Source organism: Canis lupus, chromosome 9, assembly GCF_011100685.1.
Source record: "Canis lupus familiaris isolate Mischka breed German Shepherd chromosome 9, alternate assembly UU_Cfam_GSD_1.0, whole genome shotgun sequence".
Lineage (NCBI taxonomy): Eukaryota > Metazoa > Chordata > Mammalia > Carnivora > Canidae > Canis > Canis lupus.
Window position 1 is genome coordinate 55,105,281 of NC_049230.1, and position 118,219 is coordinate 55,223,499.

The window sequence follows — 118,219 nt, forward strand, 5'->3', positions numbered from 1 at the left end:
TCTGCACCAGGGAGCAGCAAAATGTTTAATCATATATTCAGCTCTGGATACAAAATGGCTTACACAATTATAGGTCTCCAAAATTTCTAAGATCTGCTCTAGCAGGGAATGGGTCTCAAGGGTCTGGGCAGGGACTGTAAAAAGGGAAGATTTTTCTTTTAAATCACTACTACAGCCTCCTGGTGAAATGGGGTTTTTTTTTGCTTTTACCAGATGCAAAACAGATTTGGAGCTTTGGTATTGGTACAGAAACTAAAATCTTATTCGTTGATCCTTTGTCTGATCTGAGACATGGCCAAAACCCATTATCTCTCGCCCTCTATGCTTCCTTCCCACTCACTCACCCACCCCATTCTGCACTTGGCACTGGAAATGAGAGGTTGAAAAAGCCCTTCTTCGTGTGTTCTGTTGTGTGCCTACCTCACCTCCCACCAATTTCACTGTATGCCTAACGCTCTGCTAGGTGTAGGGAGCGATGACGAAGCAGATAATGGCCCTCTTTGTTTTGGGAGAGAAACTCAGTCAGGAAAAAAAAAAAAAAAAAAAAAGCACAGGACAGTGTTGCAATGAACGCCCAGTTCCCCATGTCTTCCTGAACAGCAGGGGGTGGGACTGAATTCCAAGGTTTTTTCTATTCTCTGGTTCTCTGAAGGTTTGATATGCACCCTAAACTTAGGCATACTTTTTCAAGTTCAAGAGGTCAACTGATGGAAATGCACCAAACTGTAATGATGTTTTCACTTGTTCCAGCCATGGAAAATTACTTGCCAGCTCTCCCTGGAGAATCTCCCTCTCCTTCTCCCCTTCTCCCTTTCTCCCTCTTGCTCCACGTGCACAGCAGTTAACAAGCACCAAGCTCTTCCACTGTTTTTCTCCCCATAAAGGACTTGATTGAGAAGTTACTCTGGCAAGGGGACTGTACTTCTTCCCAGATGACCTTTTGCAGTGTCAGAGCTGGCAAGGAACACAGTAACTGGATGAACCCCAAGGACGTTATGCTAAGTGAAATAAACTAGACACAAAAGCACAAATATTGCACCATTCCACTTACCTGACATCTCCAGAAGAGTTGAATTTATAGAGACAAAGTAGAGCAGGGCTTGGCAGGGGGGCTGGGGTGAGAGGAGGATGGGCAGTGAGAATTTAATGGGGACAGGGTTTCAGCTTTGCAAGAGGAAAAAGTTCTGGACAATGGATGGTGGTGATGGCTGTACAACGTGAATGTACTTAATGCCGTAGAACCGGATACTTAAAAATGACTGAAATGGTAACATTTGAGTGATGTGTATTTTATCACAATTAATAAACAAAGCATGGGTACCTGGCTGGCTCAGTTGGTGGAGCAGGCATCATGAGTTTGAGCTACTCGTTGAGTGTAGAGATTACTTGAAAATAATTAAATAAATAGGGAACCTGGTTGAGCATCTGCCTTTGGCTCAGGTCATGTCTGGGATGGAGTACTGCATTGGGCTCCCTGCAGGGAGCCTGCTTCTCCCTCTGCCTAGGTCTCTGCCTCTCTCTCTGTGTCTCTCATGAATAAATAAATAAAATCTTAATAAATAATAAAGAAACATTTCCTCCCATAAAAAAAAAAAAAAAAAGAATGCTGAGGCACCTGGGTGACTCAGTCGGTTAAGCAGCCAACTTTTGATTTCTCTTTAGTTCATGATCTCTCACTGTGTCAGGCTCCTGTGCTGGTCTCAGAGCCTGCTTGGAATTCTCTCTCCCTCTGCCTCTTCTTCATTACTCTCTCTTAAAAAAATAAAATAAAATAAAGGAATGCTAATAAGTGTAAAAAAAAACCTCAACAACTAGCCACCAAGTGAAAAATGGTTATGATTCATAAGTTCAACAGACCATATCAGGGATATAGTTCACAATGATGGACTTGAGAAGTATTGGGGATGTTACCGAGTAACAGCAGGTTACAGAACAACTTAAACAAAGACTCGGGTACCAAGTCTATCTCCTTTAATAACTATGTTTGTGGGGATCCCTGGGTGGCTCAGTGGTTTGGCACTTGCTTTCGGGTCAGGGAGTGATCTGGGGTCCCAGAATCAAGTCCCACATTGGCCTCCCTGCATGGAGCCTGCTTCTCCCTCTGTGTTTCTGCCTCTCTCTCTCTCTCTCTCTCTCTCTCTTTGTGTGGGTCTTTCATGAATAAATTTTTTTTTTTTTTTAAAAGAGCTATGTTTGTGTAAGAGTGTATATAATTGAAGAAATGTTCATACTGGGTTTAGAATAAAGGGATTTTTTGGACATTTTACTCTCATTTTTAAAAAAATCTCTGGGGATCCCTGGGTGGCGCAGCGGTTTAGCACCTGCCTTTGGCCCAGGGCACGATCCTGGAGACCCGGGATCGAATCCCACGTTGGGCTCCTGGTGCATGGAGCCTGCTTCTCCCTCTGCCTATGTCTCTGCCTCTCTCTCTCTCCCTCTCTCTCTCGTGACTATCATAAATAAATAAAAATTAAAAAAAATCTCTGAATAGCTTTAAGTATCTGGATCAAATACTATTTCCTTTTTTTAAAATATTTTATTTATTATTTTTTATTTATTTATTTCACACCCCAACTCTTTCTTAGGATCCTGCAGAAAAAACTCTCAGGGAAAGGCTGACCTACATGAAATGGATCTATCTTCCAAGCTCCCATAACTTTTAGCTCAAACCATGGAGCACTCCCAGTATGTAAATTACACTCTCCATGAATTAAAATTCTATCTACTTACCTATTTCACTTTAAGTAGGAAGCATTCTGCAAAACCCATTTAGTCAACTTTCCCTCTTTATAGCTGATGGCTTCAAGGTAACAGGCAGAAGGAGAAGCAGGCTCCATGCAGGGAGCCGGGCGTGGACTCAATCCCGGGTCTCCAGGATCATGCCCTGGACCGAAGGTGGTGCTAAACCACTGAGCCACCCAGGCTGCCCTGTTAACTAGAATTTAAATAAAAGTTCAAAAACAAAACAAAAAAAAGAATAAGAATATTCATTTTTATGACCACAGTACAATGATAAAAGTCAGGAAGTTAATCTTGAGGAATACTATTACCTTTTTTTAAAGATTTTATTTATTTATTTGACAGAGAGAGAAAGAGAGAGAGCACAAGCAGGGGGAGCGACAGGCAGAGAGAGAGGGAGAAGCAGGCTCCCCGTATAGCAGAGCCTGATGCAGGGCTCGATCCCAAGACCCTGGGATCATGCATGACCTGAGCCAAAGGCAGAAGCTTAACCAACTGAGCTACCCAGGCACCCCTATTATCTAACTGACAAACCTTATTCAAGTTTTAGCAGTTGTCAGGATGCCTGGGTGGGTGGGACTTGAACTCACAACCCTGAGACCAAGTCACATGCTCTACTGACTGAGCCAGTAGGGTGCCCCTAAATTTCTCTCTCTTTTAAAGATTTTATTTGAGAGAGAGTGACTGGGATGCCTGAGTGGCTCAGTAGTTGAGTGTCTGCCTTCCGCTCAGGGCGTGGTCCCTTGCATGGAGCCTGGTTCTTCTCCCACAGCCTATGTCTCTGCCTCTATCTCTGCCTCTCTCTGTGTCTCTCATGAATAAATAAATAAAATCTTTAAAAAAAAAAAAGTGAGGGATCCCTGGGTGGCGCAGCGGTTTGGCGCCTGCCTTTGGCCCAGGGCGCGATCCTGGAGACCCGGGATCGAATCCCACATCGGGCTCCCGGCGCATGGAGCCTGCTTCTCCCTCTGCCTGTGTCTCTGCCTCTCTCTCTCTCTGTAACTATCATAAAAAAAAAAAAAAAAAAAAAAAAAATTAAAAAAAAAAAAAAAAAAGTGAGCAAGAGAAAGTGCACAAGCAGGGGGAGGGGCAGAGAGAGAGAGGGAGAAGCAGACTTCCCCACTGAGCAGGGAGCCCAACACAACAGGACAAAACATGACAGGACATGACTCGGGCACAATCCCAGGACCCCAAGATCATGACCAGAGCCGAAGACAGATGCTTAACTCACTGAGCCACCCAGGCACCCCCTAAATTTTCTTTATAATGGATATTATTGTAAATTCAACACTATTCTTATCTGCTTTCTAGAGGAACACAGGAAGTCTAGTGTCAGGAATTCATTTGGTGGTACAGCACAAGGGGAAGTGAGAGGCCAGGCCTGATAAGGAACCTGTATGGAGCTCTGTGGCTCGTCTGTCCTGGCAATGATAGAAGACATCCAAACTTAGTTAGGTCATTGCTTTCATCACAGGAAGCTTGAGGAGTAGGGGAAGGAATGCTCCAAAAACAACTGCATTCTTCTACCCAAGGGATATGTAGGGTTTCTCTCCTGCTGGAATTTTCAACTCATCATCAAACTTGCTTTCATTGCTTTCAAATGATGTAGGACAATGATATAACAAAAATATGTGCACTCAGCCTGAGAAATGAGGTCAAGCTTGAAAGGAAGCAAGCAGGCAAGTGAGTACTTGAATTTAAAAACTGGATGCAAAAAAAAAAAAATAAAAAATAAAAATAAAAATAAAAAAAATAAAAATAAAAAAAAAATAAAAACTGGATGCAGGGATCCCTGGGTGGCTCAGTGGTTTGGCGCCTGCGTTTGGCCCAGGGCGCGATCCTGGAGTCCCGGGATCGAGTCCCGCGTCGGGCTCCCGGCGTGGAGCCTGCTTCTCCCTCTGCCTGTGTCTCTGCCTCTCTCTCTATGTCTATCATGAATAAATAAATATTAAAAAAAATATAAAAAACTGGATGCAAAACAAAACAAAACTGGATGCAGACCTTAGTATTACACTTTAAGGAATCTGATGCTGCTAGCCATCAGGGGTGCATCTATCTATCAGCCAGCAATCATTAACTCTCAAGGCAACACTATCAGCGAGTATCAAAAACCTGGTTTCCCCAGTGCTCTCCTTTCTTGGTTTACCATTGGAGAACCTATTAGTAATTCTAGGCATCGAGTGACATGTGCAAGACTGTGAAACATGTCCAGGGAAAGAACACTGAAATATCAGGAGAGCTGTTTTTTTATGGAGTGGTTCAAAGTCGAACAGATCTCAGGGATCAGTTTGTCCAGTGATTTTTCGCATTTCATTTTTGGAAGGACTTTCTTTTTTTTTAAAAGATTTATTTTTATTTATTTATTTATGATAGACATAGAGAGAGAGAGAGGCAGAGACACAGGCAGAGGGAGAAGCAGGCTCCATGCCAGGAGTCTGATGCGGGACTCGATCCCGGGATTCCAGGATCGCGCCCTGGGCCAAAGGCAGGCGCAAAACCGCTGAGCCACCCAGGGATCCCCTTGGAGGGACTTCCTCATAAGTAATCTAACATAGAACCACTATCTAAACGGCAGATAAGGCAAAAAACGCTTTGGGATCCCAGGGTTCCCTTAGTGCCCCAAATAAAGCTCTGCAAATGTAAGCTACAAACTCCAGTAGGCCCTGTGCACCTCAGGTGATCACAGATTTTCATAGTTCCATTCCAGCAGATGGCAGCAGTATCATGAGGGAAGGGATGCCTTTTTTTTTTTTTTTTTTAAGATTTATTTATTTATGATAAACAGAGAGAGAGAGACACACACACACACAGGAGGAGGGAGAAGCAGGCTCCATGCCGGGAGCCTGACGCGGGACTCGATCCCGGGACTCCAGGATCACGCCCTGAGCCAAAGGCAGGTGTTAAACCGCTGAGCCACCCAGGGATCCCCAGAAGGGATGCCTTTTGAAAATCTGCACAAAGCCTCCATCTGTCAACCCTGACTATGGGGCTGGGCACCAAACACTCAGCATCCTAAAGTCAGGACTTCCCAACCTGTTCCTGGTCATAATACGTAGAAAATGATGGCATGTGCAAAGCACAGGCAAGAGAGGAAGTGCAAATGGCAACTGGTCTTGAAGGCTATGGCCTCTGCAGGTCCTTAGGCTAAAGGGATCTATGCTGACACATCTGCTGGGAAGCTCTGACCTAAGGCATTGCTACAAAGCACCTGAGGCTCAGAGGAGGTGAATGAGCTACCCAAGGCCACAAAACCTAAGTGTGAATTGCACAAGTCTACTGACACCTTCCCCAGAGTTCATTCTGTTGCATCCATATGAAAAGACTTCAGTCCTTTTTCATTGCTGCTAGATAAAACAAGGTCAGTTATTGGTACATAATTCCAGAAAAGGAATGACAGAAAAACAAGTTTTCCCAAGGCGAAGGTCAAGAAGACAAAATAGGGAGAAACACACACTATTCTAGAGCTAGGTTTGTACACAATTGTAACCCCAGTGATGTACACAGCTCACAATATAGGAAATTGGTTACATCAGCCAACTAGATACCAGCAATGAGTTTTTAAAAATCAAGCTTTATTATTTGTTTTTTTTTTTTTTTTTTGCACCAGAGTCAACAATTCATAGAATGTGTCACTTCAAAACACCCGATAGTACCGGGGAATACCCTTGCCCTCCCCGCCCAAAACACAACCCCACAGACGACATGTAGTACAGAGTAGATCCATGGCTGTTGTCTATGGTACAAAAGACAATGAGCCTTTCCAAAAACAAATCTCAATTCTTTTTTTTTTTTTTTTTTTTTTATGATAGTCACAGAGAGAGAGAGAGAGGCAGAGACACAGGCAGAGGGAGAAGCAGGCTCCATGCACCGGGAGCCTGATGTGGGATTCGATCCCGGGTCTCCAGGATCGCGCCCTGGGCCAAAGGCAGGCGCCAAACCGCTGCGCCACCCAGGGATCCCCAAATCTCAATTCTTAACTGAACAGCCAAGCTCTGAATTTCTATAGTGGCTTTAGTGAGGCCAATCTATCATCACTCTTTACTCAGGTCATGTCAACAATTTTAAAGCAGTTCCCAATTCCTCCCAAACACCTTTAACCCCTGAATCATTGCATATAGATTCTTGGCTCATGTGTAATGTTGCAAGCCCGTTACAGCCCATCTTCATTCAAATTAAAGAATAAACAACCCCCCCCCGCCCCACACCTGTCCTGGTTCATGCATCCCTAGTCATCCAGGGACCAAATCCCAAATTAATAGGACCAACAGTGCTTCCTGTTCAACGTAACATGTATTAACAGTCCCAGTCCCAGATGCTAAACTATCTCTGATGCAATTTGGGACTTAATCCATGTCTATATCAGGCATTTCCTCTGAATTTATCATTACTTCACAAGCTGAGAAAGGCAAAACCACCATAACCCAGACTTACGTGTAAGGATTTGAGCCTCAACTATTAACACTTGTACTCTGAACAGGGGGCAGCATGGGCTGAGGGAGAGGATGGAGTACAAGTGGTGGGCTCACTTCAGCTCAGAGGGAAATGGTTAAGGTACTATGTACTTTCTGAAAGACACTAGACACAAAGGAAATGAATGATGAGACCAAGCACTAAATCACTCTTCTCACCACATTTGCAGAAATGAGAAGAGCCGATGCCATTTACTCTGCCATGCAGACCCCCTTAAGGAGTATCTGGCCTTCAAAGAGACCCCCTGGATTCTGGGACTCCCGAAAAGTGTCCTCTCCTAGTTGCAAGGTACAAACATATAAAAGCATATACTGGTGCATTTCTAAATCTGACTTCTCCCAAACACAGCTGTTTTCAGTTGCTTTATTCCTGTCCCTCTGAAACAGCACGGTGATGGTGGGCCATGGAGTGCCATCAGGAACGCCAAAAGGAGGAAGTCAGAAAGCCCTTGGGGACAGGAATCTCCTGGCGCTGCAAACATTTCTAGTCAGGGAAAGATGGAGAAAACAAGAATGATTTTCTGGTAACGCTCCTTCCAGCATTTGACATTTTTTTTTTTTTTTTATGATAGTCACAGAGAGAGAGAAAGAGAGAGGCAGAGACACAGGCAGAGGGAGAAGCAGGCTCCATGCACCGGGAGCCCGACGTGGGATTCGATCCCGGGTCTCCAGGATCGCGCCCTGGGCCAAAGGCAGGCACCAAACCACTGCGCCACCCAGGGATCCCCAGCATTTAACATTTGAATTTTTTTTTTTTAATTTTTATTTATTTATGACAGTCACAGAGAGAGAGAGAGAAGCAGAGACACAGGCAGAGGGAGAAGCAGGCTCCATGCACCGGGAGCCCGACGTGGGACTCGATCCCGGGTCTCCAGGATCGCGCCCCGGGCCAAAGGCAGGCGCCAAACCGCTGCGCCACCCAGGGATCCCTACATTTGGAAGAAGCTTTGAGGGACAGCAAGCTGAAGTCATAGGAACCGTGGCTACCATTGGGAAGAGTGGGACCAACCGCAACACAGGACACTTCTGCCTGCATGTGAACCGCAGTGGTGGACAGAGGCAATGCTGCCTGTGATGTGGGTCCCCTGCCCCATCTCCCACAGCCCGGTCCCATCCTTCACGGCTGCCTTCTGCCCACTTGGGCTCCTGGAAAGTGGAAGTTAGTGGGCTGTCCCAGCAGACTTCTAGGCTACTGGTCAACCTCACCTCCCTATAGAGGTTTCCAGCACTGGGAAATAGGGAAGGAGTCTGGCTGTAAGTGGAGTCTGTTCTCACGGAAAAATGGGAGCAAATGTCCCAGTTCCCCTGAGTGGAGACCTAAGAAAGCAGCTCCACCAGCAAGCAAGACATGTATTAGTGACACCAGAGTCATTAAGTATACTTTATTCACCCCTAGGACAGCTTCCCCTCCGGCAGCATAGACGGCGGTGTGCATGAGGATGAAATGCCACCCCTGACAGCAAAGGGAAATCACAGGCAAAAAAAGTAGGGTTGAAAAAAGTCAAGATAGGGGCACCTGGCTGGCTCAGTTGCAAGAGCAGGTGACTCTTGATCTCAGGGATGGGAGTTTGAGCCCCACATCAGGTAGAGATGACTTATATAAATCAAATTACAAACTCAAGAGGAAGAGATGCAATCTGAGCCCAGAAGTCCACGACTTGTCAGACACAGGCACCCTCGAGGTCAACCACAACTCAGCACTTGCTGGTCTAAGGACATATTACCTCTAAGAACTGCTTGAGGCGTATGAAGGAACCCATTTGTCCTGAGCTTGTGATGGCTTCAATCCTGCAGGGAGAGGAAGAAGACACACAAATCACAACTGTGATTCCTACCTCCCTCCTGGAGAGGAGTTCGGGACGCTGCTGATCCAGAGGAAGGATTAGGTGGAATGACTCGAAGAGATGACTTCTGGGCTCAGGATGCTGTCATTCGTCCAAATGATCTCAGCTGCCTACTCAAACCAGGAGATAAAGGAGAACAGAGGACATTCCTTTCCAAGGTCTTTGCAGGCAGGCAGGATGGGTGCTGCTAAAACCTCTCCCTCGGCTGAAATGCCAGTGTGTTGAAAGGAATGAGAAGGGCACCTAAAGGCAAACACCATGGGTCAAGCCAACTGGTTTGTTTGTAAATCAGTTTCTCCAACTGATTTATTTTATTTTATTTTATTTTTTTTCCAACTGATTTATTAAGGGAGTTTTAACTCCTTGGTTAATTCATGATTGCGTGTGGTCACCATTCCAGATCAGCTGAGGGAGTTTGGAAAATAGTTAAATGTCAGGTATCTGAATCCAGGATCTTCCTAATTTAGCTTTTTCATTTAGCTAATAGTATTTAAGATACTCTCACTACAATTCTAAAATCAAAGAGAAGGATGAGAGATGTCACACTTGATATAGGTGCATTTAGCTGAGTCAAACCCAGCATGTAACTGCACCCAAGGGCATCTGACACTGTATGTTTCACCCACTGAATCCCATGCTGTCTATTCAATAAGCCACATACCTGGGGAAGTAGTCTTCTTTGATGAGAAGGATCATCTTCCAGAACTGTACCTGGTACTGCTTCATGAGGGCATTCCCACACACCTACAGGGAAGGACAGGCATGGTCAGAGCAGAGGATGCACATTTATACACATGCCAGAGATCTGTAAAGCACATCGGCTCTTTGCTTTTCACTCCTACCAAGAATTTCAGCCACAATACCACTTAGCACCTTACCTAAGCAAGGGAATAAATGGAAAGATCCAACTTTTTTCTGAAGCATTTCTCTGTATATGACAATATCTCCATTAAATCAACCACCAAGAAACCAAGTATTTTAGCAAACTAGAAAATATGAATCAAACTTTATTATTATTCTTTGATTCTACTGAATGGAAACTTTTCTAAAGTAATGGTGTTCCTCCCAACCATAGTAAGCAGAGCATATAGAACATCACCATGTTCTCAAGTTTATTCATGATCTCTGCTCACATCCTGTGACTTCAGGAACTCTAAGATGAATGGAAATGTTTGGCATTCTAGGCTCAATGGCCCACATCCATTACAGTATGTGCACCAGGGCTTTAATTTTTAAGAAATGTCTCCTTTCCACAGAAACCCTTACCGTCACCCCTATAGTGGTGGCCCCTCATAGGCAGACAGAACTATAAGGAATCTTCTGGATAAGGGAGAAACCTGACCCAAGCTGGCTGATCATATTTGCTCTGCCAGGTATGAGGGATCACAAAGATGGGACGGTAGTCCCACTACACTGGGCAACCACACTGAGGCAGAGGGCTATAGCCCAGGATGACTATCTGCTCCACTGTGCACAGAGAACCAGAGAAAGCTGGCCTATGGAGCAAGAATGAGGCATCCCTGCAGGAAGGGCACAGGAAGGGCACAGGAAGGACTATGTGGCCCCAGAGAGACTCTTGGTGCCTGGTAACATTCTAGTTCCTGATTCCAGGCCCACATGAGAGTCAACTACACATCCTGCCTTTGGTTCTGGGAGTCACTTCTCTATCCCTAAAACAAACGTCCCTTTTTGCTTGTGCTGGAATGTACGGTTTTTTTCTTTGTTACAATGAGAAGACAAGCACACAGAGAAGGAAAGCACAGTAGGAAGAAAAACCAAAAGCTAGGTGTGTCTTTAGCATTTGGGAAAAAAAAATGTGTGACACTGAATCCTAATGCTGTTCACCATCAGCCTGTCTCTATATTGCTTCCTGATTCAGGTCACACCATGGCCAAAGGCTGCTTCAACCACTGTCTCGTGTGATAACTGCATTACTTACCTCCAAGAAGTCAAAGAGGAGGGTGGCTGTCACATCTGACAGGGGCTCCATGTTTAAGATTTGTGCCAACCAGCGCCAACCATGACTTAAGCCATGAGGATGAATCTGGGAGGGGAGACACTTGGTCATGATTTGATCATTGGATCTAGGGATCTAAACCCCCAAAGTTAATCTCCAGCCATTACTAAGTGACATGAACTCCTAGATCATTGAAATCAAGCACATACCACAGGGGAGAACGAGAAACATCACAAGATGAACAAATCCTGTCTTCAAATGTCCCAACATGATGGAACCCACACATTCTTTGTAGGAACCCCTAGTCGACATCTGGCAATTTCGGTTTCAGGGATTCTATCAGTTACCCATATAGACATTTTATTTATTATTCTAGGTACTTTAGCATAGAACCTGGAACACAGCAGGTACATGATAAAAATTTGGATTCAATCAACTAACAATCCCTTCTCTTTAGGTCTCCTCTTTAGGTTAATTTCTCCATGTCTCCAATCTGTATCCTTTGTGAAAAGCACTGGGCTGGTGGCTTTGTTACTGACTGTGTGTCACCATAGCTTACTGAGACTCCATCTGCTCATCTGTGACAGGAGGCACCAACCAGGTCTAAAATGACACTGAGTTGGGGCACCTGGCTGGCTCAATCAATGGAGCATGAGACTCTTGATCTCAGGGTCATGAGCCCCATTCTGGGCCCAGAACTTAAATAATAATAATAATAATAATAATAATAATAATAATAATAATACCGTATCATTTAGATCACTCTTCTAATAGAATCTTCTACTTTTAATGACTGGTTCTCAACAGACTGTCATCTGGTAAACCCTCTTACAAACACACTTCTTTTTTCTTTTTTTTTAAAGATTTTACTTATTTGAGAGAGAGAGCATGAACAGGGAGGGAGAGGTAGAGGGAGAAGCAGACTCCCCACTGAGCAGGGAGCCCAATGTGGGGCTTGATCCCAAGACCCTAGGATCATGACCTGAGATGAAGGAGACGCTTAACCTACTGAGCCCCCAGGTGCCCCAAACCCACTTCTTTAAAGACTCAACTGAGGGGACCTGGGTGGCTCAGTGGTTGAGTGACTACTTTTGGCTCAGGTTGTGATCCCGGGATCCTGGGATCGAGTCTAGCATCAGGCTCCCCAAGGGGAGCCTGCTTCTCTTTCTGCCTATGTCTCTGCCTCTCTCTCTGTGTCTCTCGTGAATAAATAAATACAATCTTTTTAAAAAGTAAAAAAATTTTTTAAATAATAATATAATTTTTTAAAAAGATTGTATTTATTTATTTACGAGAGAGAGAGAAGGGCAAAGACATAGACAGAGGGAGAAGCAGGCTCCATGCAGGAAGCCCGATGTGGGACTTGATCCCAAGGCTTTGGGATCACACCCTAAGCCAAAGGCAGACGCTCAACCACTGAGCCACCCAGGCATCACCCCAGAATAATAATAATAAAGGCTCAACTGGGTCAATCCCTGAACAAATAGCTCTGCTGGTCCAAAAGTTTCCTAATACTCAACATCAACTACTCTAAAGCACACCTACAAAACAGTAATACACACTAAGTTTTCATGTAATGACTGCCCTGGCAGCAAGAAGGGCAATAGTTCTCGTGGACAGGATACACAAATATGGTCCGACCTCTCACTATTGATAGCAGGTCTTTTCTACTACCTCTTGTCGGCTTCCATATGGCCATCGGAGCTGGATAATGGCAGCATAGAGTCGGATCATCCCAGACATGCGTTTTAGAAAGTTGTCCTGCTGTTCCACTTTGGAGTCCTTCACTTGGTAGCCAAGCATCCTGTGTGGGAAGAAAAATTCAATGTGACAAGGCCAAAGTGAGCATAACAAATCACTGACTTTTTATGGCTAAAAGGAACAATCTAGTACTATCACATTTAGCATTATTATTATTTTTATAAAGTAGGCTCCATGCCCAATATGGGGCTTGAACTCACCACACCTCATGATTGAGAGTTGCATAATCTACCGACTGAGCCAACCACATGTCTCTATTTTTTCTTTTTAAAGTAAGCTCTAGGGATCCCTGGGTGGCTCAGCGATTTGGCACCTGCCTTCGGTCCAGGGCATGATCCTGGAGACCCGAGATCAGGTCCCACATCAGGCTCCCTGCGTGGAGCCTGCTTCTCCCTCTGCCTGTGTCTCTGCCTCTCTCTGTGTGTGTATCTCTTATTAATAAGTGAATAAAATCTTTAAAAAATAAAATAAAATAAAAATAAAGTAGGCTCTAGGGACACCTGGGTGGCTCAGTGGTTGAGCATCTGCTTCTGGCTCAGGTCGTGATCCTGGAGTCCTGGGATCGAGTTCCACATCGGGCCCCCTTTGTGGAGCCTGCTTCTCCCTCTGCCTGTCTCTGCCTCTCTCTGTGTGTGTCTCTCATGAATAAATAAATAAAATCTTAAAAAAAAAAAAGTAGTTTTACGCAGTGGCAATATCATAGCCAATGAGGTTTATCCGAGGTGCGATTATTGCTAATTGAAAAAAAAAAAAAGTAAGCTCTAGGCCCAATGTAGGGCTCAAATTCACAACCCCAAGATCAAGAGTCACATGCTCTATCGACTGAGCCAGCCAAGCGCCCCTTTTTAGCATTATTCTTACTACATGATTACATATCATTATCTCTGCACAATAGTTTATTTACAAAGTACACAAATCAACTATCACATCTGTGCATCACGTAGGCCCTGCAAGGTAAACTCATAGGAATTTATTTATTTATTTATTTATTTATTTATTTATTTATTTATTTTAATTTATTTATTTTTTTCATAGGACTTTTTAAAAAAGATTTCATTTATTTTCTCAAGAGAGAAAGAAAAAAAATGAGCAGTGGGAGGGGCAGAAGGAAAGAGAGAAGCAGATTCCCTGCTGAGCAGGAAGCCTGACGAAGGATTTGATCCCAGGACCTGAGATCATGACCTGAGCTGAAGGCAGATGTTTAACCAACTGAGCCACTGAGGCACCATCAAAAGGATTTTTTTCTTAAATATTTTATTTTTAAGCAATCTCTGTACCAATATGGGGCTCAAGCTCCCAACCCCAAAATCAAGAGTCATACACTCTACTGATGGAGCCAGCCAGGCACCCCAAACTTACAGGACTGATGGATATCATTACCCTCATTGGCAAACAAGGAAAATGATGCTCAAAGAGCTTAAGTGATTGACCCATTTTGCAAATCATTAAATGATGAAGCAGGGCAAAATCCTAAAACTCCTGGATTCTAAATCCAGTATTTTTTTCCCTAAATGATATTGATTATTGCACCTGAATCCACAAATTCCCAAAGCAGCAAGTTTGCATGAAAGACATTAGATTCTCTGACAGAACATTCCAGGTACATAACGAGGAGCTGTGAAAGGAGAGAGAATGAACCCCAGTTCTCCTCCCCCCCTTAAGATTATTTATTTATTTATTTTAGAGAGAGAAACTGAGAGAGAATAATGTTCAAGCAAGAGGGAGGGGAGAGGGAGAGAACCTCAAGCAGACTCGGTGCCCAGTGTAGAGCCCAACGCAGGGCTCAATCCCACAACTGTGAGTTCATGACCTGAGGCAAAACCAAAAATCAGATGCTTAACCAACTGTACCACCCAGATGCCCCCAAACCCCAGTTCTATTTGTAATTCATCCAGCTCCTGAGGAGAGTGAGTGAGGAGAAAAAGGACCTCACCTTTGATAGTCTTCCAATGCCATTCCCTCCTTGAAAGCTGGGTAGAAGGGAACGGAGTAGGGACACTTCCTGTGGAGGTGAGCAAGGATGAGGTCGCCCACTCTGGGATGCAGCTCCCAGATTCCGGATGCCACAACTGCTATGGGGAATGCTGCTTCATGGTGAGAGGCCACCTCCTCCTCTCCTTGTTTCTGGGGGGCAGAAACATCACCATTTTAGTTACTATGGAGAGGAGCTTAAAGGCTGCATACCAGCCTCTCCCCATACCTGAAAACGTTTCTCACCACAAATTTCTCTGCCAGCTTGTACTGGACAAAGTCCAGGCCCTGTGGGTTCAGGGTGACTGACACAGAATGCCCACCACATTGAACGGGTTTTCCAGAGAGCAGGCTGTGGATCTTGTCAAAGATCTCCTTCAGCTTTGAGCCTGGGTATGACAGAGATAAAGTCAGTTAAAACACTCAACTGCAGACCACTCTGTTTCTCATCACTGCAATAAAGCCTCTTCAAAAAACCTATGGTGCAAACAAACAAACAACACAAACAACACAAACCTATGGTGCTATGCAGCACCCACAAGGTCAGAACCTAAAGAAAAATACCATTGTGGAAAATTCTATGACACACCAATAAAACGCATTGTAGCCTATGGTGCAGAAGTACATAAGACGTGGTACTATTTCAAAGGAATTCCTTGTTTGGGAATGAATAAACTGACACACCAAACAAGAGGGGAACAGTATGGAGGCAACTGTGGAATGGCTACAGATGCCATGGGCTGTGGCTGATATCTCTAATAGGAGTCATTTGCATCTCTGGGAAAAACCTCCCAGAGGTTTCTTCCCAGCTTTCAGTGACTCCCCCTTCTCTGGGACCTGCCTCTCCCCATCCTCAGACACACAGAAGAGGGCTCCTGGTGACTCTATTTGTATTCCAGATCCTGTGTGCCCCAGCCTTGCGCTGGCAACAGTTTGATGAAGAGTGACCAGCTGAGCCAATCAGCCACCTGACTGAGTCACCTCCTGTAAGTGGCTGGCCTGGCAACACACGTGCTCATAAACACTAGGGCTCTGCACCTGCCAGGTGAACCAAAGAACAGTAGTCTACCTAATAAGATCAGAGATGTGTAGAGGCAAGATGAGAGAAAAGGATCCTAAGGTTTTTAGCTCGTTCTACTCTCATTCTTGCCAGCGGGTTCTGAAAAACATCCCTTTAGCTTTAGAATAAATGTCTCTCTTTTTTTTTTTTAAGCCTAAGTGGATCTAAATTGGTCTCCATTACTCAAACCTTACTGAGATACCAAAATAGTAGCTCCCACTCCTGCTACGTCACATTTCAGTACTACTTTAACTGATGGTTTCAAATTCCCTATCAGCTCCTTTCTCTGTGCCTTTCTGGTTAGAAAAGTCAGCTCCCAACCCTCTGCCTGGCACAGCCTCCCACATCCCATATGCCACACCAGCACCAGAGAGATTTAGATTCTGCTCCAAATCTAACCACTCATGGATGTCTACTTTTCAAGAGGCAAGAATTAGACCATCTCTTTCTCTGTACTCAGTATGTACTGAGCACTGACTCTCGAGCATGTCTGCATCTGGTTCTTCAAAGACTTAACAGTGATGGTGTAGACAAAGGGAATAAGGTCAGGAAATATGCAGAAAAGTGAAGAGCAAAACTAGAGCCTGATCAGATGCGAAGAATGAAACAGAAAGCAGTCGAGGGGAGGAATCCCAACTTCCCGCAAAGGTGCCTGAGCCAACAGTTGTTCTACTGGTTTCTGAGAGCAAAACAGAGGGAAAAGCAGGCATAAAGACGACAAGGGGCTCCGATCTGCATACCTTCAACACGAGGTAGGAGAGAGATGCCAGGCAGAGGTGCCTCCGGGCAGCCCAAGTGAGGGGCCCTGAAATTCAGAGGAAGAATGCTCCAGAGAGAGACAGGACAGCCAAGGGCACAGAGGCAGCATCTGAAAGCCTGGGGCTAGGTGACCTGGGAATAGATGGTGAAAGCAGACTCCTGGGCAACACCAGGAGTGTTAGGGTGGGGGCGGGGGACCCAGGAACCCACAAAGGAGAACTGAGGGGGTGAGTATCAGGAAAACCTGGAAATTCATGTTGCCATGGAAGCCAAAGGAGAGTTCATCAAGAAACGAATAATCACCAGCACCAAAGGGAAATGTGAGGAAGGCTAGAAGAGGCAGATAGAACCAAAAAAATGTATTTTAGGATGTAACTCAAGCATGTTTAAAGGGAAAGAAGCCTGTAAAAGGGAGTCAATTTGCAGAGACCAGGTGATAAGCGATGAGGCAAGTCTTTTTTTTTTTTTTTTTTTTATGATAGTCACAGAGAGAGAGAGAGAGAGGCAGAGACATAGGCAGAGGGAGAAACAGGCTCCATACACCGGGAGCCCGACGAGGGACTCGATCCCGGGTCTCCAGGATCACGCCCTGGGCCAAAGGCAGGCGCTAAACCACTGCGCCACCCAGGGATCCCCTGAGGCAAGTCTTGAAGGGGAAAGGAGGGTGGACAACAAAGGCAGAGGGAGAAGGGGAAGTGTGCCAAGGCCACCTCCTCCCTCCACACACAGAAGAAGAGGTACCACTGTGTATGGCTGGAAGGGGCTGGCACCTAAGGATCCCACCCCCGGCATCTAGATGTTCCTCACAAAAGAGGAAACAAATAAGGCTGTCTGTGGTCAGCTGAGGGGTCAGGACTGGGGACAAGCTGGAGGAGAGCAGTGAAGGAGTGGCATGGCTGTCAGGTCAACCTCACCCCCACTGTCGTTGCTAGCAAAGGAAATGGCACTTTCAAGTCTAAAAGTCTAAAAAGTCAAGTTGCTAAGTATTTATTTATCTATACCTTGCCCTGCTCTAGGGAGAACTTCAGGCAGCAGAATGATATGTAAGTTCTGTCATAGTACCTCTCATGGGCAAGAACTACAACTTGTCTACACTTTCTAGGCAACAAGTGAATCAGGGGAACAGGGACCCATGCTAAGTCTGAGCAGCTTTTCAGATGTTCGTGCTCACCAGCCACTGGGCAGCACGGCTTGGAACCTGGAGCTCTATAAAAATGAATCACTGTTTCTGAAGGAGAGAAAGAAGGGTCTTTCTTCTGTCTGGGTCTCACTCTCTAAAGCTCAGTCTCTGGAGAGAAAAGGAAGATGTTCTAAAGTATTAAAAGGAAGATGTTCTAAAGTATTAAAGCAGCGATCCCTGGGTAGCTCAGGGATCATTCTGACGACCCAAAACTCTGCGTCTCCAAAGGCAGCCCAAATATCCTCAAAAGAGTGGAGGAACAAGAGAAACAAGCTTATCACTATGCCATCATCAAGTTCCCCGACTACTGAGTCAGCCATGAAGAAAATAGAAGACAACAAACAACACACTTGTGTTCATTGTGGATGTCAAGGCCAATAAGCACCAGATCGAACAGGCTGTGAAGAAGCTCTATGACATTGATGTGGCCAAGGTCAACACCTTGATCAGGCCTAATGGAGAAAAGAAAACATATGTTCGACTGGCTCCTGGCTATGATGCTTTGGATGTTGCCAACAAAATTGGGATCATCTAAACTGAGTCCAGCCGGCTATAAATTTAAATATAAAGTTTTTCACCATTAAAAAAAAACAAAAAACAAATAAAGTAATAAGGTAGATTTTGAGCTCGGACAAGCTAATGTTACAGGATGAAAGCAAAAAGTGTGAGTCACATCCCAGGTTCCCTGAGTGATGTTTTCAGCAGTGATTTTCAACATCAGGTAGGAGCCTTCGTAAATAACTGACTGCTAATATGCAGCTTATTTATAAAAGTGAGTCAACAAACACATAAGGATTACCTGTGATGAAGAAGAAACAAAAAGTAAGACATAATTTATACATGCCTGATCCATTGTCACTTGTCTGCACTGACTCTATCTACAGGAACCCTACAGACGGGTGGATTTGGAGCCTTAAAAAAATAACAAAATGAAGCGAAGGGTCATGTTCTTAACTCCTCTGACCAACCTGCAATGGTGGAGATCTGGCTCACTGGGATGGTGGCAGCCTTCTGGAGGTCCATCTTTATCTTTTTGGCCTGCCAGGAGAGAACAGTGGGAGGGCAGGCAGTGTTTGGAAGAGCCAAGTAGGTGCCAGTAGGATTAGGGAATGGGACACACTATTGATGTTCCTTTGGGACAGGAGGCTGTTCAGAGCACTACCAGGCCCAGAGTGTTGCCAATGACCTACAGCGCCCCCTACCTGACTATCTTTGCTGTTGGTCAGTTCCTCAAAGGCCAGCACACACTGATTTGAAGCTTCCTGTAGCTGCTGGTACCACTGCATTGTACTGTCTTGTACCTTCACCTGGAGGTCTGAGGAAGAAAAGAGAGGCTTTTGTAATAGCTAGTATTCAATTGACACTTTCTAAAACTTTATTTATATCTCTTTTTTTAAAGATTTTATTTATTCATGAGAGACACATGGCGGGGGGGGCGGCAGAGAGAGAAGCAGGCTCCGGGCAGGGAGCCCGATGTGGGACTTGATCCCGGTTCTCCAGGATCATGCCCCAGGCTGAAGGCGGCACCAAACCGCTGAGCCACTGGGGCTGCCCTATTTACTTATTTATTGAAATAATCTCTACCCCCCAAAATGGGCTCGAATCCATGACCTGGAGATTAAGAGCTGCACGCTCTTCCGCTCTTCTGACTGAGCCAGCCTGGTGCTCCTTCACTGAACACTTAACACCAACCAGGCACTGTTCTCAACAGCTGATACATATTTAAACAAATTGTTTCCTTTCACCTTCTGGGTCAAAGGATGGTATCCCCACCAACATCTACCTTCATTCTGTTTCCCTCCTGGGCCCTGGTTGGGAGCTGGGGTCTCTCTGGGGGCCTCTGGCCCCTGCTGCATCTTTGACTCTTGCTGCTTTTCTTGGGCCGCCTCCTCATCTTGCCTCCTCTTGTCTTCACAGGCCCTGGCAATCTCCTGCTGCAAGCTTGTAAGGAGGTCCCGCATTTCCTGCAGGGCTCTCTCTGCCACAGCCTGGTCCTCTGCTGTGGGAAAGCCATTCTGTGAGGGTGACAGAGGCAGAGCTTAGCGTCTGTTCTCCAGACACCCGTGAAGCCAAATCACAGCTCATATAAGTCAGCGGTAAGTCTAGATAAAAATGATACTGTGTTTTAACCTGCATTCTGTATGTTAATAATGATTTTTTTAAAGATTTTATTTATTTGGGATCCCTGGGTGGCGCAGCGGTTTGGCGCCTGCCTTTGGCCCAGGGCGCGATCCTGGAGATCCGGGATCGAATCCCACGTCGGGCTCCCTGCATGGAGCCTGCTTCTCCTTCTGCCTATGTCTCTGCCTCTCTCTCTCTCACTGTGTGCCTATCATAAATAAATAAAAATTAAAAAAAAAAAGATTTTATTTATTTATTCGCAAGGGATACAGAGAGGCAGAGACACAGGCAGAGGGAGAAGCAGGCTCCATGCAGGGAGCCCGATGTGGCACTTGATCCCAGGACTCCAGGATCATGCCATGAGCCCAAAGCAGATGCTCAATCACTGAGCCACCCAGGAGTCCTTGTTAATAATGATTTTAAACTTAGTTTCAAATTTACAAGACAATTCTACTTCTCCCTTTACAGCTGCCTGTCCTGTCCTTTGCTCAACTTTCTGTTAGTGGGATGAAGATAGAGTGATTTATTTATCCTTTTTCCCATAGATTGTAAAAGCCCTCTCTGCACCAAGGACATTAAATTTTGGTCTGCTGTATATGTTACAAATATGTTTCCTAAGTTATAATGTGTCTTTAAGTTTTATGTACTTACATCTATTAAACCTTCCCATTTTGACTTCTGCCTTCATTGTTATGCTGACACAGGGCCTCCACACCTTAATATAATTCAAATATTTGCCTACATTTGTTTTCACTAAACACGATTTATTTGTTTGTCTCTTCATTTTTATACATTCGAGATTATGGAATTTGATGAAAGAATGCTACAAATTTAATCTTCACTTTTATGGTTCTAATTAATATTTTTAAGATTTTTTTTATATGACACAGAGAGAGAGAGGGAGAGTGTACACACTGAAGCAGGGGGAGTGAAAAGCAGAGGGAGAGGGAGAAGCACGCTTCCCGCTGAGCAGAGAGCCAGATGTGGAGCTTGATCCCAGGACGTTAGGATCATGACCTGAGCCGAAGACAGATGCCCGAGCAACAGAACCACCCATATGCCCCTAATTCATCTTTTCTCCACTGATCTGACACTTTTTTTTTTTTTTTAAGATTTTATTTATTTGAGAGAAATAGAGCACTCATGAGCACCGTGAGGGGCAAGGGGAAAAGCAGACTCCCCACTGAGCAGGGAGACTGATATGGGACTCAATCCCTGGACCCTGAGATCTGAGATCATGACCAGAGCCAAAAGCAGATGCTTAACTGACTGAGCCACCCAGCCCCTGAAATGATACCTTTATAATACATTAAATTATCTACAAAAAACATGTCCCTTTCTGGGCTGGTCATTCTATTCCACTGATCTTGCTGCCTGTACCTAATAAGCAGAAATCACTTTAACTGTAGTGTTAGAAAATGTTTTTATGTTCGATCATACCAGTCCCATCATGAGATTTCTTTGTGAAAAGTCCAACTTTTTTTTTTTTTTTAAGATTTATTCACGAGAGACAGAGAGAGAGAATGGGGCAGAGACACAGGCAGGGGAAGAAGCAGGCTCCATGCAGGAGCCCAATGCGGGACTTGATCCTAGGACCCCAGGATCACACCCTGAGCTGAAAGCTGACGCTCAAACTGCTGAGCCACCCAGGTATCCCTGACAGCTTACTTTAATGAAGCTTCAGAAACACAGTAAATCCTTCCACTTATTCTAGTCTTTTTTTATAAATTCAATAAAATTTTACACTTTTTAAAATGTCAATCACTTCTATTTCATGCTAGTTTATTTCTAAGCATTTTTTAGTCCACCATATTTTTAACTTTTTTTTGTCAGAATACTTTAAATTTTTGCACTTAAAGAGCACCTGGGTGGCTCACTGGTTGAGCGTCTACCTTTGGCTCAGGTCAGGATCCCAGGGTCCCAAGATAGAGTCTCACACTGGGCTTCCCACAGGGAGCCTACTTCTCCGTCTGTTTCTGCCTCTCTCTACTGGGTCTCTCGTGAATAAAAAAATAAAATCTTAAAAAAAAAAAAACTTTTGTCATATCACCTAATCTCATAAGAAAACCTAATAGTTCCCAGCTTTTCACTCTTGGCTTTCTAGGTAGACAATCATATTGTCATCAGATGACATTTCCTCATTTAAAGATTTCTACTGTAATTTGTTTTGTTACCTTGTATTCGCTAAAACTTCTGTTAACTTTAAACAACAGGAACAATGTAGTATCTTTCTTTCCTTACTTTAACAACATATCTAAAATGTAGTCTTTTTTATTTTTTAAGATTTTATTTATTTATTCATGAGAGACACAGAGAGAGAGACAGAGAGACAGAGACATAGGCAGAGGGAGAAGCAGGCTCCATATAGGGAGCCCGATGTGGGACTCAATCCTGGAACTCCGGGATCACGCCCTGAGCCAAAGGCAGACGCTCACCTGCTGAGCCACCCAGGCGTCCCTAAAATGTAGTCTGAAATGGATAAGTACTTTGTCATGTTCATGAGCAACACATTTATATTTTTAATTTACTGTAAGTTTTTTTTTTTTAATCTGGAAAGGATGTTGAATTTCAGCATATACTTTTACAGCATCTGATGAGATAAACACATAACTTGGCTCCATTAATCTATAAGTGAAATGAATTTCATGAAAAGATTTCATAACAACTGAACCACCTGTTCAATATCCTTTAAATAGTACCTCTTTGGTTATAGCACATTACTCTTTGAGGCACTGATAAATTTCATTTACTTATCTTTTATTTAGAACTGCTCTTTTTTTTTTTTTTTTTAAAGATTTTATTTATTCATGAGAGACACAGAGAGAAAAAGAGGCAGAGACACAGGCAGAAGGAGAAGCATGCTCCATGCGGGGAGCCTGACGTGGGACTCGATCCCCGGTCTCCAGGATCACGCCCTGGGCCGAAGGCAGGCACTAAACCACTGAGCCTCCCAGGGATCCCCTAGAACTGCTCTTAAATAAGAATGTATATAAGCCAGAGTGATGTGCCCATTTCTTTTAGCTGCTGTTTTGCTAGAATATGATTACCAGGGGCGCCTGGGTAGTGTAATTGGTTAAGCATCCACCTCTTCGTTTAAGCTCAGGTCGTGGACTTAGGGTCGTAAGACTGAGTCCTGTGTCAGGCTGCATAATCAGCAGAGTCTGTTTGAGTTTTTCTCTCCCTCTCTCTCTGCCCCTCCTGTTCATGCTCTCTAAAATAAATAAATCTTAAAACAAACAAACAAACAAAAGAATCTACCAGGATTATAAAATGAATCAAGGAGCTTTGTATCATTTTGTATATTCTGTCCTATAAATTTGTAGTTTTGCCTGTTAAATCAATGAGTCTTCTTGTTGATTTGTGGATTTTATTATTTTAAAAGATTTTATTTTTAAGTAATCTCTACCCCCACCATGGGGCTCAAACTCACAACCCTGACATCAAGAGTAGCACACTCCACCACTGACTCAGTCAGCTGTTCCCACGAGGCCTCCCATTTTATTTTATTTTTAAAGATTTTATTTATTTATTTACAATAGACATAGAGAGAGAGGCAGAGACACAGGCAGAGGGAGAAGCAGGCTTCATGCAGGGAGCCTGACGCAGGACTCGATCCCAGGACTTTAGGATTGCGCCCTGGGCCAAAGGCAGGCGCTAAACCGCTGAGCCACCCAGGGATCCCCTGAGGCCTCCCATTTTAAACCATCTTGTCCAAGGTAGGAAGGGAACAACAACAAAATTCTTCAGGAAATTCACAATAAATTTCCCCTTTTGTATATTAAAATATATTATTATAAAGCTATAGCAATTAAAAAGGAATTACTCTGGTAGGAGAATAAAAATTTATATCATGGAAACAGAAAGGAATATTGAGACAGAGTTTGTAGGGACGCCTGGGTGGCTTGCAGTTGAGCATTTGCCTTCAGCTCAGGGTGTGATCCTGGAGTTCTGGGATGGAGTCCCACATCGGGCTCCCTGTATGGAGCCTGCTTCTCCCTCTGCCTGTGTCTCTGCCTCTCTCTTTCTGTGTCTCTCATGAATAAATAAATAAAATCTTAAAAAAAAAAAAAAAAAAGAAAGAAAGAAAGAAAGAAAGAGCTCCTAGAATCTACTGACTCTACTGAGCCTGCCAGGTGCCCCCCTAGTTGACATTTTTATGAATTGTACGTTCTCACCCTCAGTTCATATTTCTATTCAAGTTGTTTTAAAAAACCAGTTAATACATGTTCTAAATATTAAGAACCGTTTTAAAAATTATTTTTAAGGTTTTTTTTTAAAGATTTTATTTATTTATTCATGAGAGACACAGAGAAAGAGGCAGAGACATAGGCAGAGAGAGAAGCAGACTCCATGCAGGGAGCCAAACGTGGGACTTGATCCCAGATCCCGGGATCATGCCCTGAGCTAAAGGCAGACACTCAACCACTGAGCCACCCAGGCATCCCTAAATATTAAGAACTTCAACCATTTCTCATATTTGAAGCAGAAGTTTATTTTTTTAAGATTTTTTATTTATTCATTTGAGACAGAGAGAGAGAGAGAGAGCATGAGCACGGGGGAGAGGGAGAGGGAGAAGCAAAATTCCTGCTGAGCTGGGAGCCCAATACGGGGCTCAATCCCAGGACCCAGAGATCATGACCTGAGCCGAAGGTCAGGCTCTGACCTTCTTAACCATCTTCTTCTTAACCATCTGAGCCACCAGGTGCCCCAAAAGTTTATTTTTATAGCTGATCATTCCCTTTGAATTTACTTTATAGCTTTTGTTTACCTTTCCTTTTATAAAATCTCAAACCTACACAGAATTAGAACAGCATAATGAACCTTTATGCAACCATTCTCCAGCTTGAGCAAGAATCAACACATGGCAGTCTTGTTTTATCTCTCCTTCCAGCTGCATGCCCTCCCCCAATGGTTTTACAATAGATCTTAGATATATTACTTCATCTGGAAGATACTTTAGTATGGATCTCTAAAGATAAAACTCTTTGCTAACATAACCAGAATACTAATATCACACCTAAAAAACTGATAATTTAATATGACCAAATATCCAGTCAGTGCTCAAATTTTTTTTAAGATTAATTTGAGAGCAGCCCCGGTGGCTTAGTGGTTTAGTGCTGCCTTCAGCCCGGGGCATGATCCTGGGGACCCAGGGATCCCTGGGTGGAGCCTGCTTTTCCCTCTGCCTGTGTCTCTGCCTCTCTCTCTCTCTCTGTGTCTCTCATGAATAAATTAAATCTTAAAAAAAAAAAAAAAAAAAGATTTATTTGAAAGAGAAAGAGAACACATGCACAATCAGCTAGAGGGGCAGAGAGACAAGCAGACTCGCCACTGAGCACATATCCCTGAGATAAAGACCTGAGCTGAAGTCAGACACCTAAGCGACTAAGTCACCCAGGCGCTCTTGTCTAAAACTTTTTTAACGGCTGGAACATTAACATCTATACAAGGCTCAACCTTTTGGTTTATGTCTTGTAATTAAGTCTTTTAATCTCAAGGTTCTACATCCTTTATGTTTTTTTCCTTGCCATTAATTATCAAAGAGTCTGGATCATTTGTTCTATAAAATTTCCTATGTTCTGAAAAACTCCAGAATGCAATTGCTAACCCTAACCCTGTGGTATATTCTATTAGGTTTCTTTATTACCTGTATTTTCTGTGAACTGTGGAAGGACAGTGCCTTCTAACAGAACTTTCTGTAGTGCTAGAAATGTTCCACATTTATGATCTGCAATATAGTAGCCATTAGCCATATGTAGTTGTTGAGGATTTAAAATATGGCTTCTGTGACTGAAGAACTGAATTTTAATTTCAAAAATTTTTAGGGACACCTGGGTGGTTCAGCGGTTGCACATCTGCCTTCAGCACAGGGAGTGATCCTGATCTGGGGATTGAGTTCCACATCAGGCTTCCTGTGAGAAGCCTGCTTCTCCCTCTGCCTGTGTCTGCCTCTTTCTCTGTGTCTCTCATGAATAAATAAATAAAAATCTTTTTAAAAATTAAAATTAAAAAAAAAAAATTTTAATTAGGGGTACTTGGTTGGCTCAGTCTGTAGAGCATGACGCTTGATCTCAGGGTCATGAGTTTAAGCCCCATGTTGGGCATGGGGCCTACTGAACTGGTACAAGTTTGGGGTAAGAATCAAGACCTTAAAGGGGACACCTGGATGGTTCAGTTGGCTAAGCATCTGCCTTTGGCTCAAATCATCTCAGGGTCCTGGGATTGAGCCCTGCATCGGGCTCACTGCTCTGCAGGGAGTCTATTTCTCCCTCTCCCTCTGCCCCTGCCCCCTGCTCGTCTGCCTGCTCTCTCTATCAAATGAATGAATAAAATCTTTAAAAATAAAATAAAAAGAACCTTAAATTTTTTTGAGCAAGAATTCTGTTTTTAGGAGTTTTTCTCAAAGAAATATAAGTAAGACATATATAAAATGGTATCACTACAGCATTATGCATGGTAGTGAAAATACAGAAACTTTAATATTCAATAGTAGGTATGTTTTTTTTTCTGATCGATTTTGGTATGATTATATGTGGGAGGTATCCTATTCTGACAAGTTCATCAAATACTTACTAAATATCTACTATGTGTCATGGCAATACTGCTCTAATTAAAAACATCAAAATATTTTTAATGGTTATACTAATTATGTGTTCAAAATATAACATTAACAGAAAAAAAGCAATGTGCATTCCTGTGAGGTTTTAACTTTTACCATAGCATAGCAGGAGTTCAATAAAATATTACTCAATTTCACAATCAGAATAAACAATTATTTGTTTAACCTAACACTGGAAACTCGATATGTAGGAGTCCAACTTGGGGTGAGGATAACTGCCCCCCACCACTCCTTATCAGGGAAGAAAGATGAAATGCTAACGAATGATTATCTGAGGTCCCTCCAAAGACTCCTTACCTCAGAAGTGGCCCGAATGATTCCCGAGACAAGGCTGCACAGCTGGTTGCCTCGGGTCCGGAAGGCAGACAGGTCAAACTTCAGCGTGTCTCTGTGCTGCTCAGAGGTGTCCAGCTGCTGGTTGAGGTGCAGCACCTCCTCCTGCAGGGCATAGAGGCTCCGCAGGCGGATCTGGCCTTCTTCCTTCCGCAGCCGCTCCTGCTCCACCTGCTTCAGGCGCTGTTGCTCGGCCTCCCGCAGCTTCAGGTTGAGAATCTGCAGGAAGGGCTGTCCAGTTACCTTTCTCTGAGGCACCTCTCGGCCTTCTCTTTCTGTCTCCCCTGAGCCCTACATGGGCTACATATTTTTACAGATGGACCCCGAACAGAAAGAGGGCAGCCCAAGGTGAGTCACACAGAGGTGAGATTTGGGCCAGGTCCTCCATACCCGTCTGCCAAAACCCCACTTTGGGAGGGTTAAAACTAGACATGGAAAGGCCCACATGGATTCTCCCAGGCTCTGACCTTTGCTCTGTGACGATGCTCAGCTTTTAGCTTCTCTTGGTGCCCCAGGGCCTCCCTGGAACTGCACGAAAAATGGCAGGGAAGAGCAGTCAGGCATGCCCCATAAAATTGTCTTACCCTCCCTCTCCTTTTTTTTTTTTTTTTTTAAACAAGCATTTCTTTTTAGAAAGACTTTTTTTTCTTTTTAAATTTTTATTTATTTATGATAGTCACAGAGAGAGAAAGAGAGAGAGGCAGAGACATAGGCAGAGGGAGAAGCAGGCTTCATGCACCGGAGAAGCAGGCTCCATGCACTGGGAGCCCGATGTGGGATTCGATCCCGGGTCTCCAGGATCGCGCCCTGGGCCAAAGGCAGGCGCCAAACCGCTGCGCCACCTAGGGATCCCTACCCTCCCTCTCCTAAAAGCCTCCCTCTCTTTGTGATACATGGGTTGACTTTCCAGGGGTGGTCATTTTTCTAGGTTATAAGCTTCACTGGCTATTTTATTTTGAGATTTAAGGCCTCAGAAGAAGTCCAACCCTTTTTCCTTCAGGTCTAATGCAGCCAAGCACACTGATGATCCCGCTCACCTCTTCTCCATCACTTCCCTTAAGTCCTGGAATTCTTTATGCTGTTTCAGTTCCTTCCGTTCATCGAAGCGCTTCAGTTGTTCAGATGCCATCTCAGAGAGGGCTCGCACCTTCCTCTCCTGCTCCTCTTGCCACTGCCTCAGGCCCTCCTGAAAAGGATCAGCACCTGCTCTCTGGAGCTCCATTAGCACCTTGCTCACTTACCTGTGGAGAATAACCTCCTGGCAGCCTTTAGCTCCAGAGATACCCAAAGGCATGTAACCACCTGCTTACTTCTCAGAAACTATGCTCGAGTTGCACCTCCCCTTTGGGTAGATGTTTAAACTCGGCTGTTTTAGGAAACTCTTCCAATTTGCCCCATTCGGTTCATGTCATTCTAATGTCAGCTGAGAACAGACAGGTATTTACCAACATGGTGTCAAACAGCCCTGTGCTTTTAGGCCTCCATCCTGTGCATTCTAATGAGGGTTTCTGACGAACCAACAGAAATCCTCACTCTAACTCCATAAACGTGCTATGCACATTCCCACGTTACTCTTTTCTATACCTTATCATTTCTGCCTACATCTCCTCCCCACCTCAGCTTAGTCTCCTTCCTATATTCCGAAAGGTATCAGGTTTTCCATTTATTATTCATGAGAGTATTCTCATATGGTTTTTAAGGGCGATGTGACATTTTAACTACCAAAATTTATTTATTTATCATTATTATTATTATTTTTAACTACCAAAATTTAAAGTATACACATCCTTTGACACTAGTTTAATTTTAGGAATTTATCCTGAGGAAATATTTGCATGGGTGTGCAAAGATATATGTATAAGGATGCTCACAGCAGGCCTCTTGATGATGGCAATAAATTTAAAACAATTTCAATTAACTGGAGATTGACTAAACATATTACAGTGAGTCAGACTCAAGAATACCTTGCAACCTTTAAACAGGATGAGATGCTATATATACTGGCATGAAGATATGGCAAAATATATTGTTAAGACATTACATTATTCTATTTTAGAGCTTCCAGTACAAGAAGGCAAAGCGAACACAAGCATATATAACCTCTCCTCCGAGCCTCTGTTTAAATACGACTTGGGAAGGAAAAAAAGACTCAACCACTGAGAGTCCCTGGGATCATCAGCAAGGGAAAAACTTATAATATGCTTCTGGAAGATAGAAAGTTTCTGTAGAGGAATGTGGACTGACAGAGCAGAACTAAGAAAATGTGATGATGCATGCATGCATGCACACACACACACAAGAAGACTAACCCTCTCAGGGAGAAAGCCAACAACCTACTAGAACCTCAAAGAGGCCCGGGACTGGGAAATGTCACATCTGAAATCAGGTGAGGTTCATGGGGCTGAAAACAGAAACATCAGCTGAATGTTTGTGGACAAAATAGTCAATTCTTACTCCCACCCCCAAATCATGAGATCAGAACAGCCAACAGCCAGGGACGTGTGCTGTAATGATTTTTTTTAAAACATCTTTTCATATGCTTCATTGTCTGTATTGGTAAAGTACCTTTATCTTTTGCCCATTTCATATTTGATTTTTCTTTTCACTGTTGTATATTGGGTAATGATTTGAAAAGAGATCTGCACATTCTCTGACACCTTCCCATCTTCTCCACTTCACCTTGAGTAGGACTTTATGACTGTGTTGACCAAGAGAATGTGGGAAAGAGAAATTATGTTACGTGACTTCCAAGAGTAGGTTACAAAAGGCCACACTGGTTGGCCATTATTTCTTAAGATGCTTGCTCTTGGAATCCAACCTCCAAGCTACGAGGAAGCCCCACCATGTAGAGAGGGTAGATGTTCCAGCCAGCAGCTAACTTCAATTGCTACCTAGGTGACCAAGGAAGCCTTTGAAAGAACTCCAGCCCCTTCGCCACAACTGCACAGCCCCCAAGTGAGAACCACCTAGTTGAGCACATCAACCTCCAGAAACATGAAAGACAGTAATGAAATGCTACTAGCAGTTGTAAGCAACAAGTTTGGGGGTGATTTGTTACACAGCTCATATATACTCCCAGGCAAAAAACAGAGTTTTTCCCTGCAAGAAAATGAATAAACTGTCCAGAAACAACCCTGGATAAGCTAGCATGGAGTCTGGTATTTCAGAACAATACCCTAGGAATTCTGACACTCAGGCAGTCCAAAAGCATTAATAATCTTGTTCCTGACTATGCACCTTGAAGCTTTGGTCCAACCACTGACAAATAAAGGTCATTAGCTATTTGAGGAAACGCTATACCCTAAGAAAATCAAAGTGAACAAGTGGAAAATAATGAATCTAGAGGAGGCAGATATTTCAAGGAACATGATTAAATCTGAAAACAAACAAAACAAAACTCCAGGATGATATGAGAATAAAATGCGCTGAAAAAGAAACAAGTGGAGAATAAAAAAAAAAAGCTTGTGAAAACTAGACATATTTTTTTAAATTTTTTTTTTATTTATTTATGATAGTCACACAGAGAGAGAGAGAGAGGCAGAGACACAGGCAGAGGGAGAAGCAGGCTCCATGCACCGGGAGCCCGACGTGGGATTCGATCCCGGGTCTCCAGGATCGCGCCCTGGGCCAAAGGCAGGCGCCAAACCGCCGCGCCACCCAGGGATCCCGAAAACTAGACATATTTTTAAAGTAGATATATACATAGTTTTTCTTTCTTTTTTTTTTTTTAATACATACTTTTTCAAATAACAATGGAGGGGGATGCCAGTAAAAGCTCCATCATTTGAAACACTACTAGCAGGCAGCCCCGGTGGTGCAGTGGTTTAGCAACGCCTGCAGCCCAGGGCGTGATCCTGGAGACACGGGATCAAGTCCCACGTCAGGCTCCCTGCATGGAGCCCGCTTCTCCCTCTGCCTGTGTCTTGCCTCTCTCTCTCTCTCTCTCTCTCTCTCTCTGAATGAATAAATAAATAAATAAATCTTAAAAAAAAACAAAACACTGCTAGCCTTTAGTAAATAGGCAAAAATGATGGCAATAAATTTAAAACAGGCCTCCATCCTGTGCACTCTAATGAGGGTTAATTTATATAACAAAATAACATTGGTTTGTTGTTAAATTTATGAATTAGATGTTCTGATTTCTGTTGTATTAATTGTGCTTTCTCAAAAGACCTAGGAATTAAAATCCTTCTAATCTTTTTCAGAAAAGCATGAAAAAATCATAAAGTCAAATATATCATTAAATCTATTCTTTCTTGGGATCCCTGGGTGGCACAGCAGTTTGGCACCTGCCTTTGGCCCAGGGCACGATCCTGGAGACCCGGGATCAAATCCCACATCAGGCTCCCGGTGCATGGAGCCTGCTTCTCCCTCTGCCTATGTCTCTGCCTCTCTCTCTCTCTGACTATCATAAAAAAAAAAAAACAAAAAACAAACTATTCTTTCTTTAAGAGGCTATTAAGAGGGCAGCCCTGGTAGCCCAGCGGTTTAGCGTCGCCTTCGGCCCAGGGTGTGATCCTGGAGACCCGGGGTCGGGTCCTACACCAGGTTCCCTGCATGGAGCCTGTTTCTCCCTCTGCCTGTGTCTCTGCCTGCCTCTCTCTCTCTCTCTCTCGGAGCCTGTTTCTCCCTCTGCCTGTGTCTCTGCCTCTCTCTCTCATGCTCTCATGAATAAATAAGTAAAATCTTAAAAAAAAAAAAAAGAGGCTATTAAGATCCATCTTCTCAGTATAAGCTTATTTGACAACCCCAGATCATCTTTAAATTCTGGAAAAGTAAATGGAAGCCAGGAAAGCCTAGGTAATTTTATCAAAATCATATGTAAAATAGAAAAGCTAGGATTTGAACCCAGATCTCCCTTCAGAGAGCTCACTTGTGACTGCTACATTACACTATCTCCCCAAATAAATCAGGAGCTACTAGCATGAGGCACACAATGATTAGTGTGAGGTGGACATCCTTAATGCCCGCAAAACTGCATTTAAATATGGCTCCCTCAGTCAAGCCTGCCTTACTACTTCATGGGTCACTTACTGTTCCTCTCATCCTATGTACCAGCTCATACATTCGGATGCAGCCTTCCACCTTGATCCCCCGGGAGGACTGAAGTACCATAGGTTCTGTATACTGGGACTTATGTTTGCCCTATATAGACAAAAAAAAAAAAAAAAAAGGAAAAATTAAGCATTCACAATGGTAAACTTGGTGCTATCCCTTTCAGATGAAAACTACATCCCTACTTACAGACAATAATTATAAGAACAACAATTTAGATTAGAACCAGTGTGCTTTTCATGATATTGATCTTGTTCTAATTGTTTTCCTTAGTAAAAGAAATAATTAGTAAGTTATATTTATATAACAATATACAAACCAATAAATGGTTTGTTGCTTTGGACAGTTTTTTTGTTTTGCTTTGTGTTTTGGTTTTGTTTTGATTTACCCAGCAAAATTTCCCCCTTTCTTCTGGTAAGTGTCCAGTTGTGCTAAGGTGGTTTGGATGGAGCAATCCCAGTCCAAATCCTCAATTCTTCTACCTTCCTCCATCATGGGTAACATCTGACCAGCCTACCAGTCAAAGTACTCTATCCTCCTGTGCCCCAGCATCTACTTCAAGAATGAGGCTTATGATCCAAGGTAGGCCAGACTCCGTCTCTGAACTTTTCTGATGGAGTTACCTGGAAAGGCTTAATACTTCTAGGGATGCTAATCTAAGATGTGTGTCTAGGGTTACTAATGGCCATCATGCCACAAGGAGTCATGTGAAAAATGAAACCAAAAAGAGATAAACAGAATTGAGAGGAGAGGCAAAGCCCCGTATTTGGGTCACTGGATCAAGTCAGAAATAGTGTAAAGCAGAGACAAAAAGCAGATTGCCTGGATTAAACCAATTATGAATGCACTCACAGACTTCATGGTTATATGAGCTAATTATTCCTTTTTCTCCTCTTGTTTTGCTTAAGCTAGTTTACTATTATTTTTTAAAGACTTTATCTATTTACTTGACAGAGTGAGACAGCATAAGCAAGGGGGGAGCAGCAGAGGGAGAGGGAGAAGCAGGCTCCTTGCTGAACAGGGAACCCAACACAGAGCTCAATCCCAGGACCCTGGGATCAAGACCTGAGCCAAAAGCAGATACTTAACCAACTGAACCACTAAGCACTCCTGCTTAAGCTAGTTTAAACTGGGTTACTTGGGCAGCCCCAGTGGCGTAGCGGTTTAGCGCCGCCTGCAGCCCGGGGTGTGATCCTGGAGACCTGGGATCGAGTCCCGCATCGGGCTTCCTGCATCGAGCCTACTTCTCCCTCTGCCTGTGTCTCTGCCTCTCTCTTTGCTCTCTCTGAATGAATGAATAAATAAATCTTAAATAAACAAACAAACAAACTGGGTTACTAAAGGGAAGCCTGGGTGGCTCAGGGTTGAATGTCTGCCTTTGACAATGGGAGTGATCCCAGGGTCCCAGGATCAAGTCCCACATCGGGCTTCTGACATGGGGCCTGCTTCTCCCTCTGCCTGTATCTCTGCCGCCCCTCAGCCTCTCTCTGTGTCTCTCATAAATAAATAAAAAATCTTTAACAAAAAACTGGGTTACTAAAACAATAATTAAAAAATAAACTAGGTTTCTGCTAAACACCAAAAAGTCCTAAATGACACAATAATCTATTATATGAATCCATCCAAAACTTTATTTAAACTTCAAGAATGGGTGTGCCTGGGTTAGCTCAGCCAGTTAACTGTTCAACACTTGATTTTAACTCAGATCATGATCTCAGGGTCCTGGGAAGGAGCCAAATGTCAGCTCCACGCTCAATGGGGAGGCTGTTTGAGGAGTCTCTCTCTCTCTCCCTCTGCCTCTCCACCTGCCTCATGCTCTCTCTCTCTCAAATAAATCAATCTTTAAATAATAAAAATAAATAAATAGGGGCTCCTAAGTGGTTCAGTCAGTTAAGAAGTCTGGAGAGGACCTCAGCAGTTTGGCACAGTACCAAATTTCCATATGAAGAAGTTGAGGCCTAAGGAGAGGAAGAGGCCTGCCCATAGGCAGGCCACAATATTGGCAGAATCAGAACCGAGAAACACTTTTTTTTTTTTTAATTTTATTTATTTATGATAGTCACAGAGAGAGAGAGAGAGAGAGAGAGAGAGAGAGAGAGAGAGGCAGAGACATAGGCAGAGGGAGAAGCAGGCTCCATGCACCGGGAGCCCGATGTGGGATTCGATCCCGGGTCTCCAGGATCGCGCCCTGGGCCAAAGGCAGGCGCCAAACCGCTGCGCCACCCAGGGATCCCCCCGAGAAGCACTTTTTTAGAAAAAACAAATTTTTCTTATTTTAAAATAATCCAAAAAATAAATAAATAAAAAATAAAATAAAATAAAATAATCCTAATTCTGGGATGCCTGGGTGGCTCAGTGGTTAAGCATCTGCCTTTGGCTTAGGGTGTGATCCTGGAGTGGTTGGATCAAGTCCCACACTGGGCTCCCTGCATGGAGCCTGCTTCTTCCTCTGCCTGTTGTCTCTGCTTTTCTCTCTCTCTCTCTCTCTGTGTCGGTCATGAATAAATAAATAAAATCTTTAAAAAAATAATAAAATAGGGATCCCTGGGTGGCGCAGCGGTTTGGCGCCTGCCTTTGGCCCAGGGCGCGATCCTGGAGACCCGGGATCGAATCCCACGTCAGGCTCCCGGTGCATGGAGCCTGCTTCTCCCTCTGCCTGTGTCTCTGCCTCCCTCTCTCTCTCTCTCTCTCTCTCTCTCTATGTGACTATCATAAATAAAAAAAAAAAATAATAATAATAATAATAATAAAATAAAATAACCCTAATTCACAGGAAGTCACAAATACAACATGTACAGGGAAGTTTGTGCACTCTTCACCTAGTCTCCCCAATATTAAAATTCAGGAATACAGTAAAATATTATAAGAACAGAGGCACCTGGGTAGCTCAGTCATTAGGTGTCTGCCTTCAGCTCAGGTCATGATCCCGGGGTCCTGAGATCAAGCCCAGCATCAGGCTCCCTGCTCATCAGGGAGTCTGATTCTCCCTTCTCTCCTCCCGCCCACCTCATGTTTTCTCTCTCTCAAATAAATAAACAAACAAAAATGTTTTTAAAAATATATTAAGTACGGTAAACTGATGTTGCTACAAGCCACAGAACTACTTCAGATTTCACCAGTTGTACGAGAACCCATTTGTGTATGTGTATCGTTCTATGCAAGTTTATTTCATGTGTAGATTTCTGTGACTATCAGCACAATCAAGGTACAGAACTGTCCCATCACCATAAAGCTTCCTAAACCCCACCTATCTTTTTCTTTTTTTTTTTTTTTTTATGATAGTCACAGAGAGAGAGAGGCAGAGACACAGGCAGAGGGAGAAGCAGGCTCCATGCACCAGGAGCCCGATGTGGAACTCGATCCTGGGTCTCCAGGATCGCGCCCTGGGTCAAAGGCAGGCGCTAAACCGCTGCGCCACCCAGGGATCCTCAACCCCACCTATCTTCATGCCTCTAATCTGTTCTCTTTAACACTCTTATTTTAAGAATGTTAAATAGATGGAATCATACAGTATATTCTTGTATATTTGTAAATACGCAAACTACTTCTGGAAGAATACCCCCATCCCCACCCCAGAAAAAGAGAAAGAAAAGAACAGAACACCACTAGTAACAATTTAACTGTTTTCAAGTGGGAGAAAAAAAGGCAGGCACAAAATAGTCAAAAAGAGGGTAAAAACGCTTTTTTTTTTAAAACAAATTACAGTTTTTGTTTTAAAATTACAGAACCATGATAAGGTACATACATCTTGAGATCAGGTATGAAATTTACTGTAAGCCTCCAGCAGCCAATACAAAAAGGGAAACCTCGTGAGTTAAACTCCTGCAATGTTCATGAGAAAAAAAAAAAAAACCCAACTGCTCACGAAATTAATAATTATTCTTGCTACTGAGAACAGAGGGGAATCTTTCTCTCACTCTTCGTAAAGAGAACACTGCATGAAAAAAAGAGAGAGAGAGAGAACGCTGCATGATGTAGTGAATGGCGTCCCCACAACAGCTATAAGAAAGAGCCACCACTATCTTCCCCAGGGTAAGGTCACTGTCATCTGACAATGTTAAACACTTCAACTTTTTTTTTAAGATTTTTAAGTAATCACTATGCTCAACATGGGGCTCAAGCTCATGGTCCTGAGAGCAAGAGTTGCATGCTCCACAGCATGAGCCTGTCAGGGGCCCTTTAAACACTTCAACTTTTCAGCCACCACTGACTCCTGTCTTAAGCTGATCACAAACCTTACCTCTGCTCCATCTGGTGTTACTGAGGAGGTTGGTGAGAAGGTGGGGGTTCTGACAGGAGATTTGGGACCAGATGAAGGTTGGCCAAGGGTTAAGGTGGATCTGGAGGATACTGCGGTCTCAGAGGAAAGTGGGTTCTCTTGCGTGTGGCATAAGACATGGTCTACCACCCATCCAGAGTAGGAAGACAGCTTGGGAAGAGACATACATTCTTCCAAAACATCCTAGAGAGAAGAGGGTGAAGTTGAACTTATACATCAATTGATCTAAGCAATCAAAAATAATTTTGTCCTTACAATCCACTACCTGCCTTACTGGTAATCTAAGAAGCCCTGAATAAAATACATACATACATACCAAAGACCCAATCTAATTGTACTAACAATCAGAGATGAAGAAAAAGCGGTTTCTTGATAATGACCCTGACTACTATCCTTTTAGAGCATCAGACTAAATAACTCTAACCACAGAAAAAGGAACAACACACAAAGATGGTCATTAAAGCATATTTGAAAGCAATCTAAAACATCAGAACAGAAAAGGACACAGGAAATTTTGACATAAGCTACAGCATACACAATCAGGGGGACGTTAGTCGATTAAAACTACTGAATGTGAGGGCACCTGGGTGGCTTACTCGGTTAAACATCTGATCCTTGATCTCAGCTCAGATCTTGATCTCAGCCCCATGTTTAAAAAAAAAAAAAGTGGGGGGATCCCTGGGTGGCTCAGAGGTTTAGCGCCTGCCTTTGGCAGGGCGGGTGATCCTGGAGTCCCGGGATCAGGTCCCACGTCGGGCTCCCTGCATGGAGCCTGCTTCTCCTTCTGCCTGTGTCTCTGCCTCTCTCTCTCTCTCTCTCTCTATGTCTATCATGAATTAAAAAAAAAATTTTTACAAAATAAAAAAAAATTTTTAAAAAGTGGGGATCCCTGGTGGCTCAGTGGTTTGGTGCCTGCCTTCGGCCCAGGGCGTGACCCTGGAGTCCCGGGATCAAGTCCTGCATCGGGCCCCCGGCATGGAGCCTGCTTCTCCCTCTGCCTGTGTCTCTGCCTCTCTCTCTCTGTCTCTCATGGATAAATAAATAAAATCTTTAAAAAAAAAAAAAACAAAAGTACTGAGTGTGAATTCTATGTAATACCATACTTCAGATTCAATTTTTCTCAGTTTTATTGAAAAACAGTTGACATACATCACTGTAAAAGTTTAAAGTGACAGCATGAAAAAAAAAAATAAAGTGATAGCATGATGGGTTGATTTACATATATATGTATATATTTTTAAAGATTTTATTTATTTATTCATGAGAGACACAGAGAGAGAGGCAGAGACATAGAGGGAGAATCAGGCTCCTCACAGGGGAGCCCCATGTGGGACTCGATCCCCGGACGGGGAATCACTACCTGAGCGGAAGGCAGACACCCAACCGCCGAGCCACCCAGGTGTCCCACAAATGGGATTTATAATAGAAAGACTACAAAACAAGTTCTAAGCACTCTTTAATATGTGTGTGGACAACTTATTCAACTCTACCAGTTAATTATTACCTCTGTGTAAATGCCATACAGCGATTCAAACCAGAGAAGCTTATAACATTTCATCGCAAAGTACACAGCAATTCTGGCTGAGAACTTTAATAAATACCAGGAAAATATTACCAGGAAATACGGAAAAATGGTACAATACTGATTAAGAGCACTATTAAAAGTTAATAGTGAGGGCAGCCCCGGGGGTGCAGCAGTTTAGTGCCGCCTGCAGCCTAGGGCGTGATCCTGGAGACCCAGTATGGAGTACCACGGCAGGCTCTCTGCATGGAGCCTGCTTCTCCCTCTGCCTGTGTCTCTGCCTGTCGCTCTCTGTGTGTCTCTATGAATAAATAAATAAATAAACAAACAAACAAATAAATATTAATAGTGATTAAAAGCACTGAATTTGGAACCAGCCTTTCTTTTTTTTTTTAATTTTTTTTTTTAAATTTATGATAGTCACAGAGAGAGAGAGAGAGGCAGAGACACAGGCAGAGGGAGAAGCAGGCTCCATGCACCAGGAGCCCGATGTGGGATTCGATCCCGGGTCTCCAGGATCACGCCCTGAGCCAAAGGCAGGCGCCAAACCGCTGCGCCACCCAGGGATCCCTGGAACCAGCCTTTCTTAGCTTAAGTTCCATCCTGACGTTCCACTTACCTGTATAACCATGAGGAAGTTTACCTAACTTCATCACTGCCTAAACTTCATCATTTCTTTTATTTTTTTATTTTTTTATTAATTTTTATTTATTTATGATAGTCACACACACACACAGAGAGAGAGAGAGAGAGGCAGAGACACAGGCAGAGGGAGAAGCAGGCTCCATGCACCGGGAGCCCGACGCAGGACTCGATCCCGGGTCTCCAGGATCGCGCCCTGGGCCAAAGGCAGGCGCCGAACCGCTGCGCCACCCAGGGATCCCCATTTCTTTTATTTTTTAAAGATTTTATTTATTGGGGCACCTGGGTGGCTCAGGCAGTTGAGCGTCTGCCTTTGGCTCAGGTCATAATCTCAGGGTAGTAGGACCAAGCTCCACATCAGACTCCCTGCTCCACGGGGAGTCTGCTTCTCCCCCTCCCTTTGCCTCTGCCTGCCAGTCCCCATGCTTGTGTGCTCTGTCAAATGAATTTATTTATTTATTTACTTTTTTGTCAAATGAATTTTTAAAAATTTTTGGAAAAAAAAAGATTTTATTTATTTATTTATTTATTTATTTAAGAGAGAGAGAGAGAGAGAGAGAGAGAGAGAGAGAGAGAACATAAGCAGAGGGGAGAGGGAGAAGCAGGCTCCCCACTGAGCAGGGACCCCAACGAGGGGCTTACTCCCAGGACTCTGAGACCATGACCTGAAGCCAAAGGCAGACACTTAACGGACTGAGCCACCCAAGTGCCCTGCTTCATCACTTCTAAAAAGGAATAATAAAGGATCCACCTTGAAACAGTTGAGGAGGATTAAACGATAATAGATATAAAGGGCTTAAAAATCCTAGCACATAATAACTACTCAAAAATTGCAAGTTATGGGGCAGCCTGGGTGGCTCAGCTGTTTAGCGCCGTCTTTGGCCCAGGGCATGATCCTGGAGACCCGGAATTGAGTCCCACGTCGAGCTCCTTAAGTGGAGCCTGCTTCTGCCTGTGCCTGTGCCTGTCTCTCTCTCTCTCTCTCTCTCTGTCTCTCATGAATAAATAAATAAATAAAATCTTTTTTTAAAAAATTGCAAGTTATTATTTTACCTAGATCAGTGGTTCTACAGCAGGATCAATTTTACCCCCCGGGGGAAAGCTGGCAATGTCTGGAGACATTTTTCATTGTCACAACTGGGAGGATGCTATTGGCACCTAGTCAGTGGAGGTCAGGGATGCTGCTAAACATCCTCCAATGCAATACAGCAATAGCAGCCCCTCACAAAAAAGAATTCTTCGACTCACCCCAAAATGTCAATAGTGCTGCAGCGAGAGATACTGATCTAGATCGTAGGTACACATTCCATGTGCAATTAACAGATATTCAAACCAAATCTGGACACAGAAACATACAGGTTGTATGCATACTTTATAAATGAGACTCATTTTCAAGACACAATAGAAATAATGTTGAGACAACACCCTTTTTGTCATTCCTTACACCAAAATATACTCCAGGGCTAAAGTTTCAAATGTTAAAAATAAAACTATACATCCAAAAAAAACACCATAAACAGAAAAAATTTCAACTGACAAACCAGAAAAAATATATGTAATACGTATCACAGATAAAAAGCTATTGTTATCCCTAATACATAGAGAACTTGTAAAATTTGGGGGGAAGAAAAACTTCAATAGAAAAATGAACAGGGCAGCCCTGGTGGCGCAGCGGTTTGGTGCCGCCTGCAGCCTGGGGCGTGATCCTGGAGACCCGGGATCAAGTCCCATGTCGGGCTCCCTGCATGAAGCCTGCTTCTCCCTCTCCCTGTGTCTCTCCCTCTCTCTCTCTCTGTGTGTCTATGAATAAATAAATAAAATCTTAAAAAAAAAGAAAAATGAACAAAAGACAAAAACTGTCAATTCACAAATAAAGATAAAATTGGCTCCCGAATACATGAGAAAAACATTCAATCTGAATAAAAAAAAGAAAGGCATTGTAAAACCACCCTGAGATCTCATTCTCAGCTATTAGAGAAGCAAAAATTAAAAGCATTAAAATACATTCTGTTGACAAGGCTGCGGGCAAGAAGGCACCATCAGCATTGATTGGAAGCCAATTTGATGCATTATGTGGGGAGTCATCTATGTTTACCTGTTGACCCAATAATTTCAATTCTCAGTTTATCCTGAAGACATACTTCCCACACAATGAAAACACACACACAAGGTTACAAGGAATGGATTAAAATTCACTGAATAAAGCAGGAACTCAGGAGTACATCATGATATAAAATATTCGTTAAACATGGGAGAAAAGAAAGCCCTTCCTTACAGCAAACTAGCAGAACTTTGCCAACTAGCAAATGCAGAAGGAATGGGAGATATTGGGCAGCCCGGGGGGCTCAGAAGTTTAGCGCCACCTTCAACCCAGGGCGTGAGCCTGGAGACCCCGGATCGAGTCCTGCTTCGGGCTCCCGCATGGAGCCTGCTTCTCCCTCTGCCTGTGTCTCTGCATCTCTCTCTCTGTCTCTCATGAATAAATAAATAGAATCTTAAAAAAAAAAAAAAAAAAAAGGAATGGTAGATATTAAAGAAACATTGTGTGGCTCAGTAGGTTAAGTGCCTGCCTTCTGCTTAGGTCATGATCTCAGGGTGCTGGGATGGAGTCCCACTTGTGTGCTCCTGGCTCAGCCGGGAGCCTGCTTTTCCCTCTCCCTCTGCAGCTGCTACTGCCTGCTGTATCTCAGATAAACAGCAATAAAACCTTTAAAAGAAAGAGAGGCCATTCAGTTACCTCACAGGGGTAGGTGATTCAGGCAGAAATAATGAATGACAATGGTGGAGGTTTGACGAGGAAAAGGATATCGGTGTAATCTTGGATTACCTCCCCACAAGATACTAATCAGTTACATAAAGAAAAATGATGCATTTTTAGCACAGCTATCTGGGAGGTAACAATGTGACCAAGTGATCAAGGTTGCAACATACGTGTGCTTCCTGATATGGCTGAGAACAAAGCATCATTTCTGTGGTATTCCTGCCAAAAATGCATAGCGTGAGTCTACACCAGACAGACCCATGTTGGGATTCATCCCACGGAATACAAGGTATGCATTCCCTAAAACGGTCAGAGATGTAAGAGACGGGGAAATGCTTTAGAGGCGTTCCATATGTCAGTCTAAAGAGACAGGACAACATCCTATCTGTAACTGATTATCAGCAACTCCGGTACAGCAGCTATGCCTTTGCCTTGCCGACAGCCCTGGGATCCAGTGCTTGCCTTTGCATTCCTAGGTACCGTGACCACGCCCCCATTAAACTTCCCAAGTCTGCACAGTGTCCTCTAAAATCTTGGTCCTTTCCACAGGTTAGGTGCCATTAATCGTTCATCGCTAAATCTGGATCTCCCAGCACAAAAGACGTGTGGTAAATAACTGACCCTGAGCGGGTTGTTTTGGCAACGTGACGGAGGCGCCAAACTCTGGCTGAAGGGGGCTCCGCAGCCTTTAGGGGGGAGAGGACCTCTGAAATAAGGGGAGCTCCCTGAAAGGGTAGAAAAGGCAGGAGAGGGCAGAAACCCTAGGACAGGAAGATGCACACACGGGAGTCAGGAAACAAATGCTGGTTGTTAAAAAGAATGCACGTGTTCCCAGCGCAGGACATGCCAGGGGCTAGGGAACAGCAGGGTCCCGTGGCCAGGAGCCAGAAGGGCACCGCCCACTCCGGGGGCCCCCCGCTCACCTCCCCCCGCAGCAGCCAATCGCGGTGGTAGCACAGGCGACCTTTGTCGGAACTGCGCAGCGCCTGCAGGGTCTCCCAGCAGCGACCCTCGGACGGCATGCCCCACCCCGAGGGAGCTCTTCAGAGTCTCCGCTTATGACAAAACAGGACCTCGAATCAGCCGCCCGGAAACGGGCCCTCGCTTCCGCTTCCGGGGCGCGCGCACACAGCTACGCGGCTCGACCCCGCCCCCAACGGCTGCGTGGCCCCGCCCCCGATCCCGGCTGCCTGCGCGGTTGCGCTTGCGCGCTGGGCGTAGTCCTCGAGGCTAGTTTTCTTGCTTGGAGCTGGGAACCGGATCTTCTGAAGGCTGGAGCGTCCGGATTGCAGAAAACCCAGTATGTTTTGACGAGGTTGTGGAAAAATTGGAACATTGCTAGTGGGTTCCAAAGTGGGGCAGCTCCTGTGGAAGACAGTCTGACAGTTCCTCAGCTTAGCGTTACCATCGAGCACTAAGTGTGTGTATACCCTAGAGGAATGAAACCTGCATCCACACAAAAACTCCTAGAATGCGCCTAGCAGGATTACTCATAGTAGCTAAAAAGTGGAAACACAAGTGTCCTAAATAAAATAGGGTGATGAATAAAATAGGGTGTATTCGGACAATGGAGTATTATTTGGCCATAAGATGAAGTGCGAATGCAGACTACGCGACATGGATGGATCTTGGAAAACATTATTCTAAGTGAAAGCACTGGTATGTGTGAGCTCATTTTTTGCTAAATGTCCAGAATCACAAACATATCCTTAAAAACTTTGTTAGTATAGGGGGTCCCTGGGTGGCGCAGTGGTTTGGCGCCTGCCTTTGGCCCACGGCGTGATCCTGGAGACCTGGGATTGAGTCCCACATCGGGCTCCCGGTGCATGGAGCCTGCTTCTCCCTCTGCCTGTGTCTCTGCCTCTCTCTCTCTCTCTGTGTGTGACTATCATACATAAATAAAAATTAAAAAAAAAATAAAGTCTTTAAACAAGAATTTTTAAAAATAAGATCTTTTTAAAGAGAAAAACCAACATTTTAAGAATAGTAGTATTGTACACATCTTATCTTCCTCCATCCTATCCATCCCACCTGACACTGAGCAGTGTGTTTCCTCCAGGCATCTCACGAGATTATGATGTGAAAAAGGTGCACAAGGAAGGAAGAACTGACCTGGGCTAAAATGAAATGAGGAGGCTTGGTCCCAGGCACCAAGTACTTGTTTACTGGCTCTCCTGAAGCATTTTCTTTGATTATTTTTAGAAAAGGGAAGGGGTGGGTAAAGGAAATCATCCAATGGAGACTTAAATATTGATTATAAAAGCTTTTTGTAAAACAGCACACAAATTTCCAGAATAAATGCATTCCAAAGATACAAACCTGGCAAAGAGAAACAAAAATCATTGAGATTGGGGTTACACTTTTAAAAGACCACTGGACATGAGCCCTGCAGTGTCTGTTGTGACACACTGGGGGGAAAGTGGCCTCAAGGAAACTCGGACATGAGGTTTCCGCTGGGCATGGAGGAGGGCCTTGGCGCAAACACCATACCATGAAATAAAACAGCAAGTGAACATGCTCACAGCCCAGGAAGGGTGGTAAGGAGCTCTGGCTAATAGCTCCTGCTGGTTCAGGTGAAAGAAAACCCGAGAGAGAGATTCCTCAAAAGGAGAGCTGGGAGGGAACTGGAAGAAAAAGTCCAAATCATTTTCTCAGGAAAGGAAGGAGCAAAGTCACGGTGAATTAAAATCTGGTACCCTAAGATTAGTAGATTTAAGGCATGTCAAGGTAATCAAAAATTTTCCATTAGGTGACTGTCAGAGAGGAGAAAACTAAATCATTCTGGTTTCGTTCCTCACACCCCCGCTCCCCCCACTGTTTTAGGGACTTTGCTGGAGCCAGTAGCTCAGACAAGATCCTGCACACACTTCATCAGTGGAACAGAGGGAAGCAACAGGCTTTCCAGCTGTGGCTCAGCCCCTCAGTTCCCATGGCATCAATCCAGGCTCTTGGCCCAAGATCAGCTGCCTTAGGCAGGAGGAGACCGGGAGCGGATGGGAGAGCTGGTCAGGTAGGTAGTGTAGGGACTGTCCCCGAACACGTTGGCATAGGATGACTTGAGGAACTGGACATAGTTCTGCATGCTGCGATTGGTGCTCTCCGACTGTTCCAGGCGATCTTTGAGGTCTTGTAGCCGGCTTTGGTAGCGACGGTCAGCCTGAGAAGAACAAGAGTGTGGGCCAAGTGTGCAAAATGTCCAGAACAGACAGATCCCTACAGACTTGATCCGTGTTTGTTGGGGGCTGAGGGCAAGAGAATGGGAGTGACTGCTTATGGGTATGAGATTTCCTTCTGAAAACATTCTAAACTTAGATTGTGATGATAGTGGCATACCTCCATGAATATACTAAAAACCATTGAATTGTACACTGTAAATGAGTGAATTTTACAATATGTAAATGATATCTTAATAAAGGGGTTAAGAAAAAAAGGGATCTGCCTGGAATATCCTGAAGGGATGGGGAAGTGATTTAAGAAAGATAAAACCATGTCATATTCATAAAAACCACCATGAAACACCTTGCCCTACAGGCCCTAGGAAGCTAAAATCTCAATCCACTCCTTTCTCTTCTACCCCCTACCCTCCAGCCTGAACTCACATCGTCCCGGCTCCGCCGCAGCTGGCTGAGTTCAGTTTTGGTCCTGCTCAACTGGGTCTCAAGGTCCAGAATTTTGTTCTGGGCAGCTCGCTCCTTGGACACTGCATGCTCCTTGGTTTGCTCCACCTGCCCAGAAGGCACACAGGTGGGGCTGGCTTACTTGACATGGGGAATACCTGGCAGAGAAGCCTGGGCCACTTCCACTCTGGTCTCACAGACAGGACTTGCACATCGCTGTGGATACCTCCCTGGAGCCTCAGGACAGGAACTAACTATGGGGATTTCTGGGATTCACTTTACCTGCCCTTTCTCCACACCCCATGAGTCATCACCTGAGCTGTGGTAAACCTGGCTGAGTCTCACACAGGCTGCAACTGAATAAGCCATCATGAATAAAGTGCCAAATCCTTTAGTATAATTGCTCATTTGATCCTTAGGATGAATTCATGAGGCAGGTGCCACTACTGTGTGCCCATTTTTTTAGATGGGGATATAGGCTCAGAGAGGTCAAATGATTTGCCCAAGGTCACAGAGCTCATTAGTAATGGAATCAAGACTGACCTGCCTTCTAGCATCTTCAATGGCGCTCTCCAGCTGCCTGGCCAAACTCCCACATTCTCGTGTTTTCTCCTCTAGCCGTAGCTGGGACTGGTGGATTGCCTCCTCCCTCTTGGCAATCACCTGTAGGAACTCGATATTCTGGGCACTGGTGGCCTCCAGTTTCCTAGGTGAAAACACTTAATCAGACCCTGCTCATACCCCTGCCTGTCCTGTTCCACCCCACCAGGGGGCTGCCAGTCAGCCCTGGACCAGGGCTCTCATCACGCCAAGAGTCTCCAAGGAACCACAGGAATAAGTCAAAGAAACCTGCTGATCAGCAAAATGGCAGGGAGCTGAGCAGCCAGAACAGCCGGTTAGAGGCCTGTGTGAAGAGTGGATGGGCAAACACAGGCCCAGCATGCCTGTTGGCACACGTAACATGGCACCTTGCAGCTGAGGAAGGTGGGTGCCACCATTATCCCCACTTTACAGATGAAGAAACTGAGGCACTAGGAGCAGAAGTCATTGGCCCGAGCTCAGCACAGCTGGCGGTCTGTCACCAAAACCCATGCCCTCAGCTTCTGCTTGCAGTTGCCCCCCCAGCAAAGGGACTTCAGCTGGACCTCTCTACCACTGATGTGACCCACCACAGGGCTGCTGTGAGCATTCTGAGATGCACACACAGTCCCCAGTGAGCTTCTAGAATACATTCCAGTTGAAAGCTCTGTAAGTACTGCTGAGTCTAGCTGCATTAATGGAGCCAAGGAGACCTGCTAGCCCAAGTTCCCATATACAGGCTTGCATGAGCCACCTGGGCAGTCACAGCATTCCAGGGCCCCAGGACTTTCATCTCTGAACTCGAGGCTCTACCCATCATTTTACAGATGCCAAAAGCTCCGGAGGAGGACAGTCAGGAGACTAGGTCACAGCTTTGCCAGTTACCAGCTATGTCACCTTGAGCAAGTCACTTCACCTCTCCATGCTCAGTTTCCTCATATTTAAAATTGGGATAATAGTAGGGGCACCTGGCTGACTCAGTCAGTAGAGCATCTTGGGCATCTTGGGGTCATGAGTTCAAGCCCCGTGTTCAACATGGAGCCTACCTAAAAATTGCAATAATAGCAACTAATATACACTATACAGTGCATTTTTCTTTTCTTTTTTTAAGATTTTATTTATTTATTCATGAGAGAGAGAGAGAGAGAGAGGCAGAGACACAGCCAGAGCCACATGTATTCTAGCCAGAGCAGAGAGCCAGACACAGACAGAAGCAGGCTCCATGCAGAGAGCCCAACGTGGGACTTGATCCCGGGTCCCCAGAATCAGGCCCTGGGCTGAAGGCAGCACTAAACCGCTGAGCCAACCGGGCTGCCCCCAGTGCATTTTTCTATGCCAGATAATGTGTTAAGGCCTTTGAGGAAGGCCTCATGGAAGACTTACAATAACCTCATGAGCTAGATTGTTAACCCTACCTTGATCCTTTTCTCAAGATGAGTAAAACAGAGGTTCAAAAGGTTTCAAGGATTTGCTCAAGATCACAATACAGGTTAAGTGGCCAAGTGGGGACCCAAGGCCAGGACCCAAGCCCAGGGCTTCTGATTCTAAAAGCTACTCTTGACCTGATTGCCTCCGATAATCCATAAGTAACAGAAGCATCAGATCAGAAAGGTTCTTAGGGAAGGAGGATCAGAAATGAAGAGTGATTTGGGAGGCAGGGATGCCCCCTCACCACCACATCCTGATCCTGCTGGTTTGCTGGGTAAAGTGTGCCTTTCTGATAGGTGTAGACTGTGGATGGTCTGAACTTGACCAAACTGTTCTGGAGCATCCCCCAGTCGAGAGACTGCCTTCCTCTCTCCCCCAATGCTTACCACTGCGATGGAAACAGCTTTTCCTCTGAGGTCTGCCCTGTACCTTCCAGGACCTTGAGTCCCTCAAACACTTCTGCACAGTAAGCCCAGAGCAGCTAAGTGGCTGAAAGTCTCAGGTCCTAGGAAGAGGACAGAGATGGGACCAAGTGCCTCTAACCTCTCCAGTTCATCCACCTTCAGACTCAGCTGTTTATTTTCCTTCTGTGAAGCCTGATGTTTCTCTCTTGCCATCTCCAGCTTGTCCCCCTGATGTTCGATCTAAAATGACAGGAACACAGACTGGTTTATGAAGGAACTTCCTGGTGCAGCCCTCCCTTCCCCCTAGGACCTGTCATCCACACCCAGGAGAGGGGCATGCTGCCCTCAACAGGCATCCAAGTCTCAACGCACAACCTGGAGGAGAGAGGAGAGGTAGGACAGGTTAGGCCCAGCTCCTGTGAAGGCTTTCCCCACACGAAGAGAAGTCAGGTTTCATCCCAATGAACCACGGTGACGATTTCTTGATCAGGAGAGGCCACTCAATAGGATCCAGGGCAGACAGAAGACAGAAGCAGATGGCGGGCTTAACTGGCCCACATGACCAGGCCACGGAGCTTTACCAACTACATTGTTGACACCGCTGATTTCATTCTCCCTTTGATGAGGGACAAGTGCAGGTGAGGCAACAGGAAACCTAGCAAGTCTTTCAGGCTGGCGAGTTTGAGAAGTTATCCAGAGAGCTGCCATATGCAGAAGTCTCAGATGGCAGCCTCAAAAGGCCCTCAGAATGCTCAGGCTCAAGACAGGGCAGGCAACTTAAGAGGACTGAGAACACGGGCTTGGAAAGCAGATGGAGCTAGCTGGGTTCCAAGCCCTGTTCATTAACTATCAGCTCTGTGACCTCAGGAAATTGTATCTCTATGCCTTGGGCTGCTTTTAGGAAAATGGAGAAAATAGTATCTATGCCTCACAAAGTTCTTGGGAGAATTACATGAGAGAATACTGGAGTACAAAGTCTGTGCTCACAAAAACCACAGCTACGTTTATTGTTACAAGGCAGTAGGTCAAGAGTGGAGAAGGGCCTGGCCCAAGGTCCCACTACAAAGGAGAGGCACAGACCAGAGGCAGGATTCCAGTAACCAAGAGGCAGTCTGCTTCTAGGGGGAAGGAGCCCTCTTTCAGGTCAGAACCTCAGGCCATGGATCTGGTAAGAGTAGGGAAAGGCAGCTCAAGCAAGAGAAAGTTGGGGAAAAGAACACTTCTGGCTGGGTGTCTCTGCTGGAGGCGTGGCCCAGCACAGCAGGAGAGCCTGAAGAGCAGAGGCAGTTAGAGACTTGGAGCTTCCGGGGGCAGGGCAACACAGCAGAGTGACGACTCCTATAACTACAATCACTTTGTGCAAACACAAGGCATTTGGCACACCAGACTTTTATTTCACAGCACTGATGATAGCTCACTCCTTTCAGAAAGCGGCAGCCAAGAAAAAGGAAGTGGTCCTCCCTTGGGGGGTATGTGCAGCTCATCTTGGTAAGCGGGCCCCTGCTCGCGCCAGTTCGTGGGACCCTTTCTGCCAGTCCCTTACCCGGCTGCGCAGGTCTGATATGATGGCTGTAAGGTCGATGTTCTTCCTCTCATAGCCCTGCAGCTGGTCTTGGCACTCTGCCAGCTTAGCCTCTGTGATCTTCAGGATGTCAGGCAGCTGCTGCAGGTCAGCCAGCTGGGACTGGAACTGCCTACGGGCCTGCAGTGGGAGAGAAAAGCCCACCCTTAGGAAGAGTCCCCCTGCTGGTGGGGCTAGCCAGAGTCCTTTGGAGTTAGGGCAGGGTCACCCTTGGTCCCCAGAAGAGGATCCTGTGAGAACACTGAGGGTGTCCAGCTGTTCTCTGAGGGACACACTTGACCTTAACTTGCCCTCAAGCCTGCCACTCCTTTAATCACTTAAGAATAATGACTGTTACATAGCAAACACCAGGACCCAGGCACTATGCTAAGGGTTCTCTCAATTAATTCATGCAACAACCTATAAATTAGATGCTGTTGTCCCAATATAAGGACTCTAAGGATCATAAGAGCAAAGCCACTTCCCTAAGGTTGCTCAGCTAGAAACTGATAGAGCCAGGATTAAGGTCCAGTCTAACTCCAAAGCCCCTAGGAAGGCAATCTTAATGCTACAGGTCAGAGGAGAAGGTTAGAACTCTCTGACTTAGTCCATCCTGTATTAACAAGGAGGCTAGGGACAGGATGGGGATGGGGGACTTGCCCAAGGCTATGCAACAGATTAGTGACTCAGCCCTTCTCCTAGGTTAATATTAAGATGAAATGATCCCTTTGCTCTAGAATAAGGCTGTCTGGGGAAAGAGGAAAGGGAGAGGAGGCACATCTTTGGGTTGACCCAGAATGAAATAGGCATGCCTAAGACCTGGCAGATTTGAACATTTGAATTCACTTGGATGCTTGAAGCAGGAGAGATTATTTTAAGGGAACTGAAGAAAGAAGAAAACCAGGAGGAAACGGGATAGAACAGCAGCTCAAGAGAGAGAAGGCACGTACAGGGAAGCGTGGACCAGCCCAGCAATGAGAAAACTCGTTAATCTTTCTGGTCTAAATCAGGGAGGCTCACAGGCAACCAAGGGGGACAGACATGGGCCTGTGTGGGTGAAGAAAGCAAGCAAGGAGAGCGGTACCGCTTCGATCTCTTTGTTCATCTCGTCTTTAAGGATCTTGTTCTCTTTGTCACAGCGTTCTAGCTGGGCAGCCACTTCATCAGCCTCCAATCTGGTCTTCATCACCTAGGGGGCAGCAAAGCACTGAGCTGAGTTTCGGTGAAAAACACCTTTGATGGCCAGCTCACCCTGGGAGAGGCTTCATGATTAACATCCCGGTCCACCACCTACCTGACTCTTATAGTTGTCAATCATCCCTTCGTAGTTCTTAACTGATGCCTTCAGCTGCTGTACCTCAATGTGCGCCTGATTGAGCTTGTCCTCCATCGGGGCGAAGCTAGCCTGGAAGGGGTGGCTAGTGAGTAACCCCCAGGAAGGTTCCCAGAGCAGGCAGCCATCCTACTCTCACTCCCAGGGGCCAAAGGAAGCCCTGCTACTCAAACCCACACTAGCAGATTTCCTAAGGGAGGTACCAGGGCAACTAATGAATGGGGAGCTTAGAGCCACCAAACTCCCACACAGTTGAAAATGCACCTGTAACTTTTGACTCCCCCAAAACTTAACTACGAACAACTTACTGTTGACCAGAAGCCTTACCAACAAAATAAACACATATTTTGTATGCTACGTATGTATTATATACTGTAATCTTACAATAAAGTAAGATAAAGCAAATAAAATGTTAGGATAATCATAAGAAAAATACATTTAGGGACACCTGGGTGGCTTGGTGGTTGAGCATCTGCCTTTGGCTCAGGTCATGATCCCTGGGTCCTGGGATTGAGTCCCACATCAGTCCCTTCAGGGAACCTGCTTCTCTCCCTGCCTGTGTCTCTGCCTTTCTCTGTGTGTCTCTCATGAATAAATAAATAAAATCTTAAAAAAAAAAAAAAGAAAAATACACTTACAATACTAAACTGTATTTATCAAAAAAATTCCATATATAAGTGGACCCACACAATTCAAACCTATGTGTTCAAGGGTCAACTGTAGATGCAAATAAGCAATTCCTGTGTTTTCTTGTCCTTACTACAAAAGTTATACATAATCGTTAAAGAAAATGGAGGTTGAGCAGCCCCAGTGGCTTAGTGGTTTAGCACTGCCTTCAGCCCGGGGTGTGATCTGGGAGACCCGGGATCGAGTCCCACATCAGGCTCCCTGCATGGAGCCTGCTTCTCCCTCTGCCTGTCTCTGCCTCTGTGTGTGTGTGTCTCTCGTGAATAAATAAATAAAATCTTAAAAAAAGAAAAAAAGAAAATGGAGGTAAAGGGTCCCTGGGTGGCTCAGTCAGTTAAGTGTCTGACTCTAGGTTTCAGCTCAGGTCAAAATCTCACAGTTGTGAGATGAAGCCCTGAGTCGGGCTCTGTGGGGAGAAGCCTGCTTGGGATTTTCTCCCTCTCCCTTTGTCCCTCCCCCTGGCTGTTCTAAAATAAATAAATAAATATTTTAAAAACAGGGTGTGTGTCTGGGTAGCTCAGTCAGTTAAGCATCTGACTCTTGGTTTCAGCTCCGGTCATGGTCTCAGGTTCATGAGATGGAGCCCCATATGGGGCTCCCCATTCATCAGGGAGTCCGTCTGCTTCTCTCCCTCTCTCTCTGTCCCTCTCCCTGCTCCTTTCTCAAATCAATAAATCTTTAAAAAGAAAAAAAAAAGAAAAGAAAAGAAAATGGAGGTAAGACCACAAACAACCAATCATGATGCATGATGCCTTGCTTTATTGCTGTCTGTAGCTGAGAAGATACTTTATTATTTTTTTCAACAGGAATGAGATTATATTGTATTTACTGCTTTGAAACATGCTTTTTCATGTAACCATTATTGTGACCTACTTCTCAAGTCAACAAATGTTCTCCTACAACCTAAATGTTCACCTTTTGTAGAAGGGACAAAAGGAATCATAGTATCTCAATACAAAAAAACAATATGCAATCATTTGAAAGAGATAAAGCTATAAAACAAAAACCTGACCTAAAAAAAATAAAACCTGACTTAAAAAGATATCCATGAAAGATGGCTGAATGAGAAAAGCAAGCAAGCTGCAGAATAATGGGTGTGTATGTGTTTGAATATCTTTATTAGTATTGGGGGGGGACTGGAAAAATGTGCATCTACAGTAAACAAAGAACATCACTTCTGTATCAGATTTCTGTAACGTTTTCAACTTTTACTAGAGAACATCATCAACAACATTATAGACAATACATTTCTATAAACATCATTTTTTTAAAGATTTTATTTATTTATTCATGAGAGACATAGAAAGAGAGAGAGAGGCAGACTCCATGCCAGGAGCCTGATGTGGGAGTCGATCCCGGGACTCCAGGGCCGCACTCTGGGCCAAAGGCAGGCGCTAAACCGCTGAGCCACCCAGGGATCCCAAAACATCATTTTTTAAAAACATTTTAATTATCTGTACACTCAACGAGGAGCTTGAATTCACAACCCCAAGAGTTTCATGCTCTCCTGATTGAGCCAGCCAGGTGCCCCTACAAACATCATTTTGCATGGCCACACTATATGACCCTCCACAGACACAAGTGCTGTAACTAATCCCCTAAACACCTGTTAGGCTTAGAGGCTGCCTTTCACTTCCCAGCAACCCCACTAAAACAAAATGAGGTGGCAACCCTCCCACCAGAGTAGCTCCATTGAGAAGGACAAATACCAAGTGTCCCCGAGGAGACAGGGAGCAACTGTTGCCTCTTGCACACACCTGATGAGAGAGTATAAATTTGTATAACTGCCCTATTTTATGGTAACCTCTACCAAAGCTGAACTTATACTCGCCATCCAATGACCAGGCAATTCTACCTCAAGGTATTTAACTTATAAAAATACCCCAAATAGGTGCACTCAAAGATGTACGAAGATGCTATACAACTCAAATGTCGATTGACCAGAGGGATAAATATAGTATGGTGTACTCCTACAACGGCTGACCAAACAGCCTGAAGAACAAGACCTGCTACACAGCATGGATCATTCACAGACATAATGCTGAATGAAAGCCAGGCATGAAAGTCAAAAACAGGCAAGCTAATCTGTGGTGAGAGAAGTCAAGATAACAGTCACCTCTCCCATGGATATTTGTAAGCGGATGAGGTCACCGGGATGCTAGTAAGGTTTGGATCAGGGTGACTGATGGACAAAATGTGTTCACTTTATGAATATTCTAGAATGTGTATACCTTTCCATATGTCATACTTCCCTTAAAAATCAATCTCAATTAACAGATAAATCAGTAAGCAAAGATAAACCTGGGGGCACCCGGCTGGCTCAGTTGGTAGAACATGTAACTTGATCTCAGGGTTGGGAGTTCAAGCCCCATGTTGGGTATAGAAATTACTTAAAAATAAAGTATTTTTAGGGATCCCTAGGTGGCGCAGCGGTTTGGCGCCTGCCTTCGGCCTAGGGCGCGATCCTGGAGACCCGGGATCGAATCCCACATCGGGCTCCCAGTGCATGGAGCCTGCTTCTCCCTCTGCCTGTGTCTCTGCCTCTCTCTCTCTCTCTCTCTCTGTGACTATCATAAATAAATAAAAATTAAAAAAAATAAATAAATAAAGTATTTTTAAAAATAAACACATAAACCTAGATTTGACGGTCAAGTTCAATTAAAAAGGTCCAACCTGGCTCCTGAAACATGAACCCTGAATCCAGTGCCTCTCGTCCCTATTGTGCTAGGAGGGTACACATCAAGTAGTTAAGAGCTGGAGCTTCAGAATATGACTGGGCTATAAATCCTAACTAGCTCTAACACTTCCAGGGCAAAATCTTGGCAACAAACCTGACCCCCCTCTAAGCCTGTCTCCCCTTATTCTATAAAGTAGAGACAACCATTCCACTATTGGGAGGTTGGGAGGTGAGGGGAATGGATGTTTATGGAGGGGGCAGTAGCTTCCCAGGAGTCAGTGCCCACCTCCAGTCAAGTATGTTTCACCCACATGTGCTGAGTGTGCGTGTTAAGCATGTCACACACATTACCATGTTCTCACCAGAGTCTCCTTTCCTCTCGCTAAGAAAATCACAGTGACAAAGGATAAACCGTCTAGCCAGGGGTCTGTAGCTAGTGAAAGGTAGTCAGAACTTGAATCCAGGCCTTTCTTTTCAAGATTTTATTTATTTACTTGAGAGAGAAGCAGACTCCGCACTGAGTAGAGAGCCCAATGTGGAGCTCAATCCTAGGAACCCGAGATCATGACCTGAGCTGAAGACAGATGCCTAACCAGCTGAGCCACCCAGGTGCCCCAAATCCAGGCCTTTCTGACTCTAGTGCACACCATCCTAATCATGTCGCTGCCTCCAGGTCCTCTGAAGAGCCTTGAATCATCTGTGGGGCCCCATCTGGAGTGCCCCACCAGGGATCCTGCTGCCCTCCATTCATGGTGTGGGCCCACTCTCATTACAGACCTTCAGCCTCTCATTCTCTAGCTTGAACGCGGAATACTCGGCAGTCTGCCGGTGTAGTCTCTCCACCAGGCTGTCTCGGTCTTCCCGCATCTTCTCCTCCAATGTTTGTTGTTGGTTTACGAGATCTGTCACCCGGCTAGAAGGCCGCAGAGTGAAAGCAGACAAAGGGAAGCAATTACGTGGGTTCTGAGAAGCCCAGGTCTTTGTGTGGAGTGGGGCCAAGTGTCCCTCCCTAGTGCCCTGTCTGCTCCCCAGTCTCCACTCCCTTGCTCTGCCCTGGCATTGCTGCTGTGGCATTCCCACAAACCTCCTCTTCTTTTTTTTTTTTTTTTAATTTTTTATTTTACTTTATTTATGATAGGCACACAGTGAGAGAGAGAGAGAGAGGCAGAGACACAGGCAGAGGGAGAAGCAGGCTCCATGCACCAGGAGCCCGACGTGGGATTCGATCCCGGGTCTCCAGGATCGCGCCCTGGGCCAAAGGCAGGGGCTAAACCGCTGCGCCACCCAGGGATCCCCAAACCCCCTCTTCTAACAGCCTCTAGATTTGTCTCCCATACCACTCCCTCCAGAAAGAAGCCTTTGTTTTCTAATCCTCCTACGAGGCCAAGACACTCCCTGAAGACAAGAACCAGAGACAGGGTCCCTTCCCAACTCTTCATGGCACCCCATGGATCTCTTAGCCCAGCAGGTCTTGAAGTTAGGACAGAACTCCCAGGCTGGGTGATCAGGGACACCCCCAGACATTCCTCTCCCTTGTTCACATGTGTGAGCATTTACCTAGCACAGGACAGAAAAAATGCAGCGAATGTATACAGCACAGAGGGAAAGACGCTAAGTGTCCACCTGCCCTCACTCCCTTCCCTCCCTACCAGTCACTCAGCAGGGCTGTAATCCAGCAACCGAGACTGTGGTCTCACAGGAACATTTGGGCTCTCAGATGCTTGCTTTATCTTGACCACAGACCCAATACAGAAACTTTACACAGTGTGTGCTCTCAGGAATGATCAATTACAGTTCATTTAGCAAATATTTGCTAAGCACAGAGTAGTAGGCCCAAGCAAACACATCATGTTGTTCTACCCGGCAAACTCCTCCTCACCCTTAAAAACCCAGTTCAGATGTCCTTCCTTAGAGCATCCCTTCCCCAATTCCTCGTCTGTTCCATGTATCCTTCTGCCCTCATTATCTCCTACCAGTCAGAGAACCCCAAGAGGATAGCTCCTGGCAGGGGGCCCAACACATAGCAGGTTCTCAGAATGTTTGCTAAATTAAGTAGAATACAGCAAAATCAAGAGACACTTTCTCAGCTAACTCCCCCATGATCAGTCCACAGCCCTGGGAGTCCACATCTCTGTAGTCTGGGGTTCTCTCCTGGAGTCCGGGGCTAACTCCAAGAGGGTAGGGGATGCATTTGTCTTGTCACTGCTGTGACCCTGAAGGCCAGCACACAGCCTGGTATAGAACAGATGCTCAATAAATATTTTTCAAATAAACGAATACAGGATTATAGATGACACTGAGAATATCTGGTCACTGGTAGCTAGTGATGAGAAAGGTTTGAGTTCCGTCCCCTACAACGAGGCCACTTTTGCCCCCTACTCTGACCTACCAACTGCTAGGCAAAACAGCTGCTGTCACTGGGCAGACAATAGAGAGAAGACATGGCATTTCCAGTGGCTCCTGGACCTCTGTGAGCAGAGAAGCCCAGCCCCTCCACATTGACGGCCAGGGCTGCCACACCTCAGCCCAATGCAGCCCCTGACGGGTGAGACTACACAGCAGCTGTGAGGGTGCTGGGACCCGCCTTGTATGCCCTTTTCCCTCAATAGCCCACGTGCCCTCCTCTAAACACACGTACTCGTTCAGGACGATAATTTCCAACTCGAGGTCTCCCTTGTCTTTCACAACTTGATTGTAGCGGCTCCTCCATGATTCCAGAGTGGATAAAGCTTCAGCGACATAAAGATCCTGGGAACATGGGACCACAGGACCCGTCAGCCCCGTGATGGGTCAGCACTGAGGCCGAGGGAGCGGGGGGCTGGGCTCACCTGGATGACTCCTCACCCCCACAGTCCCTTTCCAGAGACACCAAGGGTGACTGAGCCCAGCTGTTAGCTTCTACATTTCTAGCAATAACATGCACTTTACTTGGAAATCCTTCTTAACTATCATTCCCACACGATATTGACTAAAATGTCCCCTTCAGGGTCTCCAGCCAGCCGCCCACCCTGCTTTCATCCTTTTACCATTTACTCACACACTGCCGCCCCTCGCCCCAGGACATTTGCCCTTTCCACCATCACCAACCCTCCGATCACAGCCAGCTCACAGCCAGTGGCTACCGCCTAGCCAGCACTGCCTAGCCAGCACTGATACCTCTACCCTCTTCGCCCTCCACCCCCATCCCAACCCCGTGGCCACCCTCAGGGAAGGCCCGCCACCTTGTCAGCAAGTTGCACATGCAGCTGCTCAGCATACTCCTCACTCTTCTCAGCTCGTTCCTTCTGGGCTCGGATGGCCTTCTTTAAGGTTTCTTTGTCTCGGTCTCCCTTTTGCTTTAATTCCTTCAGCTGCTCCATGATGGCCTCCACTTCTGCCTTGTGCTGGTTCCCACTGCGCTCCAGGTTCTTGGAGGGGAGGGCCGGAAGCAGGGGATGGCGGGGAGAGAAGAGTGGTGGGGAGCGAGGGGAAAGAGGACCAGCAAAAAGAGAGGATGGTGGAGAAGGAAAGAGAAAATGGGTCACCAACTGTGTGGGGGCTTAGGGCTCTCCAAATGCAGGCCAGGGATAGGGGCCATTCCCAGCTCCCCATGGCACCTCTCCAGATCACTAAACCCATCGAGTCTTAATGCTAGGACAGGACTCTTCTGGAATCCTTCCTTCAACTTCCAACACTGTGGTCAGAAGAATCTCTCAGTCACTTGGCAGAGCCTGACCTCAGAGGGTCCCTGGCTCACACAGGCAAGCAGCATTTGAGACCATTCCCTCCCCAGGGGTAGGCCTGAGGGCCTAAGGGATTAATTGATTGGCCCTGGGTCATGACACTGAACCCAGTCACTGGAGGGAAGGGTACCCAGGGCCTCTAGGGTCCACTGCTCTTGCCTCTGTCCCAGAATCTCTCTGAAGCAGGATCTCATTGGCAGCAAGTACCCCGTAAACCTTTGGGGCCAAGCCTTCCTGAGTGTGGCTCACGGCCCTGGGACTGCCATGCCCTGCCCTTCCTTCCCCACCAGTGGGGCCAGCAGGTACCTTGATCTGCATGCATAGGCGACTGTTCTCTGCCTCTTTGCACCGGAGCTGTGCCTGCAAATGCCCACGCATGGACTCCATGGATTTAGAAAGCTCGGATGCTGTCTTCGCTTGAGCCTTTGTGGAGAGATGGAGAAAGTGACAGAGCCAGCATTTGAACCCCTGTTTCCAATTCCAATGTACACTCTATACACTAAGCTCTACTGGCTCATTAGGAAGAGTAACTGTCAGGGATGGTACCTTCTCACATTGTATTTCCTGGAGTAGCTCTTCTACCTCCTTGTCCTTGTCTTGCAGTAGTAACAGCAGGCGCTAGAGAGAACATACACTGTCATGAGCCCCCAGGGAAGGGCAAAGAAGCCAGGCGGGGGGTGGGGGTGGGGGGGTTGGGGTGGGGACAGCAACTCCTATGGTGCCTGGCCACCAGGGCCCAAGGTCCCAAATACACTGGCCCATGCCACAAAGATCCTAGCAGGAAGCACTCAGCATCTGCATTAAAAATTTTTTAAGACTTTATTTATTTATTCATGAGAGACAGACAGAGAGAGAGAGAGGCAGAGACACAGGCAGAGGGAGAAGCAGGATCCAGGCAGGGAGCCTGACGTGGGACTCGATCCCAAGTCTCCAGGGTGTGAACTGAAGGCAGTGCTAAATCGCTGAGCCACCCGGGCTTCCCTGTATTAAATATTTAAGATGACAAGCAGGTATTGATTTTACAATGTATTTTTTTAATTTTTAATTTATTTATGATAGTCACATAGAGAGACAGAGACACAGGCAGAGGGAGAAGCAGGCTCCATGCACTGGGAGCCTGACGTGGGATTCGATCCCGGGTCTCCAGGATTGCGCCCTGGGCCAAAGGCAGGCGCTAAACTGCTGTGCCACCCAGGGTTCCCTGATTTTGCAATTTAAAATAATGTTAGGGACGCCTGGGTGGCTCAGTCCGTTAAGCGTTCAAGTCTCGATCTCAGCTCAAGTCTTGATCTCAGCGTTGTGAGTTCAAGCCCCATGTTGGGCTCCATGCTGTGGAGCCTACTTAATAAATAATAATAATTTAAAAATAAATAGATAAAGGCGCCCAGGTGGCTCAGGCAGTTAAACATCTGACTCTTGCTTTCAGCTCAGGTCATGATTTCAGGGTCATGAAAAGGAGACTGGAGTCAGGCTCCCCCCTCAGTGGGAAGTCTACTTCAAGATTCGCTCCCTCTGCCCCTCCCCCAACTCATGTGTGCCCCCTTTCCCCGTCATAAATAAATAAATAAATCTCCTCCTCTCTCAAACAAATACATCTTAAAAATAAACAAATAAGTAAAATAATGTTAGCTGTGGAAAACAATGAAAAACAAAAAACATGCTAAAGAATCTCTATAATTAATTCCCCAGCCAAAGACAAATGGCTAATATGCATTAAAAAGTCTTATGCATTTTGTTCCATAACCTTCAATCCCACAACATTTACCATACTGTGCTTAAATCTTCTATATCTTTTGAAAAGGCAGCTTAAAGTTTTAACTTACTGATGTTCATAATTTGATTCCCAGCCTCTCAAACTGAGGAGATAGACTTAGGCATCATCCCCTTCACTGCCAAATCTCCCATCATGATGTTCTGAGAGGCATTAAGGACCAAGGGCCAAACCCTTGGAGACTCACGAGGGCATTCATACCTAAAATGCTCCAAAAGGCTTTGGAGTTAACTCAGTGAACTTTTTGTACAGGTCAGCCAGTCATTTCCCAATTTATCTGGCCTCAGATCACTACCTGCTTTTGTGTCTGGCACCCATTAACATTGTGAGGAACTTAGGGTTCCATGGACCAGACTTTGGAGTATGCCGCCTTGGGAGTGATTTCTAGAAGTGGAACTGTTGAGTCAAAGTCTTTTGAATCCATAATACAAATATGGTTAATTCAAGCAACAGACTCTGATGGTTAGTAAATCCAGCAGCAGCAGTTCTTATGTTGTGTTCAGTGTCGTAGTTCAAGCTAGACAAGCCCAGCGGAGCAGGCAGGATAGGGGACATCAGCCCATTTTACAGATCATGAAACTAAGGCGCAAAGAATTATCAGAGCCAGGCTCCAGCACTACTGCATTGGGCCAGCCCCTCAGCGCACTGTCGCCTATAAGCCACTAGAGCCGGCAGGGGGCGCTGTGTTACCGCTTTCTCTGAGTCCGCCTCCGCCAGCCGTTTTAGTAGAGCTCCTTGTTGCTCCATCAGCCTTTCGGAATCCTTCAAGGGAAGACAGACAGAACCAGGGGTTAAGCAATGAACCCAGATGTCTACATCCTCCGGATTCTCTTTCTTTTCCAAAATTTATATTTCCAATTATAGGAGTCATAAATAAATTGCAATCATTATAAAATATTCAGTGAACCAGTAATGCTAAAGTTCCCTCATCCACCTCCAAACCCCACTTTACTGTTATTAGTTTGATTAGGGTCCTGCCCATCCTCTCTCTATGCATTTATATATAGATACACCTAGAGAAATAGCACCTTTTACAGGTCGGGGAGCGGGGAGGAGAAGGATCTATGGGTGATCTTACCAAAATGATAACATATTGTATTTCTGTGCTACTACTTGAATTTTTTAGAAACAGCTCTATTGAGGGGCACCTGGCTGGCTCAGTGTGGGTGGAATGAGTGACTCTTGATCTTGGGGTTGTGAGTTTGAGCCCCACGTTGGGTGTAGATATGACTTAAATTTTTTTTTTTAATCTTAAAAACAAACAAATAAACAGGCATGCCTGGGTGGCTCAGTCAGTTAAGCGTCTGCATTCAGCTCAGGTCATGATCTCAGGGTCCTGGGATGGAGACCCAAGGCAGGCTTCCTGCTCAGCGGGGAGTCTGCTTCTCCCTCTCCTTCTGCCTCTCCCCCCTGCTTATGTTCTCTCTCAAATAAATAAAATCTAAAAAACAAACAAACAAACAAACAAACAAGGGCCCCAGGTGGCTCAGTCGGTTAAGTGTCTGCCTTTGGTTCAGGTCATGATCTCTGGGTTCTGAGATAGAGCCCCACATAGGACTCCCTTCTCAGTGGGAAATCTGTTTCTCCCTCTCCCTCATGTTCTATCTCTCTCCCAAATAAATAAATAAGAATCTTTATTTTTATTTTTTTTAAAGATTTTATTTTATTTATTCATAGAGACAGAGAGAGAGAGAGGCAGAGACACAGGCAGAGGGAGAAGCAGGCACCACACAGAGAGCCTGACGTGGGACTCGATCCCGGGTCTCCAGGATCATGCCCTGGGCTGCAGGCGGTGCTAAACCGCTGCGCCACCGGGGCTGCCCTAAATAAGAATCTTTAAAAAACAAACAGCTTTATTGAGATAAAAATTCGGATACTATGCACAACTCAATGGTTTTTGGCATATTACATTATTAATGTTTTAAATTGTGGTAAAACATTCATAACATAAACCTTGCCAGGGGTACCTGGAAGGCTGAGTCAGTTAAGTATCTGCCTTTGGCCCAGGTCATGATCCCAGGATCCTGGTATGGGGCTCCCTGCTTACCTGAGTCTGCCTCTCCCTCTGTCCTCCTCGCTGCCCCCCTGTGCTTGCATGTTTTCTTTCTTTCTCTCTCTCTCTCTCTCTTTCTGTCTCTCTCTCTCTTTTTCTCAAATAAATAAATAAAATCATTTAAAAAAAAAAAAGCAGAACATAAATCTTGCCATTTGAACCATTTTTAAGTGTAAATCTCAGTGGCATATAGTACATTCACAATATTGTGCAACCATCACTACTCGCTCGTTCCAGAACATTTTCAACATCCCAAAGGAAAGCCTGTAACTGTTAAAGCAATCTCCATGTCCCCCTCCTCCAGCCACCAGTAATCCCTAAATGCCTTCTCTCTAACATGCCATTGCATTTTTAACCTCTCCCTATGCATAACCTCCGGGTGATGAGGCTGTTCCCAGGTTGCACAACTGCAAACACTGTAGCAATGGACAGGCATGTACAGTGTCTCTTTAGGGTTGATACCAAGAGGAGGAATGCCTGGGCCAGGTTTGTGAGCTGAAATGACCTACAAAGTGCCTGCACAGATTTGCATTGCCACAGGCAGGACAGGAGGGCCCTGGGCAGCAGGCTAGTCTTTGCCAGCAGGACTCCTGCTGTTTTAGCTTGCATTTTTCTAATTATTCATATGTTTATCAGTCACTGACTTCCCTCTTCCCCCAAATGTCTACTCATACCCATCTTCCCAGTAGACCGTGTCTGTGAACCTTCTCTAGTCTTCTCTAGAGGGGGGCTTGCCCTCCCTTTTCTTCCCAGGCTCACAGGTTCCCTTCACAAGCCAGGACAGGACTGGGAGAGGAGACAAGCCAGCATCGTGGTTTCTCCAACAACAGGAAGAGGCACAGAACACAGGATGAAAGCTTAGGACTGATGCTGCTCTCACTACCCTTTATGCCATGTCTTCTGAACTTCTGGACACCACACAAACAGTCTCACCAAATCCCCCATTTTAAGGAGCCATGCACCACACCCATTCTACAGAAGAGATGGAGGCTGGGAGAAGTGAGGTGAGCTGTGTGAGATCACCAACTGGAAATGGCAGAGGTGGGCCCTAAGCCAACTGACTCCACAGCCAGGGCAAACTCCCATCCACTGAGCCTCCCTAGCAAGCACTGAGATTGAGGCGAGGGGGCTCCCCTCCCAAGTGGACATGGGCAGGAAGAGACGAGAGTCTGGACTGAACAGGGAGCATCTGCTGTGGGTGGGAAGTCCTCCCTGCTGGCTGACCCTTCATCTCCAATGAGAGATTCTGGGATCCGAGGACAGTAGATGCTAAGAAGTCAGAAAGGAAAAAACAGGGTAGAAAAAGGTTTCCTGGGGGTCCCAGTCCCAGGACAAACAGCAACAGCACCTACCACTTACCAAGCACCTATCATGTGCCAGGCAGTGTGCCACTCCCTCATCTGTACTCACATGATGCCATGTGGAAGATGATATTCTCCTTTTACAGGTGGGAAAACTGAGGCCCAGAGACGATAAAATTGCCCACCCAAGAACATTGAGCCAGACATTAAATAAAGATATTATTAATTTTAAGAGAATAATTTAGCTGTAACTAATAAAAATGAAAGAAATATACTCTAGGAACTCTCGGGTACACCAGGACACTGTACATGAATGCCCAAAATAACACTGCTTATAACAGCAAATAGAGAATATTTCTCCATCAACTGAAGAAAGGATAAATTGCGGTATCATCTTAAAATACAACACAGCAGTGAAAATGAACTACCTTAGTCCTTGGGGATAAAAATGGATAAATCTCAAAAATACTGAGGGTACTGAGTGGGGGTGCCTGGGGGGCTCAGTGGGTTAAGTGTGCAACTCTTGGTTTTGGCTCAGGTCATGATCTCAGGGTCAAGAGATCGAGCCCAGTGTCGGGCTCCACACTCAGTGTGGAGTCCACTTGAGATTTTCACTCTCTCCCTCTCCTTCTGCCCCTCCCCTGCTCCCTCTCTCAAATAAATAAATAAATAGATCTTTTAAAAAAATATTGAGGGCAAAAAGAAAACTCTGAAGAATACATGTGGAACAAAATTATTTATGTAAGATTTGGAAGCAGGCTAAATAATACTATCTGTTACTCAAGGATGTATATGTAAATAATAAAAATGATAAGATTGGAGATAAAGGATCCCTCTGATAAGCTTATCACCAAAGGAGACAACACAAGGAGGATTTAACTACATGGATAAGATTTTGTTAAGAAAGCCAGCCAGTGACCACACCACTTTATATTACTCTTATTTTTAAAATATTTTTTTGTTCACTTGAGAGAGAGCAAGAGCACAAGCAGTGGGGGAAGGTCAGAGGGACAGGGAGAAGCAGACTCCATGCTGAGTAGGGAGCCTGACACAGGGCTCAACCCCAGGGTCCTGAGACCATGACCTGAGCCGAAGGCAGACATTTAACCAAGTGGGGCACCCAGGTGCCCCACATCTTACTTATTTTAAATACTAATTTCTGGGGGGTCCGTGGGTGGCTCAGTCAGTGGAACATGCGACTTAATCTCAGAGTTGTGAGTTCAAGCCCCAAACTGGGTATAGAGCCCACTTCAAAATTAATTAATTAATTATTAATAATTAAACTGATAAGAACAGATACTACACTTGAGCTTAGGCAAAAGGCCAAGAAACAATTAAAATATTAAATAATTTTTAAAAATCCAAACCAGAAGCTGATAATACTAAAAAAGTAAAATAAACTGGGGCACCTGGGTGGCTCAGTTGGTGAAGCCTCTGCCTTCAGCTTGGGTCATGATCCTGGGATCAAGCCCTGTATCAGGCTCCCTGGTCAGTGGGGAGTCTGTTTTTCTCTCTCCTTCTGCCCTGCACAATCTCTCTCTCAGTGTCAATCTCTCTAATAAATAAATAAAATCTTAAAACAAAAACAAAACCGGGATGCCTGGGTGGCTCAGCTATTGAGCATCTGCCTTTGGCTCACAGTGTGATCCGGGAGTCATGGGATCGAGTTCCATATGGGGCTACCTGCATGGAGCCTGCTTCTCCCTCTGCCTATGTGTCTGCCTCTCTTTCTGTGTCTCTCATGAATAAACAAATAAAATATTTTTTAAAAATGGGGGATCCCTGGGTGACTCAGCGGTTTAGCGCCTGTCTTTGACCCAAGGCGCGATCCTGGAGTCCCGGGATCGAGTCCTGCGTCGGGCTCCCGTCATGGAGCCTGCTTCTCCCTCTGCTTGTGTCTCTGCCTCTCTCTCTCTCTCTCTCTCTATATATATATATATATATATATATATCATGAATAAATAAATAAAATCTTTAAAAAATAATAAAAAACAAAAATAAAAACAAAAAACAACCAAACCATACTACAGTTCCTCTTTTGTTTGAACCCAACAGGGAGACAGCTGTTGATACCCAACAGTTTTTCCAGAATCATTTCCTAATATGGAATATTGTTAGGAACCATCTTTAAAGAACACCAAGTGCAACCCTACAGCTGGTGTCCCCTAGCCCTGAACCAAGGGCCCGGCGCCTCCCTGACACCTCAGCAACTCCTGATGCCATCAGCTCCAGCTTCAATGACCACAGCAGCACCCATGTGCTGGGTGTCCAGCACTTCCCGGGAAGACTGTGGCACATATTCCCATGGCCCTCGCAATGTAGGTGCGGAGCGCACTTTCTTATCACAGATGAAGTCCCGAGGTTCCAAGTGGACGGGCCTGTGGTGCTGCAGGGGTTCAGAGGGAGGGAGGGAGGGCAGGCAGCTGTGGCCAGGAGCTAGGAGCTCACTCACCTCTTTGCAGTGCTGTTCCCGCAGCAGGTCTCGGAGGGTGCGGTTGGTCTCTTCAAATGTGCTCAGCTTCTGCAGGAGAAGTTCCTTCTGCCTCGTCAAGGTGTTGATGTCCGTGCAGGTCATTTGTTTCTCCTGGAAGACAGCAAACAGTCTTACAGGATATAGGGGGAGAAGGGGAGAGACGGTGGGGTGGGGGAAGGGGGAGAAAGGAGGAGGCAGTGGAGGGAGGCCCCTCTTAAGAGGCACAGGTGCCAGGAAGCCAGGGTAAGAAACCCTGGGCCGTGTTAACAGGGCCAGAGCAGTCGAGGGCAGGCTTCCTGGAGGAGGTAGGACCTGGAAGGATGGGGGCAGGAGCTGGGTGGGCTGAGAGCAGCAAGTGGGGGAAGGGCTGGGGAGCTCTGTGTGGGCAAGTACAGTGAGGCAGGCTTCCTGGAGGAAGTGGAGGAGGACAACACCTGGTGGCCAATACTTGCAGGAATCAAACTGTGCCTGACACTTGCAGGAATCAAGACTTAAGCCTTGACTCACTATGATCCCAGGAGACCCATGATGAGGTCTCCTCAGACACCCTGGCCACTAGGGGTCATCCTCGAGGATCAGGCCCCAGAAGTGAGAGTGGGGGTGGGAGGCTGAGGAGTTCAGTGTGCCCTCCCCTGGCCCAGAGATGTCATAAAGTCAGCCTGATGACTGCGTAAAGACCCCTCCCCAGCTTGCAATTTGCCCACCCCCGGGCCCAGTCCCAGGCTGGGTGGTTCTGCCCACCACCTACCGTCTTCAGCTTCCCGATAGTATCCTTCAAAGCCATGACTTGCTTGGCAGCAGCAGCTCCATCCATTTCAGCCTCTACCAGCTTGGACATGAGGCACTCCTTCTCCTGCTGGAGGTGTTTCTTCTGAAGCCTGGGGCCAGAGAGAATAGTGCTCTGTGAGCTCTCCCAGGCCCCGGCCCACCCAGAGCTCTGAAGCTCGCCTCACAATGCCCTTCGAGGCTCATCTCCTGGTCAGGGAACAGTGGGGGAGGGGGAGGGATGGCTCCTAGAGGGCTACCTGGGCACCAGAGCAGGGCCTTCACCTCGGGTAACGTTATGCCATCCGTGGCCTTGCTGGCCTCTCGGCCACTAGCATTACCCCTGTCCCTTGCCATCGCCCCAGCCTCGTACCCATCACCTTCAGATCTGCTTTTGATCCATCTCATCTGCTCTTCACACTGGAGCGCAATCTGGCCCCACCACTCTTGGCTTTGAAAACCCTTCCCCGGCTGCTCAATGCAAACTTCACAAAGCGACCTCTGAGAGTGGCCCTTGCCAGCCTCCACGGCCCCCCTGCCCTCTGCCCACCCCTCTCCTGGCACTGGCCTGCTTTCCATCCTTCAGTCGCAAACTGCTTCCCTGGGACCTTCAAGGGAGATCCCTGAATGCCTCCTTCCCTGGGACTCCCAGCTATCTCCTGACCATCCTGCAGGGCTTTCCTTAAATGTCGCTTTTTCAAGAAAGGCTTCCCCACCCCCACTGTACCCTGTGGGGTCCTTGTCCCCTCCCCCGCAACACCCAGCGTAAATCACGAGCGCCAACAAGTAACTAGCTTGCGACGTTGAACGGCTGCGAGTCTGGGCCACGCTGTGACTGGGGGACAGTGCCTGGGCCTGCCTCCATTTCCAGAGCCTGGGACAGGGGCAGGCCAGTGGGAACATCCTCCGGGGCAGGGCCACCTTACATGGTGAAGTCCTTCTCCTCCTTGATGCGCTCGATGTTGTGCCTTAGCACTGTGTTCTCATGCTCAGTCTCGGCCAGCTCGTGGGCCACCTCCTCCAGCTCTTCCTTTCGCTCCTCCAGGAATCTTTTGGCCATCTGGCGCTCACCCTTCTGCATCTTGACCTGTGCAGGAGCACGCAGGCAGGGGCCACTGAGGGGAGGCTCCTCCTCTGCCGCATTGCTAGGTGCATTGCTTTGGACCAGATAAGGGCACCTCTGATTGACCAGATACATAGGTATTTAGGTCCTGTTGGGCACAATCGGAGTTAATCATCACAGAGATGAGGGGCAGACACCATTCATCTCATTTCCTTGTTACTGAGAAAACCGAGTACTGAGAGCCTAAGTGACTTGGGGCCAGAGCCAGGATACAAACCATGTTTCGGCTGGCACACCACAGGAGAGGGGTCACAAAAAGGCCTGCGTTCTGCGGGCTTTGGAGAAAAGTGCTGTGGCCAGGCAGCCAGCCCTAGGTTCTCCAGGTGGGCCTGGTAGCCCCAAATGCAGGGTGAGGAATTAAAGAAACAGGCCACATTAGCAGTCAAGACCTGGATTTCAAGCCAGCTCTGCCACACTCCCGGCTGGGGCCACGGACTTCCAGGTTGTTTCTAATACCATTGTTAGATCCTGTCCAAAGACACAGCCCGCTAACTGAGGACAAACTTTCTCCACCTCTTTAGGACTTTGTTCTCCTTCTAAACTATTATGTCAAATGGGAAACAGAGGTCCCAGTGTCCCAGCCACTTCATCTCCAAAATGGGGACAATACCACCACCAGTTTCATTTATTGTTGTGACATGTCAGACCAGGGCATCCATACAGAGCACCAGGAGGGGTCAGGCCAGGTCCGGGCTAGGTGCTCCCTGTAGAGGGAGCCCGGGTTGCCCAGGGTACCTCCTCAGAGGCATCTAAAGCCCCAGGAGGCTGCTGAGAAGGATGGGAGGACCCACAGGCGGCAGCCTGAAGGAAGCACTCCACCAGGAACTGAGCTGGGTGGTCCATCACATCCTCAGGGCACTAGCTATTCCAGCCCCCCACCTCCCTCACCTCAGACTTGAGACAACCAACCGCATTCATTAGACTGTCAATCTTCTTATCATAACGGTTCATTTTACAGTGACCCGAGTCGTCATCTTCTGTGGAGAGGTCACTTAACCGCATCACCGAGACCAGCTTTTCTGAAGATGGTGGCGTGATCTCCAGACAATGAGGTGGATTCTGATGCAGAGGAGGGAGAGACATGTGAATTCATGAGGCAAGGCCACAAGCTTTGGTTCCAGCATACCTGCTTGTCCGCTGGAGACAGGAAGAACTAAACCGCTGAGGGCCAACCACAGGGACCCAGGACGGACAGCACATCGGGCCCTCTTGATGAAATATTACCTTCCCCATCTCAAGATTCTCTACCAAGAAATAAGCCTGTATTTCAGTGTCAATTTTAAAATAAAGGATAGAACAGACGGGCAAAAGTAGTAATAATACCCCAAGTTGGCAAAGGTTTGGGCAATAGATATTTTCCTATACCAAGGGTAGAAGGGAAATGTGTCAAAAGTCTTTGAAATGAATATGAATGCATGACAGTGGATAGTTGAAAGTAACACAAATCTGCTATAAAAGGTATTTTAGGGACAAGTGGGTAAATTTGAACATGGAGCAGATATATAATAATAAAGTTTTTAGGACTAATCACTGTTATTTTGGTCATATAGAAAAATATTAGAAATAGGACGCCTGGGTGGCTCAGCAGTTGAGTGGTTGCCTTTGGCTCAGGGCATGATCCTGGGGTCCCAGGACTGAGTCCTGCATTGGACTCCCTGCGTGGAGCCTGCTTCTCCCTCTGCCTGTGTCTCTGCCTCTCTGTGTGTGTCTCTCATGAATAAATAAATAAATAATCTTAGGGGATCCCTGGGTGGCTCAGCGGTTTAGCGTCTGCCTTTGGCCCAGGGCGCGATCCTGGAGTCCCAGGATCGAGTCCCACGTCAGGCTCCCGGCATGGGCCTGCTTCTCCCTCCTCCTGTGTCTCTGCCTCTCTCTCTATGTCTATCATAAATAAATAAATATTTTTTTTAAATCTTAAAAAAATAGAAAAATATTAGAAATGCATCCTGAACAATTTAGGGATCAAAGGGTATGAGGTCTGGAATATATTTAAATATATCAACATAAAAATACATTTTTTAAATAAAATGCATGTGCTCCAATGAAAAGTTTATGGAAAGCTGTATAACACTTTGCTTGTAAGATTCCAGATAGAAAGTTAACACAGCCTGGGAGCCAGGGTTTCCATGGGTTTTTGATATGTTGAACATGACTCAGTCTATTCTGTTGCATTAAGTAATTGCTATTTCTCACTTTCCGTACAGTTCTGTGCTCCTTTTAAGCTTAAAAAACCTTCCAGTTTCCAGGGGAAGAAGAATAAAAGAAGTATTCAGTAAAAGAGTAACTCTCATGCCAAACAAGTAGGACATACAGGGTACGATTTTAAAACTGCATGTGCCCTTCGTCCTGGCAATTCTATTTCTACAGACTTATCAAGAATACCTACGAATATGAATGAATATTTAAAACCAAGGCAAGGATAGATACAGATGACAAGATAGTATTAGTTAAATACATCATAGTACAGGGTCATCTGGGTAGCTGTCAGTTAAGTGTCTACCTGGGCTCAGGTCATGATCCCAGGGTCCTGGGATCAAGTCCCACATTGGACACCCTGCTCAGTGGGGAGTTTGCTTCTCCCTTTTCCTCTGCCTCTCTCCCCTGCTCATGCTTGCTCTCTCTCAAATAAATAAAATCTTAAAAATAAATAAATACATCACAGTACAAATACACAATGGAATACTGCCTTAAAAAAATAACATGCAGTGTAAATATAGCCAAATATATTTTAAAAGAATATGATGAAAAATAAATAAATAAAATTTAAAAAGAATACAATAAGTAAAATATGATCCCATTGTTACAAAAATCAAAATAAGGAGTCTCTTCACAAGAAAAGATCAGGTAGGCTTCCACCTAGAAGTTCCAGAGCTCTTCTCAGAGTGATGGGATGACGGGTGTCTTTTACTTTCTTCCTTGTGGTTTGGATTTTCTAATTTTTCAACAGTAACTATACACTACTTTTTTAAGACAAAAAGTTTGCAATATTTAAAAGGATGATAATAGAACAAAATATAGTATGATGACAATATTTGAAAACCCAAAACTATGCATAGGAAAAAGTGTGACACTAAATATACCAAAATATTAGCAGTTTCAGGAGGGTGGTTCCCCTGGGGAGTGGCAATGATAGCCATCAGGGGAGCACTTGGGTAGCTCAGTGGTTGAGCGCCTGCCTCCCCAGAGGGGAGCTTCTGGGGAAGCTGGTGATGATGGGGTTTCTTAAGTGAGGTAGTAGTTACACAGGTGTATTCTGTTTATAAATATTCATCAATCGGGCAGCCCTGGTGGCGCAGCGGTTTAGCACCGCCTGCAGCTCAAGGTGTGATCCTGGAGACCGGGGATCAAGTCCCACATCAGGCTCCTTGCATAGCATGGAGCCTGCTTCTCCCTCTGCCTGTGTCTCTGCATCTCTCTCTCTCTCTGTGTCTCTCATGAATAAATAAAATCTTCTAAACAATAAATAAATAAATAAATAAATATTCATCAATCAAGCAATACACTTTTTATGTGTGTATTTTCCTAGCTTTTCATAAAAAGTTTTTGAAACTTAATAGCAGCCACATTAGAGTGGTAACGTTACAGGTGATGGTCTACTTGTCTGTATTTTCAACATTCCATAATAAAAATAGATCACTTTTATTTTTTTTTAAAGATTTTTTTATTTATTTATTCATGAGAGACAGAGAGAGAGAGAGAGAGAGAGAGGCAGAGACACAGGCAGAGGGAGAAGTAGGCTCCACGCAGGGAGCCTGACACGGGACTCGATCCCAGGTCTCCAGGATGGCCTTGGGCTGAAGGCAGCACTAAACCGCTGAGCCATCTGGGCTGCCCTAGATCACTTTTAATAATAGGGTAGAGAGGGGGATCCCTGGGTGGCTCAGCAGTTCAGTGCCTGCCTTTGGCCCAGGGCATGATCCTGGAGTCCCGGGATCGAGTCCCCCGTCGGGCTTCTAGTATGGAGCCTGCTTCTCCCTCCTCCTGTGTCTCTGCCTCTCTCTATGTATATCATGAATAAATAAATAAAATCTTTTAAAAATATAATAATAATAATAGGGTAGAGAAAAATCCCAGATCTCTTTTCTCCCCACGATGATCAATCTTCTATACCAGAAGGGGTTTTAAAAAATCAAACAAGAGGGATGCCTGAGTGGCTCGGAGGTTGGGCGGCTGCCTTTGGCTCAGGGCATGATCCCGGATTCCCGGGTTCGTGTCCCACATCAGGCTCACTGCATGGAGCCTGCTTCTCCTTCTGCCTGTGTCTCTGCCTCTCTCTTTCTGTGTCTCTCATGAACAAATAAATAAAAATCTTAAAAAAAAAAAAATCAGGGATCCCTGGGTGGCGCAGCGGTTTGGCGCCTGCCTTTGGCCCAGGGTGCGATCCTGGAGACCCGGGATCGAATCCCACGTCAGGCTCCCGGTGCATGGAGCCTGCTTCTCCCTCTGCCTGTGTCTCTGCCTCTCTCTCTCTCTCTCTCTGTGTGACTATCATAAATAAATTTAAAAAAAATTAAAAAATAAAATAAAAAATAAAAAATAAAAAATAAATCAAACAAGAATCTCCACATGTACATAGCAGCTTCTGGGGTCCATGTCCAGCTCACTCAATATTTCCTCCTTGTAGGGTCTCTCTCCCTTGTCCAAAATGGAAAGGGCCAGCGTAGCCTTTTCCCAGAAACATAAAACACCACTGAGAAGAGGGAAAGGCACTGGCTTAAGAGGGCAGAATGAAATACAGCTGCTATTTGAGAAATAAGTCACTTCTCTGGGCTCCTCCATTTCTAGAATTATGTGGCTCCAGGACTGAAAGTGGACATTGAGCTTTCCAAGGGGTACCACAGCTCCTAGCAACCTAGGTCAACAGGGACATCAATTTCCATAGTGGTATCTTCAATGTATACTTCAAAGCTACTAAGTCTTTTCTGTTTTTTTAAAAAGCATATTTTTTAAAGATTTTTTAATGTAATCTCTACCACTAATGTGGAGCGTGAATTTAAGACCCCAAGATCAAGAGTCACGCACTCCACCAACTGAGCCAGCCAAGTGCCCCTCAAAAGCATTTTTAATTGTATGCTTGCTTTAATGAAATTCAAGCAGACCATAAAAAAATAAATCATTAAAGCCCCCTACACCCTAGAAGTAATCACTACTTATTACTTCTTGTATATCTTTCCAGAAAGTGTTATGCATAAACAAACACATGTATATACACATAGATACAGATGTCCTTTTTATTTTATTTCTTTTTTCTTTTTTTGAAGTAATTTCTATGCCCAAACTCATAATAACTCCACGATTAAGAGTAGCATGCTCTTCAGACTATGCCAGCCAAATGCCCCACAGATGTTCTTTTTTGCACAAATAGGGCCAAACTCTACATGATGTGTGGCTCCGTGCTTCATTATCATATATAAATATCTACCTTTGGTTGTATAGATGTACATTGTATGGATGTATCATAATTCACCAGTACCCTCCTAATAAACATTTGGGTTTTTCCAGTTTTTCTCTCTTACAAATATCTTTATACATGATCCCTGTACTCTTCTGTGGTTTTTTAAGGATAATTTCCTAAGTATAAAACTACAGAATCAGGGATCCCTGGGCGGCGCAGCAGTTTAGCGCCTGCCTTTGGCTCAGGGCGCGATCCTGGAGACCCGGGATCGAATCCCACGTCGGGCTCCCGGTGCATGGAGCCTGCTTCTCCCTCTGCCTATGTCTCTGCCTCTCTCTCTCTCTGTGACTATCATAAATAAATAAAAATTAAAAAAAAAAAAAAAACTACAGAATCAGGGATCCCTGGGTGGCTCAGCAGTTTAGTAGTGTCTGCCTTTGGCCCAGGGCGTGATCCTGGGGTCCTGGGATTGGGTCCCGCATCAAACTCCCTGCATGGAGCCTGCTTCTCCCTCTGCCTGTGTCTCTGCCTTTCTCTCTCTCTCTGTGTCTCTCATGAATAAATAAAATCTTAAAAACAAACAAACAAAAAACACCCTACAGAATCAATTCCTACACATAAAATGATAGCATCCCTGGGTGCCTGGCTGGTTTGGTCAGGGAAACATATAACTTTTGATCTCAGGGGTTGTGTGCTCAAACCCCAAGTGGGGTATAGAGATGACTTGAACATTTAAAAATCTGAAAAAAAAAAATTTAAAAACAACTATAGCATCAATGTTTAGATAAATGCTCTAGAGCCATTAAATGGTTTCACCATCCTCTCCAGTCTAATAAGGTTTGCTGATTTTTCATATGCTTGCCAACAGGAGATACCAATGAGCTTTCCAATTACATTCATTCAACAAAAATTAGGGCTTATGTTTGTTTCCAAAATATAGCTGTTTTTTGGGCAGCTCGGGTGGCTCAGCAGTTTAGCATCACCTTTAGCCCAGGACGTGATCCTGGGAACCCGGGATCGAGTCCCACATCAGGCTCCCTGCACGGAGCCTGCTTCTCCCTCTGCCTGTGTCTCTGCCTCTCTCTCTCTCTCTCTCTCTCTGTCTCTCGTGAATAAATAAAATCATTTAAAAAATTAAATAAAAAAATAAAAAATAAAATACAGCTATTTTTCATTTACATTTCAGTGATTATTAGGGAGGTACATGTGAAAAATGGAAGACAGCATTTTAATTCCAATCTTTTATATGTATTTATATATATATATGTACGTGTATACACATATATATGTGTGTGTGTGTGTGTGTAGTACTGTGTCCGTACACACACACACACACACATACACACACACACACACACTGGTCAGAACACTTTTCACTTATTCCCTAGAATACCCCGTACTCCCTTTGTCTCTTAGGTAAAACTGGTAAATCAGGGAGTCACACTTGTGAAGTAGGACTTCAGAGTAATTTTATTTTTTATTTCTAATTTTAAAAGTAATCAACTATCGGCAAAAGACTGAATGTTTTGGAATGGACCAGGCATCATCATCTCAAAGCAGCCTCAGGTCCTTTTTACTTGTCCCGATAATGAGATCTTTGTCTAAAATGCAGCCAAAACGTCTTGTCTCATCGCTAAGGTTTCTCATTGTAATTGACTAGAAGGTAAGCCTAAGGAAGGTACACCTGCCAGTCTGTAGCTGTCACCCCAGCGCCTGGCAGCATCTGGCACAAGTCTCTAGAAACATAAGCTACAAGAATCACTGCATGGATGGATGGATGGATGGATAGACAAGCAAAACATGTTGAGGCATAGCTAAAAAAAAAAGGACAGTTATTCTCTTGGCACTTTGACTACTAATATGGAAGGCAAGAGATTAATTCCAAAAGTGGTTTTGATGACATCTCTTACAGGGACTACCTCAAAAGAGGTGGTGTTTTCTTAGATATGCACCTGGTCTATATCTGTTTGGTTACGCTTCAGATACTATCACAGTTACATGGGAAAAGACATGTGGCTCCGCACATACAGATCAGAGGCCAAGGGTACATCCTCTAGAATGAGGCCTCCCTCAGCCCTGACTCCAAATCTGCTACTTTCTCTAGGACTTCATCTCTCTGAACCTTGGTTTCCTCATCTGTCCGTGAGGAGAGCAAGAACCACCACATCACAGTGTTGTAAGGACTCAAAAACATTCGCGTACTTCCAGGGTTGAGTCAGACACTCAGTAAACAGGACCTACTGGGACGTCTCTAAGAGCTACAGCCGACCCTGAATCATACCGAGTTTGAGGCCTGCTAGAACCTGACCAGTCCGAGAAGAAAAGCCTGAACAAGAATGAGCCTACCTCCCACTTGCATCCCACATGCCGGGCGGATGATTTTCCAGGGGGCATCCAAGGTACCTTGGTTTTCACCCGGACACTCCGCCGCACATTCACGGTGTCCCCTTTCATTCCGCGCTTATGAGATTTCTGTGGAAAGGGACAAACCCAGGGTCACTTCCCCACACAGCTGGCCGTGGTCTCACTCCGGTGGCATCCACTTCCAACTCTGCAGGGGAGTCTCTTCTGACTAAGGCTACTGCTGCCATTTCTGGATGACAGTGCTGCCTGCCTTCCAACCAGGCAGCTGACCACTGAAAGCAAGTACATTTGTCTCCCAAACCTTTGGAGTTTGAAGCACGAGGAGGCCGTGCTGGGCAGTGTCACCCTGCTCCACAGCCTTCACCTCGCCCGACCGGCATGCTCCTACCTGGCTGTTGGTTGCTGATGGTTTCGGGAGTTTTTTTATGTGGACGTGGACGGGAGTGTTTTCATCCACATGAACATGTAAGGGGGGAGTTGAAGAGCGGTCCTTCATGGTTCGCTTCTGGCAGGCAGGGAAGGATAACACAAAAAAGGTTGATCTGTGGATGAGTAAACTGGCATGAAAAACAGAGCTCACAGCCTCTGGGGGCCACTGAAAGCCTAGCCACCAAGCGAGCAGGACAGCTACCAACTATGGGCATGCAGGCAGGAATCAAGGCAGCAGTGCCATTCAGCAGATGCCCGTAGAGATCCCAGCCGAAGACTACCTGGAAGATCTAGGTCTGCTCAAGAGAGGGGTCTGCAAGACCTGCGGGTTCCACCAAAGAGCCTGAACCCAAGCCCCAGGGTCCTCAGAGCTGACTCTCCTTCCCAGCCTGCTGGAAGGCATAGCTCCTCTGGAGATTTAGTGAGCACAGCTGGAAAGCAGAGGAATCCTTCTGCCCCAGAATCTGAGCTGGGCATGCAGATTAGCATAGGAGACACACAAAATGGTTAGAGTGCAGACTAAATCAGGCAGTAGGCAGGTAAAAGATGGGGAAAACGGACAGCTAAAGGAAGCACTGAGATAAGAAGGTTGTAGAGATTCAGAAGAGAGTACAAGCAGGGCAGAACCCCAGCTACACAGCCCTTGCCCACCATCTGCAACTATACCCTCCCCGTTCTTTTACTTTTATCGTCTTCTTTTTTTGGGAAAATGTGTTCTCAGGACTTCTGGAATTTGAAAGAATTAGGTTAAGACAACTTCCTCACACCCAGCAGCCGTACCGCAGGCAAAAAACAAAATAAAAACAAAACAAAAAAAAACAATCAGCAGGATATGCACGAAAGCACCTAGCAGAGCACTGGGCCACAGCGGTGCCAGCAGGGAAAGGCAACCCCTGGAAAAGGTGTACAAAAGCATTTCTGGTGGGGCCACAGACCGGAGGGCTGCTCCGTGTGCACGTCACCTACCGTCACAGTCACACTGGGTGCGCCACAAGGTGTCCTCAAGACCTTTTTCTGCGTGAGACTTGTTACTCCGTTCTTCCCACACGATGGAAACCTGCACCCAGGCACAAGAACCAGATTATAAGCAGAAAACTAGGGCTCTTCTATTTCTTAGATCTCCCGAAATTACACACAAGTTCACGGCTAGGAGAACCAGTCTGGAATCACTTGGCTCCCTTTACTGGGCCACCGAACACACATGGTGTGCCCAGCAGGGGGATGGAAACAGGGGGTGATGGGCATTCGCAGAGCTGGCCTCTTAACCTCTGCCGTCGCATCACACGTATTGTGACCTTTTGCTGAAAAGCCTAGCAGTCATCTGGTCTGTCAGGTGACAAAAAAGCAGGCAGCAGGGGAGCAACAGGCAAGGTATTAGTTTGGCCAAGTGTGAAAGTGCCCAGGACTGCACCTGGAGCAGAGGTGGCCCTGGAGAAATGCTCTGTGACAGACATAAAAAGAGCAGCAGGCCCAGGAACAAAGTCCCTATGACTCAAATTCATAAAATTAATAGTCAAATCTTCAAGTCAGATGATGGAAAGTTACTATGTCCCCAAATATTCTACTTGCTACCCTTTAAAATCCTGGGAAGCAGGGTTATTTTTGTTTTGGAGAGTTTTTTTTTTTTTTTTAAATACTATGTGTAATTCATCACATTCATACATAAATAGCCCCCATCACCAGATTTGCAAATACAGCAAAAGTTTAATCTCCAACGTTTGGCAGCAAAGCATCCAAGAATTCCATGATGGAAAGGGACTTGGAAAATTCATTTGATCCATCCCGCTACCTCCAGACACCCTCCAGATAGGACTTCACCCTCTCCACAAATCCTTAGGGGAGAATAACGCAACCTAAAAATGCAACCTAAATAAAAATGCTCGAGCACTTTCGCATGCATCCTGCTGTAGGTGTATCACACTTTGATGAAAAAATATATTTACTGCTCCCTACTCATCATTTTAGGTGAGGAATACCAAGTCTGAGTAGACAGGTTTTTTGTTTTTGTTCCCTGGCCCCTCACTTAAAAGCCAACAGATCTGGGAAATCTGTCTCCCCTTGTGGGCTTGCCATCAAATCACCTGGACTGCATTAACACCTTGTTAACTGCCACCTCCACCTCCTACATTGGGGTTATTTATTTACATGTAGCTTCCTTTCAAAAAGGACCTGGGGAGGGAGGGCTGGGATTGCCAGTGAAAACTTTCTTCCTCCTTCCCTTTAAAAAATGACTTCAACGTTTTGATCCAGACCTTCAATACACAGAATGGGGAACCTGAAATGAGAAGCCTCCAGAGAGCCTGGCCTGGGGGTCCCTGGCCACCTTTCCCTGCCCTTCTGCAGAGGCGCCCCCCACATTGGCAGTACCTGGGGGAGCCGCCTGAGGATGAGGCAGACATGGCTTAGGCATCAAAGCCGCAAAGGTGGGCAATTGGGTCAGCAGGCTCTGCTCAGGGGGACCCAGAGGGGCTTGTCAATGAGAATCTCAGGGGCCCGGCATCAAACGTCCTCTCTGAGGGGAGGAGGGTGGAAGCTTTGGGGGTGGCAGTTGGATGAAAACTTGGGAGGTGCTCCTCTACTGTCCAAGTCGCACAGCAACTGTCCTGCCAAAGTGGAGGGAGATAGGAGAGGCTGAGCGACATGCGGGCCGGGCCGGCGGGTTGGTGGCCGGTGGGTGGGTGGGGAGCACAGAGGGAGCTCCCCTCCCCGGGGAGGGCGGAGAGCGAACTTCGGGGGCAAGGACCACCACGCCCAGGCCCCGCCCAGGAGCGAAGGTGGGTGGGCCGCCAGAGGGAAAACCTGAGGTGCTGGCAGGCGAGCTTGGAGGGCGGGCACAGCTAGGCCCCCAAGTGGGCCCTAAAGGGCCGAACCCAGCGCAGGGAGCTGGAGGGATATTCGGGGCGGGGCCGGGGCAACAGTCTCCTAGGAGAGGGGCGTTCCCGGGAGAACAGAAACCCGGAGAGGACCAGGAGTATTTGAAGGCGGGAGGGGCGGCGGCTGCAAGGGGAAGGGGCGCGGCCGCAGCTGGGTACACTGGGTACCCCCGACCGCTGCGGGAAAATCCTCCCAGGCGCAGCAGCCGGCGGCCGCTGGGATCCAGGGTCCGAGCTGGAGCGGGTCGGCCGCGGGGTGGTGCGCGGGCGGGGGGCACCCCCCTCGCCCCGGTGAGGCCCCCGGACGGGTGATCCCGCTGCCCGGGTCGGCCGCGGGGTGGGGCAGCAACTGCCCGGCCGAGGGCCGCAGCGAGGGAGACGCGGCCGGGGCGACGCCCACCGGCGGGCGGGGGCCGCGGGGCCAGTCTGGTCGGCGGGGAGGAGGGACGACCACCCACCAGCGGGCAGGAGGAAGCCAGGTGCTGCCCATAGAGAGAGGGTGAGGCCCGGCCGGGGGGCGGCAGAGGAGTGAGTCGAGTCCGGCCGGAGGCCAGGTCAGGGGGAGGGGCCGGCCCGCCCGTTAGCCCGAGCAGGAGGAGGCCCGCGCCGGGGGGCGGGGCAGGGGCCACATTCCGACGGGAGCCGGACGAGCGCGCCCGGAGCTGGAGGCGGGGGCCGGGGGCGGCGGGGGCGGCGGGGGCCGGGGGCCGGGGCCGGCGGGGGCCGTGCCGCCCGTGGGGACCGGGCCCGCCGGTGGCCGCAGAGCGCCCGGAGCGCCCGGGGTCCCGCCTGCCGGCGGCCTCTCACCAGGAGCGACACGGCTGCGCCCAGAAACGTCTCCTTATGAAGTCGTTGAAGTCGGAGGCCGGGGTCGTGCCATGGAGACGCCGCGGCGGATGCAGTCCGGCTCCCGCGGCGACTCCTCCCCGCTTCCGCCTCCTTTTCCGACACCCGGTCGGCAGCTCGCCCATTGGCCAGTTCAAACCCCCCCGGGAGCCTCTCGGGTTTCGCCATTTAGGCCCGGCCCCCGGCGTCACAGAGACGCCCCGCCCCGCCCCGCCCGGAGCCCCGCCCACAGCCCCGCCCACGCCCAGGCCACGCGTCCCGTCGCCGTGGAGACGCGCGACGCCACCGGAGGGCCTGGCCTCGGCTCGCCCCGCCGTTCAAGGCCCCGCTGACCCTGCGCCATTTTTACCCGATCGTGGTTCTCCTCGAGTTCCCTAACTCGAAGGAGCGCTAAGACTCTATCCTGGGCCCGCTGATGCGTGTTAGGAACCTGGGTTTCAGGCGGGGGGACAAGGAACCCATGTGTGGCTGGAGCTACGCGCTGCTTCTGGAAATCCAGCCCTGCCGACACCTCACGCACACTCTCCCTCTTCCACAGCGCCTCCTTGTCCCGCCCCTCACCGCCCCCCAGCACCCCGGGTGCCGCCGTGGGTTACAGACCTACTTTGATGAGGTTCTCGCTGGGCCGCCATCTTCTCAACTATGCTTCTCTGTCGACCAATCAAGGGGGGCTGTCACGTGGCTGCTCCCCGCGCCGCCCTGGATTCTGGGCGCTTTTAACATCCTCAGGCCAACCTGGCCCCAATCCCTCGGCGTCCTCGTGTCCATGACCCTCCCCTGCGCCTCAGCCATGTACCCACAGGGCCACACAACTGGTCCACGTGAAATCTCAAATTCCAGCTTCCCACCCACTACCCCCTCCACATAGTGCCTGCTTTTCTGGCTTCGCTTTCATCGGCTAAGGCTCACCACATCCATTCCCCCGTGTTAGAGGGCCTTCCCCGTCCGTTCATTTTCTCCCTGAGGTTCTGCAAGGATGATACCCACACATCATTGCCTCCACCTTCACCTGAGCCCTCACCACCACTTAGAATTGTTCCACTTGTCCCTCCATCCGTCTCCCCAAGTGGCTTCTCCAGACCTCTGCCTCTTACCATATTCCAACTCTCCTTTTTCATAGAGAAAAAAAAAAAAAAAAAAAAGCCATCAAGTAGAATTCCCTCTACCTTCTCCCTAGTCACCCTCAGCTTTAACTTCTCCCATCCTTTAATTCTCCCTTCAAAGGAAGAGATATCCTTCTTGCTGCTCAAGGTAACCTTCTTGCTGCCACACCCAGGTTAAATACCTGCGGAAACATGTCTTGCTACTCCCAGCACAGAACTGATCATTTCTCAGTACTCCCACATCCATTGAACCAATATTAAGTTCCTACTATGTGCTAAACCCAGTTCCAGAGGCACTAGACCAACACACACTACCTAGTCTCTGAGGAGCCCACCGCAAATCTCTCTGACCTGACCAGATAACAGGGCTAAGGCTTTGCCCCACCCACCCACAAAGGATTTTGCCTATGTAGTTTTGTCCTCTCTTCACCATCTGAAGAGGGTCATTGCCTGCCAGTGCAGTTCTTTGGGGATTTTTGATGGAGAATGTGTGAATGGACAGAATTGAGAGGTCAACACACACACACACACACACACACACACACACACACACATAGTGCTGGGTGACAGGAAGAAGCAGGAAAAGTTCTTCAGAAAATAGGAGAGGGTGAGGTGGCCGAAGGGACACTTGCAGTGTGTGGAAGATATGGGATGGAGAAGAAAAGGGGACTATTTTAAAGGATCGCAGTGGTCTGGGTATCTATCCCTTGAGAAATGCAAGAAAAGAACTTGAGTTATTTTGATATTATTTTGGATTGCTGGATGATATCTTCTGAATGCAAACCACTTTGAGCCTGGCTAGGATTGGCCGCTTTTTTAAAAGAGCAATGCCCAGCACTGACAAGAACATTGGGGAAAAAGCAGTCTCACTGTTGCTGGTAGGATTAAAAATTGATGTAATCTGGGGCGCCTGGGTGTCTCAGCCAGTTAGGCATCTGTCTTGGGCTCAGGTCATGATCCCAGGATCTTGGGATCGAGCCCTACATGTGGCTCCCTGCTCTGCAGAGAACTGCTCCCTCTCCCTCTTCAGCTCCCCCTACTTATACACTCTCTCTCAAATAAAATCTTTTTTAAAAAATTGATGTATGGGATGCCTGGGTGGCTCAGCGGTTAAGTATCTGCCTTCAGCCCACGGCGTGATCCTGGAGTCCCAGGATTGAGTCCCACATTAGGCTCCCTGCATAGAGCCTGCTTCTCCCTCTGCCTGTGTCTCTGCCTCTGTGTGTGTGTGTCTCATGAATAAATAAATAAAATCTTTAAAATTTTTTGAGATAATCTTTTGACAGAACAACTGGACATTATATTTTGATAAATCTTTGGGATGCCTGGGTGGCTTAGCAGTGGAGCATCTGCTCAGCTCAGGGCATGATCCTGGGATGTGGGATCGAGTCCCACATCAGCCTCATTGTGGGGAGCCTGCTTCTCCCTCTTCCTATGTCTCTGCCTCTCTCTGTCTCTCATGAATAAATAAAATGTTAAAAAAAAAAAGAATCTTAGAAAATAATGAAAAAACACATAAATAGAAAAGAAAATCTTAAAGACCAATAACTTCTTAGACCAGTTGTTTATATATATGTGGGTATGTGTATATATAATTTTTTTAAAGATTTTATTTTGAAGCAATCTCTACACTCAATGTGTAAGAGTAAAGCTCAAAGTCACAATCCTCCCCCCCAAAAAATAAAATAAAAAATTCACGACCCCAAGATCAAGAGTCATGTGCTGTACCAACTGAACCATCAGGCTCCCCTAGGAATGAATTTTAACATAAGGAAGTAGGCAAATATTTAGACATTAAAGAGGAATTTCCTTTCAGCCTTTTTTCCCCCTCAGTTGTCTTTAGACTGACCCCTCCTTACCTTCTCAAGAGGTTGAGAAACTCAGGGAAAGGCGAAAGAGGTGTCCCTTGGGCTTGCTTGTAGCCCAGGCAAAAAAAAAAGGGCTCCTCATGGCTCAGGAAGTCTTATTGGGGTTGGAGCAAGAGCCAATTAGTAATACACAATATGCATTTGTACAGTGCACACCCTATGTATATTATTTCTCTCTAGAGGCTGGTGCAAGGATGAGTAGCACAGTGCAGTTACAAATAGAGTAGTCAGAAGAAAACAATCAGTGGTTCCTTTGACATCAGTCTCAGCAACATTTTTCTCAATATGTCTCCCAAGCAGGGGAAACACAGGTAAAAATTAACTCTTGGAACTACTCCAAAATAAAAAAGCTTTTGCACAGTGGAAAACAAAAGAGAGAGAGAGAGAGAGAGAGAAGACACTAACAACAACAACAAAAAAAGACAAACTAGGGGATCCCTGGGTGGCTCAGAGGTTTAGCGCCTGCCTTCGGCCCAGGGCGTGATCCTGGAGTCCCAGGATTGAGTCCCACATCAGGCTCCCTGTGAGGAGCCTTGCTTCTCCCTCTGCCTATGTCTCTGCCTCTTTCTGTCTCTGTCTTTCATGAATAAATAAATAAATCTTAAAAAAAAAAAAGACAAACTCTGAATGTGAAAAGATATTTGCAAATGATATACCCAATGAGGGGTTAATATCCAAAAATATAAAGAACTCATACCATTCAACACCAAAAAATCAAAATAAGTGAATTAAAAGATAGGCAGAGGATCTAAATAGACATTTTCCCAAAGAAGACATACATATGGCCCACAAACACATGAAAAGATGCTCAACATCACTCATCATCAGGGAAATGTAAATTAAAATATTAGTGAGGGGTGCCTGGGTGGCTCATCGCTCGGCACCCAGTGCAGTCAGCTTGGGATTTTCTCCCTCTGCCCTTCCTACCACCACCCTACCTTGCCCACCTTGACTCACAATAAACAAACAAACAAACAAACAAAATCTCAAAACCTCAATGAGATGTCACATATGTCAGGACGTAGTTACCAAAAAGACAAGAAATAAGTGTTGGTGAGGGTGTGAGAAAAAAGGAAACTTCATACACTGTTCCTGGGAAAGTAAATTGGTGCAGCCACTATAGAAAACAGTGTAGAGGTTCCTTAAAAAATTAAAAATAGGGGCCCATGGTTGGCTCAATTGGTAAAGCATGCAGCTCTTAATCTCAGGGTTGTAATTTTAAGCCCTATATTGTGGGTAATTACTTAAAATCTTTTGGGACACTTGGGTGGCTCAGTGATTGAGCATCTACCTTTGGCTCAGGTCATGATCCTGGAATCCCGAGATCGAGTCCCACATCAGGCTCCCTGCGTGGAGCCTGCTTCTCTCCCTGCCTGTGTCTCTGCCTCTCTCTCTGTCTCTTGAATAAATAAAAATCTTAAAAACAAAACAAAACAAAAAAAAAAAACACCCTAATCTCTATACCTAACATGGGGCTTGAACATACAACCCCAAGATCAAGATTTGCATGCTCTACTGACAGAGCCAGCCAGGCATCCCGATAATGTGTAAGAATTTTTGCAAAGCAATATGTTTATTGTCAGGAAAAAATTAACAGATTACAAACTTGCTGAAGATAATCATGAGGTATTGGCAGAAAAAACAGGTTGAGGTTGTAAACTGTAAAGTGCAAGGCTTGTGCAAGTGTTTGGGAGGCTGGGGAGAAATCTATCTAGAAATTCATAGGGAAGGGGTACCTGGGTGGCTCAGTGGTTGAGCATCTCAGGTCGTGACCCCACATCAGGTTCCCAGCAGGGAGCCTGCTTTTCCTTCTGCTTATGTCTCTGCCTCTCTCTGTGCATCTCTCATGAATAAATGAATAAAATCTTTAAAAAAAGAAAGATTAGGGCCCGGCGCGGGAGGGAGCGCAGCACCGCGGGCAGCGAGCGAGATGCAGCTCCGAGGCTTCCTCCTCCTCGCCCTCCCCACCCTGCTGGCGCTCCCCGCCGCGGTGGCCAAAAAGAAAGACAAAGTGACAAAGGGCGGCCCCGGGGAGCGAGTGCGCGGAGTGGACCTGGGGGCCCTGCACCCCCAGCAGCAAGGACTGCGGCGTGGGTTTCCGCGAGGGTACCCGCGGGGCCCAGACCCAGCGCATCCGGTGCCGGGTGCCTTGCAACTGAAGAAGGAGTTCGGAGCGGACTGCAAGTACGAGTTTGAGAACTGGGGGGCGTGTGACAGGGGCTCGGGCACCAAAGCCCGCCAAGGCACCCTCAAGAAGGCGCGGTACAATGCCCAGTGCCAGGAGACCATCCGCGCGACCAAGCCCTGCACCCCCAAGACCAAAGCCAAGGCCAAAGCCAAGAAAGGGAAGGGAAAGGACTAGCAGCCAGGTCTGGATGCCCAGGAGCCCGGGGCCGGTGCCCTCCCTCCCGCAGGCCCAGGATCTAACTACCAGTGCCTTTTGTCTCCTCCTTAGCTTTATCAATCATACCCTGCTTCTTCCCTTTCATTCCTCCACCAGCACCCCCACGTGTCCCCGACGGGGAGGGACAGGGGATTGTGGACAGCTTGAGCCTCCTGCCCCAGAGGGATGTGATTCCAGGTACCCCCTTTTGTTCTTCCCCACAAAGATGCCATTACTAAGAAATAAATAAACTGTCGATTTTTGTTTTTCCCAATAAAAGCTTTTCCTTTAATATAAAAAAAAAAGAAGAAAGATTAGATAGATAGATAGATGATAGATAGATAGATAGATAGATAGATAGATAGATAGATAGATAGATAAATTCTTAGAGAAGGAGTGCTGGGTGGCTCAGTCAGTTAAGTATCTGCCTTTGGCTCAGGTCACCATCTCAGAATCCTAGGATCAAGTCCCATGTCCATCAGGCTCCTTGCTCAGGAGGGAGTCTGCTTCTCCCTCCCCCTGTACCTCTCCCTCCTGCTTGTGCGCTCTCTCTCAAATAAACAAGTAAAATCTTTTAAAAAATGAAATTCATAGAGGATCCCTGGGTGTCTCAGTGGTTTCATGCCTGCCTTTGGCCCAGGGCCAATCCTGGAGTCCCGGGATCAAGTCCCAGGATCGAGTCCCGCGATCGAGTCCCATGTCGGGCTCCAGGCATGGAGCCTGCTTCTCCTTCTGCCTGTGTCTCTGTCTCTCTCTCTCTATGTCTATCATAAATAAATAAAAAAAAAAATAAATCTTTTTTAAAAAATGAAATTCATAGAGAAAAGAATGCAAGTTTCTGGTAGAGGGTGTTTCTTAGGTCCCTCTTGTATATTCTCTGTGGTACTTTTGAAAAAAATTCTAATTGTGAACTGTATTTTCAAAAGGGGATATGTGATGCATATCTGTTTGCTAAGGCTGCTATAACAAAATACAACAAACTGAGTGACCTGAACAACAGAAATGTACTGTCTGACAATTTTGAGGCGAGACATCTGAGATCTGTAAGGCACAGCTCCCTCTAAAGGCACTAGGGAAGGATCTGTCCTGAGCCTCTCTGCTGGCTTCTGGTAGGTTCCTCGGTAGCAGAACTCCCATCCAGATGGGACATTCTCCCTGTGTGCATGTCTGGAGCCAACTTTCCCCTTTTTAGGACACCAGTTATACTGAATTAGAGGCCTACTCTACTCTGATATGACCTATCTTTACTACTTATATGTATAATGACCCTATTTCCAAATAAGGTCATATTCTGGGGGGCTAGGAGTTCGGACTTCAACATATGAACTTTTGGGGGACACAATTCAACCCATAACAGAGTGCTCATATTCAGTTTAAAGATGTAATAAAAAAATTAAAATAAAAAAAATAAAGATGTAATAATAGGGGCACCTGGGTGGCTCAGTGGTTGAGTGTCTGTCTTTGGCTCAGGTCATGATCCTGGGGTCCTGGAATCGAGTCCCACTTCAGGCTCCCTGCATGGAGTCTGCTTCTCCCTCTGCCTGTGTCTTCACCTCTCTCTCTCTCTCTGTGTCCCTCACGAATAAATAAATAAATAATATTTTTTATTTTATTTTTATTTTATTTTAATTTTTTTAAGGTTTATTTATTTATGATAGACAGAGAGAGAGAGAGAGGCCAAGAGGAGGGAGAAGCAGGCTCCATGCAGGGAGCCCAACATGGGACTTGATCCCAGGACTCCAGGATTGCGCCCTGGGCTGAAGGCAGGCGCTAAACCGCTGAGCCACCCAGGGATCCCTAAAATATTTTTTAAAAAGTGTAATAAAATAGAGATTAATGGAGCTATCACTCAGCCTAGGAAATAAGAAATAAGGGGACACCTGACTGGCTCAGTCCGTAGGGTGTGTGACTCTTGATCTCAGGGTTGTGAGTTTGAGCCCCGTGCTGGATATAGAGATTACTTCAAAATAAAATGAAAAAATAAAATCTTTTTAAAAAGAAGAGATTGGGGGCACCTGGGTGGCTCAGTGGTTGAGCATCAGCCTTCCGCTCAGGGCGTGATCCCAAAGTCTGAGGATCAAGTCCCACATCAGGCTCCCCTCAGGGAGTCTGCTTCTCCCTCTGCCGATGTCTCTGCCTCTCTCTATGTCTCTCATGAGTAAATAAATAAAATCTTTAAAAAAAAAAAAAAAGGAAAGATTAAAAAATTTTTTAGGGGCATCTAGCTGGCTCAGTCAGTAGAGCTTGTGACTCTTGATCTCAGGGTTGTGAGTTTTTGTTTTTTTTTTTTTTTAGGGTTGTGAGTTTGAGCTCCATGTTGAGTGTAGAGATTACTTCAAAATAAAATAGAATCTTAAAAAAAAAAAAAGAAGATATTAAATTTTTTTCAGGGGTGCCCAGCTGGCTCAGTCAGTAGAGCATGTGACTGATTTTTGATATCAGGGTCATGAGTTCAAGGCCCACGTTGTGCGTGGAGCCTACTTAAACATTTTTTTTTCTTGGGCAGCCCAGGTGGCTCAGCGGTTTAGCGCCGCCTTCTGCCCAGGGCGTGATCCTGGAGTCCCAGGTTAGAGTCCCGCGTCGTGCTCCCTGCAAGGAGCCTGCATCTCCCTCTGCCTGTGTCTCTGCCTCTCTATCACTCTCTCTCTCTGTCATGAATAAATAAATAAAATCTAAAAAAAGAGTCGCTTTAAACAAATTTTTTTTCTTTTTTTTAAATTTTTTTTTTTTTTTTTTTTTTTTATTTATGATAGTCACAGAGAGAGAGAGGCAGAGACATAGGCAGAGGGAGAAGCAGGCTCCATGCACCGGGAGCCCGACGTGGGATTTGATCCCGGGTCTCCAGGATCGTGCCCTGGGCCAAAGGCAGGCGCCAAACCGCTGCGCCACCCAGGGATCCCCCAAATTTTTTTTCTTAAAACCAGAATACACTATCTCAAAATGTTAACACTGACAATTTTATTTTCCTCGTTCTGTTTTGCCAAATTTCAGCAATGAGTGTGGGATTCTGTTGTTAGTTAGAAAGAAGCACAGGTAGAGGAGGAGCTAGCCAGCAGTTCCAGCTCTGAGCCCCAATCTTGTGAGCAGCTAACAGCAGAGTGATGCCCCTCAGTACCCCTGCCCCACCCCCTGGCTCAGGCTCCAGCCTCTCCATTTGCCCAAGGGCCTGATTATCTGTTTTTCCCATCCAGGAACACCTCCTCCAGGGCCCTGATGCAACTGCCCCAGCACTTCCCTGGGGAGAAGGAATCTGGGCTCCAGAGTGGGCCTGGCTTTTTCTTTCAAGTTGTGGATGGAACTGGTAAAGAAAATTTTTCCAGGCCTTAGCAAGGCTTGGCTCCTATTAGACCCTTTGTGCAGACCCTCCCTGGCCCTGGGCGTTTGAGACTGGATGGACTCTGCACTCACTGAGAGTCCTGGCTCTGCAGCTGCCCAAACCAGTGGTTCCCAACATGGGGTCCCCGCATCTACAACATCAGCACCACCAGGGAACTTGGTAGAGGTGCAAATCTTTAGACCTCACCCTGGACCTACTGAGCCAGAAACCCTGGGATGGGGCTCAGCAACCTGTGTTTTAGCAAGTTCTCCAGATGATTCAGACGTACTTGAAAGTTTGGGACCATCCAAACTTTAGTCCCCAGGCCATCAGGGAGGGGCCTTGGAGGGCAAATCTAGTCATGCCTAGTTTTACAGAGGAGAAAACTGAAGGATTTTACTGCAAGGAGAAGCACTTGGCTCACGTGGCACAATTAAGTGATAGAGGTGAAACTGGAAGTTAGATTATCTGTTTCCAGGGCGACCCACTCCCTTCTGACTCAGGCAGACCTCCCAAGTCCACCCTTATCCACTCTGTCACTGTCTGGAGGGTCACTGTGATGCCAGCAACCATCAGCTCAGTGTTCCCTCTGTGCCAGGCAGCAAGCTCACCTGCAGGAGAGAGCTCAGTGAAGCCTAACAATGTCCAGTCAGCTTGGCATCAGTGCTGACCCCATTTTACAGAGCAGAAAACTGAGGCTAGAGAAGGCTCAGGACACTTGCCCAAGGTCATAGAAAGGACAGAGACAACTCAAACCAGCTTTCTCTGCCCGGGGTGGGGGGGTGTCCATGCTGGGGCTAGCAGAAGCACCAGGGCTTGCAGAGACTGCCACCATCCAGGGAGGGCTCTCTTCCTTAGCATCTACAAGTCAGCTGAGAAACCAGAAGGGAGACAGAAATCCTCCTTGAATAGGCAAAACAGTTGGGAAACAGCCAATGCCCCAAAGCTACTGCCATTTACTCAGAGGAAAGCCCCTTGTCTCTTGGTTTGCAAACAAATGTACCAACTTTGGGGGGTGGGCAGAGCAAATTAGAAGCCGTCCACAAGAGGGAGGTGCCGGAGACATGGTTCCTGCCCACCGGCCCCCATCCTCACTCTCTTCCTTTCTCTGTTACCAGTGTGTCTCCCAAGCAGGGGAGGTGCCTCAGGCGAGGCTTCCCAACTGGGCACACAAAGAAACCCAGAGTATTTGCGCAGCATCTGATTAACCGGGAGAGTATTGGGAGATACTTGGAAGACTTGATGAAAACTTTCTAACACCTGCTTCCTAATACATTAGGATTAGAAACCATAGTGTAACATATTAGGGAAGGTATTAAAGTTCAGATTTGTATAAAACCTCCAAATAAAACATTATACCCATTATAAAGCAGACACAAGAGGCCACATACTACATGAGTCCAACTGTTGGACAGTTTGAAGCAACACAGCCATGAGGACAGAAAACGGATCTGTGGTTTCCAGGGGCTGGTGTGGGGGAATTCGTGGAATATGTTCCATATCGTCATTGTTGCAGTGGTGACAGGGCTGTTTACGTTTGTCAAAAATCATCAAAGTCCAGGCGCCTGGGTGGCTCAGAGGTTGAGCGGCTGCCTTAGGCTCAGGGCATGATCCTGGGTGGGGAATGGAGTCCTGCATAGGGCTCCCTGCAGGGAGCTTGCTTCTTTCTCCCTCTGCCTGTATCTCTGCCTCTCTCCCTCCCTCTCTCTCTCTCTCTCTCTCTCTCTGTGTGTGTCTCTCATGAATAAATAAATAAATCTTTAAAAAAGAATCATCAGGGATCCCTGGGTGGCGCAGCGGTTTAGCGCCTGCCTTTGGCCCAGGGCGCGATCCTGGAGACCCGGGATCGAATCCCACATCGGGCTCCTGGTGCATGGAGCCTGCTTCTCCCTTTGCCTATGTCTCTGCCTCTCTCTCTCTCTCTGTGTGTGTGTGACTATCATAAATAAATAAAAATTTTAAAAATAAAAATAAATAAATAAATAAATAAATAATCATCAAAGCCAGTTTCTCTGTGTGTTTAATTTAGAGGGAGTTTCCAGAGCTGGCAATTACTCTGAAATGACCTGGGGTGGTTTTGCTCAGAAAGTCAGGCCTCACCCACAACCTACTGAAGCAGAACCCAGTTGGGGAGAAGCAGGAGGGGGCAGTAATGTGTATTTTAATAAGCTTGCCAGGTGAGGGAGGGGGTTGTGCGGTGTGTGGTTTGGGGCCAGGGCTCTTGGGTCAGGACAAGATTCTCAGCCTCTGTCTTCAGCCCAGATCTGAACCTTGAATCCCAGGCTCATACATCCAACAACCTGACATCTGCACCTGGATCCTGCCCACCCGCCCCCAGCCAGCCCTCACCCCATAGTCTTCTCCATTCCTCCCGGGCCCCAAACTTCGACTTCATCCTCATTTCCTCTTTTTTGCTTGTCTGTTGTTTACTTTTTATTTCACAGCTTAACACTTGTGTCCATCTGGACTGGGAGGGGGATAAGGAAAATGTGGAACCCAAAGATCTATTGTGAGAGAATGAAGACCACAGGACATTCATTGCAGGCAGATGGGGAGATAAAGCACAAGCCAATTTATTAGCATGTCCGCGGACAGCACTGGACACTTTGCTGATCTTGCCATTCTTGGATCCAAAGCACTCCATGGCTTCTGTGTCCTCTTTCACTTTGCCCAAGACCATGGGCTCACCCTCCAGCCACTTGGGCTTGGCAGCACAGATGAAAAACTGGGTACCATTTGTGTTGGGCTCAGCATGGGCCATGGATGAGGTGCCAGGACCTGTGTGCTTCAGGATAAAATTCTCATCATCGAACTTCTCCCTGTAGATGCTGCCAGTGCCATCATGGTGTGTGACGTCACTGCCCTGGCACAGAAATCCCCGAATCCTTCTGGGGAGCAGGAGCCAAATCCTTCTGCCCCCAGTTCTCAGAGCATGCAAGTTTTCTGCTGTCTCGGAAAATTTGTATACAAACAGCTGGAAGGAGGTGTAGCCCAACAGCTCAAGAACGTGGTGGGGTTGGGGCATCTGGTGGCTCAGTCAGTTAAGTGTCTGCCTTCGGCTCAGGTCATGATCTCAGAGTCCTGGGGTAGAGCCCTGCGTTGGGCTCCCTGCTCAGCAGGGAGTCTGCTTCTCCCTCTCCCTTTGCCCCTCTCCCTACTCATGCACGTGCTCTCTCTCAAATAAATACAACCTAAAAAATAAAATACAGTGGGGTTGACCATGGCTAGGCAGCACAAGAAAGCTCTGGCTGGTGGTGTCAGCATCTGCAAAACCTCCTATCCTGCTCTAGAAATTTTGCTGGCTCTCCTTCTCACTGCCTCACTGCTAGTGAACACCCTGGTAGGAGGCATCACTGTGTCACACCTGGATTATTACAATGGGCTCTAACTTGTCTCCTTGTTTCTCCACTGGACCAACCTGCAGTTTAGTCTCAGTACAGTAGCCAGGCTCATCATGTTAAAGTAAGTTCGACCATGTCATTTCTTGGCCTCAAACCCTTTAGGGGCTCCCTGTTGCTGAGTAAAAGCCAGAATGACCTCTAAGGTCCTCCTTGCTCTGGCCCCAACCATGGCTCCATCACCTCCAGGCCCTCCAGGCCTTGCTCACTCTGCTCCAGTCACACTGGCCTCCTTGCCGTCTTTTGAACCTGCCAGTCCTGCTCCTGCCTGAGGACTTTTGCTTTTCTGTTCCCTTGGTCTGGAATGGGCTTCCTTCAGATATCCCCACAGCTTGTCCCCTCACCTCTGAATCTTTGTTCAGATGTTAACTTCTCAGACCATACTTGATGATGTCTCCTCCCCTGTTTTACTCTACAGCACCTGCCACACTAATATTTACTCATTGGGGCAGCCCCGGGTGGCTCAGTAGTTTAGTGCCATCTTCAGCCCAGGTTGTGATCCTGGAGACCTGGGATCGAGTCCCTGTATGGAGCCTGCTTCTCCCTCTGTGTTTCTGCCTCTCTCTCTCTATCTCTCTCTGTGTGTGTGTGTGTGTCTCATGAATAAATAAATACAATCTTTAAAAAAATATTTACTCATATATTTATGTCTATTTCCTTCCTACAATGTCAACCACACCAGGTCAGGGATCTTTGGGGGCACTTTCATTCAGTACTGTATCCCTGATGCCTAAACCTGGCCCATAGGAACAGGGCTCAATAAATGACTGTTTCAATGAACGAAGGTGACACCTGAAGTTTGGAGAGAAGGGACTTGCTCAAGGTCATAGCCATCTGGAATTAAATGGCTTTCACTCTCTGAATTAACACAGCACCTCCCCCACCCCCATCTCCCCCCGCCCCCCAAAAGTTTTGACCCTTCTCACAGCCATGACATGTCCCGGGACCAAAGCCAGGACAACTGGACCTCATCCCCAGGACAGAACCAAGGGCTAGCCCAGCCTCTGGAGGTGCCTGTCCAACTCGGCCTGGGCTTATATAACCAAGTCAAGGGGCTGACATGGCAGAGTGGGCTCCTCTGAGGAAGGAAACCTAGACATGCCAGGGCCACAGTCTTGTGCTGGTGGAAGCCAAGGCAGCCACAGCCAAGGCGAGGAGCCAGCTCCCTACCCCTCCAGCTGCCTGAGTGCAAGCACTGGAGACAATTGCTGGGCTCAGAAGCCTGACCCTATGGACGGGTGATGGAGAGGAAGGCCAGCAGTTCCCAAGCAGGAGAGCAGAAGATGGTGCAGCTGCTGTAGGTAGTGCAGCAGCACTGGGGGCAGATTCCAAAGGCCCCAGGCTCCCTTCCGCTCCCTTCTGCCTCGCGGGCCCCACACCAGGCAGAGGGTGCCCTGGCCCCCACGAAGACCATGTTCTGCTTTCTTTCGCCCTCTGGTGGCTACATGGGTTAGGGCCAGAGGGGAGTCTTGGATCTATAATACCCGCCCCCCGCCCCTGGGATGGAGCAGAGCCAGAGGGACGGAGGAGAGAAGAAGGCAGAGGGAGAAGGGAGCAGAGACCTCAACACAGCCTGGAAGGGGAGAGAAAACTGAGGCGCACGGGGCTGGGGCCCTCACCTAGAGCTCATCCCAGGGCTAGGGGTGGAGGCCGTGCTGCGCGCAAGCGAAGATTCAAAGGGGAGGGGGCTTGGCAGCCCTGAGTCTGGGCTCACCCTGCCAGGCAAGGTGAGGCTGGTGATGCCTAGGACAGTCCCAAAGGGTGAGCATTCACTGTGGGCTGGGCTCTGGGCCAGACTATACTATACCCATCCGGCCCATGACATGCTTCTCTCCCACGTCCACATCACCACCAAGCCGACTAAGACCCAGGGAGGGATGGGATCCACCCAAAGTCACCTAGCAAGGAGGTGGTGATGCCAGGCTGCCCGCCCCTCTCTGTCTTGCCAACTGGTCATCTGTAGATCAGGAGCCCTTCCCTCCCAGACCTTGTGACACACACAGAGGCTCATCCAGGAGTTAAAAATATAAAGTGCAAATACCAGCTGGCTTTTATTGAGGGCCTATTATGTGCTGGGCATTAGGTCTGCAAGGGTCCTCCTCCCCCCTCCCTGCACATCCCACTGGCCAGGGGAGAGGATGGGTCCCAGCAGGTGAGACCCAGGTGTTGACTGGGGAGGGGCTGAGGTGGAGGTAGAAGGTGATGGAGAGGCCCCAGCAGTTGGGTCCATGGGGAGGACAGGGATCCAGGTGTCTATCCAGCTTGAAACTGAAGGCTGGGGAGCCCCCCCTTCCCTTGACCCCAGGCCCTGAGTTAGGCTGGGCAGGGTGAGAGGGCCTGAGAGCCCTGCCCTTTCTCTACATGACCTTCAGGGAGGGGAGCCATCTCTGAGTGGTTTCTCCCGATGTGAGACGGGGCCAGAGGGCAGAGTAGCTGTGCCTAAGGTGACAGTTGGGTCTCTATGGGGCCTGTGGCTCCTGGCGGCGGTTCTTAGCACCATCTCCAACTCTGCTCCCTGGCCAGCTGCAGCCTGCTCCTGGACACTTCTCTGGAGTCACCTGGACCTGGTGGGACAGAAGAGGCAAGAGGACAGGAATAGAAAGAACTAGAGTCGGATATCCAGAAGCAGAGAGAGAAAAAGACACAGAGAAGGTCAGAGACAGAGATAGAGAGAGAGCTTGAGGTAGAGACAATGCAGGGAGCCAGAGACAGGCAGAGCAGAGCCAGAGGGGGGAGGAGAGAAGGCAGGGGGAGAAGGAAACACAGAGACCCCGACACAGCCTGGAAGGGGAGAGAAAACCAAGGCACATGGGGCTTGCACCCTCACCTAGAGCTCATCCCGGGGATGAGGGTGGAGGCTGTGCCCACTGCTGCCAGCCAGGTCCAGGCGGGCGCCACGCAGGGTCTTGTGAGAGCCACTCCAGCTGATGATGCGGCCGCTGTCATCGTCCCAGGGCGAGGATGTTTCCGTGTCGCTGAGCCACTCAGCGTCCCCTGCGTAGTGGGTGGGCGCCGCGAGCAAGGGCCGTGCGGAGAAGGCACGCAGGTCCCGAGGCCAGAAGTGTGCCTTGTACTGCTCACTGTGAGGCAGAAAGAAGGCTCAGGAGGGCTGAGGTGGGTCTCCTCCAGCCACACTGCACGCCTGCCTGGAGCTGGGCATCTCACCTGCCTGCAGCACCTCCCTGCCTTCCCCCTCAAGACCTCACAGCAAATGCAAGGAGCAGAGTCTCTACTCCTCTCATTTAACAGATGGAGAAACTGAGGCTCAGAACATGGAAGTGGCTTAAGAACCACACGGGCATAAAAAAACAAAAAAACAAAAAAAAAAAACACACGGGCAGCACAGAATGGACACCTAGGTTGGTCTAACTCCGGGGCCAGGAGGGCTATGCCTCCATGACCTTGAGGAAGTGACTCAGCCTCCATCTCCCCAGCTGCTCAGCAAGGGGACTTAATGCTTGAGACTGGGCTCCTGGGATGAGCTGACCCTGCCCGGCCCCCATCTGACACTCACTTAGGGTGCTGGTCAAACATGATGGGCAGGAACTCGTCCACAGGCAGCATTCGGTGCAGCGGCTGGGAGGCCAGCAACTTGCGAGCACCCGCCAGGCTCAAGACGTATGCCAGGGTCCAGTAGGAGTACCCAGCCACCACCAGGTGTGGCAGCCCCTCCACAGCTGCCTCCTCTTCAGGGTTCACCTGTTTGCGACCGAGGTAGCTACCGTGACACCAAGGGAAAACCAGAGTCACTGCAGGTCCCAGGGTGTCAGAGGACCCCTTCCCCAATGACATCCCACAGGCCAGGCTCAGGGGAAGGACTGGGCAGGGCCCCAGCAGGAGGCAGAGCCCCAGAGGCCTCCCCTCTCTTCCCTCCAACCCCCCAGAGCCGCAGGCTGCCTACATTAGGTCCCATGGCAGTTTCTCTGCCTCCACTTCTTCCATCAGCCGCTCCAGTCGCCCCCTGAAGTTGCTCTCAAAGCGCACGTCATCCTCAAACACCAAGATGCGGGCCAGGCGCCTGGCAACCACCTGTGGTACGGGGATGGGGGTGTGTGTGGGGGGACACAACACAGGGGGATGGCTCTTTATTTTATTTTTTTTAAGATTTTATTTATTTATTCATGAGAGACACAGAGAGAGAGAGGCAGAGACACAGGCAGAGAGAGAAGCAGGCTCCATGCAGGGAGTCCGATGTGGGACTCAATCCCTGGACTCTGGGACACTTAAGTAGAGCTTCTGGGCAGAGTAAAACAGTGGGGGCAAAGGCCCTGGAGCAGACAGGAGCTGTGTGTTCTGGGGTGGGAAGAAGAGGCCTGGGGCTTGGCCCAGAAGCCTCAGCTCAGGGTTGGGGGGTTGTGAGTGCCTGTGAGAGGTCACTGCCTGGACCCTGCTGGAGGGATCAGGGGACTGGCCCTCCAAGGGGCGGGCGCCCCTCCAGGAGGCAGCACCCAGACCCACTCCTTGTTTTATGTTCTACTGTAGCTAAAATATATGCACGTGAGCTTATATTGCTGTTAATCTTCTACTGTCTTTGAACAGATAGAAGGATGCCTTTCATTTCAGTTTACTGAGCTGATTTCTTTTTTTTTTTTTTTTAAGATTTTATGAATTTATGCATGAGAGACACAGAAAGAGAGAGAGGCAGAGACATAGGCAGAGGGAGAAGCAGGCTCCATGCAGGGAGTCCGATGTGGGACTCGATTCCAGGACCCCATGATCATGCCCTGAGCACTTAAGTGTCCCTGATGGTGAGGCCCAGCCTAACCCCACCCCAGGCCAGGAATCCAGGCTAATCCACACTCTAGGATAGTCTGAACATTTCTCCTCTATGGGCAAGCTTGGTTCTTCCCTGGTTTTTGTGACCTGCTCTGGTCCCTGAGCCCCAAAAGAGCCAGAGAGGCCTTTTTATTATTCACCTCTAGTCTCAGAGCAGAAGATCTCCTAGAGTACAGGATGAGCTCTGTAGAGACTACAAAATGAATATGGTATAGGGTTGAACACACAGGAAGTTTAAAGCTGCTGGCGCTGGTGGTGCAGCGGTTTGGCACCGCCTGCAGCCTGGGGTATGATCCTGGAGACCCGGGATCAAGTCCCCCATATCGGGCTCCCTGCATGGAGCCTGCTTCTCCCTCTGTCTGTGTCTCTGCCTCTCTCTCTCTGTGTCTATGAATAAATAAATAAATAAATAAATAAATAATCTTTTTTTAAAAAAAAAGAAAAGCTCACATTAAAAAAAAAATAAAGCTGCTGGCTGGGATGCTCGGGTGGCTCAGATAATTAAGCGTCTGCCTTCGGCTTGGGTCTCAATCCCAGAGTCCTGGGATCGAGCCCCACATCGGGCTCCCTGTTTAGTGGGGAGTCTCCTCCCTCCCTCTGCTCCTCCCCCTACTCATGCTCTCTCACTCACTCTCTCACAGAAGTAAACACAATCTTTAATATATATAGAACCTGGGTGGCTCAGTGGTTGAGCATCTATCTGCCTTTGGCTCAGGTCGTGATCCCGGGGTTCTGGGATAGAGTCCCACATTGGGCTCCCCACAAGGAGCCTGCTTCTCCCTCTGCCTATATCTTTGCTTCTCCCTGTGTCTCTCATGAATAAATAAAATCTTTTTTAAAAATTTTAAAAAGCTGCTGGCTAGGTCTTCATTAATATATTCATTTACCCATTGGCTCCCTTGGGCACTGAGCACAGAGCAGTGAATGGGGTGGCCTCTGCTCTCCCTCTGGTAGGGGGGTTCTGGGGGCCAAAGGGGCGAGGTCCTCACCTCTTCCCAGATGGAGTAGTGGCTGAGGAAGCAGCCCACCTCGCCCTTGGTCAGTGTGCGGCCCGAGTAGGGGTCCTGGTAGCCAGGGAGGAGGTCTACACCGAGGCTCCTCATGAGGCTGCTGTTGAGTGTCCTGAAGGAAACAGGTATCATGGGGCTAGGGGTGACTGCCAGCGACCCACCCAGGGGCTCCAGGCCTATGCCTGTTGGGGGCAGTCACACTGGAGTATTGTTGGAAGGTGTGAGCTTTGTTACGGTTTCATGCGGCCTGAAGACACTGGGGACAACTGGGGGAACCAGAGCCACCGGAGGCAGGGGTGTACGCCCAGGGAGAGAATAGGAGCATGGGGACATGGGCAGCCGTCTGAGGGGCATGCTCCCCAGAAAGAATGTGGGGGACATGGCACATGCTTCCAAGAAAAGGATGGACATCCTGCCGTCAACAGGGCTGAGGTCACAAGCGGCCAATAGCCATGGGCAAGTGTAGCCCTGTGACTTCTGGCTCCCCAGGTTTACCTGACTGCCACCCTCACCCATCCGGGACCTAAGTCCAAGACAGAGAAGAGTAAGCCCAATAATAATAAAGAAATAAAGACACCTAACCTCTGGAATGCTTACTATGTGTCAGGCCCTGGCTAAATCCTCATGGAGCCCTTCTAAGTCCTAAGAGGAAGGCACAAGTATCTGCCACTCGCACAGCAGGGCTGGGAGGTGGCAGTGACTCATCAGAGGTCACCCAGCTGGTAAGTGGCAGAGCTGGAATGCAAGCCTCAGGGCTTCAGATGCCAGTGGCCTTAACCACTGTGCTCTCCTCCCTCTGGTAGGCCAATGAGGGGCCATCCTGTCCTGTTTCAATCTGCCCTGGGACTCTCTAAGACAGAATTACCCAGGCCCTGTTTGAGCACCTCCTGGGAGCACCAAACTCACTCAACTCATTTGTCTGCTTTCCCCATTCCTAGGGGGCTCCAGTGGACCATGCTGCTCCCCCAGCTGCCCAGGGCCCCGCCCCAGGGAGCCTCACCGGCCATCCACAGCATCCACCACCCGCCCAGACACCTCCATCTCCCAGAGTGAGCTTAGCATGCGCTCACGGCGGTCGGGCCGGCGGGCCAGGCTGATGACGAACACCTGGGGGAGGAGGCAGGGAAGGTAGGTGCAGGAGGAGTGGGCATCTTAGGAGGGGAGAGCCCACCTACCTCCTGACCCCAAACATGTGAGCTGAGGGAACCTACCTCATCAAACCCCATCTTGCTGGGTCTCTTTGGGGGCCGGGACACATGAGCTGAGGCCCACATTGGGGGCCCATCCACTGCAGAGGGAAGTGCCCACCAGTCAGGAATCCCTACTGGCTCTCGTCAGCAGTGACCCTAGAGTCCTAGCATCCCCCTCCAACACCCAGAAGGAAGGGGCCCTCAGAGATCACAGAATCCACCTGCCTCTATCGCAGAGATGGGGACACTGAGGCTCAGTGGGGGGAAAGGACTTGCCCAGAGTCAGGAAATCAGTTAGAGGTGAGGCTGGGACCCCAAGCCCACTGCCTAGTCAGGTCCGGGGCCTGGGAGAAGGGGCGCAGGGGGCAGCTGGGAACAGTGGCAGCAGGCTAGCACCCTGGCCCTCACCTAGCGCTTCCAAGATCAGGTGGATGAAGTTGACCTTCTCGTCCTCCAGCCCCTGGTGGGGTTTCACAGGCACATTCATGTACCCGTAACGGTGCTCATTGCACACATGGATCGTAACCCCTGTGGAGAGAGGCCCAGGGAGTGCTGGAGTAAGGGGCAGGGCTCTTGGAACCCAAGGCAGGTGTCCTCTCTGGGACTCAGCGTTCCGGCTATGGGGTTGGACAGAGAATGGGCTCGATTCAAACAATATCTAAGGGGCCTTTCTGCCGAGATGGTTTATTCATCCAACAGATGTGCCTAGAGCAACAACTGGGTGCTGGAGAAGGGTGGTGAGTAAGACAGAGCCCCGTCCCTGGAGGATCACGGGAAGGGAGGAGCAAGCAAACTCCCACCTGCCATTCCTGCCCCCCCTCCTGTCTGAACTCAGCACCATCACCCACTGTGAGCAACTCCACACCCTCTCCCACCTCTCTGTGCTGCCCTCCACCCACCAGCCAGAGTGGCCTTTTCTATTTCTTCAATATTTGTCCACTTTATTGTCATTAGTTCTCTCCCCTTTATCTCCTATAGACTGTGAACTCTCGAGCAATAGGCATGCAGTATCTACTTAAAAGTCAAGCCCATGCCCAGCATGGAGCACAGGGCCTGATCCAGAGCAGGGCCTCAGTAGCTGGGTGCTTGGAAGCCTGAAAGATGGAGTCGAAACTCCACTGATAAAATTCCTTCAAATTGCTGGCCAGGTTCCAGAGGCTGACACCCGAAGAAGTGGTAGCAATGAAAAAAAAAAAAAAAAAAAAAAAAAAAAAAACAAGGGAACACTTCTCATGGACTCTCCATGCGTTTGTTTCCCATTCACTCACCTTTTGCACTTGATACGATTTTTTTTTTTTTTTTTTGTCTTGCACATCTGCGGCAGACTTCACCAATACCTCTTGCACAAAAAAGCTAATTACAACACTTTCCCCTCTGGCCACTGTAGGCACGCTGCTTGCTCAGGTGCGACACTTCTGAAATACATCGTTACTTCTCATTCTCCCTGAATTAGCCTGTTCAGTCCTCCCAAGATCCTCTTCCCAACACTGGGGGTCTCTATCTCACTCTTATCTCTATTCCTCAGGACTTAGATTTAGCCAGCCCCGCCCAGCCCAACCCAAACACTTTCTAGTAATTTTCTTTCTTTCTTTTATTTTTTTTTTTAAGTAATTTTCATCTTAAAAATAACACCAACACCAGAGTGTTCTTTTCAGTGTGCAAAGCCAATTGCTCTGATGGCTGGCCCAATGTTCTCAGGCTAAAGACCAGAAGCTTGCTGGCCAGCTCCACATAGGCTGGCTCCTGCCTACCTTTCCTGCTTCAGTCTGTGCCACACCTCGCTTCCCTCACTTACTGTGTCCCTATCACTTGCCTTCTTATGTTCCGAGACCACAGGGCCTTTGTACCTGCTGGTCCTGTTGCCTAAAATGCTCTTTCTTGCTCTTGTTAGTGCTTTCCCATACTTCAGGTCTCAGCCTCAAAGTTCACACCATCCAAGAAGCCTTCCCTGACAGATCTACTCTGGTCTAAGCTCCCTTAGCATCTGGAATGAAGAAGCATTTCTTCCTATCATGGTTGTGATTGGACACTGATTTGTGTGATCCTTGTACTGACTGGACTGGAAGTTCCAGGAAGGCAGAAACCACCTGAGTTTACTCACCACTGTCTTCTCAGTGCCTGGCACACGGTAGATGTTCCATAAATATTTGCCAAATACATTAAGGAATACATTAAAGTGCCATGACGGAGAGCCAGAAGAAGGGCATTTAGCTTTCCGGGGTAGTAGGCTCAAGAAAAGCTATGACCCAGACAAGCAAGAGTTTCACAGGATGGACTGGAAACTGAGGAAGGGTATGCAAAGCAGAGGGAACAGCATGTGCAAAGACCTAGAAACCCTCAGGAATGCTCATGGAGAGCTTGTCCTCACCAACAGCCTGGCAGGCATAAGCGAAGACGATGATATCATCGAAGGGCCAGCTGTAGTTGGGATGCGGGGGGTAGAAGGCGAGCTGGGCTGCCCCCTCAGTCCGCAGGGATACCAAGAAGGTGGAATGGACCATGGGGACTTGGAAGCAGCCCCGGCGCTGGCGATTCTTGGTGGGGAAGTAGTCGGCGGTGCGGCGGTAGTAACCCTGGGGAAAGGGGTTGCTCTGAACTATGATGGCGCCCCTCTGTCCCCAGAACACTGCTCCCCTGCGATAACCCGCACCCCAAGGTTTCCATCCTCAGCCTTACCTGGGGGGTTATCCCACACCAGAAATTGGAGTAGTAAGTCTGAGAGTCCAGCATTGGGGCCACCACAGGCAGCCCCTGGTCTATCAGAAGCCTCAGTGTCTGGTTGTTGGTCAGAATGTTGTCTGTATCTGCAAACTTTTGGGAAGGGGTTGTCACAGATGCCAGCCTTGTCTGGGCTGTACCCCCAAGAAGTCACTGAGTGGGATCCCTCTAGATGGTCAGAGATCCCACATGTATCCTGGGATCCAATGGGGTTCTGTTAGAAAGTTCTAACCCATAAACCAGTAGGTCTGTTTCTGGACCAAGGATCTAGTCTGGAGCACTGGCCCTGCGATCAGGACCAGAGAGTAGACTCGAGTTGCTGATCTAAGAGCTTGATTCTAGATCTGACTTAGGGAGTAAAGCCAAAGACCTACTCTGAGTTCTAGTCTGGGGAACCAAGCTCAGTTTATACTCTGGGCTCTAGCCCAGGAACTTAGGCTCAGTATTCAACCTGCAATCTGTCTCAGGGATCCAGGCTTCATAGCTAATCTGAGCTCAAGCATAGGGATCTAAGCTCAATATCAGTCTGGATTCTGACCCAGTTTGCTAGCTGAAGAGTCCAGCCTACAGGCAGTTAAGTCACACTGAGATTTCTGTCAGGGACAGATACCACCTATGAGAAACCTCATCCTAGCCAGGCTTTCTTACCAGGATATAATCAGCCCCCCAGTCCCTGGCAAAGGTCAGGGCTTCCTGTTTCAACTCCATCAGAAACTGGTGCCTTTCTTTGGTCCAATGCTTGGGACCCTCTTCATCTGGGTAGGACCTGAGAGGGTAAAGAGATGAGAAGTTCCCAGGGGGCAGGTGCATGTGGTCCCCCTCTCTGCAGGGCAGCGGACAGAGCCCTGGGCTGGAGGTGGTGGTTCAGGGCTGCAGCTGTTGCCCACTTTCCCAAGAACCTTTCCCCTCAATCTCCACCTGGGCTCCCCCTCGGGCCTCCAGACCACAGTTGCATAGTCATCACCCACAGCAGCTAGCCACTCCTGCAGCATCTCCGTGGTGTTGTCTGTGTTGTGGTCTGTGGCACACCTGGGGACATGGGAGGAAGAAGGGTGAGGGGGAGGTGCACAGCCACAAAAGGGCCAAACCCCAAGGTGGCCTTGACCCCTGGAGCACCAACCCCTGTGAGGCTGGACATTTGGGTGCTGCAGGGGAGGGAGGTGTGCTACAAAGTTAGGCAAGCACCGGGGGCCCAGTCACAAGTCCCGTCCATCTCTAGGCTTCACTTTCTCCCTCCGTAAGTATAAGGTGGGCTGAGACAGCAGAACATGAATGCACGTGAAAGACAAAGTCCCTCAGCTTTGAGGAACACACCAGCCACGCACCCTGGACACCTTCCTTCCTTGCCAGGACACCACAGGTCAGTCCCTTCCCCTCTCCGAGTCAGGACTGGACCGAAGAGATGCTGTTTGCCTCTGCCTGAAAGTTGTAATAAGGACCAAACCCTACTCGAAACATCCCTGAGAAGTGCTGATGGGCCTGAGCTCTGCTGCCACAGAGCAGACCCGCTCCTCTGCAGAAGGGGCTCCCAAGACAGAGGGCGGGTGCAGAGGGCTTAGCCAAGATCCCAAGTTCTAGGTGATACTGCCCCTTTAAGCCAATTCCCCAGAAGTGAAGACTAACTACGTGTCAAGTCTTGTAGGGGTGGGAACTAACTAACTCCCAAACTGTGGTAATTGTGGGCAGCCTCCCCAGGCCACGGCTCAGGCCAGGGCTCAGGCCACGGCTCAGGCCACGGCTCCACCCCCCGCCCAACTTTGGTGTGTTGTGGGGGTTAGTTTGTCAATCCTCTCAATTTATCCCCAGCCTCAGCCTGGGACTCCTCCCTGTTCTGGCTCCCACAGACCAGGGCCTCTGATCCCAGCGTACCCTGTGGGGACACCCAGCAGGGAGGCTCTAGGGGAGGGGCTCTGCCCTTGGCTGGCAGGACCCTGACCTTCCACAGGGAGGCTGGAAACAGCCCAGAGAAGGAAGAGCAGGTCTGACCCCCTCTGCAGAGAAGCATGGAGCCAGACAGCACACTCACCTGCTCCCCGGAACCCCCAGTTCTGCTGATCTCTGCCACGTGGGGACCCAGGGCACGCCAGCTGCTCGGCCTGCTGCCCTCCAGCTAGGTCAAGGCAACCAGAGGGCCCAGGGGGAAGGAGGGGGTCTTCGGCTTGGGCTCTGAGGCTAGGGCAAGAGGACCCGACTTAAAGCCAGAGGAGGTCCCCAGAGAAGGAGTAAGAGCCGGGGTGAGTGTTCCGGCGTCAACCTAAGGCCTCGGAGGTCACCCTGCAGGCCCTACAGGGCCTGTCTGCCGGGGGAGGGGCCCGTCTGGGTGGTGTCTGGACTGAGCGGATGGGGCCATCGGGGGTGGCGTTCTCCGTGGGGCCGGGGGTACACGCCCAGGGGGTGCCAGTGCGCGGTGTCTCTCACCAGAGGGCCAGCCTGGCCCGGGGGTAGTCCAGCCGCTCCAGCGCGCCCAGGTAGTGGGGCAGCGAGTGCTCGGCATTGCGGGCCAGGATGGTAAGGACCACGGCGGGCAGCGGCGGCTCCACGGCGCCCGCAGCCGGGAGCCACGGCCCCAGCAGGAGCAGCAGCCGGAGCAGCCGCGCGGCGGGGGCGACAGGCATGGCGGGCGCTCGGGCGGCGGCCGCGGCTGCCCCCGGGGCTCGGGCCCGGCGGAGGGGAGTGGGTGGCGCGGCCTGGCCGGGGCGGGGCCTGGGGCCGGGGCGGGGCGGGGGCGGGGCCGGGGCGGCGGGCGTCGGCAGGGGCAGCGCACCCCGGAGGCCGAGGACCCTCCCCTCCTGTCCCCCCTCCCACCCGCTCCGCGCGGCAGAGGGCGGCAGGGCCCGGGGCCCGGAGACCCTCCCGGCGCGTGACCCCGGGGCAGTCCCCTCCCGGCTGGGCGCGGGCGGTGGGGAGGGGGGACCGGAGGGTCAGTCGGGGGGACGGCATCCGAGCCGCGGCGGCGGCTGAGAACGCTCCACTCTGAAGCCCGGTGCATTCATCCCCCGGAATCCGGCTCCGCGGAGCGTCCGGTGCCCTCGAGTCCGGATCGCCCGGCCAGCATCCGACCCTCGGGCGGGACCGACCCGCCGCAGCCCTGCGGGGCTCCCGGCCCCCGCCCCGCCCCGCCTCGCCCCGCCTCGCCCCGGGGCGCCCTCTGGCGGACCCACGCGAAACTTCGCAGACCTGCGCGGCGACGCCCGGCCGGGGGGCGGGGCGGGAGTCCCGGGGTCCCCCCGACCTGAGTGCTGCATCCCGCGGCGCCTCGAGCTGGGCGTCCTCCGCGCGTCGACGTCGTCGCCTCTGCCGCCAGCGCCCGCGCGGCTCCGGCCCTTTAAGAGAGCAAATCCAACCTTGAGGCTGAGTGCAGACCCGGGGGCGGGGGGGCAGCAAGAGCCAGCCCGGTCCAAAGCCGGAGGTATGGCCTCCCAGGCGGCAGAATCGGGGTCCTGAGGCCCCTGCTGAAATGTGAACGGCAGGAAAGGGAAGGGCCTACAGGCGGGCTCCAGCTCCGGATCTGCTGTGATCACAGGCCACTTTCCCTGAGCCTCTGATCCTCATCTGGATGGGTTTGCAGGGATGCCTTGAGAGAGTGAATACCTTGAAGCTTCTCTCTGCATGGAGCCTGATCCCGGGAAGAGTTGCCGGGGCTGGAAGATAGGAAAGCAGAGGAAGCCAGGCTCCCCTTCCATTCACCCACCCACCGGGAGGCCTACTTTCCTATGGCAGCTTGGGATCTCCCTTCAGGCTCTTCCCAGGGTCAGAGAAGAAGACGGCTGAGCCTGTGCCCACTATCTCTGCTGGGAGGGGAGGGGTGGGGAACCAGCAAGGAATGGACTTGCCTGGTGACGCCACAGCCTGTAGCGGCATCAAACCCAGGAATCCTGGTCTTCAGCGTGGCTCCCAAGCTTCCACTGGGCCCCAGTCAAAGCTTCTAGGTGGCTAGTGGCCCTGCAATGAAAGGCCTGAGGCCCCATAGAAGAGTCCCTTCCCTGGCATGGTAGCCTCTGCCCAGAAGGCTCTCGCAGCCCCAGAATGGGGATTCCCTTTCTAAAGTGAAGCAGTGTGCCCCACCTTACCAATCCCAGAGTCATCCCAGCACCTCTGCCCATCCTATTGGTGCTTCCAAATTTTTCTCTGGCCTCAAGTCCTCTTCCTCCTCCTTCTCCTTCCTTGAATGCCTCCCGCTGTCCCCTTCCTCCTTCCCCATGCCATCCAGGGATCGATCCATCCTGTCACTGCCTCCCTTGCCTGCAGGTTCTCCCATCATCCCTGCCTGGGAAAACCCTATAACTATCTTGGCTTTTAGCACGGTGGGGCTACTGCAGACTCAGAACTTCCACTCTCAGCTGGACTCTCACCAGGCCCCACGGTCCAGTTTTCCTATGCCCTGCCCCCTCTCCTCTGTGGCATTTCATAGCTTCTGAAGCTCCCATGCTACTTTTTGGAGAAAAGAGAAGCCCTCACCTGGGACCTCTCGTTTCCAGCCTACAAACCTCCATCCCTGGCCCCCAAGTCTGCCCCAGTTCTCCTGCCTGGTACAGTGGAAGAGGCACCACCCTTCCTCACGGTCAAATGGTCCCTAAGCTCCAAATGCCATCCCTTTGCCCTTCCTGGACCATCAGAAGCCCCCTCTCCTCTGGGTGCTCCTTTTAACCTTCCTTTTTTTTTTTTTTTTAAGATTTTATTTATTCATGAGAGACACAGAGAGGCAGAGACACAGGCAGAGGGAGAAGCAGTCTCCATGCAGGATCATGCCCTGGGCTGAATGCGGTGCTTAACTGCTGAGCCACCGGGGCTGCACTCCTTTTGACCTTCCAAAGGACTTAAATCTCCCCCAGCTTAAAATACGAAAACACCAAGCTGCCTGCTGGCCCCCCAGCCGCAGCCTTATCTGTCTCTCCCTCCAAACATCTGGAATGGGGATGTGTGCTTTGCTTTATTGAGACCTTCCTTCATCTCCCTTCATGGCTTGACACACACCAAGGCTGCTCTAGCCAGACTGCTCCTGCCAACACCAGGATCCTCCTGGTCACCCCCCTCAATGGACATTGCCTCCTCATCCAAGAGGGCTCGCTTTCAGCAGCAGAGCACATGGGCCACTCTCTTTCTAGAAAACTGACATGTGTCTCCACTGCCCATTTGGACGCAGATTCCAACAGTTTTTTTTTTTTTTTAAGTAAACTCTCCACCCAGCGGGGGGTCAGCCTCATCACCCTCAGATCAGGAGTCACATGCTCTACTGACTGAGCCAGCCAGGCACCCGAAAATTCCACCTGTTCAAAACAGAACCCCAACCTTTCCCCCAAACATGCTCCCCGTAAAGTGGCCTCCCCAATCTAACAAACGGCACCTTGGCCACCTGGCCCCTTGAGCTAGACAGCTGGGGGTCACTGAGGACATGTCCCTCTTTCAACCCACTGCATCACCTTATCCTGGCAGGCCCACCTCCTCCGCATCTCTGGCACATGGACACCTCTTTGCTTCTGCACTGCTACTTGCCTGGATCAGGGCACCAGCTTTGCTCACCGGGCCCACAGGTTCTCCCAGAGATCTGCTCCCCAAGCTTTCTCCCTGGAAACCATTCTGCACTCAGCCACCCTTTCTAAACGCCTGGGGCCAATATCCTTCAGGGACTGCCTGCTGCTGTCACCGTAGGGTTCAAACCCCTCCAGGAGCACCGAGGCCCTGCATGGTCTGCATGATGTTTCTCCAATGCCTCTGACTCCCCACCACCCCCAACCAATCTGATGCTCAAGCTGATTTGGGCGAGGTACAGTTTCCTGAACACTCTGTGCTTTAGGATTGTCCCATATCCTCGCCCCCACCACCTCTGTTTCTTCCCTCTGCCTGAACTGGTCTTTCTGGCCAACTCCCACAGGCCCTCCAGTCTCAGTCTAAACTTCCTCCTTCTGGAAAGCCTTCTGCATGTCATGTCTGGGGGACATACCCTTGACGTGGCATCCTATATAATCCCATTCATTCAGCAAGTATTTATTGAGCACATGCTCACTGAATGTGCAGCTGGAAGGTGCACAAGACAGTATCTGCTTCTAGGGTGCTCACATCCCGGTGAGGGGACACATACTGATAAATTAATAAATAGCTTCAAAGAAGGGTAAATGCTATGAATGGCATAAAACCAGTTAATAAGAACAGAGAGTAGCTGAGAGTGTGAGGCACCGTTGAGTAGAAGAGTCAGTGAAGGGATCCCTGGGTGGCTCAGCAGTTTGGCGCCTGCCTTTGGCCCAGGGCACGATCCTGGAGTCCCGGGATTGAGTCCCATATCAGGCTCCCTGCATGGAGCCTGCTTCTCCCTCTGCCTATGTCTCTGCCCCCCTCTCTGTGTGTGTGTGTGTGTGTGTCTATCATGAATAAATAAATAAATAAATCTTAAGGAAAAAAAAAGAAGAGTCAGTGAAGCTATTTCAGGGCACAAGGGGAGCCAGCCAAGAGTAGTACTGGGGGAAGAATGTTCCACTGGAGGGACCAGGTCAGGCCAAGGTCTCGCGGTGGGTGAGGGGTGGAACAGGTAGGGAGGCCAGTGGTTAGAGCCCAGGGAGCTAGGGGAGTGTGGGAAGAAGTGAGGATCACCTAGGACCATGAGGCTGCGACAGGATTTTGGATGTTTTTTAAATGCAATAGAAACACACTAGAGGGGGTAAGCAGAGAAGTGAAGTGATTTGTCCTAAAAGGATTGCTCTGGCTGCCACATGGAGGGTGGACTGTGGGGGCAAGGATGGAAACAGGAGAGCCCCTTCAGGCTTGTGGGATTACATGTGGGAGACAGAGCAAGGAATCGAGGTGATGGGCTTTGCAGCTAGACTGCCTGGTGGGCTAGGTACTGAGTGGGAAAGATCTGGGAAGAAGCTGGTGGAATGTGACTCAAGGTTTGTCTGGACCTTATTTTGAGCTGCCTTTTAGACTCCCAGGTGAGGGGACACCTGGGTGGCTTAGCGGTTAAGTGCCTGCCTTCACTCGGGGCGTGATCCTGGAGTTTCAGGATTGAGTCCCACGTTGGGCTCCCTGCATGGAGCCTGCTCCTTTCTCTGTGTCTCTCATGAATAAATAAATGAAATCTTAAAAAAAAAAAAAAAAAAAAAGACTCCCAGGTGGGAAGATCACATGCCACAGCCGCCTGGCTGTAAGCTCTGAGGCAGGGACCCATCCACCTCATTTACCATTTTATCCCCAGCCCTAGAGCAGGGCCAGCAGGACATAGGGTGGGCTCTCAATAGAAGTATGGGGGGTGGGAGATAACTATGGTGGACTGATCATACACCTGTACTGCCACTTCCACTCATTTTTTGCTCCAAAATACAAAAATAGGACATCCTCTACAAAGGTAATATTGGGCCAAATTCACAGAAACACTAAAGCAGTGGTTGTCAGAGTATGGTCCCTGGACCAGCCAGCATCAGCCTCACCTGGAAATTGTTAGAAATGTAAATTCCTAGGCCCCTCCCCACACCTACTGAATCAGAAACTGGGAGTGGAGTTTAAACCAAGAAGGCTTCCAGGTGATTTTGATGTAGGCTGAAGTTTGAAGCAGCTGTTCTAAGGGGCCTATGGCTTCATTCTCCACATAATGTAGATTATACGCCTGGGAAAAAATGATGGTCTGGGCCCATCTGGCTGAACAGGTTCAAACCACCCTGAACCAACATCTAACTAGGCTCTGGGTCATCCTCACCCCACCCAAAACAGCATCTTCACTCCTGTCCCTCAGCCACTGTGGTTCTAGCCAGAGCCAGGTGGTGGCGCCAGCGCCTCAAGCTTTGGTCTGGCATTGGGACCCAGAGACCCCGGAAGAATTGTCCCCCTCCCCTGCACCTTCTTCCCCGCTGGGAGCCTCTGCTCTGAGGCCTGCTCACTGGCAAAGTCTTTGCGGGATGGCTTTCAATAGGGAGAGAGGCACTGAGGCTGGCACACCCCAGGGAGGGGCCAACCCCCTCTCCCTGGGGGTTAGGAAGGTGGGCTAGAGAAGCCCCCTTGGTCAGAAAGAAATTAGGGGTGTCTGGACTGTGGGGCTTGGGAGTCAGAAGCCCAGACAGGCGGCTCTGGCCACTGGACTCTGGCTATACCCTTATTAACCCTCTGTCTACCCTACCCAACCTCATGTGAGGTCTCAGGTACTGCTTCCCTGCCAATGGGTGGGGGCAGCCTAGAGGTACCCTGGGGCCCAGACAGAGCCCCAAGGTTGGGGGTCCTCACAGCCTGGCAGCCAAGCAAGCTAAGAACAGGGGCGCACAGCGGAGAGAATGCATGGATGGAGCTCTTACCAGCTGCCAGCTTCATGACTCCTGGGTTGGGGGCTCTCTGGGCCCCTGTCCTGCTTTGTGGTCAAGGGAGCCCAGCATCTTGGCCAGAGGAAGAGCCCATGCCCTGCTCCTGGTCCTGGGTGCAGCTCGGCAGATGGGAGTCCAGGAGACCCGCCTGGGTTCCTTCCTAGCTCAGATTCCAAGCCCGGTTCCAAGAAGACCCAGGACTGAGTGCAAGCTTGACCCCCATCGGCTCCCCTGCTCCTCATCTTTCCTCTTTGTGGGGAGACTGAGACCCCTTGCCCAGCTGGAATCACTCTGCCCATTCTGCTTAGACCTAGCATACCTTGGCCTTGGCTCTAGGAATCTGCCCACACCCCCTCGCCTCCAGGGGTCCCACCCAACACCCACACTGTCTCCAGAGGACCACCCTCTCCCTCTTGGCCATGCCCTCGTCTCCCAGGACCCCAGATGTAGAGCTACCCTCCTCTGAGGCTCTGCCTCAGTCCTCAGGAAGCTGGGGCCAGGCCAGCTGTTTTCCCCAGGCAGCCAGCTGTTTTGCCCATCAGGAAGAAGTCCTGGCTCCTCTGCTAAAATCCTTGCTGTGGCTGTGGCTGCAGCGTGGCAGCCCTGCTGGGCCTGGGCCTGGGAGCTGTTAACTCCTCTGGGCCCAGCTCCTTCCTACATCATGCCCTTGCCTGGCCCCTGGGAGTAGCCTATTGAGAGACTTCCAGAGACCCCAAGAAGACCAAGCATTGCTCTCCCCACCCCCCCAATTGCTAACCTGACACCCCCTCCCCTCAACAGAGCCTAGTCCTCAGGTGACCCCAGGTGAGAGGGGTTCAAAGGGACAAATGAGAGCCCCCTTCAGAATAATAGTAGTAGTAGCTATCAACATCCTGCTGAGTGCCAGGCATTGTGCTAAGTGCTTTAAATGTGGTATCTGATTTAATTTTGCAACTGTGCCCATGAAGTAGGGAAGATTTACATTTCATAGATGAGGAAACAGAGGCATGGCAAGTCTAAGTTGCTTGCTCAAGCCCACACAGAACTGAGCTGCCTGCCATTCCTTGGCAAGCCCTGGTGGTTCCCCGATTCCGAGTTGGTGGTGGTGGTGCTATTTCAGTTTCCCCCAGCTCCTTGCTCCCCACCCCCACTTTCTTTTCCTGGTCTGAGCATCCGTAGTAGGGCCATCTGTGAAATGGAATAACTGGACGCCCGGGTGGCTCAGCGGTTGAGCATCTGCCTTCAGTCTGGGACATGATCCTGGGGTCCTGGGATCAGGTCCCACATCAGGCTCCCTGCAGGGAGCCTGCTTCTCTCTCTGCCTATGTCTCTGTCTCTCTCTGTGTCTCTCATGAATAAATAAATAAAATACTAAAAAAAAAAAAAAAAAAAGAAATGGGATAACTGATGGGTGGAGTTAATACCACCAGCTCCCGGAGCAGTGCCAGGCTCTGTGTTCTGCACCTTCCAAGTATTCATTAGCAGATCATTCCTCTCGGTGGCTGTGGGTCAACCTGGGCTAAAATCCCGGCTTTGCTGTTTCCAGCAGCCTGGCTTGGGGCAAGTGACTTGACATCCTAGTCTCCATGTCCAAAGCTGGGGAATGGGTGTCAGAACAATATTCTGCATCCTTGATTTTGTTGTAAAAAGGATGAGATCATGCAGGTGAGGTGGCTGGCCCAGTACCCAACACGGAGAATTTGGGTGGAATGTTACCCCTTACTAACCTCATTCTGGAAGGGTCTGAGTGGCCCATCCAGCACCATGCACCCCCACACCCAGCACGGAGCTGGCACACAGGAGGGCTCTGTTGCTACTTGTGAATCAATGAACTCTGGTCCGTGGAACTTCCATGGGGACGGCAGGCCGAAAGAGGGATACAACATGCCCAAGATCACAATGACTAGGGTAGAGCTGTGGGGATCCCAAGGCATCCAGCTCTTAACTCCTGCACCCCTGTGGCCTTCCCTCCTGAGGCAGGAACCTGGTCTGGTGGGAAGGGGAGGAGGGACAAGGAATAGGGACGATCCCAGAGCTGAGACGGCCCAGAAGGTGACTGGGCCACGGCTGGGTGGGATCTCAGGGTCTGGGAACGACCCCTCAGGATGCAGTGACCCGTGCTCTCCCCTTTTGTCCTCTCCCCCCTGCCCACCATGGGTCAGCTCCCTGGTCCCAGCCTAGACATCTGGAACTGGGGCAGACAAAGGACTTCGAAGAGGGACAATAGCCTTCTGTCCATTTTCAGAAGCTGGGCCGGGCCTGGCCAGGGCTGGGGGCCGGAGCCCCGGCGAGGCGGTGCCAGGCCCCCCGCGGGCAGCGGACAATGTTGGCAGTGATGGAGAGGAGGCATTTCAAAGCGTTTTGTTCCCGCTGACCCCCTCCCCTCCACATCTCGCCCGGCTCGGGGTGAGGCCCCAGCCCCACCCCCAGCCACCCAGGCCCCTGCTCCTGGCGGCTAGGGGACCGGCCACATTCTTGACCTCAGGGGAAAAGTTTAGACTCTTTGCGGGCTGGGCAACAATAACGGTGTCACAGAACTGATTTAGGAGCGGCACTTACCATCACAAAGCAGCAGACAAAGAGCCAGGGCTGAGAACGCGCCGGGCTTCTGAGCCTACTCTTCCAAGCAGGGCCACCACTTCTCTCCCTGGCTCTGCCTGGGAGGGACTGGGTGCCAGGGCCTGACCCTGCGCTCCCCAGAGGAGGGCCAGAGCTGGGGAGAGGGGGCAAAGGAGAAGTGATGGGGATCCCACTGTGGAGGAGGTGGGGGGTGCTGAGAGCCACTTTCTGCTTAGCCACCAATTTGCCATGTGACCCTGGGCAAATCTTTCTTCACTCTGGGCCTCAGTTTCCTTGTCTTATTACAATAAGGAGGCTAACCCTAAAGGCCCAAAGCATGAGGCTCTGAGCTTGCAAACAGAGGGATTTCCATAATGATGATGATGACAATATAGTGATAGTGAGAAGTATTTACCCCTTTAATTCTGGGCACTTCGCAGGTGCCAGGTACTGTAATCACTAACCTCTTTCTGGCCTTCGTCTTTTTTTTTTTTTTTTTTTTAAGTAACAGAGACCACTCAGCGCCATCCTCTCCGTCTTGCTCTCCCAAAGGAAGAGAAGGACAATTCTCTATGACAAATGGCAGTTGCAGAAGCAACACCACGAGCTGGCATCACACTCAGGAGGGAATACTGCGCCCTCCTCATGGTTTCTGAGGCTCTAGATGTTCAGAGAAACTTCACCAGTAACAAACTATAGAAATGATCCCTGAAAATACAGTCTTGTCATTCCCTTTGATCACTTTGATCATATCACTCTCAGCAACCTCACAAAGCAGGTATATCATGAACTCCAGTTGACAGTTGATAACTGAGGCTCAGAGAAGGTAAGTCACTTGTCCAGGGCCACACAGCTTGGAGTCTGTGGAGCCGAGACAAGACAGGGCTGGCTCACTTCTGATTACACTGCAGTGAGAAGGAGAGAGGCAAAGAGGCAGCTGGACCCTGGGGAGTTCTGGGTGGGAGGGCTTCTCCTCCTGGCCAGAAGGCTATGAATAAATAAATGTCTGATTACCCCCAGGGGGAATTCTACCCTTGGAGCAGGTGCTTTTAAAAAACGAGATTGATTCTTGTCTGTGAACAGAGGTTGGCCTGGGCAGACACCCAGATGCAGGGGATTGGACAAAATGACCTCTAGTGGAGACCTCCTAGGAATTAGAAGCAGGATAGAACATTTAAGGGAGCCAGGCAATGGGTTCTAATCCCCGCTCTGATTTTTCCTGGTAGTATGTCCATGATGGACAAGTTACTGCAATACTCTGTGCCTCAGTTTTCCAACCTGTAAAACCGAACTCACCTTGTAGGAGTGTGGTGACCATTCTGTAAGCTACACAGAAGGCCTTAGATGGCACCTGGCTCAGTGAGGGCTGCCCATTGCTATCAGCAAGATCCTTGCAGCCACGTCCAATGGCCAGGACATCTCTAGGTCAGCCTTCCTTTCCAGGAAATGGTTGTATTTTGATTACAGTATAAGGGACTATGGTCAGACACCGAGAGCAAAGGGGGCCCTGTTCTCTGGGACCTGTAAGGCAAAGACCAACCGTGGCTTCTCAGGGGCAGTCAGGGGCTGCCCAGCCCTGGGCATGGTACTCCGCCCTGGGAGAGGACAGGAAAGGAAGGGGGCCCTGCGGGGTGCTGTTCAGAGTCTGTCCCTCTCCACTATTTAACTCCAGAGGGACCAAAGTATATGTGGAATGCAAAGGAGAGGTGGCCAAGCGTGCGGCACCCATAATGTCAACAGGTACTGCCCTCAGTCTGGTAAGGGAGCCCGGTGGGTCTGAGTCCCAGCTCTGCCAACTTGCTGTGTCATGCAGGAAGAGTTGCTGCTCCTTTCTGAGTTCATTCCAAGAGTCTTTTAGGATCTAAAGTGTCCAAAGGAGACTATCACAGGAGGCTCTGATTCCACAAGTCTAATAAAAAATTGGTTTGAAGCCCAAGAGACCTGCTCCCCAGACTCCAGCCCGTCCTGTCTCCCCTCAACCTCAGACTTCACCTCCAGCTTCTCTAACCATCCTTCCTCTTGGCTCCTTTCACCCAAGTACTAGCGACACGTACCACAGACGGAGGGTGAGACAGCATAGTGGAAAATGTCATAGATTCCTGGGGGCTGAGGGGTGATACCAGCCTCCCCATCCCTCACCATCTGGCTGTGGGGCCAGAGGAGAACTCACCTGGGCAGAGCATCTTGGGGTCCCCTCAGCCCTGGGAGGCAGATGGCACTGCTGGGGCTGTCTCTGGCACAAGGTAACTTCTCAGGCAGTTCCTGCTGCTGGAAGGGCTGGTCAAGCAGGCCCTCAGGTGCCAGACCTTCCTTCCCAGGCACAGATTTTCCTGGCATCTGCCTGGCAGGAAGGGCACCAGCTGGGGGGTTGGGCAGTGGGACCAGGAAAGATTCGGGTGAAGGTGTGTCCTAGAGGGCTTGTCCACAGCCCCTAAACCCACTTACTTTCTGGATGCTGGGTGCCAGGGAGCCAGGAAGCCAGGGTCCCTCAGGAGCCAGGAGAGGCAAAGATGAGCCCAGGCCCCTGCCCATCCTGCCCCCCCACCCCTACCCCCAAACAGGCCAGCCTGGCCCAGGCTGAGGTGTTTGCTTTTCCTGTCTTTACACTGACTCCATTCAGAGAGGACTTTCTCCACCCCCGGCCACTGGCCAGCAAGCCAGGGCACCAGGGAGAGAGATCACCGCCCCCACCCTCCCGCCTTTGCAACCCCCAAATGCCATCTTCATTTCAGGGAAATGGCATCTTCCAGGACTTTCTAGTTTTCAAAGGGGGGTGCTGCTGAAGTAGGGGTGGCGGGGGAGAAGGGGCCCCCCAAAGGAGAAGAGGGAAAGAGGGAAACCACATGGAGGAGTGGGTGGCAGGAAAAGAGGGACATGAAGTGAGGCCAGGAAAGAGAAGAGGAACAGAGGACCATGGAAGGGGACTGGCAGAGCAAAGGGCTCCTCAGGGAGGAGGCCCCAGGCAGAGGTGGGGTGGGGAGGGGCACAGTATGGGGAGCCACAGGCAGAGACTGGTCCCGGAAGGCAGGGAGAGCCTTTACAGGCTGAGCCAGGGCCTCATGCCTGGCTCTCTGCCACCAAAGTGGACAGGGCCTGAGGCAGATCCTGAAGCTGGGAGCTCCTGACTCCCACCTGAAATCCCTGTGACAGGAGCCCGAGCAAGGCTGTGACCTGGTCTGGGGCCAGGGGAAGGAGGAGGGTGAAAAGTTTCCCCAAGTCAGAAGGCCAGGGGGGAGGCATCTCAGGGGGTCCTGCTCTTTGCTCTCTCTGACTGTCACATTGGTACATAAAGAGGGTAAAAAGGTCAGCTGTGGCCTTTCAGGTCTGTGGGAAAAACTCTGCCCACTTCCCTAATGCATATTTATTGGTGTGAGCGGCTGGGGTGGGAGGAAGCCCCCACCCCACCAGCCTCCCAGCCAGGCCAGGTTAGCACTAAGAAGGCTCCGTGTGTCACCGAAATCCTACTCTTTGTCTCCAGATTGGCTCCAGAGTCCTCCCCCTTCCCTCCTCCCTTTGGCTCCCCCCACCCTCCTTTGGGGTTGCCAAGCAACTGTGGAAGGGTAGCTGAGATATTTTCTTTATTACAAGCAAAAGCAAGACAGCATCATGGCCCCAGGAGGGGAGCAGGGTGGGGGCTGGGGAGAGGGCGTCCCGTGCTCTGGGGGGAACCTTACTACCTTGGTGTGCTTTGGGCTTGGACAGTGGGGAGACTCAGAGCCCTAGGGAAGGTAGAGGATGGAAGGGAGTGGTGGGGTAGGCAGGCACAAAGACACTGATCGGGTCTACATCATGCTGAAAGAAGCAGTGCCAAGGGGCAACCCCCTGCGAGCTCCTCACCTATCACCCACCAGCTCTACATTCAGGCCAAATCATTTCCCTCCTCTGGGTCTAGTTTTCCTCCTTGACAAAACGGGGATAATGATGTGTACTATTATCTCATTTAATGCTCACGTCAACCCCAAGAGACATTTATTTTTCCCATTTTACTGGTTAGGAAACTGCTCAGAGACAGCAAGTGACTTGCCAAGCAAGCAGGTAAATGACAGGGGAGACAGTTCAGCCCAAACTCCTTTGTTATTTGTTTAATTTTTTTAAAGTAAGCTCTATGCCCAATGTGGGGCTCAAACTCACGACCTCCAGATCGAGTTGTATGATCTACCGACTGAGCCAGTCAGGCACCCCCCTGGCCAACTCTTTTTATAAAAAACATTTCTGGGGATCCCTGGGTGGCGCAGCGGTTTGGCGCCTGCCTTTGGCCCAGGGCGCGATCCTGGAGACCCGGGATCGAGTCCCACGTCGGGCTCCCGGTGCATGGAGCCTGCTTCTCCCTCTGCCTGTGTCTCTGCCTCTCTCTCTGTGTGTGACATAAATAAATAAATAAAAAGAAGCTGCTTCTTTAAAAAAAATAAAAAAATAAATAAAAATAAAAAACATTTCTATTTGTATGTGACACTGTGGCATTAGTTTCAGGTGTACAACATAGTGACTCAACATCTCTATAGTTATACTATGCCCACCACAAACGCAGCTACCACCTGCCACCATCCAACGCTATACAATATCATAGACTGTATTCCCTATGCTGCCTTTTATTCCTGCAACTTACTCATTTGTAACTGGAAGCTCTACCTCCCACACTCCTTCACCCATTTTGCCCATCCCCCACCTGCCTCCCCTCTACCCAACTCTTTATTTTTATCTATTTATTTATTTTTAAGACTTATTCACTTTTATTTTGGAAAGAGAGCACAGATGCAAGTGCGGGAGGGACAACAGAAGGAGGAGAGAGAATCTCAAGCAGACTCCCTACTGAGTGTGAAGCCCCACATAGGGTTCTACCTCATGATCCATGAGATCATGACCTGAGCCGAAACCAAGAGTCAGACACTCAACTGACTGAGCCACCCAGGCACCCCTACCCAGCTCTTTACTGAGGTGTAATTCACACACCATGTGATCATCCATTTAAGATGTACAATTTAATGGTTTTTTGTATGTTCACAGAGTTGCACAACCATCACCATAATCAATTTTGAACATTTTCATCATCTCCAAAAGAATCCCTCTGCCCATTAGCCTTCACTTCCCATTCCTTCCCAACTCCCCTTCCCTTCCCTTCCATTCTGGGCAACCACTAATCTGCTTTTTATATCTATAGATTTGCCTAATCTGGATATTTCTATAAATGGAATCAGACAATATGTCTCAGGTGAACTCTTTACTTCCAATGAATGGCTCCAAGCTCACTGGGTGCTGGGGTGACAGAGAATCAGGTATCATGGTGGCATGGTTAACAATGTGGACTTTGCTGTTAGACGGACTGAAGTCTAAAACCTGGCTCTGCCACTCAGTAGCTCTGTACCTGGGGGAAGTGGCTTCCTCTCTCTGGGCTTCAGGTTCCTGATCTGTAAAATGGGGTGAGGGATGGCATTTCTCACAATGCTGTAGGGATCACGAAAAGTGCTCAGCCCAATGCCAGTACTAACTAGCTGTTGGTAGTTGTTGACTAGATTACATTGATCCATGCATCCATCTATTTATACCTTTACCTGGGGCATTTACTAAAGTTTAGCACCTTCTAAGACTCAGGCATTGTTTTAGGTGCCGGGGATTTAGCAATGAGCAGGACATGATCCTTACCCACACTGAGCTCACATCCTAGTGGACAAGTAAGACAGCCAGTGAAGGGTGCAGCCTCGGTGGCGCAGGGGTTTGGCGCTGCCTGCAGCCTGGGGTGTGATCCTGGAGACCCGAGATCAAGTCCCACATCGGGCTCCCTGCATGGAGCCTACTTCTCCCTCTGCCTGTGTCTCTGCCTCTCTCTCTCTGTGTCTATGAATAAATAAATAAAATTAAAAAAAAAAAAGACAGCCGGTGAAGGAGAGGCTTTCAGAGTGATAGTTGTGATGAAGACAAGAGCACAGGGGATGGGATGAAGCACCCCAGGTGGGTAGAGGTGGCTTCTTTTTGGAAAGCTTCCCTGCCCTGTCATCTCCTGGACAGGAATCTTTTTTTTTCCTTCAATGTAGGCACTATGCCCAATGTGGGGCCTGAACTCATGACCCCGGGATCAAAAGTTGCATGTTCTACCAACGGAGCCAACCAGGAACATCATTTTTTCTAAACTGAAACATCCTGTGCAGGGTACAAGCATTCTTAGGGTCCCCTCTGGGTGGGGGAGGTGGCCTGGCTTTGTTATCTTCTGAGAGTGGGGACAGGTCAGGTTGTCAATTCATTTATGAAGGCAAGCCACTTGATCATCACCACTAAGAACCCCGGCTGCTCTTCCAGAACTGTACAGGCAGGACCTGGCGAACAGGGGACAGGACTCCAGGTTTGGAAATATCCTGCACAGAGGTACAACCTGACTGACCTGTCACCAGGCTGCTCCTTAGGCACTTGCCTGCTCTGCTCCAGGTCTGGGGCCTGCTTCTGAACTAAAGAGTCCAGGCTGCAGCGTGAAGCCTCTTAAAGCCTCCTTCGCCGAGGCCCACCCACAGCAATATGTCCTGTTCTGCATCTAGAACCTCAGCTCATTGGCTCCATTCATGTATCCAGGTGATCTTTTCATATCACTTTCTTTTTTTATTATTATTACTTTCATCCAAATGTCCCAACATCTGTTTTATTATCTGTCTGTCCATCCACCTATTTAATTATTACTCTAATAAAGCATCCACTCAGTCATTCATTCAACAGTTTACTGAGCAGGTCATTTGTGCTGGGCACAGTGTTTGGTAAAATGACAGTCCTGGGGGCATAGTGCATGCTTAATCGACAGTGTGGTGCTCGCTTTGGCAGCACATATACTAAAAATCGAATGTGGACAACTTTGGACAGGAGGGACAACCTCCTTCCTGAGTGCTGGTCTAATAAGGGAAAAGGTAGAGTCAAAGTTAGAACACCTGAATGCAAGCATTCGGGGCTGAGCCTGAACATGTATCCTTGTTGTGTCTGTCTGTGTTAGAAGGCGATGATAAAATCTTACTGCAAGCAAATGCAAGGTGTTTGGACCCTTCCAACACCACAGCCATCTGTAGGGAGGCAGGACAGGTATAATGGCCCCATTTCACAGAGGCAATAACTAGTTCATTTCAGTCTATTGGAAATCACTTGCTCAAGGTAATGCTGCCTCTACCAGAAGATTCCTCAGGTCCTGTTGGAATG

General features: G+C 48.3%; 5 protein-coding genes, 1 non-coding gene and 2 pseudogenes across 30 annotated transcripts; 2 read left to right on the top strand and 6 right to left on the bottom strand.

Moving 5' to 3' along the window:
• Positions 1 to 6,462: 6,462 nt before the first annotated feature.
• Positions 6,463 to 42,176, bottom strand: GLE1 (GLE1 RNA export mediator). Of its 3 annotated transcripts, none has more exons than XR_005364946.1 (16): positions 41,996 to 42,176; positions 36,109 to 36,330; positions 31,848 to 31,958; positions 27,851 to 27,999; positions 27,281 to 27,341; positions 26,778 to 27,032; positions 19,524 to 19,755; positions 18,943 to 19,055; positions 18,709 to 18,778; positions 14,988 to 15,130; positions 14,704 to 14,894; positions 12,684 to 12,813; positions 10,992 to 11,096; positions 9,714 to 9,796; positions 9,044 to 9,295; positions 6,463 to 7,692 (listed from the first exon to the last, which is right to left on the bottom strand). XR_005364946.1 is itself a non-coding variant. In XM_038549171.1 (16 exons), exons 1-16 carry the CDS (start codon positions 42,092 to 42,094, stop codon positions 7,624 to 7,626), a joined length of 2,097 nt encoding a protein of 698 aa, XP_038405099.1. In that variant the 5' UTR covers positions 42,095 to 42,175; the 3' UTR covers positions 6,463 to 7,623. The 3 variants fall into 3 exon arrangements, 2 of the variants coding, with proteins under 2 accessions (XP_038405099.1, XP_038405100.1); XM_038549171.1 differs by lacking the exon at positions 9,044 to 9,295 and adding an exon at positions 8,933 to 8,996 and having other exon boundaries at positions 41,996 to 42,175; XM_038549172.1 differs by lacking the exons at positions 9,044 to 9,295; positions 31,848 to 31,958 and adding an exon at positions 8,933 to 8,996.
• LOC119873530 lies at positions 13,448 to 13,571 on the top strand (annotated as a pseudogene).
• Positions 42,177 to 43,322: 1,146 nt separating the features above from the next.
• Positions 43,323 to 79,193, bottom strand: ODF2 (outer dense fiber of sperm tails 2). Of its 21 annotated transcripts, none has more exons than XM_038549179.1 (22): positions 79,074 to 79,096; positions 77,122 to 77,357; positions 75,721 to 75,811; positions 74,714 to 74,830; positions 74,308 to 74,433; positions 67,455 to 67,625; positions 66,370 to 66,530; positions 65,427 to 65,556; positions 64,658 to 64,789; positions 59,542 to 59,613; positions 57,627 to 57,698; positions 57,387 to 57,503; positions 56,580 to 56,765; positions 55,997 to 56,106; positions 54,136 to 54,271; positions 49,956 to 50,066; positions 49,746 to 49,850; positions 48,644 to 48,802; positions 47,240 to 47,340; positions 45,233 to 45,395; positions 44,672 to 44,797; positions 43,323 to 44,229 (listed from the first exon to the last, which is right to left on the bottom strand). In XM_038549179.1, exons 2-22 carry the CDS (start codon positions 77,151 to 77,153, stop codon positions 44,041 to 44,043), a joined length of 2,607 nt encoding a protein of 868 aa, XP_038405107.1. In that variant the 5' UTR covers positions 77,154 to 77,357; positions 79,074 to 79,096; the 3' UTR covers positions 43,323 to 44,040. The 21 variants fall into 21 exon arrangements, with proteins under 21 accessions (XP_038405107.1, XP_038405105.1, XP_038405106.1 ...); XM_038549177.1 differs by lacking the exon at positions 79,074 to 79,096 and adding an exon at positions 78,435 to 78,574; XM_038549178.1 differs by lacking the exon at positions 79,074 to 79,096 and adding an exon at positions 78,086 to 78,188.
• On the bottom strand, positions 63,437 to 63,540 carry LOC119873510 (annotated as a pseudogene).
• Positions 79,194 to 83,374: 4,181 nt separating the features above from the next.
• On the top strand, positions 83,375 to 83,947 carry LOC491316 (midkine). The gene is given in 3 exon segments (XM_038546177.1): positions 83,375 to 83,470; positions 83,472 to 83,598; positions 83,601 to 83,947. Coding segments are annotated over 3 exon segments (429 nt in total). The 3' UTR covers positions 83,807 to 83,947.
• Positions 83,948 to 92,559: 8,612 nt separating this feature from the next.
• Positions 92,560 to 102,861, bottom strand: CERCAM (cerebral endothelial cell adhesion molecule). Of its 3 annotated transcripts, XM_038549195.1 has the most exons (15): positions 102,654 to 102,861; positions 102,262 to 102,407; positions 101,561 to 101,654; positions 101,154 to 101,264; positions 100,884 to 101,001; positions 100,194 to 100,328; positions 99,886 to 100,090; positions 97,926 to 98,045; positions 97,539 to 97,615; positions 97,328 to 97,434; positions 96,307 to 96,439; positions 94,443 to 94,570; positions 94,056 to 94,259; positions 93,369 to 93,621; positions 92,560 to 93,105 (listed from the first exon to the last, which is right to left on the bottom strand). In XM_038549195.1, exons 1-14 carry the CDS (start codon positions 102,848 to 102,850, stop codon positions 93,369 to 93,371), a joined length of 2,028 nt encoding a protein of 675 aa, XP_038405123.1. In that variant the 5' UTR covers positions 102,851 to 102,861; the 3' UTR covers positions 92,560 to 93,105. The 3 variants fall into 3 exon arrangements, with proteins under 3 accessions (XP_038405123.1, XP_038405124.1, XP_038405125.1); XM_038549196.1 differs by lacking the exon at positions 101,561 to 101,654 and having other exon boundaries at positions 102,262 to 102,345; XM_038549197.1 differs by lacking the exons at positions 101,561 to 101,654; positions 102,262 to 102,407 and having other exon boundaries at positions 102,654 to 102,850.
• A 363-nt stretch (positions 102,862 to 103,224) lies between these two features.
• On the bottom strand, positions 103,225 to 114,549 carry LOC102156797 (translation initiation factor IF-2-like). The gene is made up of 3 exons (XM_038546061.1): positions 113,498 to 114,549; positions 113,223 to 113,389; positions 103,225 to 103,558 (listed from the first exon to the last, which is right to left on the bottom strand). Exons 1-3 carry the CDS (start codon positions 113,582 to 113,584, stop codon positions 103,225 to 103,227), a joined length of 588 nt encoding a protein of 195 aa, XP_038401989.1. The 5' UTR covers positions 113,585 to 114,549.
• LOC119873517 lies at positions 111,566 to 111,776 on the bottom strand. Its single transcript, XR_005365114.1, has one exon. It is a non-coding gene; the product is annotated as a small nucleolar RNA U3 (small nucleolar RNA).
• Positions 114,550 to 118,219: the final 3,670 nt, after the last annotated feature.

Excerpts from the sequence above, each read along its gene's own strand:
- GLE1 (XM_038549171.1), bottom strand. The coding sequence starts at position 42,094 with ATGCCGTCCGAGGGTCGCTGCTGGGAGACCCTGCAGGCGCTGCGCAGT. Across the intron at positions 8,997-9,713 it reads AAAGAAGACTACTTCCCCAG|GATTGAAGCCATCACAAGCT; the intron begins GTATGTGGCTTA and ends CTCTCCCTGCAG. Across the intron at positions 7,693-8,932 it reads GCCTCAAGCAGTTCTTAGAG|AAATGTTTGCAGCGCCAGGA; the intron begins GTAATATGTCCT and ends TTCCCTGACTAG.
- ODF2 (XM_038549173.1), bottom strand. The coding sequence starts at position 78,598 with ATGGGCGAGCTGCCGACCGGGTGTCGGAAAAGGAGGCGGAAGCGGGGA. Across the intron at positions 67,626-74,307 it reads ATGTGGGATGCAAGTGGGAG|AATCCACCTCATTGTCTGGA; the intron begins GTAGGCTCATTC and ends CCTCTGCATCAG. Across the intron at positions 66,531-67,454 it reads TTGGTTGTCTCAAGTCTGAG|GTCAAGATGCAGAAGGGTGA; the intron begins GTGAGGGAGGTG and ends GCTCCTGCACAG.
- CERCAM (XM_038549195.1), bottom strand. The coding sequence starts at position 102,850 with ATGCCTGTCGCCCCCGCCGCGCGGCTGCTCCGGCTGCTGCTCCTGCTG. Across the intron at positions 101,002-101,153 it reads AGGCCCGAGGGGGAGCCCAG|GTCCTACCCAGATGAAGAGG; the intron begins GTGGAGATTGAG and ends TTACCCTCTCAG. Across the intron at positions 94,260-94,442 it reads AAACTGCCATGGGACCTAAT|CTACCTCGGTCGCAAACAGG; the intron begins GTAGGCAGCCTG and ends GTGTCACGGTAG.
- LOC102156797 (XM_038546061.1), bottom strand. The coding sequence starts at position 113,584 with ATGGGCAGGGGCCTGGGCTCATCTTTGCCTCTCCTGGCTCCTGAGGGA. Across the intron at positions 113,390-113,497 it reads TGGCACCCAGCATCCAGAAA|ATGCCAGGAAAATCTGTGCC; the intron begins GTAAGTGGGTTT and ends CCTGCCAGGCAG. Across the intron at positions 103,559-113,222 it reads CCCCAAGATGCTCTGCCCAG|GGCCGGAGCCGCGCGGGCGC; the intron begins GTGAGTTCTCCT and ends GCTCTCTTAAAG.